This window comes from Numenius arquata, chromosome 2 (assembly GCF_964106895.1).
Source record: "Numenius arquata chromosome 2, bNumArq3.hap1.1, whole genome shotgun sequence".
NCBI lineage: Eukaryota > Metazoa > Chordata > Aves > Charadriiformes > Scolopacidae > Numenius > Numenius arquata.
In genome coordinates this window covers 97394281-97538459 of record NC_133577.1, presented here as the reverse complement: position 1 = coordinate 97538459, position 144179 = coordinate 97394281, and the positions used below count along the sequence as shown (strand labels likewise).

At 36.6% G+C, this 144179-nt stretch overlaps 1 protein-coding gene across 1 annotated transcript; it reads left to right on the top strand.

Annotated features, from left to right (window-relative positions):
• Positions 1-47223: 47223 nt before the first annotated feature.
• Positions 47224-127584, top strand: SLC16A7 (solute carrier family 16 member 7). The gene is made up of 5 exons (XM_074166740.1): positions 47224-47461; positions 97084-97326; positions 121273-121416; positions 123186-123998; positions 126683-127584. The coding sequence occupies exons 2-5, from the start codon at positions 97113-97115 to the stop codon at positions 126952-126954; spliced, it is 1443 nt and encodes a 480-aa protein (XP_074022841.1). The 5' UTR covers positions 47224-47461; positions 97084-97112; the 3' UTR covers positions 126955-127584.
• Positions 127585-144179: the final 16595 nt, after the last annotated feature.

Genomic DNA, 144179 nt, shown 5'->3' with positions numbered 1-144179 from the left:
TGTTTAGATTGGAAAAGACCTTCAAGATCGAGTCCAACCATTAACCTAGGACTGTCAAGTCCACCTCTAAACCATGTCCCTAAGCACCACATCTACATGTCTTTCAAATACCTCCAAGGGATGGTGATTCAACCACTTCCCTGGGCAGCATGTTCCAATGCTTGACAGCCCTTTTGGTGAAGAAATTTTTCCTGATATCCAATCTAAACCTCCCCTGGCACAACTTGAGGCCATGTCCTCTTGTCCTATCACTTGTTACCTGGGAGAGGAGACGGATCCCCACCTCGCTACAACCTCCTTTCAGGTAGCTGTAGAGTGTGATAAGGTCCGCCCTCAGCCTCCTTTTCTTCAGACTGAAGAAACCCAGTTCCCTCAGCCACATAATATGCATTTTTAATATTAGTTTCTAGGCCAGTTTTAATCCTGTTTTGTATGCAGAGTTTGTTAGATACATTCTTTTGATTCCTTTTTGAAAATCCATGAATACATCATACAGTAATTGATCAATTCATCTTTTCTTCTTTTTACCCCCAGCCGTGCCTGTTCATGACAAAATTATTTCTTTACTTTCCCTCTGAAAACAAGGTTGTCCCCAATCATTAAATGAATCCATGCTGCTTCCTTTTGCTAATAGAAGACGGCTGTATATTGTTGAAGGCATGCATACAACATACACACATGGAAATCAGCTTCCAACAACATACCATTTGCATCAGATTGCTAAGGCTTTTGAAGTTTCCCAGTTTTGCATAACATAGTGGAAATAGGACATAAATCAGTACTTCGAGTTTGTGTTGCTGTTCCTGCGTGTTATGGGAACAACAACCTTGACTTCTGCATTCTGTACCAAAAACCAGCTCAATAAATGAAAAAGAATATATGGCTGTGTTTGCAAACTATTACAAATACACAGGGTAGATTCACCCTCCCACCTTGCTGAGTGTTACTCTTCTGTATGACTGTCTGATATTCAGACAAAAGCAAATATAAACTGCTATTGCCACAGTAGCCATTTAGCTTCTAAAACACTGTTTTTACATGGCAACTTTGGCAAAGATATGGGCCAGGCTTACAGAACTTTTACAGAGAAATGGAAATTGCCGGAACTGGCAGTGTAAACAGAAATAGAAGGGAGGTAACCCTATGGTAATAAATATTGGAAATGCAACTAGGAAACTGGATGGGGGCAGCTAATTTTGAGTCTTTTCTCCTCTGCAAATATAAAAGCTTGGAGTGACCCGTCTCTAATGTACATAGCTTACACCTTCCCAGTTACTCGATACAGCTGTCACTGAAAAGGCACTGTGAAAAAACCAGTTGATTCAGAGAGGAAATGTGTGAAATTAAAGTGAATAGTTTGGGATTTACATTTTTGGCAGGCCAGATGCCGATGTAAGAATGTTAGTAGCCAGAAAGTGCTGGCTTTCCCCCAGTAAAAGTCCCAATCCCTCTAAAAGCTACTGCCACTAGGATCCTCCGAGATCCCTCATTGAGGCACTATTATCACATCTTTTCCTAGGCTGTGTGATCTGCTGCACTGGGGTGATACATCCACATGGAATTAACGGGGAGGGAGGGTGAATAACATGCTGTATAACATGCCACCTGCCATATTAATGACTCTGCGATAGCCCAGTGTGATGAGAGCACATTTCAGTTTCATACACAACAGATTGCAAAGAATTGATGTAGCTATCATTACACTAAGACACATTCAACTTTCCTGCCCCAAAAATCAGGTACTCTTTTGCAATCGAATTTATGGACAGCATGAAAGTGGAGTAGGGCTTAAACTCGCAGTGAGAAGAAACCTTTGGGAATCATTAGGATTTCTGAGTGTAATGGCTTAAAGGTTCTGCTATTATTTTCATAAATAAAACTGTAAATAAAATAAAATGTAAAATAAGCAAAACAAATACATTCGACAATATCTATAGCTTTTTTTTTTTCCTCTCCCAAATTTATGAGGCTTCTGCTCCCCTGGAACCCAATGTAATCATTCATAAGCAGTCATTATCAAAGGTGCATACTATTCTCTGGAGATGTTTCACTGAGATCTGCTAATACCACTCCCTCCTAATATGTATAAGGTAGTTTTTATACTGGGTGAGATCTCTATTGATGTAGTCTTCCACCCAAGACCTTTCCATACGGAGTTGGAGTCCCTCACTAAAGAGTGAAATTCAGTTATAAATACTGCAGGCTCAAACCAACTTTAATTATAAAGAGAAAAAAATGTGGAAAGAGAAGCCATCCTTCAACAGCTGTTGTTATTTCAGTTTGAAAGGTTGGGGAAAAAAAAGCATCATTTTTAAAATGTTGAAAGAAGAATATATCAAGCCACAGGGGAAAAAAAATCTCTGTTTTTAAATAAAAGTCGTGTTCACTACATGATAACTCGCAATTGCACATTTCCCTTCTCACACTGCCCTTCTTGTGTTTAAGGAGAAACTGATCACAGATTCATAAGAAACTAATCCAGTCATATGATCAGACATGCAGTACAGTCAAATGGTTGGTAAGATTAGCTGATATAATTAACAAATGAGATAAACCAGATACCTAAAATAGAAGAAATGAAAAAAACAACACATTCTTTGTTTGAAAACTCATTAATTACAAACAGTACACTAATAGCCTCCTACCCAAAGAAAGCAGGCAAAACAATGACCACATAACAGTAAGATCATAAAAATCAGAGAGTAAGAAGTGTGAAGAAAAAATTTTGCAACCAGAAAAAAGAAAAGTGCCTTTAGGTATTAACTCATCCAGCCCCTCAGACAATCCATAGTTACCCAGTGTAATAGCTTTTGTACAAAACTATACTGCACGCATTCTTAAACAAAGAGAGGCTCCTATATCAGTATGCCGTAAGTGCTCAGTTACAGAAACAGCATGAATGGGAGCACTTCAGCAGTGACACTGGGGGACTGCGTTCATACACCAAGAAAAGCTACAGCTGAAGGCAAATTACAATTTGAAGGCATACCCGCCTGCTCCCTTGGCTCCAGCTCTATGATCCGAGCTGTGAGGGAGGAATAAAATTAAATAAAAGTCTCACAAGCCAAAGGTCCAAATGCTTCATTACTTTTTCAGGCAAATCCAAAAGTCATTTTCTGCAAGAGGAAGAATCTGGAACTGGCTAGGGAATTAAGAAGTACAATGATAGGGGTTTTTTTTTTGAAGCCTGCACTTATTATCGATAAAAAGGAGTGTACAACCAAGGTCAGGACCCAAGTAAAGGGCTGGAAGAGTCAGTGCACTGCAGGAAGCAGTACAACATTAGACAGAAATCTGCCAGAACACAAACACCTACCAGAGATATCTAGCACATGGACAAACTGTATAAGCAGCCAACTCTTCCAAGGGATGGAATTTTCTTTTCCCCACCTACAGTGCCTTCCATAAATAACTTCCTCGTGATGTTAAAGCTGCCGTGGAGCTGCAAACTGTGAAGCTCTGTGGGGAGAAAGGATAACTGAAGACAGTTCTTTACTCTTTTGGTGTCATTGCTCTGTTTTAATACCAGCATTTGAAATAGATATTTTTTTTTTAGCCTTCATACTGGCCAAACTGCATATATGAGAATGAAACTGGTGTCAGGGTATGGCAAGCGATGGCTGCTTCCGAGGGCCAGGAGTGACACTGGCCCCCCTGGTTGTTGTCCCACTGGGGCTGACCACGTTGGACAGAGTTGCTGACAGAGTCTGCAGACAGCACCAGAGTGAGTGAGTGATGAACCAGGGTTGGGGTCTATAGAGGGGATCCAGCCAGGAGTCAGGGCCAGAAGCAGGTCTTAACACAGGTACAACTACATTATAGCTTAAACAAGGACTGCTAACCCTAAGCTTAAATGAGGATCCTGCAACAATGGGCAGGGTGTGGGTGGGAGGTCCCAGGTGAGGCTAGCCAGAGCAGATGAGGCCTGTTCATGCCCTCAGGGGCTTGACAGTTAACACCAATACAAGCTTAATAAAAACTTTAAGTTTAAAATGTTTAAGTTTCTTACAGCTCTGGACCAGCCAGCACAGACACCAGATCTGTAGGGCAACTCACTGTGCTCAGTCCCCTCATATCTTCAGAGTGCTTCTAGACCATACGTTCTTTCATAGCGTCTGCAGGAAGTCACAAACTAGGCAAGAGGCTTATATAACCCATATGTAAACCAAAGCTATTGAGTCACTATATGAAAAGTCAGACTTTTCACTTTTTCACTTTCCAGTCTTCACAGTCATGAAAGTAGGAGTGGGACTGCACAGATGCTAGAACTGTAGAGATGAATAGAGAATCTGTCTCTTCTTGGCTGTCTGTGGTACACTGCTTCTCCAGGCTGCAAGATATATGGAGGAGGAAGACTAGACATTAACCTAAAGAGGAGACAAGATCCCAATCTAAGACTCAGTAAGGAAAAATAAGAATAAATTAAGGGACAGTGGAACAGATCATGGTATAGATATTGTAGAGAATAAAACAGGACTGAAGCATATCTCAGATAGGAAAGAAGAAAACAGGGAAAAAAGGACTGGCAGTTAGCAGGGCTTCAGGGAATGGAGCAGCTGAGCTGAGAAAAGTATATTTGACAACAGAACAGAAGAAAGAATACAGGTGCAGTCCGATTAGGTTCACTGGAACTAGACTAAGAATCAAGGATCAGTCTAAGCAGACAGACACTGGGCAGCCTCCAGGGCAAATTAATGTTGTTTTTAGGTGGCTGTTAATATCTGAGAACTGAACTCTGATGCTGAAGAGCTGGTGTGCCCCGTTGCTCACTCCAAGTTCCCATTTCCTGCAGTACAGATCCAAGACAAGACCTGGGCATGCACCAGACACACCGTTGCTTCCTTGGAAGGAAAGACAGCTATCTCGGCAGGGCAGGAGCCACAGTGGGCACAACAGCTCCCCGTGGCCTTCACAATCCAGGAACCAGCCCTGCACTTGCAGCTATCCTGCAGGTAATGAAATTTCTGTCCCTGGACTAATTTCTAAGGCAAACCTCTGTTATTTATCAAGCAAGGTGCAAATATTTTTCTAAGAACTGAAAAAGAGAAGGTAAGGTCTGCACCTGTCCTTGTATCCAAATTGGCTCTCCTTGTGTACAGACGTCAAACCAGTTTTACAAGAATGTTCCAGAGTGTTGCCTTGCAACACAAAGTTACACATTACTTGTCCTTCAACAACCCTTTCCAAAGAGACAATACATACTACCACATATTTGCTTTGTGTTTCTTTGCTCAGCACTTCCTCTGATCCTTTTGCACTCTACAGTTTGCTCTTTTTTTAGAAGACAGGCGCACAGAGTCCACCTCTTTTCAGTCTTCTCTTGATGAAGGCTCTGAAAAAATGTTTTATATTCTTTATACAGTTGCTTTTTCTTACCTATCACCTCCACAGAATAGGGCAAAATTCCTCAAAGACCACTATTTTCTATGCCCATATTTTTACATTTTATTTGAATAATATACACATAAACCCAGTTCTCTGGTGTTAACAGCTTTGATCCATTGTGCCTATCTGCCCCTGTCCATCTTTATCCCCCTCTCCATATATATGGCATATATATGTATATATATATACACACATGCACACACAACCCTGCAATCTATTTACCCTGCAAGTATTTACAACAGCACACAGTACCATTCTTTTGGTCTAAGTAGTTAAAGGTCTAATTTCTGATTTCAGTTGAATAACACTTGAGCAGGTGAAAGGATCAGATACAAGGATACTACTCAGTAACTTAACTACAAACTTAGCTGACATAATTTTATGTTTAATATTTTTATTTCTGGTACTACTGCATCTGGAAAATAGCAACCATCTGAAATCAACACAGAATAAAGCCTGTTGTTCTTAAATACAGTATCATCTGTGTCACAATGATCTGCTTCTAAGTTGTTATAAGGGCAAGATATTAATAGCTGTCATTATCTTTGGCAGTTTGATTTTATGTTGCAGCTTCTGCAGCAACAGACCATATCATCTGAGAGAGGACTATCAGGCCTCATGAAGCAGTTTTTCTCAGCAGGTTCATTTAGTTCCCGTTTCAGACTCCTATGTCTTCCTACTTCATTTCTATCCCAAGATGAAAACAAGTTTTCTGTTACCAAAAAGTCTTTTCTTCTTTCATCTCTGCTTGTAAATCATACAACTGAAACTGAAAAAAAGAAAAGTTTCTGAAATCCAGAAGACTTTTCTAACTTCTTTTTTTGTAGTCATCTTTCGCAACTCATGACTTTTTTCTATCAAACCTGGTCTTCCTCGAGAAAAAGAAATCAACGTTTCCTTCCCTGTGTACAGTACAGCTAGAGATCCTTTTTCTACTTCTGCACACCGACACTCAGGTTCAGTCCAGGCTTTGGAAGCATATGCTACGAGTCTCAAGCGATCACCCTGCCGTTGTACAAGTGTGCCCCCAAGTCCCTGCTTACAAGCATCAGGTGACAGCTTTGTCTGGCACTTATTGTACTTGAAAGTCAGGACAGTTGCCTTCTGTCTGAATTGTGTAAGAATTTCAAACTCCATGTTTTGATTGGTATCTCTCACCTGTTCTGCACTTTTACTTCTAAATTCAGAAAGGCCCTTAGAAAAGCAACTGGACTAGATAAAAACTTCCCCCAAAACATACAGTTCCCTCAAAATTTTGTACATAATTTTCTTTCTATAGTTCAAGGAATCACCTCTATCCTATTGAAACTTACGCATATCCCACAAGATGCTTCTCCTAATTTTATGGTTTCTTCAGACTTATATTTGTTGCTGTGTTTTAAATCTGCAACAAGAACCATTTTCAGGGCTTGTCTGTGTGTCTGGTTATGCTCTTGGACTGTTTCATCTTACATTAAACTATCTGTTATGTCATACCTTAATAATCTGAGTAGATTCAGCTATTTACATCTTTTGAGAGTAGTACAAAGGTACAAAGCATAACTCCAAATGTAAGCCAGCAGGACCGCAGTTCCCCAAACAAAGTATTAGCATCTTACAAACTTCTTTTTAAAGGAAAAAATAAATAATTATCACAATCAATGCAGAATATCTTTTTGTTATAGTTGTTCAAATTCGTTATGATCACCTCCTTCCCTTGAAATCTAGCTACTGAAGAAAGTATCCATTCAGCACGCTCTTGAACTCTCTAGAATACCAAACATAACCAATCTACCTAAATTATCATTAAGATTGAGAGGTTTCCTTTGAGCATGGTAGCACTATTTTTATTACATATATTCCAGGATATTTGGGTTCTCTTATCTGTTTCATATTCTGCTGATGTATTACCTCTTCTATTAAAGATGTCTTGGAAAGATATTTTATACCTCTAAGGATTTCTGCTCTACAGTATGTAGTCTTTTTTTTTAAAAAAATCATGTCTGATCTGTTGGCCTCGGTATTTCTTTTCCCAAACAACTATGAAACCTATCTTATCGAGATCTGATTTATCTCTGCACCCAGCTAAAATCACCTAAATTAGGAATGATTCCCTGGCTTCTCAGTCTGAATCTTTGTGTGTTGCACAAGACCAGGATTACTCACCGCATTTCTTCCTGTGTTTGCAGACAGAGCAATAGGCTGCTTTTCAGTGTCCATGTATGCTTAATGTAATGTTCAGTTTTGGAGATGTAGCTCTCTTGAACAGTCTCAATCAAAAAATTTGCTATGTTTTATCCTGCTGCTGCTTTTTCTGTGCAGGAAAGGTGTGTTTCATTACCTTGTAGACACACAATGTGTTCCACTAAAACTATTTTCTACTATTATTACCTATTTTTAATTCCCTCTTTAAAAAAGGAGAAAAGTGTCTAGTTTAAGACTGGACCCTCCTCTGGGAAGGTTAAATTTTCTGTATTTGATAGAGAAAAAAGAAATGAAAATTCAAAAATGTGGCTAAAGATAAACTGACATCATAGATTACAGTGTAGAACCCCCAATTCTGCTGCATGCCTTCTGACAACTCTAGTTTTTGGGGCCTTATAATATGCCTATTCAATGAGAAAAATAGCAGAGAAAAAAGTATTCTAACCTAAAAAAAGGTAAAAATCTTTCTCCCACTTTAATTCCATGAACTGTTGGGTTAAGAAAACAACCAAGCAAACAAACAGAAAAGCCAATAAGACAGCAACAGGATGGAGATGGGACATATGGTCTAAGAACAGGAAGCAGGAATTAGATTAGCTTACCTACAATATTAGACCCCACCCTCAGTAAACTATAACTTTTTTACAGATGTGGTTCTCCCTCCCTTTACTTAATATGGAATTTAAATTATTACTTTATCACTATATTAGTATACACAACCTTTTACACAGACTGCTGTCTTTACTGGTAAGGCAGAAAGTTGGATAACAATTTTATCATTAAAGATTATCTCAAAATCCATATAGTATCTAAATAAGGTTATATAGACAAACAGCTCTGACATTCATCAATTTTTGAGTGACCAGCTTTAAAATCTTCAAAAGGTTCTCTGCAGTAATTGTCAATCAGTAATAAATGAGTAGACAATACATGGCTGAAATCTGGAATTTGGAAATTGGAATTTGGAAAAGATTATTCAAACAATAAAAGATAAAATTAATAAAATGCTTGTGGGTTGTCTTAAATGAGTACTGAATGTTTAAAGTATCTATTACTTGTTTGATTTAGTTAAAACAGAAGTAAAGTTATCTTGAAGAGCACTGTAGAGAGAAGAAGCCTCTTTTAGTACACTGCCCTGAGCGGACAAAGCTATTGAATCTAAAAACTTTACATGTTAATGGATCATTCTCTCATTTTGCTAAAATGAATTTGTCTATTTCTTTTCATTTTCACAATGAAGTTTTGGTTTTTGCTCCACCACTACTTCTGTTTCTGACATCTTCTCTTGCATCTCCACTTCTGGGGTGCTACATCTGCTTCAGCAGACCCTGAAGACTAATCTATATTGTAGTCATGATCAAGGAGGATTAGATACTGCTAATGAGTTACCAATACCACCCCTCACCAGACTAGAATAGCTGGAATTAGGAATAGGAATAGGAATAGGAATTAGGAATAGGAAAATAGGCTAAAATAGCATACATGCACAAATAGCTATCTAGATAAGCAATTAGAATCAGGAACATAGTTTTTTTTTCGTTGGGGGCATGAGAAATAGTGTGGGAGTAGAGTCACTAAGGCCCGTGTTCCTCTTTTCCCCTCACTGCTGTTTGCCCAAAGGAGAAATAGGTACAGTCACACGTGATAATTCAAAGTGTAATGCAAAATTCACCGGTCAGAAAAGAGTGGGTGAGAGTAGGGGGGCCTGAGAGATATTAAACTTAAATATTTGAGTATTCCTTTGAAGTGGATTGTGGCCAATTCGTATTCAAAGTTAATCACTTGAAAATGAGTGATTATTGGCAACATGATATTTCCAAAACATTTTCCTTTTTTATAGATCTGTCTCTTGAACAGGCTAAGTTTGTCAATATGCAGAGATTGGCTGAGCTACAGTCTGTGTGTGCAAGCTCAGCTTCATAATGGTGCAGCATATCTTCATTCAGAGTTTGAACTAATGTAGATAAGCACTAAAACATACATCCCTAACACTGTTAAATCCTTCACTTCCTGAAAGGGCTTTTCTATATAAAGCCTTCATTGTTCAAAACAGATAAATGAGATTTACCAGGTAGGCTGGGCCTGGATCAGTTTCTATCCACCTCTTTAATGCACTGCTGGTTGCTTTTTATTTTGATTATTTGATTCAGATCACACATGATGCTCAACTAGACCAAACAGATCGCCTGAGGTTTGATTACCTCTAGAAATAACTCCTGCACTACACATGTGAAAGCTAATTCAAAGGAGCAACTTGCACATTCTCTCAGCGTTCACTCTTTCCCTGGAGGTGCCAGCAATGAGTCTCAGTTCGGTGAACCTAACTCCCTTTAAAGTACACTTGATTATTTACAAATCCCTATACAACCATGATCCATTTTATTTTAGCAGCTGTTATCACCCTATTGTCTGTGATGATACACTCGATTCTGAAGCCTGCTAGTCTGTGGGTCATTGTGAAAAGTAATCTGAGATCAGTGGATGTCTGGATTTTACTTTCTGTTTCTTCTTCCATGATTTAGGATCTTTAGGATTTCTTTGACATGAATCATAAGTAATACTTGTCATCATTAGAAGATTTTTTTTTTAATACCATCAACAATTAAATGTTCCATTCTGCTAAGTTTTCTTTACAAAATGTAATAAAATATCTTATTTCAGAGTTTAAGAATAGTCACTAATTTTATCATTAATTTCTTATTCCTTAGATGCTGTCATAATACATATGAAATGTAAACAAAGGTCTGAATGGAAGTAACTGCATAATTTTAAGCTACTGGTTACATAGTTCAGAATCTAAGACAGAAATACTTCATGAAATGTAGGAAGTCAAAATCACTTCATTCTGTTCATACTTGTTAATGGTTAAGAAAATTAAAAATTCTCTTATTTATTAATGACTTTACAGTAAGTCGTATCTGCTATTTACTTTAATGAAGCTGAAGCACTGGCTGAAATGTCTAAATGGAACAATAACCAAAGATAATACAAGCAATATAAACCCAAAACCTGTTTATTCCTATATGAAACTTTTAACTTTTCCATGTTATCTAAAAATAAACAGAACACATTTTTCTTTAACAGCACTGAAAAATGCCTTTAAGGATCTATCTCAGATTAAAAGAAGGTAGATAACAAATAAAACTGCAATTTCAACATGCAACACAATGTTTCAGCACAAAGTATCCACACTAGGAAATGGTTATTGTGAACTCAGGGCTTCACAATTTTAGGTTTTGCATATTCTGCCTTTGCTTCATTCAGAATTCAAAGGAGAGAAGATGTTACATATAAAAAATTAATAAGATACTTTGAAATTTTGGGTGAGATACATTTGATGAGCAGCCACTCTTGAAGACAAAAAAAAAATCTCAATATTAGGGTCAGCCTGGCCTCCTATTATTGCAGGTGAAGGAAGGTGTTGTTTAGTATTGATGTTGATAATGTCCTACGAAGTAATGAATTATATCATGCGGAGGATATTTTACACAAGAAAGAATAAACACGTAGACCATGTTATGAAAACTGCATTCCAAAGATATAAGTTGTTGAGGATCCAGACTTCATGAGCTCATCTGGGACAGCGGACTACACAATATGGTACACATGCAGTATTATCTAGATCTGAAATAATGGCATTATCCAGAAATCCTGAATATCCCCAGACACTGAGAGTTGGTAGTACTTTCTCTGTATAGCACTGCTATTCCAATTACACAGTTAAATGTTGATAACACCAATCTAGCTCTACAGTCAGTGCCAGCTGTAGAAGTACTGTATTTACATACAGTCTCTGTGTTACAGTAAAAAAGGCAACATTAAAAAAATCCTATACTGAGGTATTTTTATTAACTATTCAGATTCATGCTATTATCCACCATGCACTTCTAAAACTGTATTGAGACAAAATGTTATTTAGAGGGCTGTTGGGTAAATTTAGGTTTTGTGCACAGTCAAATTAGCGTTTAAAAGCCATCTATATTTTTTGTTTTCTCTTTTACTTTTTTCTCCTTTTTTCTTTTCCTTACAGCCAAAAGTTTTATCAGAAAGAGTTATTCTGTTAATTACAGATGTGCAATTTCAGTAGCTGTTCCTGCAGGTAGAAACTGGAGATGGATTTGTAATTATCATGCAGCACGAAAGCACCTACCTTCTATGTTATGATCCAAACTATGTGGCAATCTGGTATTTCATTTTCATAATGTTATAAACTTTGACAACTTTGGAAAAGTCATTGATGGATTTTTTGAAAAGACATTTTTTTCACTGTGTAGTCTCTTTCCAAGGTGAAAATTGGAGTATTTATTGTTAACAGAAGGGAAGCAAGAACTGCTTTGATTCCATACTCAAAAAGTCATTTTCCTAAAGGAAGCCTTGCACAACAGTTTGAAAACTGAAATGTTTCTAAACATTCTCATTTTTTTGATGAATCATGTGTTTATGACCTTCTTTAGATATCTTTATTCATGGCTCCCTACTGCCTTTCATCACCTCATCAGTAATCATCCCTTGTACAATGTCATTGCATCAGCACAGCCACACCACAGATGAATGATGTGTCTCCTCTAACATTTATTCTATTTTTGCTTCCACAGGCCCTACCAAATCCTTGATCAGTTACAGTCTCTTTTCATGTTTCGCTGGGTGACTGGTGGTTTGGCAATACGTTTCTCTCTCGAGTCTGAAACTTCTCTCTCAGGACAGAGAACAAAACTATTCACTTTCCCCACACAAAACAATGCTACAGACATCCCAAAGTTCAAAAGAAATCCATAAAACTATATTTTAGTTTTGGGCTAAACTGTCTGCTGAAATTCTTGCGGATTCTGTTCTTGATCTCATTCCCTCTGGTATTCACAATGTTTCTGTTTTCTACTGCTTAGTCCCAGGACAGCTATAATCTCTCTGCCAGCAGCATTACAGAGAAACCCTTTGTGTCTGTCATCTACTTCAGATCCCAACCCTAGAGCTTTAAATCATGAAAGCATCTTCTGACCTTACCTTATTTGTCTTACTGAAACCCATGCATTCTTCTCACTCTGCTCTATTCTTTCTATTCACAAACTTTCTTCATGTACCCAAGTATGTACAGAGGCTCCAATCAGCCACATAAACCCCCTCCTCATTTCTCCACACTCAGTGTAAAATGTTTCTTGGCAGTTTACCTTGGCATGTAGAAAAATCTTGTTTGTTTGTATCTGAAGCATGTGGCACATAATAAATGCCTGACAAAAATGTCTTTTACCAGGATTTAAATTATTAGTACAGTCATGTTCCTTTCCAGAATGTTTAATCCAGTGACTTTCAGATATCTGAAAATCAGTAAGCAAGGAGCTGATGTGTATGTAACTTGTGAATATTAGGAAAAATAATGTTAAAATACATGTCATTGAGCATTGGCTCTACTCTTCCTCCCCAGCTGGCAAAAATCCACATGTGTTTCAGCTGGATTCACTGTGCTAAATGCAGTGATATTGAATGGTGAAGGGATTAGATGGAGCAGCTTGGCAGTATGAGCAGATCTGGGTCTGAGCCAGTACTGGATGTATTCAAGGAGAGAGAGAGGCGTATGTGTGTCTTAATCCAGTATCACTGCAAAAAAATTCAAACCTTTTCTTCTTGTGGAGTTTTTAGTGTTGTGAGAGTGAAAATCCTGCAGAAAACTCAACTTAATTTATGGAAATGTATCAAGGGATTGTAAAATATAGCATATTTGAGGTTGTTTCCTAGCTGTTACCCACACAGGGGTAAATTCAACTCATTGTAGTTCACTTAGCCACACCTTTAAAAAGTTAAAAAGAGGTGTTAGGTGTTGTCCTGAAGTTATCAAGGACTTTATTTCCCCTGAAATATGACCTTGTTAGCAAAGACTAAGTGTAAACCGGTATATTGTGAAATTTTAAGGCCATTGCTCAAAAACAGCAGATTAACAATTTCACATCCTATAATTCAGAATTTTCTGGCTTTAATAGATTAAATATCACTGTCCTAGTCCTTAGGTAGGGCACAAACTCACAGGCAATGTTAAGTCAGCATTACTTTAACACTTTCTTTTGTCAGAGAATGTCTGTATTGAATTGAAAAAGCAATGTCTTTGAAAAGACAAGTGTGGCAGCTATTACATAATGACTGCAATACCTGTAAAGCTGTACCTGCATATAAATGCATCTGCAGCAGAAATGTGATTAGGTAACTCTTGTCATTTTTTCCATCGTTCAGACAAAACTTTCCATCGGGAAACCTCACTGCAACTTTACAATGGAAGCAGATTGTTATTCTAACTTTATGAATAAAGAAAGATGGGACAGAGAGTTGTGAAAAGCTATCAGCAGTAGTGTGAGATTCCAGATCTCTAGTCATTGACCAATATTAATATTGATAAATTTCATAATAATTTATGCTCATCTTTCTATTACAACTGGATGCTTACAAGATATTGGTGTATAGCAATGGAATATTTGGAGGCTACCTAAAGGGGTGTGTGACAGAAATCACCTATAGTCCTGTTGCATAGATCATGTAGACATTACTTAATGGCTTCAGGAAAAATATGTAACAGGATAAACTTACAATGTATAACCGCTATCCAATTTCCCAGATAGTCCTAGCCTATCTTTAAAATGAAGAAGACCAGATGGAAAAAACATGGTGTTTTACATTTTGTCTAAAAGAGAAGACGCCACTTGTAGAAAATTATTTTTGTTTGAAGTCACGGAGTCTCCAATACAAACATTAGGACAGAACACTTGGAATTATTTCACAGTGTCATCATCTAGATCATCTGTCCCAGAATCAGCTCTTATATATGTTTGTTTCAGGGGTCAACTTTTAATTTTAAAGGTATTCCAAAACTATCATTTGCATAAGTCAAAACCTACAAAAATAGTTAAGAAATATCACCCAAGACTCTTGTAAATAGTATTTCCCTTAGTTGTGGGCCTTAGTGCTACAATGTCTCCACCTGAGTTTTTCAGTACAAATACAGCTTAATGCAACATGAGAAACCTTGTACTTTGATAGCAAATGCACTGCTGAACAAAGGAGCAGAAGTACAATGGTCTGAGAAACAAGTTATATTAGTATGGGCTGAACAATGCTCAGATAACCATGTAACCAAGCTAGCTCTTTCACAATACACTTGGATATCTCTGCACAATATTGCATCATGCATATAAATCTATCAAAGTGTCTTCAGGGGAGAGAAAACATCTTTATGGAGGCTCTATGGCATACTTCCAGAGGTGCTAGAAAATGAGTTATCAGTCATGTCTGACCACATCTAGATGTAAAAACAGAAAAAAAACCTTCAAAATATTAAAGTCAGTTCCCCCTAAAATATCAGGCGAATTATGCCTCATTAAATTGGTTTTCCTGGAGTACTGATATTTAACTCTACAATTTAAGCAGCATTTTCTGTGTATTTCTTGTTGGAGAGACTGTATAAACACTCCTGGGAAAATTTTTTTTCAATGAAGATCAGTCTTCTGCAAGTGTCATGACCCATCTTTTCCACATTATCTCCCTCACCTGAGAGTAGATGGGTAAGTCACTGCTTTCAGTTCAACTTCAGTACAAAGTATTGTGAAAGATGAACCCTAAAGTATTGTTTTCACCATCTAGGACTGTCATAATACGTAAATCCTCTAGAAAAATAAGAATGCAACCTAAAATTTCCTACCTATTCTTGCCATGTTAGTCACCTCTCAAACCAAATAATTATTTAAGGGGTCTAAAATGCCTCACCTTCTGTACTGACCACTGGTATTGATATATTTGCCCTGTAAGTGAAAAGCATACTAGCAGTGATATTAGTTTATTTTATCTCGTCTACCTGTTCAAAACAAAAACTGTCAATGCTGAATATTGTCCAGTGCAAAGGACCCTGGGAAAAATATAACAATGGGCTTCGTAAATATTCTTACTTTTTAAAGAATGCTCCTATTTATCCCTCATCTGTTGTTTTGGGTTTTTTTTAAAGAAGTATGGACAGGAACCATAAGCGAACAAACTGTAGGTAATGCAGGACTGAAGTGATAAGTTTCATGCTGTCAAAAGTTCTGACCTGACAAAACCCCAAACTTCTATTACTCTTGCCACCCAAATTCACATGCAATCTATAGCCAGTATCTTTTTCATTCCTATCTTGTCAGCCCAGTCTTCTGTCCTATATTGGCCTAGTATGGTCACTACTGAAGTAAATGGTTACAGACTACACTTGCCAAAATTATTGCAGTATGTCTACTATTTTGCAATGGGTACATGCTCTAGGAGGCAACATTTTGTTGCCCATCAAAGGAGCAATACCATTACATTTACATTTTCCTTTTTCAAAACCCTATCTCTGCACTAAATATCAAAGATCTTCTTATAGAGAGGGCATTTGGTGGAAGCATCACTGAAAACTAATGAAAGATCCACAGAAACTTCTGATTACAGTCAACTTATCAGCCTAAGAAAGTTACTTTTTTCTCTGTGAAGACAGCTTCTAAATTTCCAGCCTGAATAGATTCATGGTAACTTTTGATCATACACCAACAGTATCCTTTAAGGTTAATACTTTTTCTATAGATTTTATTCTTTTGATATATTTATAAATAACAAAATGTAATAATATTCTTTTACAGGTATTCTTTTGCTCTTGCAGTATCTGCTGGTAATACTGACCCTTATTCTCTACTTATTCTCATCTTTTACATATTTATGCAGCTCACCCGTCTTGATTATCAAAGTCAACAACTTAGTGCATAAGACAATACTTCCCAGTATCTTTAATACTCTCTACCTCTACAGGAAACAATCTCTGATTTCTCCTATTATTTATTTTTTTGCCCAAATGTTTTATTGATTTGATGGCTGTTTAATGTACTCAGAGTCCTTCCTTCTACTGATGTGCCTCATCATATAGCAGAAGTTGCATTACATGTCTCCAGCTGCATCATCTGGTATTTGCAGAGCTAAATTCCACATGACCATCAGTCAGATACAAATGTCCTGGGAAGGGATGTAGAGAGGACACCTCTGGTTGGTCAATCCTACCTTTCTATCTGGGATGTATAACATTCCTGAATTATTCATCACTCCATGGGCATGCTTTCAGGCCTTCTAATCACAACTTTAGTATCCAGTAAACAAGGATTTTATTTCCAAAAGCCATCCAAAATTCATAATTCCAAAATTCAACCTGGACCAAGCCATAGTCAGAGTGTTGCAAACTGTGCTCACACAACCTGGCCATTGCAACAACTTTCACAACTAACTGGACAACTAACCACACTTTTCCTTGTTTAACATAGAAATCTCTCTCTATAGGAGTAGCCCCAAGCATCCTGTCACATGATGTAATGCTTTTAAATGGATTTCAAAAGCTTACAAATTTAACTTGGTTTGTTTTTTTTTCCCCAAGTTTTTTTTTTTTTTTTTTTTTTTTTAAAGCTAAATAATTAACTGTGAATTAGAAACTGTCAAGTCATAAACTTTAACTAGATTTCCCCCCAGTTTACAATGCTGGATGATGCAGCAGAGATGCCATCAAAATTTCATTATTATTAAGCCAAGTTCTACCACCCAACACCAAGGACATAAGAAGTTCATGTATTCCAGTTGGAAGTTCTGCGTTCAAAAGATAAAAAAAGTTGGTCACCTCCTATAATTCTTATGATTCCCCAAATTTTAGGTCTATAGTCTTGTTTTCTGATTTGCTCCCTTTCAGCAGGTAAGACTTTTGATCATAAATGTTGGTTCCTGAAAGCCATACATCCATACCTTGAGTTTTTTTAGGGAATTTGTCAATTAAAAAAAAATAATAATTAGGAAAAATGTTGCATAAAACCATTCCTCTGTGTACCATGTTATCCTGATAATGCTGATGTCTTACTAAAGGATCATTGTATAACTGAAATTTTTCCCTATTGTGCCATTTCTCTAGATACCATCTATAAACATGCCTGTTTTTCTACACATACTGTATCTAATGAAGTCCCTATAGTCTTCAGTACTGTCAACAGGAGACCCACACTTCACCTCGCAGACAGTCTTGAAATTCTCAGCTGAAACATAGAGATGTGTGTGTCTGAATCTGGTTAACTGGTCTGGAATCTGGAGAAGATGGTATATCAAAATAGGTTACACTATGATGCTTACGTGGAAAGGTTTTGCAGAGCCCTTCTGAGCCCCAAGATCTTTCTTATGCTTTGAAAGAGTACTGCAATAATCCAAGAGGGAAACTCAGTGTTGAATCATATAATATACTTTTGGTTGGCTGAGGACAGAAATTAAAAAAAAAAAAAAAAAAAAGAAAAAAAAAAGAAAGGATTCATTCTATGTCAAACCCTTGATTTAATTAATAATTTTAAATTATTAACACAAAAAATGTATAGAATGTAGGATAGCATAGAATAGTTTGCTACTTAAAACATGTCCTAGTTTTCAGTTATGAGAGAATAATAATAACAATAATAATAAATAACAGAAATTATTTCAAGAACAAAATTCCAAAAGTGTTTGTCTTCAGTATCTCCTATGCAGCCCACTGATATTGCCAACAGCTGAGGTTGCCTTTATTGCAGAGAATTTGAGGGGAGCCTGATATGTACTGGCTCTGACTGCCATTAATTTCCTACTGGTCCCTTAGGAAGCTCACGATGCAAACACATACTGTGACACCTCTTTATCATCTGTTGCCTGTGTAAAACTCCTCATTAGCATTAAAGTTTCCCTTTCTATTTCTCTGAGAAAAAGAAAAGAAAAACAAACCCACAAAACAAAGGCTCTTACTTCATATTCTAAAACAAGCCTCTCTGGAGCCACTTTTTTCTCTGTACTTATACTATTAGTACAGTATATGGAGTTCTGTCAAAGAATACAACTTTACCAGCAATAAACTGATACTATTACAACCCCTTCCACTCACCACAGAAAGAAGATGCTACAAATGTATGAAAAAATCCAGCCTTTGTATTTATATTTCTCAAAACTTCCCAGCTCTGACGATGCTCTGCTGTGTTCCCACTTTTTGTCAGGAAATTCTATTTCAGTAAAGAGTTGGGCATTAATGGCATCTTGCAGTATTATTTGCTTGAGGGGAGAAATACAATCCTACCATGTCCTTACCTGTGGTTCCAAAAAGCAAACCAGAGTCCCCAACTCCTGGTTTTGTATTCTGTTACTTATCATTTTACTTTGAAATAACTTCTGCTCCTCAGAAGACTTACCAGCTTTACTCACTCAAATTCAAATTCCAGTGCAGGAATAAAGTTCCCAACCTTCACTGCTGAACAGTTCTCCCCAACCTACCAACACTGCAAAGAAGGTTCTAAAACCATGTTCCTGTCTACCAGTTAAAGATCTTCCACCTTTAGTGCCAGTGAAATTAATGAAGAACAAAACCCTTTTTGCCCATGTTACCATAGTAGTTATCTTGACTAGAAGAGGAAATGAAAACTTTATCACCTGGGAAAATGTTCTTAAAAGAGATTATTGTCCCTCACATATTTTTAGTGCTGAAATAATGAGGAATTTTGGTGATATAGTCATAGTGCAATTGTTCTACAAGAAATAATATACAGTTGTAAAGATTTTCAAGACAGTTAAAATGCTAAAACATGTAGTAAGCTTTGTGTTTTTCTTCTACATCGTGCACACGCCATTAATCTAAATCACTAGTGATTCCAAAAGAACAGCAGGACAGTCTCAGCCATCTGCAGTCAGGCACAACAATGTTGTATAGGTAACTGACACAAACATTTCTATCCTTTTTAACAGAAAAGCATTTTGGAACACCTCTCATCAAGGGTTCTTCAGGATATATTTGACTTGGATGACTGTCTGTCTTACTTAAGACTGGCAATAATTCCTTACATGAATGCTGGGAACTAGGTCTGGTCCAAAACATTTGTTAAGCTAAGATTCATGGGGAAGTAGGATGGTAAATGTTGATTTTTTGTAGATTTGCAGGTTTATCCAGGCAACAGTTCCTTAAAGGCAGCGAGAAAAATAGGGCGGAAAACAAGACTGGTGAAATAATAGGAAGAATTACAGATGTTGTCCATCTGAACATCTCTAAGGACTTTAGCACAGTCCCCCATAACATCCTTCTCTCTAAATTGGAGAGATATATATTTGATGGGTGGACTTTTCAGTGGATGAGGAATTGGTTGGATGGTGGAATCCAGAGGGTAGTGATCACAGGTCAATGTCCAGATGGAGGCTGGTGACAAGTGGTGTCCCTCAGAGGTCCATATTGGGACCAGTACTGTTCAACATCTTCATCAATGGCATAAACAGTGGGATTGAGTGCACCCTCAGCAAGTTTGCAGACAACATCAAACTGAGTGGTGTGGTTGACACACCTGAGGGATGAGACGCCATCCTTCTGGACCTGGACAGGCTTGAGAAGTGGGCCCATGTCATGAGATTCAAGAAAGCCAAGTGCAGGATCCTGCACCTGGAGTTGGGCAACCCCAGATATCAATACAGGATGGGGAATGAAGGGATTGAGAATAGCCCTGTGGAGAAGGACTTGGGAGTACTGGTGGATGAACACCTGGACATGAGCCAGCAATGTGAGCTCACAGCCCAGAAGGCCAACTGCATGCTGGGCTGCATCAGAAGACTGACCAGCAGGTCTGCTGCCCCTCTACTCTGCTTTGATGAGACCCCACTTGGAGTACTGTGTCCAGCTCTGGAGTCCTCAGCACAGGAAAGATATGGACCTGTTGGAGTGGGTCCAGAGGAGGGCCACAAAAATTATCATAGGGCTGGAGCACCTATCCTATGAGGACAGGCCGAGAGTTGGGGTTATTCAGCCTGAAGAAGAGAAGGCTCCAGGGAGACATTATTGCAGTCTTTCAGTACTTAAAGGGGGCTTCTCGTAAGAAAGATGGGGACAAACTTTTTAGCAGAGCCTGTTGTGATAGGACAAGGATTTAAACTAAAAGGATTTTGACTAGATAGAAGGAAGAATTTTTTTATGATGAGGGTGGTGAAACACTGAAAACAGGTTGAAACAGGTTGATGAGGGTGGTGAAACACTGAAAACAGGTGAAACAGGTTGCCCAGAGAGGTGGTAGATGCACCATCCCTGGAATGGAGGTTCAGGTTGAATGGGGCTCTGAGCAACTTGATCTAGTTGAAGATGTCCCCTCTCATTGCAGGGGGGTTGGACCAGATGACCTTTAAAGGTCCTTTCCAACCCAAACTATTCTATGATTCTAAAATAGTTCAACAAGTAAAATAACTGCATTATGTTAAAGTTTCTGTGTTATAGACCTAGTTACAGAAATGAAGACTGAGACAAATTTGAACTGAATCATATAAATTCCAGAAATCCTGGAAGTTCAGAGTTTTTGAGATTTTTACAAAACTTGTGATTGTTTTTACTGTTCATTCACCAGGCACATTTGTTCAATGTCTACAGTGCATATTACATTAATGTAAGACAAATTCAAAACTAGTTAGAGAAACTTGAAACAAGACAGTACAAGTTTGTATTCCATTCTAAAAGTCCACTGAATAATGACAAAATACAGAATAATGCTCACATAATTTGCTGCAAGTTTCTCTTTGAAACTCCAGTTTCACTTGGTGAACAGTAATGATAAATACTCTTCATATTACACTTGTATCAGTTCTAGTAGTCACACAGACTATTTCTTCCACAGAAGCAATGGTCCCAAATATATTTTTAATCTGTTACTTGGGGTACTCTTGCACTCAAAGATTCAAGAAATTTTGAGTGATTCTTGCTTAGTTGGATATTTCTTTTACTTGGTAAGATGAACTTTTCTCCAAATTGTCATATTTTCATACAAACTATTTCTAATCAGACATGGAGTTTGAAAGATTTGCCTGGGAACAGAGAAGATAATATCAAGGAGTTATTGTACACTAAGTTAGAAGCTTGAATAGTATAATACAAGCTAGTAATCCAAAATATTATGAAGTTATCTGTCCTTTAAAAGAAGATGGGAAACGTCCATAATTAGCTTTCATATTTCTGTAGTAAGCACTTCAAAGAGAGACATGAGGTAATTAGCAGTCACGACAAAAAGGGACTGATTTCTAATCCAGCTGTAATTTACTATGTACTTTTGTTTTGCAGGTATTCAAACTTAAGAGATGTTCTGTATTGCCAAAACAGCATCTTTTTTATTAATGACTTTTCCTGAAATCTCTACATGGGAATGTGTTTAGTCAAAATATGTTTTTTCTACTTGAACTTAGTATAGTCTGGCTTCTTTTAGGCAACCATCATGCTCTGCAGACTTGTTTCTCTGATTCAAGGAGGTGGGAAACATGCCATGGCTCCTGGCTTGGCCACACTTCCAGATTTCCTTTTATGTTAACTAGGTCACAAGTGGGAAGGAGATAATGCACTCCTGGTTTTTTGGACACAAGCACACGTTTGTGTCCAAAGACCCAGACTGAGTGTTCCCAGATTATATATTTTAGGCATAGTTGCAGGCAGCCATTAATTGCTTTCTCAAACTAAAACTTGTTTTCATTTTATGTACTAGAACAAATTAAAAAAACTACGAATATAAGATTAATTTCAGTAAGTATGTCTTCCAACTACCCCAGAGCATCTCAACGGAAAACTGATTGATATTTTCCCTGTAAAGTATTTATTCAACTGTGTAAACATGTAAAGTTTACCGTGTCAAATATGTTTTCTTTTTCCTGTGGAAAAAAAGAAAAAACAACCAAAACCAACAACCTTTTTAGCTTTGGTACTTAAGGTACATGTTTCTCCATAGCAGCATACGGACACAAAACCCAGTTGCATTGAAATTTTGCAATCAGACATAATCTCTATGAGAGTATGGCATTCAGCATCTAGAAATAGAAAACAGAAGAACATACTTTCATGATGGCAGAAAGCTAAATATTCTACGAGGCACAGTTTATGCTCTGAGATTATACCTGCAAGTTTAAACGGGTTGACTGTCTTCTCGTTTCACAGAAATTCTGTTCATCTGCAGTAGCTGTTCTAAAATAACATGAAATTGTCTAATCATTGCAGCTCTATTTTCTTATTCATTCAAACATATGCTCCGTAGAGTCTCATATGTGGAAAGACCATAAGGATTTCCTCTCTTTTTAACTCCTATAGCTCTCCTTCGGTCTGTGTTCGAGCTCTAAATATAGTGATTCCAGGGTTACCTAAAAACATACTGCATTCATTTCTTTGACAGAATTTTCACAGAAAAGTGAGATTATGGAAGACTGAAGAAGTATGTGAAGACACACTGCAAAGGGAATTTTGTCACTCTAACATCATATTTGAAATGTTAATGTTTTCACTGTCATGTTTTTTTTAATAATCATAACAGTTCATATATTGAATCTTTTTTTGATGCAAAAAAGAATTGCTTGCTCTGTTTGCAGTAGTTATATGATTTCATGATTCAAATTGGCAAAATTGTGTTAAAAGATATATGAATATATGTATGCTTATATATGTACAATTGTGTATATGAGTATCTAACAGGAAAAAAAACCACTGTAAAATAAAAACTAGGTAATACTTGTAAATCACATTCTGCTTGAATATTTCTAGTGAAAAATGAAAATGCATTAGGTGGAATGGAAATAGATGTCTTTATAATATGAACTATTTATTCATAGAAATGTCATAATAGCCATAACAGTAATACCAGAATGCTAAGAGCAAATTATATTTAGGAGCAAGGCTGACCTTACTTGTCACAAATTTATTTTTCATTTTCAATTTTTCTAATAAGAGTTTTTCAGAAAAACAGAAGAAAAAATGTTGAATTGAGATTGTAGTTTATCAAAAACTAGGGAACCGAGTATCTGCAAGGCAGCTATTATTTCTTATTGAGACTACCTGTGTATCCAATTCAGTAAACATGTAACAGAAGCAAACGTTTTTGAAGCAGGCACTCTTCTTTTGGAATACACACACACACACACACACACGCAAAGATGACAGGCAGAGCTCTGGACTACATGTCCCTTAGCATAAATGGCTGGTTTTCTTGTGACTGGAGCTGTAAAATCCCTTCTGGAGGGGCATTACAAATCATCCTTCTCCCTTTTCCTTTCCCTTGGAAGGGGAAGAGAACATCTATGAACTGGCTTCTGTTCACAGCCATGCTTGTGAAGCACAAGTAATTCATTATGTTGTAGAGATGGAGCAATCTGTCAAGGCAAGGAAAGAAATTATTAGAATTCAGTGTGTAAGGATAATTGCTTCAGATGGGACTTGGGAAAAACCTGTCTTTTTAATGGGGATGTCAGGCTTATTTGCATGATAGGAAGTTGAAGAATGGAGACTATGCATAGGTCACATGAGTATGAAAGGAAATGCTTGGAAAATAAATTGGAATGTCAGGAGTGCAGAGAAAACATGTGTTCTATATATATTTATATAAAATATCTAGAAAATAAATCTGTAAAGATTCCAGAAAGGTTTAAGCACCCCGAACATTTGAGGTAACACAGCATAAGCTATGCCACCCTATATTTTATGTTCATTACAACAGGGTTTCTTATTTGATCTTGGTTGACCAAATCTCATGAAATATCATAAAAAAATTCTTAATAAGTTAGTGTCAATTCTCAGTTAATTTGCACTGCTAAACAGAACTAAATCTCCTTCTGAAACATTTCCCACATTTCTCAGTACCCATATATAACTTACTTTTACGTGCTTTCAGCATGACTTTGGCTACATACAGTCATATTATGACATCTTGACAAAGTATTGGACTTTGGGAGGTCATAGATAATCAGTCTGAAAGGAAACAGATAGATTTAAGAATAAGCCAAATATTTATTTCAAATTTGGAGAGTTTCCTGAACTCACCTGACCTTTGAACGTGCCAGGTCAGTGTCTTAAACATTAATACCTCTGTGCAGTTGCTTCTTTTCATATAAATGATTAAATATTCTTGGTTGAGAGAGGGAAAGTGAGAAACTATTCTGAAACTAGACTTCACTCCTGTGAAGGACTACAGTAATGTTGAAATCTGTTCTTCAGTTAATATTTATATATATTATTTATAGAAAATGAAACACAATGGGAGACATGGAGACAGACCTTTACTGATTGTACAGCTGTCTCGTGTTTTGGGTATTAATTTGAGACAAGAGGCAGTGAGGTTCAAAAAATATTAGTTAATGGAGGATGGACAGGTCTCACTTTGGAAAGGAAAAATATTTTCATGAGGAAAAATCTAGAATGTATGTTGTTTTGATTGATTTGAACTTTGCAATAAACTGTTCCTCAGAAGGATCCTCTCCTGTTCCACTTACTGCCCAGAAGTTTACTTCTGTATTCATGAGAATTTACTAATTCCTTGGAAGGGAAAAACATTTTTGCTTTCTTTTTGACTTTCCAACTCCAGTGTGACTGTCCCATACAAATATTGACACCATACTAATAATGTCACAAAAAATTACAAAAATACCAATAGCATTCTGTAATAACCTGAACACAGAGAAGTCCAGAAAATAACTATGTTAAATAGGGCAAACTTCTACTGACAAAATTTACAACTAAATTTGCTGTGAAATACGTTTTTTCTCATTAACAAGTAAAAGAGCATGGCATTTGTTAAGATGAAAGACAAACTTTCTTTCTTAATAAAAAACAAATGTAATAATTACCATAAAAAAGGGACACTCTGAGAATGAAATTACCACATATTTCATATTTCTGATTCTAGCACAAACATAACTTCTTTTTGTACAAATCACTGTACATTTTTCCCCAGTTCTTACTGGATATAAAGAATAATAATGGCTTGGAATAAAATAACTTTTATATTCACTCATTAGGAATAAAAAGATAAAGTTAATTAATTATACTGAATATTTTTCCGTATCTAAATCTGAACTCGCTCCTGATACTTTGATTTTCCTCCTTTAACATAATGCTGTGCTTTCACTGGACCTGATCAAACTCCTGCATTTTTAAACTGGACTTTTCTCACTGAACATAAAAGGTTCAGGTCTTACCATGTTGTACATAAGTATACAATAAAAGGTGTATTTATGCACCTCATTTCACATCAGCTTCATAAATTCAGTTTAAGATATATGGTAATGCTAAGCGAACAAAAGCTAGAAGCAAAAACATGTGGTAAGGGAATATGAGAAAAAATGCCTGTCTGTCCAAATGTTATAAGGTGATACTTATGACTGACAAATAGCTGACAGAGATATACCTCACAGTTTTTCTTCATCCATTAGGAATATGCAAATGGTTAATACAAAAAGGTTCCAGACCATTAAGCATGTTAAAGTCAACAATAATTTTATTAAATCATTTCAAAATCTGACAGGAAGGCAAGGCAGTGTCTGAAGGACAAATTTTTTGTACTTACAATGGGTTAGTAGCATCATGAACAAACTATGCTAGAAATGGATTTCTCAGGTAACAATAAAAATGGAAATACTAGAGCTTTAAGATGATAAAACCATGCAGCAATATCCTACCCGCATATGCAATGCAATATTTTGGCTATAACTGGCTCTTACTACAACTGGCTTTGAACTTTAATTACAATCTTTGCAACCAACTCTTTACACTCAGATTTAACACTGTGGTTTTTTTCAAAAGTAGGAAAAACCACCACGGTTTGCAAGGAAACTGAAAAACTATTTCATTAACCCATGACCTGTTAGCCATTATTATTACTTCATGTCTTCACATTCTATTCAAATCATCACATTCCACTGAGGATATGTTTTCCCCTGTAATTATTAACATCTCTTGAAACAGTAGAAGCTTCTTTGAAATAAGCAGGCATCGTAAAGAGCTGAACATTAGAGACAATATGAGACACTCCTTTCTCCATTCCTATTGCAAATGAGTTTTGTATCCCCAGCTGATAATGGTTTTTTTGAGGCTTTTCTTGTCTAAACCGCTACGTAGTCTATTTCTCCTTGGCTACAGGTTTATATAATAAAATAATGGCCAACAGTTGGCAGAACATTAGCTATCACAGAAGTAAAGTGAAAAATGATCAACCTTTCATCTTTATAGAGGATTTTTTCTGGATAACGTTGAAGACCAACAAGGTGAGGAAGCTTGCAAGGCTGCTGTCTGTGCTTACACTGAAATGTATGCATACACTGCATACATACAAAGCAAAGAAGTCCTTGAGCTGTTACATGTATATTTTATATAGATTTTATGCATATGTTATATGTATATGTATGTTGTATATATAGTAAATAAGCAGGGGTGCGTATATATGGCAGAAACAGCAGCCATCTTTAAAATTAATGGACAGAAATAGACATCTCAAGGGCAATTAATTGGAGCAATTTTGGATTATTATGTTTAGGTGAGATGGAACTCTTCTGCAGTGTCTGTTTTCCCCTGTTGATTAGATAGTGTAGCTAAGGTGAACAGCGAAGACTTAGGTGTCTTATTTTCAAACATGTAATACAAACAATCCTAAAGGGCGTAATGGAATATACTAAATTATTTGTCCTTTTGATAAAGAAACATGTCAAGCATATACTCTGGAAATTATATATCTGAAGGGAAAGCAATCAGAATTTGGAAACTCCAATCTCTTTATTTCATTTTTCATTTGTCCTAATTTCATACATCTTATCATGCCACACACCCTTCTATATGCTTTTTACAGATTTGGAGGTTTTTATGTGTTTGCATTTCCAGAAATTAATGAGATATTTACAGTTTGAAAATACCATTTTAATACATTGGTGTAATTATGTAACTTGATTTGCTCTACATTCTTTTGCTAATAATTCATATCACTGTGGTTGGTTTCTGACCATTACTGACGGTCAAGTCAGATTGCCAGAGAACTAACCAAAAAGCTCACGAGATCTTTTTCCAAGCAGGAACAGTTACAATGATGCATGTCATTGTATCTATAGCTAAGATTGCTTTTCTTTCCATGTGCATTTCTGTGCAGTTATTGGTGATGAATTTAATATGTAGTTCTTAACAACCAGTTACTTATATCATTCTGCAGCTGCTCAGAATCAGCTTCAGAAACATTTTGGTACAATGCTTGTAAGTCCATTCACACAGCTCCTTTTCTTTCTATGATGTTCTTCTGAGTTTTTGATGTGTGGAAATAATTCACAAACAGAAAGAAAGAAATGGTTCTGGAATTGTTTGTTCAAATTAATTGCTATGTAAGCAATTATTTCATCGATTTTTCTATACAAGTACCTACCCCTTGGCTTTTTTATTGCTTTTATTACCCATCTGGCATAATGCTATTTTTACTATTACTAGGCTTCCTTACCAAATTAGAAAAGTTATGGATAAAAAACTATGTCATAAAATATGCTGATGTTTAATATGAAACTTTGTATTCAAAATTTTTACAATATACTAATACCGTGTTAATATAGCTTATAGTGACAGAAATTCAATCCTTAGCAATAGGAATTATCAAGCTGTTAACCAGAAAATTCAACCTTTTCTTCAGTATAAATTATAAATTTCCTTAAAGATGAAATTCAAATTAAAATTACAAAATAAGGAGGTTCTAGAAAATAATGGTAGACTTACTGTCTATGAGAAGAAAGGTCAAATCTATTTGTAGAAAGAAGTTATCTTAAGCAGGAAGCAAACAAAAGCTTCGCTTTATATTTCTGAAGTCAAGAGTGCCACTCCTTTGTTTACTGAGAGACATCCATTGAAATGCATTCCTTGGGTATGGCCATAACATGTAAAAAAACCTGTGTTGTGCGATACTTAAGCTGATTTATTAGCTAACAGAAGAATGTTGTGGGTATACAGTCACATAAGCAGGAAAAATGCCAGAATGTTTTCCATAGCTACTGGCAAGAAAGGTATGAGACATTTATGTCACCAAGGAAAATATCTGCAGTCAAATATTAATTCCCAGTTACTTGGAAATATGACATTTATTCAAATAAAATTCTGAGCCAAATTAAACTACAGTATAGCTAAACTTATTTACACAATTACACATACAATAATTTCTCCTCATTGGAGTTTCTGAAAATGGGATTTCTGCTCTTAAAGGCAAAATGAGACCAATGTTTTAATTTCTGCTGTGAATATCATGGAGCAGGAGGTTGAATGTGGCTCTCCGATAAACATCTCTCTGATGTTGAGCTGTTCCTTTCCTTTTTATTAATCTACTTTTTCTCTCTCCTCCCAAAAATGATTCACACTTGTCCTGACAAGGGATTCACATAGTCTCCCAAACACCCTGAGTCAAGACATCTGTTGTGTGAAGTGTATTCTTTCCTTGATGAAGAGGATTAATAAAAAGGACGTTTCATCACCAAGTCTCACAGCAATCCCTTCCAGTCCTGGTCAGGGCATTTTGGCCATCTTGCTTCACCCGCAGTGATATTTGTACACTTTATCTGAGCATGTTCCCTGCCTTTTAAGATGCAAGGACAGAAAAAGGTTTTCCCAGTTTCACTGTCAAATAATACCACCTGTGGAGAGTGCCCAATTACAGTACAAACCAGTCTCCCTTGCACTCTGAAAACATCACATCAGCCCAGCAAAAAAAGAACTTTGGCCACAAGTTGTTTAGTTCCAAGGTGGGTTTATTTTTATATAAGAATGAAAAAGATGTTTTTACAGTCATGTAGAGCCAATAATTGTCTCTGTTGACTGAGGTGAAGAACTGCACATAGATGAAGAAATTCATTTAAATTCTGTTTCCTCACAATTTAGGGGCTCCAAGGCAGCAACTCATGAAACAGTAACAAGCAGAATCTGAACAAATTCATTATCTTAATAAATTACTGGACTGGGTGGCTAAGGTTGATCACCATCATCTTATCTATGCAGATCAGACAGTGTAAAAGACTTTTAATGCAGCATACACACACTTAAATTTATTGAGTTTTGTGCTAGTAACCTGCCATCGGAAGAAGCAGTACAGCACTATTTCTCTTACTCGCAGCAGAGACCGGGATTTCTCAGGTTCATCAGTACATGATTGCAGGCCTCTAGGCTACAAACTGAAAGAGAGGTCCTTATGGTACAAAGCCCTTACGACAGATCTGTTCTCAGATCTTCACCTTTAGATGTTAATGCAGGATGTAAAGCTGCCATTCAAGCTTTTCCCACTGTCATCTTTGCTAGTAAATAATGTACTTGATTCAGTACCTTTGCAGCCTTATATGGCTGTCAATGCACTAAAAAATAACAGGTTACTGCCCTTGCCAGAAGTAGAAAGAGTTATAGTGAGGAGATAGTGAAAGGAATTAAATGCGTTAAAGTTATATCTTAACCCTCCTTCCCAACTGGGGTTCTTGATTTCTCAGCAAACATTTCTCACAGATTTGCTCGTCCCCTTGAAAAATTAGAAAGAATATTTCTCAGAGTCACACTATAAAGCCATGTCCATGGGATTCTAAAAACAGCAGGCTGATGATTTACTTTGCAATGACAAAAGGCTTGATCAGCACTTCTTTACTTCAGGCCATTATTTTGTGAAGTACCTCTCAGACTAACTCTCAGAAATCATAACAGAACTGAAAGGTAAAAGCACTGCATGGAGAATCATCTGCCAGTTCAGTCCTTTACAGATGTGCATTTCTACTGTAGAAAATGCACCTGGTTGAGGGTGTAGTCTCAGCACTAAATTTGTCATATTGATATAAATAGTATAAGCATGTAATTGATAATCACCTATCATGTTTAAATAAGGGATTTAACAGCCATTTAAATAAATAGAACACAAAACCAACAGCATTGAGTGTTGTGAGGAAAATGACATGAAAATAAATTATTTCAAGGAGCAACACTGGTGTTCTGCATTTTTAAAACACTATTACAACTGAATGTTAATATAATTGCAATTATTTTATTTTTCTTCAGGTTTCATGTTATACAATTTGTATTGTTACTTTGTTTTGTAAACCTGCCAAATGCAAAGTCTCTTGTCATTTCTGTTGCCATTAGTGAGTGATCTATAATAATTTTCAACCAAAGATACACAAATAATAGTCGTAGTAAGAATAAGAGTATATTTTGGTAATCTATAAATTCATCACTTAGAATAAAGTGCCAATGGGAAAATACATAAACTTAATAAGAAGTAATTAAACTGCTGTATTTCCTTGTTTATATTTTGAATGGATCTGGATAGCTATTATTTTATTGTATTTTATGGACCCATTGTCTCAAGACCTTTCAAAGAAACAGGATGACATTTATTTACATAATTTTTAAGACATATAAATTTGGACACCAGGGTTGATCAAGTCATCATTTCATTTTTTAAAAATTAAGCAATTTTTCTGTTTTACTGACGTATCTCTAGACTCATTTATTATTTGGATCTTCTATTTATAACAAACATCTGTATAAAATTCAGTATCACAGTACTAATGTCAATAGTTCTTCTTAAATGTCTATTGTGGGACTAGAATGAAGGTGTCATTGCAATCTTTACTGTACTTATGAAAGTCCTATTTAAGACTCCTCTTTACCTTTTTCTGTAGTTCTGGATTTATAACATGTTCATAGTTCTTTCTTTGCACCTCTGTTTTTCTTTTTTACTTCCTATTTCTGCTCTGGTGTCCTCTGCAGCGTTGTCATTCTAATAAAATCTGCTAAACTTGTATGTGGAGCAGAGGGTAAAATCTTAGTTTACTTCAGCTGTGAATGGGAAAAACAAGTATTTTCTGCCACCTTTGTTGGATCCTTGTTAATGAAACCAGCCTGATGTTATCTGCCTCTGTCTCCTTATCTAGTCATGTTTGAACATTTTTTTGGATTAGGAGAAAAAGAGCCCAGCAGTAAAACCTTATCTCAATTGGCTATGTCTACAGTGCTAAATAAAATAGGACCAGAGAACAAGCTCAAACCCTGAACCCAACCACTCAAACTACTTAATTATTAACATACTCTCCAGTATGGTTTTCACCTGTACCATCTAGCAATCTCCAAGAAAATGCTTAGGATTGCACGAGCCGAGCCACTCCTGCACCCAGAGCTTTCTCCACTCTGATATCCTCTCCTAACCTTCTACCCATCCCTCTAATCTCCAGCAAGTCTTGTACCTCAAATACACCCACATGCCGTGTCTATGGCACCCCAGAACCTATAACAGATGTCCTCGGCAACATGCTCTGAAAACGAGCTGCCAGTGGGTTGCAATGTTCTTTCATTATTTCTGATATTTTAACTGAAACGGAAAGGAAAATGGAAAGTCATTACTGTATCTACAGATCGAAGGATACCATCACAGGCACTAGTCCAAGGTTAAGAATATTGCATGGCTGTGGCCAGTTTATATCAGTCAGCCTTTGAGCTGAAGAGTGCTCCCTGGCTGCTTACAGGTTTGCCTATTGTACAGGTGTCAGTGGTTGTTGCCAGGGTGAGGATGCAGGTCAGTGCTACCAGTGATGCAGAAAGTCACTGAACTTGGAAGATTTCACTATTCATGAGTAACACATTCTCAGTATGGACAGATTCTAGAGGGAAGTTTAATAGGTATTTTCAACCAATCGCTTTTTTCTTTTTTTTTTTTTCTCGAATCTAAGGAGGCTTCTCTAACCATTTTGGGTTCAGATGCTAAGTCCTTCCCTTAGGCTAAACATATGGGGGGTTGGACTAGATGACCTTGAAAGGTCCCTTCCAACCCAACACATTCTACAATTCTATGATTCTATATAAACAATCAAGCAGGGAACACCTTTTTTCAAACGCACCCGATGCTACCTACCCTTTAAATGTAGCCCGTTTCATAAATATGTTGCAGGGAATTATTTATTTCCTTTCAACTCCAACAAACTTAAATCCACAGCTTTCGTATCTCAAGCAAATGCCCTCACTAGAAGGCTATAGCTTAGCTTGGGGCTGTCAGTGATGCCCAAAACACCCTGCTAGAAATGTTAGTTTTGGATCTACTCCATACTGGGTAAATAATTTATGTTGTTGTTGTTTTTATTACTATTATTTTGTTTTAATCCCAAACCTAATTTAATGCGCTTACATTATCTAGGGAGCAATGTTTAAACCCCATGTTTATTGTCTGTCATCAGAATGCTCCAACCTCTAAACAATGTGCAAAGTGCACACACTACAGTAATCACCTCTCTCTTCCCAACCATGGTTTCTGAAGGAAGACGTTGTGTCTTGTCACAAGTTGAGCTCTCTGTTGCCAGTTCATGAGACACTGATGTATAGTTACTAGATTGCATCCTTTGGGAAACAGTCTTTAGGTTTCTAAATCTTAACAGAATTCAGATGTAGAGAAGGCAATGCTGCTCAAGACGAAGTAATTCTGCAGTCATACACATACTTCCAAAACTTTAGACTAAAAGAGAGGTGCTAATTGAATACAGATATCTCCAAAGTTAAAATTCACTGAATAGTATGTGCTATAGTAGGGAACCCACAATTCAATGTGAAAGCATCAAGGAAAATCACTTCTAAAAGCCATAGCAAAAGATATTGCTCCATAAAAATACTATAAAGGCTACTATCTGAATTAGAATAACTGCAGGGCATAGGGAACCCAGACCTCAAGGAGGTCAGAATTACATTCTTGGTTTGTGTAGGAAATTGAAGCAGAAAAAAAAGTGCTGGGAGGGAATCTGCCTGGCCTCTGCAAATGCAGCAAAGGATTTTCAGCTTTGGAGGGAATAGTTATTTGGGTTTTAGTATAATTTTTATGGTGTGCTTCAAACATGGCTTTATGCATGAGTCACTACAAGACTATTATTGAATCAATGCTTGACTGTCAGCGTGAATGGTCTCAATGAAAAACCAATATAAACTTCATAAATTAATGAAGATGCTTGTTCTAGTACTTAATGGACAGGATGATATAACTACATAATGCAGTGAAGGGAAATATTTCACTCTCAGATTTACATCCTGAGTTCTTTGAATGAATAAGTTATCCTTCATTGTGTCGATAAGTAGCTAGTATGTTATTAATTACTGGGAACAACTTGCAACTTGAAAAAGAAACCCACTTGAAAACTCACGCAAAACAGACATTTGTATGTTCAAAAAGGTAAATCAGAACTTAATTTAAAAAGAGCATTGTCAAAATAAGGTAAAGGTATATATGTGAATCAGGAGAGAGTGAACTGGCTGTAAACAGAAATTTTGGGTGTTAGTTGATACTGTGCCCCATTTGAGTATAAGAGATCATGAAACTTATCAGAGAGGAGAAGTTCTGAAATGAATCCATCTGAAGTGAGGAATTATGGGAAGGAAATATTGAGGAACTCTGCGAAAGGAAAGTTTACTTTAATATAGATGTCTAAATATTAAAAATTATTATAACAGCATAGTCAGCAATAGCAGGAGGTCGAACTTGATTGCCAAAGATATGCTTTGAAACCCTGTTTCTGAGATCTATAAAAACCAAACCTCTGGTGGTGCTGTACATGCACACCTCCCCTCAACAAAATTTTAAGTTCTCAGTAAGACGTTTTTATGACTTTCCTAGAAACCTTGAAACTGCATAATCAAGAGTTCCTTTAGTTTAAACAAATATAATTTATATCATTTGTGTTCCTTCTTTTTTTTTTTTTAAAAAAAAAGGTTGGCATAACACTATATAGTTTAAAATGACTTCTTGTTTCCTCTTACTCATTTTGGTTTTAGCCAGGCTCTAATTCCATCTACAAACTTTAAAACCATAGAGTTATGCAAAAACACCTATTCTTAATTTTCTGTGTGTATGTGTAGGTGGGACAGAGAGAAGGGAGAGTTCTGCATTAAGCAGGTACTAATTTGGCAGCAAATAGTATCTGTTGCAATTCTGACTAATGTCCCTTAGCTCAGTCTATGAAATACACTGAGAGACACAACAAAGAAAACAAAGTGTGGCAAAAATGGAGTCAGGAAGGTCACTAAACCCTGTGAGCAGAGGACTAGAGGGAATGACTGCCATGTTGCCTTATTATCTTTGTTCATACAGTCATGTTCCAAATTTGCAGTGCATCAGAGTCTTAACACTTTTTTTTCTGAATCTGCGTTTATGCATTTCAATTCTTTTAGTCAAACAGTTAAATTTTGTAACTCAAACATTTGGTGCATTTGAGCAACTAGAAATAGTCTTTCTCCCCTTTCCTGTAACTGCAGTAATTTAGTAACATGATGCAAAATGAAACCTACCCCATATCAAACACACCCACTGTGCCAAGCGTTCCCAATGGTATCCTTTAAATCTGCTCTATCAAATCTGTTGAAGGACTGTGGCTAAGGCTGTTGTCAGATGAGCAGAGATGAGTAGAGATAATGATGATGTTGATAATGATTTGACAAATTATGAATTCCTCCAAAAATGTATTTTCAGTCACTTCAAAATGATGTGAGTGCAAGCCAAATGTGCTCATTACCAGAATTTTGAAAATTTCATTACACACAAATATAGAACTATCATTATGCCTGCTTAATCTAGTGCTTCTGACATTCATAATGAAATTTTCCAGTCTCTGCTTAAATTCCCAACTTTCTCCCAGATCCTATGTTAGCATCCCAACTTCAGAATGCAAAGCAGATACTGGAGATCGTATTTTGCCTTTTACTGAGCTGTTTTGTATTAGTGCTTTTAAATCCAGTGGCCCCTGAAAGGTTTCCTGAACCCAAAACTATCAAGCTATTGCTCTCTCTGACTCAGTGATGATGTCTTACACAAAATGGAGTACTTCCCACATACAGATATCCTATCCATAGATTTCCCAGCCTATGCATGCTCCAAATCCCATCTGCTATGGTGTTTGTCTGAACTCAGATCTGTTCTTTCTGATTGCATGTAGGAATCTGAAACAGTTTGTTTCATAAGTCAAATTAATACCTTCTCCCAAAGCTAGAGATATTCTGAGGGTAATGCAGAGAAAAGAGAAGAAAAGGCTTCTGTTACTTCTGCCAGAATTGTTCTTCTCTTTACAAAACCATTCACAGTTCGGCAGTTAGGATTAGAGGATTTTAATTCCCCTAAAGTAAACTGAAAACTAAACCCAAGCTGCACAACAGAGGCAGACATTCTAACACTCCAGCAGAAAGAAATATTTGTCTTTCTCCAGCAGCTTTATCCACATCTGGTCCAACTTCTCCTTTGCTTTTTCTTACCTGTGTTCTAAGAAAATAATTTGTACACAGCCACACAATACTTTGATCTCAAACTAATTGATTTTCTCCCCATCAGTCTGGGTCCTAAAGTTAAAAAAAAAAAAAAAAAAAAAAGCTCAAACCACTAGCTTCTCAGAATAAAAATTATTTCTATTCTTTAATTCAGAAGCTAAATTGAAAAATCAATCCTTTGCACAGCCTTAAAACATAATCTGTCTCATTGACATAAATGTGCTGAAGTACACAAGTGAAATGAAAACTATGTTCCTCTATTATTGCTGAGATCTGTCACAAGTAATTTTAGAATTGCTTATTGATCTTTCATTATCAGGATTTAGAAAAGCACTCATTTGCTAATCTGGGCACTTCTGATTTAATTCACAATAAAAACATTACCATAACACCACCAAAGTGAAACATTCAGACAAATACCAACAAATTATCCCAAATATTACCCCAATATAGAGACAACTTTTCCCCATGGGAACTTTTGGTGGGCTTTTCTTTTTGGGGGGGTTGGGGAGGTGGGGGGGAGCATGGGGTGTGGGGTTTTTTGTGTGTTTTTTGTTTTGTTTTGTTTTGTTTTTTAACTTTTTTAAACCACTCTATCTTCATTCCTTTCTTTCAGAATATTGACAGGAATGTATGACAAAGAACTAAACAAACACAGTTCTCTAAGATGCAAAATTAATTGTATAGTCATATATGCGTAACAAAACATGAATGTCAGTTTATAAACAACAAATCAGTCTCATTGTGTTTGCTCAAAACAAATGTCCGTAATTTTTCCATCTTTCTCTCCTTTAAAAATTCTCACTGAGAAATCAATGGAAATTGAATTCATTATACATACGTCCAATTTGGTCCCCTTTGAAAATCAAGCCTTATTTTATTTGATAATTCTAAATGATCAGTATCACTGCAAGAAGACTGGTAGCTAGGGTTTTTTAATGAATATTACTTCTTTTACTGTATCTTTGTAACTATGGTTAGCTAAGTATTTGATGAAGGCTGTAAGAAACAGAGAACAAGATTTTCATATGTGGGAGAAAAAACCCACCGAACACCAATATTTCCTATCAAAGCAGAAAATAGCTGAGCATCAAATATTTCTACCTGTGCCAAGTCTGAATACACTTGGCAAAGAGGAGTTACATGCAGGAGAAAAATATCTTCTCCATGAATATCACAGACCAACTGCCAGCTATGGGCAGGTCTATGGTAGCCGCATTGCTGGCCTGGGTTCATTAGCCACAGCTTTGGACTTGTCAATGCATAAAACATCCCTGCTCCTGCAGAGCTTTATGGAGGTTCAAGCCATCTGTAAGTAGATTATTTATACCTTACACAAAATATGAGTAAAGCAAAATTGTGCCATTTTTTTGCTTGTATTTGATATTACATCCACACTACAGGATCTATTAAAAGCACACTTTTCCAGTAGTAGTCCATATGGAGTACATAAAAGTAGTAACCTGCAGTTAAAGTATAGTGAACTGACCAACAAAGTTTTAAGTCTTTACGTTTAGGGGCATAAGTTGTTGGGCAGGGAGAATCAGAATGATATTTCTCTTACTACATCTAAAGTAAAATCAGGAAAGACAACACAGTCCATGCCTACTCTGTCCTTGTCATCACTCAGTGTTGGAGACTATAGGAGGAAGCCCATTAGTCTGGAAATTCATAAATTCTCATCCGTAACTTAATGGTTTTTTGTTTTTGTTTTCTTCAGCTTAACTAATAATGTGCTTATCCTGTGCAGAACTATCGGCCAAAATTGGAAGCCTGCGATAAGTCATTGTACTGCAGGACACAAACAGAGTGAATATAATGAACTATTGAGCAGTCAAAAATCAGCTAAAGGCAGTATGATAAATCTGTTTTGAATCCACTAATCAATTTTTCCCTCAAAAAGGATAGTAATATACAAACAAGGGAAAAGTTAGGATGGAAGTCAGTTTGCTTAACTGTAGATTTTTAAACTGCAGATGTTTACATCTGTACTAACACCTTGGTTTGCCTTTGTAGTCAATAGAGACAAATGGGCAGTTCCAGAGCACAATTCCTCTGACCCATTTTAGATCTTTTTGATGATATTAACTCAGTCCTTCACACGCCTACTTCTAACCACTGAGAATAAGAGTAGCCTAGATGCTTTGGCTCCGATGTAGCTGCTACATTGCAAAAATTCCACTTGGTCATATGAATCTCATATAAAGTAACTGAAATCCAAAATGTGCCTGGCAGAGGCTCCCCTCTGCAACTGAACTCTTTAATGTGCAGTGTCTGGGACCCTGCTGACCTTTCCTATGACCTTCCTGCACACACAGAACACTACAAGCCCTTTGGAAGAGACTGTTGAATCTCACTGTATCTGTCAGCACAACTGATCCCTGTTTGAAAGATAAAGGATAAGAACAGAGGCTTGCAATCATAGATGACAGTTCATCTTACCCATTCTTTGCCCTGAGCCAAGATCAGTTATATTTTCTATCACATATATCAAAATATATTTTTACATCAAAGTTGTTAAATGGTTTTATGAATTATTACTGAGCACAAAATAACCATAGTAAGAAACCTAAGTCTGTGATGTTCAGCTACCTCAGATTTGTGATGGGCTCTTGAGAATAAAAATCCTGACAAAGCTGTATTCAAAAGCTTTGGCCATTCTAGCTGCAGTAATTGTGAAATGTTCCTACATTCGATTTTATGGCCATGAGGATTTTATATAAAACCTATATCTATTGTTCAGTGATTTGTATAGAACAGAAATATCGGTAGATCTATCTGGTTAATGTGCAGGCTAATGGGAACTACAGGGTAATAGTCTGCCCTTAATTCACTGACTTCTTTCAAAGATCCAGCTGTCTGTGCAGCCTATTAATCTACTAATGAGTCAAACCATTTCTGAAGTATACAGGCACCACTTCCAGACTTGCTAGAATTTGTTTGTATTTCCCTAGTTTTCTTCAATGTCAAAGTGCTATCCACAGCATCAAGCTATTATATTTTAAGAAGTACTTTGAGAAAGGATGCCCTTATCAGGAAAGATTTTTGGATTTAATGGGAGAAAAATTATATATAGTATACAGCACACATGACTTAAAGCTTAATGAAAAATAATTCTATTGACATTAAAAAAATATGTAAGGGGTTGTTTCATATCTGACACCACAGTTCTACACCATATTTTCCTAATGGAAAATTGAAAGGATTTAGCAGACTGGTTCTGACATCGTCTCTACCCATGGCTAATCCAAGCTACCTGAGCATGTCCTACCCAGAATAATGGGGAGGGTCACAGACAGCTACAAGTTCTCTGCAGAGATCTTTTCGTACTGCATATCTTCTCCTTCTCCTTTTTGAGCTGTTTACTGGTTTTCAATTGCCAGGCCTTTGTGTTAGTGTCTGCAATTATTTGACAAAGCATTCATATGCTTTACAAACAGGAAAAGTAACCTTTTCAGCCAGTGGAGATGCACGTAGTTTAAGATTATATCTGAAAAATTTCCTTTCAGAGAGAAACAGGACTTTCATAGTTTTTGCTTGTTCAAAGAACAATTTAAGTACATGAGACACAGTGTACTATCATGAAGAGTTGGCTAGCTGAGATGATAGTAAAACCAATATACCTGGCCTCACATTTCTAATTCCCAGCCAAAGGATAGCTAGGATTATCTTTGCATAAACTGAAATGTACTTGTGAAGCCATGGCCTTTCTTTGATGACTCAGTATATGACATATTTGATGGCAAAAATTGTTTATGATGTACCTAGTACGTACAGTTTTTAGAACTTTAGTTTCAAAAGTTAATCTTTTTATAACACTTTGGTTATGAGAACTTCTATTTGAAAAGTTGCACGAGAAGCTCTAAGGCCTTTGTTATCAACTAGCTGTTGTAATTCTTGTCACAGTATGTAAGGTTCTTATATAGCTTGTTTGTTCTATATTGGAGCAACTAATAGCTGAGACTTAAGTCCTCCTTCTTTTGGCCTCAACTTCATCTGTTGAGGAGCACTGGCTGGCTGCCACCGCTCTGCAGCTGTCTAGGCTCTGTCTCCATAGCTGTCCTGTGTCAGTAGCCACCCTATGTAACCTTAGTCCAACTATAACATGAATTCTGTCCTTTGTTATTGCTCTCCATCATTATTTGATGGTTGGATTCAAACCTGCTCTCTGGTATATTAGCTGGTGGTCTTCAGATTAACCCAGTACTCTAAAACAAAACAGATATTGTGAAAAATAAAAATCTTCAGGCTAAGGGACAATGACTTCCCTTCCCCTGATATATACAATCACTCAAAGGAAATGAAAAACTATGTTTACAAAAAGTACTTTATTCACATGGGACAGGTAAGTAAGACACAGACACTGAATTCAGAGTAACCTTCTGCATCAACAAATGCAGTCTCCCATTATTACAGGATACCAACTCAAATAATCCTGTTAATATCTTAAATGTATGGAATAAGCCTGACAGATTAAAGAAGTGACATCATTATATTTATAAACATTTTCAGAACAAAGGCACAAAAAGGTTACCCAAGATTGTTTTTACTTGGCCAAATACATGTTACCAGTTTCAAGTATACAGGTGTATGATGTGCACAAGTCACAGCAAATGACAAGAGAAGACAGGACAATTTCATGGAATCCAAAATTATCTTTGGGAGAAACTCAAGAAAGTTCTTTTTACTATTTTTGTTAGAAGCTTAAGGATTACAGTAGGATATTTTTCCAGTTTGTGGGAGTTGTGTCCTTTAGAGAACTGTAAGACACAGAAACTGATGGTACAATTTACAAGATGCCATATTTTTCTCTGTGTTGAGATGGAACCTAGAGAACAACCCAGCTCACTGAAACATATGCAAAGCAGTTTGTCAGCTGAGGATGCACTGAGTAAGCTCCACGGATTGCGTTGGCTCTGTTGTCTGCAACAATAGTTTACACATATAGCTTGCTTACACTTGAGCACTTCCATATAGATGCCCAAGGCATCTTAATCTCCACTGAAGTCTCACCCTAGACTGTAATAAACTGCTGCAGAACTCAAGCCGTTTGATAACTAGTGGATATTTCAATACAAGACATCATACTTGTGTGTCCAAAGACATTACTGGCAACAAGGCAATGACTGACAATAAAATGGAAATATGAAGAAAGAAACTTTTATGACTAATTATGTGGAATAACCAAAACAGAGTAGTGTGATCCCAGGACACCATCAGAAGCTCCAGCAGGCCTAATTGCTGCAGAATAAGAGTCACCAAAAAGAAGTAAGAACACATATGCGAACACCTGCAAACATATAGCTGGCATGCCATGAATCTGTTAGGGAAAACAGGGTTTGGATTAGCAGTCTGAGGCCTTCCCCAAAAGGAAAGTTGTATTCTGCTTCCTTGTATTTCATTGTAGAACCACACACATAAGTAAAAAAGTTATGCAATCTAATGAAGTTAGGCATATCTTATAGCACAATGGTAGTAATTTGCAGTTGTATAACATCTGAACTGAGGAAATGATGAAAAAAAAGAGGGGATCTTAACTGGCCCAGAGTCTATTAGTGGGATTATACTGGCACAATGGAAAGATGAATAGGGCCTCAAAATAGCAGGTCATTTTAAACTTCTAATGTACGTAAGATTTGAAATTTTGGCCTTTACTTATTTTAGCAGTTGTAGAAGGATATATGAAAGGAAAACCACCCTCAGTAATCACTACTTAGAGGCAGAATTTACAGAGACATACAATTAATTTGTGTCCAGTGGCATTGTAAAACGAGTATTAAAACAATACATAAAAAATAAAAAAGTGTACATCAGTTGCTGTTTAAGAATTACAGAGAGGACTGTTCAAAGGGCACAATTAGTTATGCAACCAGCAACATGGACACATATAAAGTTTGTTAATGGGTTTTGTGAATATAATATGTTGCTTTCCTGGTTAGGACTTTCTTTAATAAAAGTAGCTAATACTCTAAAAATATTTGATGCGTGTGTCTTGGTTTATGCTCTTTCAGAGCACAGAATCATTTATATTTCCTGTGGCACAGACAGATTTCTTTTAAAGTAACTTTCAAAACAAATTGAGCGGTAGAAGTACTTGTTTTGGTCTTTTGTTGTTCAGCTCCACAAGAATTCACATTTCACTGACATCAGCTACTTTGCATGGTCCACCTGAGTGGGTTAGCAAAATAAAGACAGATGACAGTGAAGCAACTCTAGCACTCGGTGGAAAGATGCCACTGACAGACTTCTTTACTGTGCCCACTCTCACAAAAATATCTTGTGATGCTATCTCCCTACCACCAATACAGTCATACAACATCTCAGAACCCAGCAAGAAGAGTTATCAGATGTTTCCTTGCATGTTCATGAAAGATTTCACACTTTCCATAGACAGGAATTTGAGAATTATAAGACTGATTTGAAGAGAAAGATGTTTTGTAGGACTTTTTAATAGCCAGCTACAAAGAACAACACATTCTTTTACTCATAGACCGCTCCTCTTTGTGCTCATGGTAGGGAAAACTGAATGGATCATTTAAGACTAGTAGAAATTACACCAAAAAGAAATCACTTGCCCCACAGATGATCATGGGCAGTAGGGCAGGAATATTACATAACGGTTGCACCAGTAGTATAGACAGAGCGGGATAAGAAGGGGGTGTAACTTGTTTTCTATTCTGGCAACTGTAATGGTCATGATGTCCCTGGGATTTTGATCAGCTGTCTTTCAGCAGTATGATCCTTCTTCACTTTACTGCAGTAGTGATTTCCAAGTGAATTTGTCAAACTGCATTTCCAACAACATCTTGAATACTACTTCAGAGATGCCAGGCATGAACTGCTACTGTATTTTCAGCAGTATTAGATGCAGCACTGATCTAGGAGTTGAGTTCATCAGTGACCTACCTGAGTTGCTACCTCCCCTCTAAAAGAGAGGTTTATTATCTCTCCCAGGTTTCCAGATTGCTTTTCTATTATCTATGTCTTCTACACTTCTACTGACTACCTGCTTCAGCTGATAATTGCCAGCTGCCTCAAATTCTCTGTGATGCCTGATAGAGATCTTTTGCAGTTGAGTGTATTGCTGTAGTTACAATGATGTGTTGTATTCTGTGTCCCCAGGATCTGTAAAAGAAAAGAATTTTATTGGGCCTGGAATAGACATGGTTGATGCTTATAGAGAAAACTGACCTCAATAGAAAGATGTGCTTTGGCTATGTTTTATCATTATAATTCTACAGCCTAACCATATTTATATGAATTTTACAAAAAAAAAAATTGAAGTATACATATCTCTTAATAGAACTAGGATTAAAGTTTTATGCTAGCAACAGTGCTATCTGTGTATATGAATGAGGGTAGAGTGAGACAGGCTGACAATGATTAGATGTTGATACACAGCTTACAGAAGGTGGTCTAGGTGATTTACCAATATAATACTAATGATAATGCCTTGTGAGTTTGCTGGATATGAGGAGCATGCACACCACACCAGCCTGGACATGAGAGAAGTTTGAGTGGCATATTTATGGAACAGAAATCAGTCCAGAAAAAAAAAACAAAAACCAAACAACATAACTAGAATGTATACTTAGGTAGGCCAGAGTGGCAGACAATCATAAACATGCACCCTCTGTGACTAGAAGCTATAACCTGTGATGTAGCAGAGGAATCTAAGCTTAGGAGAGGACCTGTAAAATTTTGGGTTCAAATGGAACTGCATGACAAGTGGCATGTGGGAAAAAGGGACTATTCCATTAGGAAACTTACCCAAATGATTAGTAGATAAACTCACAGAAAATACCATTAGGTACTCAACATTTGCAGTATTTTGTTTTTCTTTTGTGAAAAATAATACTTGAAACTTTTTTCTGTTAATATCACTAAAAAGACCTCAAGCTGTTATCAACTGAAACAGGAAATTGTATAACATGCAACCTCCCAGAAGTCTATCTTACCATAGAATGGACACAGAGTGAATAACCAGATGTGTGACTTCTTTTCACACACACGCTAGATAGGTAAGTTTGTTTAATTTCTTCTCTACAATTAGATCACTGAAAAATACAGAATGCCACCCTCCCATACACAGACACATACACAAGTGCACATGCAGCTCTGAATCTTTGCTAGCTTCTTGAAATTTACATGCAAATTATTAATTACTATCACTAATACATTTTTAATTCTTACCCTTAGAGGGTGGATATGAACATTTTTACTTTGAATAATGGGCTTCCTACATTGAAGGTGCTCCAAGACTGGAAGGATGTAGAAAGATGACAGTTTGGTTTTGTTTTTCCAGTCCGCAACAGCAAACTGAATCATTTCACAACCTTAGAGCCTTAATTCTGCATCAGTCACAGATGAGCACATTCACTTTAAAAACCTGATGCCACTGCAGTCGAGTTCCACATAAAAAATAAAATTATACATCAACTTTTAGTCTGAGGGCTCATGGTAGTTTCTGTGAATTTAAAGAGGATGCAGACAGTAAGCTGTATCTAAACCTGTGCAGACTGGAGGCCAGAATCACACACTGTTTTAACTGCAGTTAGGTTCTGCTCAGTCTCTGCTTTGGACTAGAAAATGCAAAGTGTGGTGAAGCACATAGCAACAGTAAGTCAATTAAGATGCATACACTTTTCCTCAAAAGTGTGTTCTGAGAAGAGGTATAGAAAGAAACTGCATGAAGCATATTTGTATTTACAGAAAATGTATATGTCTATGTAAGGTTAACGTATGCTAATATCATCTACTATTTTTATACAGATACCTTAATATATGTAATAGCACTATAAACACAAATTTATTATATATAAACATAGAATACATCCATTTGTACTGTACGTAGCACTGTACTATACATACTGTGCAGCATGTACTACATAGTACAGAAAATACTGTGTATATGATATACCTTATCACATATATCACTGTAAAATTCATTGGCTGTAATATATATTGTATACATCTATAGAAAAATGTATATATTTATATCTATATACCTATATATTTATTCTAGTTAAGGCACATCAGTGGAGGAAATAAAACCACACAATTAAGACCAGATACCATTTAAATCTTCAGGTATTTATTTTTCAGCTCCCTTTGAAAATAATTTTGCTAACATTCTATAAAACAGGATGTGAACTTTAATATTTCACTGTAAAAGACAATGTAGCCATGCTCTGCATTTTACAGGAACTGTCTGAGGTCCTATATGGCCTATTATTTTCTTCAGGGTGTACGAAATGTTTGAACATGGAAGAGAGCCTAATACTGCTCTACTGCCAAGTATACTACCGATTGCAGCACTAGCAGCTTCTCTATGAAAGATCTTACATCAGATTTCATCCCAATTTACACATTTTTAATCCTGTAATTGTGAGCCTGCCTGGAAGTGACAGAGAGTTTGGCTATGGGCATCTGTACCCAGGCCTCCCTTGCTTGTGTGCCCTTGCTTTGCTCTTCCCTCTACTTGGCTCAGTGGGACACTTTTAAATGCTTGTTGGTCTTCCAAAGCCTGCAATGCAACCTGCTGCCAGGACAGACACTGTGACTGGGGGGGTACTGGCCAAAGGCTCCCTTCACACACTTGCACAAGAGATGACTGATACTGCTACATAAACTAATGCAACTGTGACTTCCACAAGCTGCCCTGGCAGTCACCGTGGATGTTTGCTTCTGAAACTGTCCCTGGACTCAGGTACGTAATTCAAGTATTACTGAGTTTATGTGATGTCACAAAAATGACTCCAAACTGTTCAGTCTGTTTCAGGAATAAAAGTGTTTGCTTTTATTTACCAGTGAGTTATTTACTGCTCCTTACGACTACAGTGCCAGGATCTGCCCAGAGACTGTAGCGACCAGGCTGCTTTACAAACATGTGACAAAATATTCTCTCCTCAATCTGAAGAACTTCATGGAATCACGAAATTGTCGGAGTTGGAAGGGACCTCTAGAGATCATCTAGTCCAACTGCCCTGCTAAAGCAGGATTGCCCAGAGCACATTACTCACGACTGCATCCAGGTTTGAAGTAGAAAACAACTTATAACAATAGTATCTTAGAGAAAGACTGAATGATAAAATGTTACATTACTGAAAATGGTACATTACTGAGATTTCTGGGTCTGTGTCTTCTGGTTTAATGATTACACTTTAAAACACTGAATAATTCCTAACCCTTCTCGTACAAAAGCAAACAGATTCATAAGCAATGGAATTTGTGCTTCAAGATGGCAGTCCACTGTGGACGGATTCTTTGATGTGTAACAAGTATTGCCACTCATGCTGCAGCCTTTTTGGGGCTGCCATGCTCCTTTCCAGATCATTTTACAAACTTTCGTTCACTGTGGCTGATGCTAGTTAAGGGATTCAAATGGTATTAATGGAAAGTAAACAGGCAACCCCATAAAGTCCTTCCCTCCTTCACTAGCAGCTGAGCAAACTGGAATATCCCCAACTACAACCCAAGTTCTCTCTCTTCCTCTCCCTATACAGGCAGTCTCAGTTCCTAACTTGTCTGTATTCATAAAGCTCTTACTAAACAAAGAACATGCAATAAAGTTAAAAAAAAAAAATCACCACATGATAACCACATTTACTTTTGTACACACTTTGCAACATAATGTCAACAACTGCAATTACTGCAGCCTCCTCACACCACTGTAAACGTTGCATGTAATGTGCAATCCTTAGCCATAAGAATAGGTGTTATGGTAAAGGCTTTAATTATGCAGTTATATGATTATGTTTTATCTATTCCCTACATGATTTTAGCCTTCAGGACAGAATTGTTGGAGAATTTGGTGGCCACTTCCATAATTATGTTCATGATATATACAAAACCGCTCTTGTAACTTTTTTTTTCTTTTTTTTTCTTTTCTTTTTTTTTTTTTTTTTAAGGGAGAGAAAAGGGGGGCAAAGGAAGAAGTGACCAAGATTTTAATCAAGAAGTCATTGCTGAACTCATTGCTGACTGGCCAAATTTCAGTTCCTGCTTCAGAAGACAAAGTTCCCACGTTTAGCACAAAAAGATCAGGTTTGTTTGTTTGTTTTTTTCCCTTACACGAGCGAACTGATGCGCCTTTTGGTAACCTATTTTCGTGGAATAGCGAGTGCAAACAGCCTTATAATGTGAAATATTTGGCATCCTCAGCTCTGAAGAGGAGGAGAACGGGGTGGGGCCGGGGAGTTGGGGGGGTGGACACGTCTTGCGCTGCCGGCGGCGAGGTGAAGACCGCGACAGGCGGCTGGTGGTGCTCTCCGCGCCCTTCTCCGCCCCGGCGAGCCGCACACTCCCCCGGCCGCGCCTCCGAGCGAGGTGGGGGGGACACTCCGCGCTCGGCAGCTCCGGGACCCGCGGCGGCGGCCCCGGGCGGGCAGGTAGGCGGGGGAGGGCTCACGCCTCACCCCGGGGGCCCGGTCCTGCCCGCCCGTCCTTGCCCCCGGCGCAGCGCGGCCCGGCGCGTCCCACCTCCCGCGCTGTCTCCGTCTCCCCGGGCCGGGCGCCGCGCCCCCGCCGGCCCCTCCGAGCCGGGTTGGGCAGCCCGGGAGGCGTCTCCTCCGCAGCCCCCGCCCCCCCGCGCCGGTGCTGAAGCGCCTCGGCCGCTCCCCGGCAGCACCCCCGGGACAGCGGCGCCCCGTCGGCCCCACAGCAGCACCCGGGCCTCCCTCCCTGCCGCCCGGCCCGGGCTCTCCCGCCGCTGCTCTGCTGCCGAGGACACCTCATGGGAAATAAATAAATTAATTAGCCCACTCACCCCCGCGGCAGGGAGAGGAGCCGGCGGCGGCCGCGGGATTAGATCCAGCCCGAGCTAGAGACCAGGTAACGTAACCTACCCGCCAGGAGGGAGGAGGAGGAGGAGCAGCGAGGCCGCTGAGGTCGCCCCCGCCGGGGAGGGCTCCGGGGGACGGAGAAGGGGCTGCCGCCGCCGGGGCGCGCCGGCGTGGCCCCCGGCTGGCTGCGTGAGGGCGGCTGCCCCCGCGCTGTGCGCGCCGCATTGTCAGTCACACACATACACACACGCATACACGACCCGCCGCCCATGCAGGGATGGATGGATGGATGGACTGACGGACGGACGGACGGATGGCTGCCCCGCGGGCGCTGTCCCCCCCCGGTACCAAAGCAGCCGCTGCAGGGAGACGCCGCACGCCTCGCCGGCCCTGCAGCGAACGGCTCCCCGCTGCCATGTGGGCGCCCGGCTCTGACAGACAGCGGGGCAGGGAGGCGGGCGGCGGGGCCGGGCCGAGGCCGCAGCTTCGGGGGGGTTGAGGCCGGGGGCGCGGCGCGATCCCGCCCCTTGACACATCCCGGCAGGGCGGCGAGCCGGGGCCGCCTCCCGTCGCATCCCCTGGGGGATGCGGTACCGCCCGCTCCGAGCGGAGCCGCGGTCCAGGGCGCCCCCGCCCCGGGGGCAGCTCCGCTGGGAAATGTGGGCGGGGAGCGTGCTGCCGCCCTTGCCGTCATCAGAAACGGGCCTGCAAGAAGCGCTGATGTCATGGCTCCGGGGTCGGGTTGACCTTGGGGAAGGTGGGTCTGGATGGACCCGCTGCTGCACCATGCCAGTTATAGTACTAGTTCCCCTGCTCTGGGCTGCTCTGGGCCTGACAATGCTGTCATTATTGTCTCCAAACAGTGCTGGCTTCAGTTAGTGGTTGTGTACAGAGCTCCTGGTGTAACTGGTACCAGAGCAGGAAAAAGACTCCTTCTCCATCATTCTCTTTACTTGATCTCTGCTAGCGCACAGTGGGCTCAAGGTCCTTGAAGGGAATAGTCTGGAGTCTCACTGGTGAGGGGCAATCATCCCAAGAGAAAAAGAGTTTTCTGTGCCCACAGAGATGTCTGTGTCCTGGGTTCATGGTTGTTGAAGTGGCCCCTACAAGACACTGCAGCAATCTTAGAAGAGACTGAGAAGTTGCCCTGTTCACATTTCAGAGACCAGAGTGTCCCCTGGTACTCCTGGGAGGGCACATTGTCTCTCAGTCCTGCAGGCATGCAGAACTGACTTGGGTTCTTCATTGCTTTTCCAGTCAGGTGGATAGGAAAACAAAACAAAGGAATAACATTTAGAGATAGCTGGTTTTCCTGATGCCAGTCTGAGCTACCAGTAAAGAAGTCTTACCAAAGTCATTATTGAAAGCTGTTTTGCGAAAAAGAAAGAAACTGAAGGAAGCTGCTGCCTCATGGAGGCGTCCGTTCTTGTTTCATTGGTCTCTGTAATAATCACTCGTGTTTCCATAGTGACATCCATCTGTGGCTCTCAAGTTACTTATCAAATAGTAATGAAATAGGTGCTTGCAGCTTCCTCCCATTGCAGGAATGGGGCCATAAACTTAACAGCACACCAATCGAGCCAACAAAATATTGCCTCAGCTCTGTCTAGATGAATCATGATACGAAAGTTAGTCTTCTAGACAGAGGAATGTAGACTGATATTTAAAGGAAGCAGAAAACTGACAAATAGTTCAATAAAAGTGGTAAATGCTTTTATGTACAAGTATTAAATCTGGGAATAATGTATAAGTGATTCCCTTCTTAAAGACAGCTCTCTCCTCTCTCCTTCCATTATTGACTGCTAACTCTGAATATCATACTTGAGAATGAGTGCTGACTATCTACTCCTTCCACATGGTAGAATAAATTCAGAGAAGAAATTATACTCCAGGTGTTTCTATTATTTGTGCAATTTATTATAGAACTGGAACTCCATGTAAGAGCCCAGCTAGCTTAGTTTGCAACATCGCATTTACAATGTAAGTGGCTCCAGAGCAAAGCAGCTAATCATTTTGAATAGGCAAACACTGGCTGGAGGGTATGGATTTTCTTTTATGGCAGCAGTAAGTGATTTTGGTTAATAAAGTCAGCCTTATTTTATTTATATTATGGAGATGTGGAATAGCCTAAATATCAACTGCAGTCTTCATGGAAGGTCTTCATGGATGGCAGAAAACTAAATTCACACGTTTCACAGATAGGAAAACTCTTTGGATTACTTAGTCATACAACTGATCTGAACAGGTGTATTACATGTAAAGGGGGAGACTTTGAAATATTACAAAGGGAAACAAAAAAAAATCAAAGAACCAGGGTGTAGTTAAACACTGTGGCTCTGCAGTTGCAGTGAAGAGAGGTAGAATTCTGCAATTTCAGCAATTTTCAGTGTAAATGAATGCATTGTTAATAGTACATAAAAAAGTCTTCTTCCTGCTCTTTTACCTAATTCCATCTGTAACTTCTCTGGAGTATATACTGGAATTAAGCTCACTCAGCTCTTGCTATGGCAAAATCCTCATTGTAGAATTTGAGTTTTATGAAGGCAGGATATCCTTTGGGCAGCCTTAAAGGAGATGCTGCTATTTAGAGACAGGCAAGTTAAGGGAGAGAAAAGAGCACTTCTTGAATCACAAGCTGATGTTTTTTAAAATATTTTTCTTTCATTATTCTTCTTTCTTGGATTTGGTTCACTATGTCATACTTCTTGTCTATTTCTTTATATATATAGATATACATGTATATATATTTTTCTGGCACCCATTTGTTTTTCTTTCTCTTCATTTTAGAAAAAAAAGTCCTCTTTGGTATCCTTTGTTTCTCAAGTAAATTATCTTGTCCAGTTTTTATAATGAGCAGGTGGTTTTGCTTCCAGTAACTCTGGTTATCATTAGATCTCTTCCAGTTCAGAACAGAGATTACAGCTCACCTGATTTTTTTTCCCTATTACTACTTCATAGGATGCTTTTGAAGAGTTGTATTTTTCTTGAGGTTTGCTTTATCAAAGATGGTGTCTGAATAGAATTATTAATTAATTGTATCCCTTACACCAGAGTTAAAGCTGTCCGTTGTCTTATGTGAGGATCAAGAAAAGAAGAATGTTTTTGGTTTGTACTAATAATCTATGCTGTGAAATGAATTTTATGTTTCAAGGTCAATACGATTATGAAAATGTAATTGTCTTTTGATTTTTATTAAAAAAGGGTTAGGTCATAGCCGTTAATCATTGATAGAGAACGTTACCAGTTTCTGTGCCTGTTCATGTAATATATAAGGCCTAACATTTGCACAGCACCAAGGAGCAGGTTAGATAGGAAAACAGGAAAACAGGACCTCATTGACCAAGTGTTCTACGCGTCAAATGAAAGTGAGAAATAGGCTGTGCCCCACATACGCATCTCAGTCCAAACCTGCATACCTTGTCTTGCATGTATTTGTGAGTTGTTGTGCCAACTGTCATAATTTTTGGTTAATCTTGGAATATTTTAAGAAAAGTTTGCAGTATTCAAACAATTTGGATATAGGAGTAAGGAGATAATATTCCATGACTTGACAAATAGAGGATGTTGGACCAACTGACCGGGGAACTCTATTTGGCTTTACAATCTGTCACATATTTCCCATATTTCTTACAGCTCTTGGTCTTACAGTCAAGCAATCAAAGTAATATTAAGCTTTTATTGAAGGGCAAATGTCTAGCTAACCAGGTTATGGTGGCTGACAGACTAGAAAGAATCTCAGTTTATTCTTTTTTCCTTGCAGTCTCAAGATTTTTAATTCATAATATTTGTGTCTGGGGGTGTGTGTGTGATTAATCATCATCAGCTCATTATTTTGTTGATTATATTTTTAATTTTAGTTTATGCAGTGTCTTTAAGTAGTTCCGTTATTTTTTATCTTCAAGGTCAAGCCCCCAGTTACATGCTAATATTTTATTTAATTTTGGGACATGGTGCTTTTCTGTGTCATGACACTTGCAGTAGTATGTAATCAGAGGTATGCATTAAGAGCATTTGCTGATAAAAATCGAATAAGCATTTCCAAAAGAATATAAACATAACCAGGGCAATTAAAATGTTCCCAGAAATGAAGGAGGAAAATGAATGGGAAAAAATGGGGCCTTAGCATAATATATTCTTTTTCTTTGGGGCTGCAAGACTTAAGATTTTAAGAAATGGAATTAATGTTAATTCACAAAATCAGGAAACACTAGAGAACGAACTTAAGCCTGTTTGTTTGTTCGTTTTTAAATTTAGCTGTTGATGCATTTCCTTTTAAGTTAATGTCGTAATTATTGAATGTGAAGTATTGAATGTATTTCAGTTCCACCAAACAAGAAAGCAGTGCTCTGAATAATAGTGCAAATTGCATAGAATTGGCTAGTAAGTTTCAACTGTAGGAAATTTGTACATTGTCAGCTATTGACAAACTGCAGAAAGCCTAATCATTGTAGAAGTTGGAATATTTTAGAACAGTTGGATTTGACATCGTCTTCGTATGATTACTATGGAAGATGATGACAGCATCTGATTTTAATGCATAAAACTCCATGGACTGGAGCTGCCCAGACATGCAGGATTGCTTAAACAGTTTTTGCTTTCTTCCAGCATGAACACTTGTATTCCCCAAAAGAACACTTTCCAGTTGTTTTGACAGCAAGCTTGGTAGTTATTTCACTTTTATCTCTCTTTAAGATTTTCCAATGGAGGACTCAGCTGTATTACAGAATGACAGAACTGTAGGAGTTGGAAGGGACCTTTGGAGATCTAGTCCAACCCCCCTGACAAAGCAGGTTCACCTGGAGCAGGCTGGACAGGAATGCATTCAGGAGGGTTTTGAATACCTCCAGAGAAGGAAATTCCACAATGTCCCTGGGCAGCCTGTTCCAGTCCTCTGTCACCCTCAAAGTAAACAAGTTTTTCCTCATGTTGAGATGGATCTTCCTGTGTTCCAGCTTCTGTCCATTGCCCCTTGTCTTGTCACTGGGCACCACTGAGAAAAGCCTTACCCCACCCTCTTGACACCTGCCCTTTACATATTTATAAACATTGATAAGATCCCCTCTCAGTCTTTTCTGTCACTTGTAGGTGATGGCCAAGATGCTGTGAGAACATTCAGAAAGTACATTGTACAGAAGACAGCTCAGAACACGTCCTGTATTTCATGGCTTTTCTTACCTTTATATATTTGTAATGCTCTGGTCCTTTGGAATAGTTTATCTTCCCACACATGCTAGCAGACTCCTGCTGCAGCTTCAGGTGTGACCATTCTGCAGTGCCCTTCCATGGTATGGATTCAGTGATAGCAAACTGTTGGCAGCGCTCCCAATTTTGGCACTTTGGGATAGCACATATGACAAAGTATTGTAATGGTGTTCAAAATGTATTTGGCATCAAAACACTTAGCCACTTGCTGTCACTAAAGTGGTAGTAACAATAGTGCAATGATGTATGTTGCCTTTTGCATGTGTTCTGTGCAAAAGAAATTAATAAAATCAGTCACAAAACAGCACTACATCATCCCAAAAGACAGAAATGATTTTTTTTCATAGAAATAGATTAATTAAGATTTTAGCATTCCTGCTTGCCACTCATGACTTAGACACTTTTTTCAGTCTATGATACAAGCAGAAAGGAGACTGAAATCTCATTTTGTCTCTTGTATTAGTATCAAATTCATAGTGTCAACTTCAGACTTGTACTTCTCAGAGCTTGTTTTCCGAATTCAAGAAATACTGAGAACAAATGTGTATTTTACAGTACTAAAAACACGTGAAGAAGCAAACCAAAAAGAATTTATCATTTCTGTGCTGACAAAAATGACAAAAGCATACATGCAAAATGCATATTTGATTTTTAAAACAAAATCAGTTACTACTGTAATGTGTTTTATAGTATTGCAGAGAGAGAAATGTGCTCACTTCCAGCATATACTTTTGAAATCAATTGTATTAGAGTGGTTTTTTAACATTAGAAATGAAGTGCTTTGTGGTGTTTTTTTCAATTCTTTGGGGTAATGATATAAATATTTGTTGGTGAAGGTTAGAATTTTTGAAGTGACACAGGTCTATGTTTAAACTACTAACTATAACAACTTGGCTTCAGAGAGACATAGCTGCTTTTTTCTGCTGACCTTATTGAGAGATGGAAATTGGAAAACTTAAAATGTAGGATGTCTCAACAGTTTGCCATGCTATTGAATTAAAATACTATAGGAGTTAAGACTACTAAATTGAGCTCCTATAGTTTGCATTCTTAATATGGCCCTCAGGGCAGGTTCAAAAAAGAAAGAAAAAAAGAATAACTTAATGATGCAAATAAGCTCCCCATGGGAATGTAGGTGTCTGATTTCTTAACAACTGGAATTTTACGTGTTGAATTCCTTGGCGATTCTGCCTTTGCTGAGTACACTCTCCACTGAGCAAATCTTTTCTAGAAATTAACTGCTTTTGCATGCTATGCCAGGGATAGGTTTGGGTCTGAAACCGGGTACTGGACCCAGTGTTCTCAACAATGCCTCCTGCTGATATTAGAAATGGAAATTGGTGAACTATAAACTTCAAACTGGAACTTTCAGAGGCAGAAAAAATGTTCCTAGGACAGAGACTCAAGCTGGCTGAGCAAGGGGGTTACATCTGGGAGTAGGTGGAGAGAACAGAATAGACTGTGGAGGGAAATTGGTGCTGGAAGGTGAAGGTGGCAATGGGCCTATTATCGCATTATCAGACCCTTTTTTAAGACATACATCTTTATAATAATTTGTACATATTTCTGCCCTGAGGAATTTATAAGATCTCTGCTCATTGTATCACACAGGGATCCTAACTCCCTGTCTTCCATCAGGCAGCCTCTTTCCCTTCTCACCAGCACTACAAAAGGAGAATCAGGGCACTCAATAGCCCGTGATTAGAAGCCACAACAGAGATTTTAGCAAGGAGTGAAAAGGCTTGTGTATTTTGAGACCTCTGGGTTGTATAGTTAAGGAAAATAGGTAGAAAAGAATATGCCGTAATAGCCTGTATTTACAAAGCATGAAGTATGCATTGTATTTGTGAAGAATAAGAAAAAAGGAGATCCTGTTTTCTTGTTCTTGTGCAGATATAATTATGTTGGCTAGAGGCATAAGGTAGTTTTTGTTCTCCTGTTTTTCTGATGTAGTTATCCAAAAAAGAGATGTTTTGATGTAGTTATGCTGGATATGAACATGCTTTATTTCAATTTACCTTATTTCCTCGTTCATACACAACAACACTAGAGTATAATGAGAGCCATGCATGGCCTGTTTCGGTTTTAGCTGTAAAAGAACGCTGAAATAGGTTTATAAGCAAAGCTAATGAATGTAAGGACCAAACTCACATGAGGTAGAGAAATCCAGGAACGGCATTTAAAACTGATACCTAAAAGCACTGTAGGGTTTTCTCTCAATCAAAGAATATGGCAGTGTTTCTGGATTGGTATTTGCTCTGTTTCTGTGATTCCACGTCCAAACTTGAGCTCCCTCTTGTGCAGTCCCACTGGGTTAAAAGGGGTTACTTGTAGTTTACACCCAGTAATGGCTGAAGAGACTCTTTCTGCTGCTTTTCAAGACTTAGTTAGTCTTTTGGATCACTTGCTTTGACTTGCCTGATTAGTTTAAAAGGAAATTATTTCTCATAATGATTATCAAAATGATTTCTCTGTTTTCAAACAAATACTTTCATGTGTCCATCTTCTCTGTCCTTCTCCTCCTTCTTTCTGTGAGAGCATTTTCCTTCTTACCATTTATTAGGATAAAAAAACTCAAGGTAAAAGACTAAGTTACTGTTCTGATCTGCTCATCCTACCAGCATACTGGGTTTTCCACACTGAAACTGGAAACTGTCAGAGACATGCTCATTCGTAGGACAGCTTTTACATAGCATAGATGATGCTCCTCCCTAGTAACCAGTATTTATGTTTTTTTAATGCTATTTTTATCTTTAGAGTTATGAACATTTACATTCTTTAGTCTTTTGTTTTTTAATTCTGCCTTTCAGGTGTTAAAATAAGGGTAAAGAAAAGGGTAGCCTCAGAAAAATGACAAATGTAGAAGATGAAAACAGAGTAGAAGGGAAAAAGGTATTATAAAAAATACTATCATTTTGAGGAATTTCACAGAGGCAAATACCTTTAAGCTAGCAGAAGTGGAATGATATATATTATGTTTTCAGTCAGAGTGGTTTTTAGTTGTCTTCAGATTTTTAATTTTAATTTTTTATTTTTAAGAAAGGACTGGAGAGAATGTTGGCCTTTGCTTTCATTGTTTCTGTGTGCTAATTCTAGGCCATAGCAAGGTTTTTGCTGTTGACAAAGAGTCATGTTGTCTGATCACCAAATGGGGGTGCACCCTTTGCAGTGCTGTTGGGTATACCAGTATACCCATCAAACAAGATGTTAATAAAGAAACGAATATGAAATATGAGAAAAAATTAACAAACAATTGAGCAATACAGTTCACAAACATTAATATTGCAACCTTGAAAATAAAAGATGAATGTTGAGTTTTACAGGCATTGTTTAGCCTGGTGGTTGAGAATATCTTGACAACACTGTAAAATTAAATAAAGGCTAGAACCATCATTCAGATTTACTTGTAATGGTGGCCTGTGACCTCAGGGGGAGCCAACACAAACTCTGCAATATGGATTTGTTCAGGTGCTTTTGCAGTGGGTGGGCAAAAAATGGGATTTTTTTTCCTGATTTACGGCTTGTACAGCACCAGGAAGCCCCATGCGAAGCCCCATGCCAGCCTGCAGCCAACTAATGCATCCCACTGGGCATGTTTGTTAAGTTGACCTGCATCTGTGTTGGTGACTCCCTCTCGTGTGTGCCATGATAAAGGAGCTCTAACATATGAAATGCGAATACATCATGTGTACATGGCTGTGTCCTCTAGCACCCACATGCATGCGGGAGTGTTGATCCAGTTGATGGTTTCCAGCTCAGGATTATTTCCGTGATTAAAAAAATAATAATGGCTTCTACTGTTATGCTTAATACTAAAGCTGATTGTTTTATGCAACTTGGAAAATATAGTCATATTGTGTTCATAATGTAATAGGATACAAAAACCTGTCCTTTCCACAATTAAAATTAGTTCTTCTTCTGAATGTGATAGCATAGAAAGATGTTAATGAAACAAGATGTTCTTGCTTAACTAGGTAATCAGCTTGCACTTCTGGATATACTTTAGCAATGCTGAAATATTATGTACCTAAAAGGATGACTTAAATCGTATTGTTCTCAATGCAAGAGTATTTTAGCTACGATGCCATGGTTTTTTTTTTTTTTTTTTTGTAGCTATTTCCTGAAAAATTAGCAAAGCTATTGTAGTTGCCATATCCAAGCTTACTTCTAAATTATTATACTTAAATTGCTAGTGTAATAGAACAGTATTCTCACAGAATACTGGATGATATGTTTTATTGGGGATCCAGAATATGTTTTTAAGATCAATATGGTACTTACAATTTTTTCTTTCTGCCCTCCCCCTCCCCCCCCGCATTTATCAGTTTTATCCCAGGTGTATAAATGCAACAATTTTTGTATGCAGCACAATAGTCTTGTGAAACCTAAATTAGCCACCTAAATTAGGATCTTTAATTTCAGTGTTACTGGATCCTGGGTAAGTAGGTTGTTATCTCTTAATAACTGAAGCTTAAATCCTACTTTTAAATCAACCCTTTCTTCTAACTAACACTTGTGCAGGATGAAATCAGAAGTTATGACTGTATGCTGAACAGACTATTTTATAACTACTTTGAACAGCAGTTGTTTTATAAGCAGAGAATCTTGCATTCTGGTGTAGTCTCAAAGAAGCATCTACTTGTTTCTCATTATGGCAACCGAATATACTTAAGTGAGGAGGTAGTTTTTGTAATAGAAATAATTGTATGTACACATACAAACACAGAAGGTGATAGAAAAAATAAGAATAAATATGCAACGTGCTGAATGCTAGGAGATGAAGCGGGGAAAAGAAGGAAGCACAGGAAAAAAAAGTGTGGGTAGATTGGTTTGATGTTTCAGGAAGTTCTAGTGTTGCAGTATGGTATTTATAGGCTGTATTGGTCTGCCATGAGAACCATAGATACATGTGGATGTATTTTCTATATGATCCTGTTGACTCCTTTGGAACAGTTTTATGACCAGGTGCTTAGAGAGATTAGTGGATACTCATGGAGAAAAAAAGGAAGAGTGTTTCATGTCAGGAGAACAGTGTGAAAGAAAGCATGGGTCTGAATGAAGGGAACTTGCATGTTGGCAGCACAAGAGTGTGAGGAGATGTAGATTCTGGACCCAGTAAGAAAACAAAGGGATCGAATGCTTGGAGAAGACATTTCACTGCCATTGCTTTGACTTAGCACATTAACTGTGAGAACTGAATGGATGACTCTAGTCAGCATTTAATAGTAAATCTAGCCCCCTAAAGAATGAAGGACTCCTGTAATCAAAAAAAGTTTTACTCATCCAACGGAAGCAGAGCAGGTTCTGTTTTCCAGTGCCAAGAGGCTAAGGTTGTTTGCTTCGTAGCTATTCTCGCTGCTCCAAAGGGGAGTTTGAACTGTTTGGTCAATCCCTGCTGGGTTCATTAACTTTGTGTGTTTGTTTCTCTTACCCCATTGAGAAGGGAATGGTTTGTATTTGTGTTCCTAAATGATTGGACCTGAATTATTTAACCAAACCTCACTGAGCACAGAACCTTTTGTATTTGGTTGAACTCGTGCTCCAGGATCATTTGCATCTGCTCCTCTGACCTTGCCAGAGGGAATCCCTGTTTATTTCTTCATTTGGTAGAACTGTATATCTGGGCCCTGCTGAGGATAGAAATGGGCTGCCTACTTTCTTCTGCAGACGGGAACCACAAGAGACTATCGCTTGTCATAAAGAGAGAAGAGCTTATGTAAGATGGTGTTTGATTTATCTTTTTCTTTTCCTTTTTTTTTTTTTTTTTAACCTTCAGAGAATTGGTAATTTCTTGTCATGGAGGGTGTTGCAGTGATTCTTCAAGCAGGAGTAGGAAGGCTGGTGACAGCAGTGAGAAGACGCAAGGTCTTGAAGGTAGTGAAGAAGGAAATGTACATGATATAAACTGTCAGGCTGCTGGGCTTTAATTCTCAGGAAGCCCAGCAACGCACCAACTCATTTTCTTCCCTGCTTTTGAGGAAAGCCAGAGTAGCATGAGCTACCTAAAAAAACCTCTGTGCATCAAAGTGGAGGGAATGCACAATGCTGTCAGAGCACTGGCTATAATTTCAATCCTAAAATGCAACAGCATAAGTATTAGAGTAGATTGAGCAGTTCTGTTGTGGACCATGGGCTGACTTTTGAGAGGCGATTTGTGTTACTGGTAGGGTTACCACTTTAAAAAATCCCAGACATGCACAAAGTAGCTGCTGTAGAGCTACAGTGAACCTGTACATTGATCTGAGTCTTTTACCTGTGGTAGCTAAAAGTGTTATATTTATCTCAAATAGATGTACTCAGGGTGGCTTGAAAGAAGCTGATTAGTCCAGAGAGTAAAAAAGAAAAGTGATCTGTAAGGGAAAGGTACTGCTGTTGCAGTATTCAGGCCAGCTGGGAGTTGCATAAAATTTATCTGTCTCTTGAGGAGCCTCAGTTGGCAGGATTTGTGTGCATTTCTGCCCATAAAAATAAACCTGCTTTGCCCTGGTAGAAACTACAGCCAAGAGATGATCCCTCCAGGGTGAAAGCTTCTGCCAGCACAGCTGCCCCGCTAGGCAAAGTAGAAAGACATTGTACTACACCCTTTAATCACTATGGTTATATCTCCTTCTTGTCGTTGCTTCATCAATTGCTGAATATTTTTATCACTATGCTTATCTGTTAAAGTAATGTACACCCAAGTACAACTGTCATGTTCCCACTATAAGGTACACTAACATTTATTGCTTACTTGTTTTAAATACCTCCCTTAATCATAGCCCAAATTTGGCTGAAAAGCTGAGTGTACCTCCAACAAATATAGTACATACTTAGCAATTTATATATCTGTACGTAAATCATACACTTTCAAGCTGGAGACCATCTCGCATTTTCTTACAAGCTGGAAACAAGTATTTTTTGCTTAATGTAACAATTACGCAACTACAAAGATTTACTAAGTTAGAGTTACAGGCTTTCACAAGAAGGATACCATTAAAAATTAAGATTCCAGTAAGGGCAGTAGTACCACTTCATTCAAGCTTACTTTCCTTTTTGCTTATATTTTTCAATGTCCTTACAGCTGAAGAGCACCAATTCTTTTCTAATACTCAGTAAGTCTCACGTGCACAGTCAGTTCCACTGAATTAGGCCCACATACATTATCTGATCTTACTAGAAAAACATATTTTTCTACTCTTAAAAATACACTTGCCCACAAATAATTTGTGAAAGACAAAGGAAGTGATTTGGTGAAAGAATCTAAAGTGATCTGAGTGAAAAAGAAACATTGCAAACATATATTTGTGGTTTGAACATATTTTATTTTCATGGGCTACTGCAGTGTTTTTAATACGTAAGGCATTATTTAAGGCATTAAGTGATATTCATATAATTGTGGCTTAAGTCTGTCCTGATAGAGTAGCCTTAAAAATTATTTTGAAGGTATTGCATTGTTTTGTTTTGTGTAGGATTATCTATATATTGATATAGATACATTTAAATACAAGATAGTGAGGACAACTGAAGGGAAATCAAGGCACCAGGGGAAACATGAAGTATCATTCTTGTGGTGAACAAGTGTTAAGTCAGTTATGGAGTAGCTTTTCCTTACCTTGGACTTTGTATGCTGGTAAGTTTTTGAGTTACTAGAGCTGTTAGAGCAAGGTGGGGTGAGACCGCCAGCCTTTGAGATTTGATTAGGGAGGAAGAGTGGAGGGAGGACAGCAAGTGTTCCCATGGAGCAGGCTGAAGCAGCAGCCGCTGTTGGGGAGGGCTAACAGACTAAGGGGCTGACGGTGGAGCATGTGTTTTTGCCACAGTGGCATTGCAATGAGCACTAAAGTACAGGTGGTGAGAAGGAAACTACTGACATTTCTCTTCAGCCTGTGTGTGTGCGGCTTATGCACAGGCACATGCAGCCCTCTGTGTGCTGCAGGTTTTAAACCACCAATGTGTCTGGCTCATTTTGAAGGGTTCCGTACAAGAGGGGAGAGTTATTGCCATTTTGGAGACAGGTGAGAAAATCTGTGTTTCTCATTGCCCAGGTACTCTGGTCCTGCTGTTGTCCATTCATGGCTTCTTATGTTCTTCTCCATTCGCTCCATACTATCCCTTGATGCCCACCACTGCAAAAGAGTGCTTAGCAGAGAATTGGGCAAGAACCAGCCCAAAAGGCTGCATGTTCACGCAATGTTGGGCAACGCGGCATGCAACATACCTTTCAGATTTGCATTTTCTTCATACCAAACACACTCAAACTTGTGCACTGTCACACCCTATGGCGTATCTTATTACTCAAGCTCTTGTGTATCTGCAGTTATCTAAGCCGACGAATTTTCAGGCCTGAATGAGAGTGCTATTTAAATAATTCACAGAGAACAGCATTAAATTAATATTGCCTTTTTTCCTGCTAACAGATCTACTATGGAGTTCTTGAGCTTAGTCAAAAAAGTCTTGCCAGTTTCTCTGTCAAACAGTTACTGTTTTTCTGGTCAGTTGTGATACGTATTTGGTATCTGTATCATCAGAGACAGCCCTAGCTATTTCATTGTCTTGAGTAAAATATATCCTGCTGCCTCTACTCCAACATTTGCAAGAAATCACTTTAATACCAGGTATTTTTATAGAATTTTAGAATGCCACATATTCAGCTATTATGAAATACAGACTTAAAAAATTGCAGAAAAAATATGAGACAAGGTATTTATACATTATAACAATTAATGTCTTATTAGCAATTTAATCCGTGCAGTCACAAATTGGGTCTAAAAATGTTGCCTCTCCAATTCTGCAGCTCTGGGAAACTGTCCAGTCTGTACATAAGGTAAGTTGCCCTCTATGTTGTACTGTAAGGCATTGAACATTGTTTTAAGTTTTAACTAGGTGGTTTATGCAATGACTTAGTTGAGTAAATTGTGAATTAAAATGGCACATATGAAATTTGTCACTGCTTTTCTTCTGTGTAATGAGACAGTTGGAGATTTTATTTTGCTATATAAGACTTGAAGATTTATTTTCAAAAAGGATAGCATTTATTGCCAGTGGTATGTACATAAAGCATGAGAGAGTTTACCTGCACCTCCCATAAATTTTCTTCTATGCAGGCATGATAGCCCCAAAAATGTTCGTTATGCAACATTGCTGAGTTGCACCTTTTACAAACACAGCAAAATAAAATCCTGCACAAAATATGGGTATTGCAGCACATGCTTTTCAGAGACTCATTACTCAGCCAAGCTGAACTTATTTTTCTCTGCAATACATAAAAGATTGCAAAATTTCAGATTTCAACACTATACTGTTAAGCTGTGTATCTATTTCAAAGATGATGGAAAGAACATTTTTAGAATCCAGAAAATATATTTTTCACTTTCTTATTTCATAAGAGTTAAATAAGTGAACAAGGAAACTCTCCTCCTACCTACCCCAAAAAAAGTAAAATTTAAAAATATTGGAGTGGAAGAAGGAACTGGGTCGTTATTTCCAGTTTGCTGCAACACTAAGAAACTATTATGACCATGTAGGGCTGGTTTCATCCAAATGCAGAGCTCAGTAGCATAGGTATCCGTAATTCTGCTAGTTATCTAGACTCACCTTATATAATAGAGAGAGATAGGCATTTGTAGGCCGTGTATCATTTCATTATAGCTTAGATGTCTAAAACAGCTGAACCAACAAAATAACAAAGAAACACACCAACAGAAAACAGTTTGTGATCAAACCTCCATTATTAGAACAAACCACTATATAATTTGAAGTACTATTGCCACTGCTGATATAAAGCATTGTTTCAAGAAAATCAACATCCTTGGGTTGTGACTGAAAGAAAGATTGTGTTGTAATATTAACCATATCACTTGTGTGTGCAAAAGAGATTATTTTTTTAAGTCTGTTAATAAACAGACATTGTACTGGAACATATGTTAGTGAATAGCAAACCTGAGCTGAAGTTCAGATCAGCATCCAGGCTAAATGGTTATTGTGAACTTACTTCAATTTTAACAGTTTAAGCTAATGAGTGGTCAGAAAGGTGCAGTAGAGCAATTGTATCTAGGCACCTATCTCAGAGGAGCTCTCTAATAGCTGGATTTGTACTATATTTTAAAACCCACTGCCATTATTATTCACAAAATACACTGCTAGATTAGTCTCGTATGGTCAGTTGAGTAATAGCCCTCCTGGTGTCTCTACATTTTTACAGACAACAGTCCAAGTCAGAATTAACTTTTATTTTTGTCAAGTTCAAGCTGACAGTGAACTGCAGGCCAACTGCCTGCCACTAGCGTGCCCTGTGCCAATTAGCTCTGTCACTCAGAAGAACACTTTAACATTAGCTCTGACCTTCTACCTCATGCTCAGTTGCCTGAATTGAGCAGATTGGCCTTGGTGTAGGCACAGATTTAAGCCCTTCTGTTTGCTCTCTGAAGTGGATGGACAAAAGGCAGCTACGCTCTGCCACCGTGATGCCAACCTGGTGCTGTGCTGTGCTCACTCATGTTGACCATGCTGTCAGTGTCCCTAGAGGACAGCTGTGGCCTCACCTTCTAGGCACACCGCAGTGGTACCTGCCGCTAATCCCTCTTTCTGTGACTGCTTTTCACAGATGCAGAAATCTTGAGGCCAGAGGAGATTTTCTCTTCCCCTGCCTGGGCTGGGCTGGGGATCCTGTGGAAGGAAGGGCCTGCTACGGCCCTGGCACAGCAGCGGGGGGAACGGCTCTGCTGACACAAGTGAGAAGCTGTACCTGGGACTAAACACAAGTTGTCAAAATCTAACAGAGGGTGTCCAGCCTGAACAATGCCTCACTTCCTATTTCTCTCCAATAATAGGAAATGTGGCATTGTCGTCACCGCAGGGTCTCCATCAGAGTTCAGCAACCCATGTTTACTCCCTTTTTGTCCTCTTCTTATGTGCTTGTGTCAGCAAACACATTCCTTTCCTGCTGTTGTCCTCAGTGCTGAGACGAACAACCCATGCAGAGTCCTCCCCGCAGTTTGGCGTTAGACACTTACCTATCACTGCCACGTATTATCTTCAACATATTTCATCCTTCCCAAAGGAACCATTTCAGATTCAAATTAAAGTTTTAGACAGTAAAGAGATCAATTAAATGATAATATTTTCTTATGATTAGACTGGTCTTTTCCTTTAAGCAATTCTTGTATTGTGTGCTTCCAGTAGTGCTAGAACTGCTCTCACTTTTCATGTGAGATTGCCACAGGTCTTAGAAATGCAGATCATCATTAGCATCATTATTTTCAGATAAATTAAGAAATTCTTTGAGAGAATTACTTCTTTCCCTGTGAATATTCAAAGTGGTGGGCAGTGGAAGTAACAGCAGTTTTCTCATAAAATTTGTCACAGAGACTGCCTAAAAATCCCCAACGAAGCACTTCTAAGAGCTTTGAGGCTTTAATATCAGTTGCACAGTGAATATATAGGACAAGAAAAAGTTTCAGTTTTTTTAGTCTGAGTCATCAGAATGTTTTCCTGTTTCATTTGGCCATGCAGTTTCATCCTTCCAGCATTTACTGGGTCAAGGCAAGACTGGTGAAAAAAAAGTAATTGTAATAAAACATACAGCTTTTTGCTTGCTTCTCCAACAAAATAGTTAACGTCATTTTTGCAATTAAAAACCAAGGGCTTTTGATGTGAACTTGTAAAAGCATTTTGCTCAGAATTCTTGAGTGAATTTATGATCTGGTCTAAGATACAACTTGCCTTTTATGTATGCATATATTTTATCATCAGTATTGCAGATGATTTGATTTTTTTTTCCTATACAAAAATTGTGAGTTTCTTATAATTTAAGAAATAACGGAAAATAATCTTTGGAGCTCTGAAGCAAATTCTGCATTATCTCCGGCAAAATACAGCTTTTTAAATATTGTAGTGGCTAGCATTGCTTATTTATACAAAGAAGTTTCTAATTGCTCTATAAAGTCTAATGTGGTATTTTACTATGCCTGTAAATGGAGCAGTCTAAAAAAAAGTTTAAGTTAATTGCATATTTACTGTTAATTGCTGGACAATTTTGTTCAAATGAGAAAAAAATTAGATTTTTGCAACATTGGTTGCATTGAGTGCCTGCTATTTTGCCTTTAAGCTTCTGTTGATGATCTTTAGAGATTTTTTTATTACAATTTTAATTTGTTGAACAAAACCATATTAATGCTGATCTTAACTTACTATAGATTTTAAAAGTCAGGTTCACACCCAGCATCTCAGTACATGCTGAACTCCTGTAGCATTAGGCACAACCTATGTTCAGGTGTCTCCAGATATTAGCAGTCATTTTAAAGGCTATAACATCTAAATATACTTTTGAATGTGCACAGAGGATGATAAGGAAGAATCTTGCATGTCACACAAAGAAACTGTGGAAGAAACTGTAAAGAGACCGTCTAAAGTTCATAGACCTAGGGTGCCCTTCTCTGGGATTGTGTTCTGAATGTTGAGTTTCACCATAACCTCAGTAATTTGAAATGCTTGTTGGTTTGGCAATTGGTCACACAAAATAAACCATCCAAACATCATGTGTGATAATCAGCCAATCAGGTCTCCAAAGAGTCTTTAAATGTTCAAACTGAACAAAGGCTCTGTATCTATCAAGTTGAGAATATTGTCTTCGACAGCAGCTCTCTACCAGGTAATGTGCTGTTTTTCTATTCCATTTAGCTTTACTTAGAGACAATAGGTAGTTTCAGATTACTGTGGTAATCCATGCAAAACTAATTGACTAATTAAGTGCAAGACAAGTCAATTCACCAGTGCACATTGCACAATATTTGCTATTGGCTTTTTAATGATTATCTAGCATATATTGACAAAAGAGTGTGAGGCACTTTAAAGAAGAAATATTCTTACACTCTGTCTAATCCTAAAAAGTTATAACAAGGATTAACGACTGAATGGTGACACTCCGCAGACTTGTCGGGCTTTATAGATTTGATAGACGTTTTTGTTTATATATTTTGCCAGGATTTCTGAGAAAATAAAGAGTTCAAAGACGAGTCTTCTAAAGAGAAACTTTGAAGAAAGGGAAGCATCAGCGTAGCTCAGGTCAGACTTCAGAACTGATGGACATGAAATGTAAATCAGAGTTAGAGTGAAGGGCGTGCTGGGAGTGGTTCTGTGGCTATGTGACTTGGATTGCATTAGAGGAATGATAGGACAGTGATAAAGAGTGCAAGCAAAGTGTTTGGCAGAAACAGAGATTTGAAGAAGCTCAAGAAGCTCACAGCTAATGTGGAAAAAGATGAATGAGGGCAGGAGAAGATTGAAGACAAGCTGGACATAGCTGAGGCAACAGGCAAGGTATATGATTGCTCTGGCAGCTTGTGTGGGAATGAAGACTGCAATGGGCTGACAGGGAGAACGAATCCCATGTGTTCTGAAGTAACACATAATTTATAGATGCAATACCAATTTTACTTACAAGACAAGTCTTCATGATAAACATCTTATTTTCATAAGGATTTGGGAGGGCAGCAATAACATAATCCTCCTGCATGAAACTGAGTGATGGAGTGAAGGCTGTTCAGCCTCACTGAGCACTTAGACCATCAGTTCTTCTGCAATGCCAGAGGTTTTATAATAAAGAATGAGGCATTGCTTTAGAGCGAGCAATGTGGGTGTACATTTCACTGACACAAGTAACTCTGTTTCAGTCTTTTGCAACCTCAGAACTTGGTGAGCTATGCCTAGTTTTAGCTGCAGGCACTTAAAAATTATTAGATTCCTTTGACTAGAAGCAAGTGCAAAAGTAATTTCCAATTCTGTTTTTCATATGCAACAACCCCACTAAAACCTCCAACCAGCCCAAACAGTTTTGCCAAAAGTTAATGCACTAGCAGCTTTATAATGGCTGATTATACATAATTTTGGAGAAAAGTTTACTGAGTTTATTTCATGGAGATAACCTGGTGAATTTTGGTGCTGTTTTTGTCATCCCTGTTATCAAAGTTTAAAGCCTCAAGGTCTAGTTCTTTGCTTACTGAGCTCAAAACTGAGTGCAGAGCTGCCTTTGATTTCACTAGAGCAGGCTGATGGCTTAGAGGCCAGAATTCTGGCTGTCATCTTCGCAGCTCTTCTGATGTCAGAAGCACTGTGAAGAGTTACCACATAGTAAGGCTATGGACGTAAATGGGTCAAACTGCAAAACAAAAAATGACAAAACTGGTCAATGGTGACAGTTTTCATGCTTGTTTCCAATGGGCATTTTTACACCTTTTGTTATATTTCTTTCATTTGTATTCGCTTGTGATATGATTCTCAATACATCTACATGAAATATTATTCATAAAATATTTATGAAAAAAAAGAAAATATTGGGGACATCAAAAAATAAGTAATATCTTGTTTTTCACGAGTGACTGGGATCTCAGTGTGTATTCACATAGACCCATCCTTGTGTAGAACTAATGTATTGTAACTCTCCAACGATAAAAACAGTCACTTGCCTGTTAGGAAAAATAGAAGGAGATAACAGAAAAGTATTCCTACAGGGTAATGGTAGAGAGGTCCCCAAATCCTTACATAATGGAGCCATATTTGAACAAGTTTTTTTTTCTGATGCTGCATGCAACCTTAGTGAAGTTTCAATACGAGGAAAATTCCTTTTGCTTTAACTTACCTCCTAAAAAACCTGTTTTTCAGATTGTCACAAATTTAATTTACCAATACAATTCTGTATCCCCTTAAACAGTTAGAAAATGGAAAGAAATGGAGGGGAAAAAAGCTTAAATGGGCCTGTCTCTTCTCCCCAAAGTCACAGAGAAAGGAAGCGCTGTGCTTGACCCATATAACAGAAGAAAGCAGGAGAGTGAAAGATGTGTGTTCAGTGTAGCTACAGAGATTATAAAGCAATCACTGCATGATGTTTAAACATTGCTTTATGGTGTTTCCACTGAGATATTCCATTAGTATGTGATGATAATGAATCATGATTATACTTCACTGAGAGCTCTTGCCATGACTGCATACTTTTCTGATTTTTTTTTTCTTCCTGTGGTTTCCACATGGAAACAAGGGAGAGAAATTACTTGAAGAACATAGCCAGAATAGAAGCAACAAAATAATTGTACTTAGAAGTGGACAAACTTTTCAACGCAGTTTTATTTAATTTTGTCAATATAATTTTATTCAAGTTAGAAGTGCAGCTTTAAATATAGTCTTGTGGGGAATGTGAAAGAATGCCTTTAAAAAATGTCCCTGGGCAGTGCATATGTGTTGACAAAAGTGGTTTTTTAAAAATTTTTTTTTTTTCCATTTCTGTAGACGTAGCTTGTCTGCAGCAACTAATTTGAGAAAGAATTTTCTCAGCTAAAGAGGAAGATTGAAAGAAGATAAGTGTTTTGTTACTGGTAATGTACTCAACATCTATACAGAATCTCAGTTCAGCTGGCAATGCTTCTCCCAGATCTAACTCCTACATGCTCAGATGGTGAGTCTTTAGAGCAGGGAAAAGTGCCATCTGCTTATTCAAAACAATACAAAACTGATAGAATCAGGTTCTTGTAGATGACAAGTGGAACTGGTCATCAACCTCAAATAAAATTGCCATATGTGATTCTTGGTCCTGAAGATCCTGAAAACTGACAAAATAATCAACTATCTCCATCATCAGATTTCCATTCTTTCATTATACTGCAGCAAATTTGTGTTGTGTGTTTAACAGCAGTATATCATAATTCATACATTTCTTTAATCACAAAAAAGTCAGTGTACATGATGTATGCTGATACAAAAGCTATATATCATACATATGCCAGTTATATAAATTGCAAAAATTATAAACATTTACATATATATATCCTTTTACATTAGATCTTGAACTCTGATATAGGATTGTGGTTTACATGGATACTGTAGAGCACATGTATGTAAAACAGTAGCAATCGTGTCTGATATATGAAGAAACTAGAGAAACAATAATAGGTCAGAATAATACTTCTAACTATTTTAATAAGTTAAAAAAATAACTGATAACTGATAAGCTGATGGTGTGCCTTGAACTGTAGGCCTCAAGTTTAAGCATAGAAAGACCATGAAAAGGGAAAAGGGTAGGCTGTGACTTTGCAGAGAAAGAGAAGACATAAAGATGACACTATTTTATTCAGCAAGTTCAACTCCTTTTCCTGGGTAGAACTGTATCTGATTTACGTTCTAGTTTGTGGTGAGGGTGAATTATTGTCTAAAAGAGTAAGGTAAACTCAATTCTAGCTCACTGCATTTGTTCAAAGGCTCACATCTGTAAACATTTAGTGTGAATATTAATTTTATTTGCATGAGTACTCTGAGTATCCTGTTGGTTTTTATTGAGCACATTATGCGAAGTTTTCATTTTCATTTTTTCATTAAGACTCCCTTTAAGAGGCTCATCACAGTGAAACTTAATGCTATAGGGTCTAGTAAGAATATGCACAAGTACTAAAATGCTGTGTGTAAGCATTCACAAGAATTGCTCTTTTAGTTCAAATACTGAAATATTTGTTGGTAATGAGGTAGAAGCTGTAAAACTTTGTTCCAGTTCTTGACAGATTTTCTTTGAAGTCAGTAGGCATTTCAAAAGGGTCAGAATGTATATTCTGTAAACGGATCCCTCAGTTTAAAAAAAAAAAGAGGAAATAGGTAATGTAAAAATAGTATTTAATTAATATTAGACCATATCTATTTTTCTAATTTGTAATTTGTATATTTAAAATGATTTACTGGAGAGTTGTGTTTATATATCACTGTTAATATATTTCTCTTTTAATTGAAAACCATTTTAAAGAGGAAAAAAAGCATAAGGAAAAAATTTCCCCTACTAAACAGTTATGGCTCTGTATGGTATTGTACAGGAACTTTTTGTATAAAATGTCTAATAATCTTCCAAGTATGAGCTCAAGGTGTCTTGTCACACACTGTGAAGTTATAACACTTTTTGTACACAGCGCCACAGACGATAATGCAAAGAAGCGCTATTTCTCAGCCAAATCCTATTTTGTAATACCCTTTAACTTGCTTGTCACATTTTGTATATTCAGATATTGGTTCAGCTTTTCCATTAGTTTGCATTAATGTCCTGTAATTTAAATCCTGGTGTGAATTTAGAACTACAAATGAATACTGTACTTTGATATTGTGTGTATGACATGGTATAGATAACTTTATCCATAATAGACAGTATCTCTATTTTAAGGAGATAAGACAAGATGGTAATTCTTTATATTGACACACAATCACTAGTTGGGTCAGGGTGAGTTTGCATAGTAGAATGAGCTCCCTCCAATTGCGTCCAGTCACCTTGATAATGAGAAATGGTATGAATGTTTAATTTATTCATTTCTTTCCACTCAGAAGGTCAAAATGAACTGGTATCTTCATTTCTGTTTCTATAAGTTTTCAAATGAGTTTTACTTTTTGGTTTTCAAGTAATATTTAATTTGAAATATCAAAAGAACAAAATTAAACTCCAGGTGTCTATGCAAAGTTAAGAGAATGAATAAAAGATAAATTCAGTTCATTGTAAATTTCAATAACAACAGTCTAATTTTAATGCAGCTTAACTATTTCAGAAGTCAATTGATGGTCAAAGCCAATGTTACTGTAAAGCAGAATGAATGAAAGCAATCATCCTTGTGGTGACTGGGACTGACGATGACCTTTTTTTCCTTTATCAGTGATTAGAAAAGCAAAGAATTTTCTCCTTCAAGGACAAGAAATCTTAAGCTGTCAACAGGTATATCAAGTTCTGTTCACAAAACCAGAGAAGGTTATGGCATACTTTCACCTTATCTTCAACAAAAAAGCATTTAAAGAACTGACTAATTAATTTTCAACATAAAAAACTCATCTGAACTATAAATGACTGGACTGTTTAAGGAGTAGATAGACAATTTAAGAAGTACTTTGAATTCAAGGACTTGATTGTGGCTTAAAGCCAGATCTCCTTTGGAAGACCTTAGGATGAGTTAAGATGAGTTAAGATCTTAAGATGAGTTAGGATTCCTCCTGGACAGCATGTGCTGCAACAGGAGCTTTACCAGCCTGTGAGATGGAACAGCATATCCCCATCTGTTGCTGGCCAGCTGTCCTGTATATCCCCATCCTTTTCATGAGATCAGCCTGACAGCCGTAGTTATGCTCTCGAGCCATCATGCAGCTGAGCTACAAACATGAATCAAAAGGGGAAGATGCACTTCGCAGTCATTTGCCTTTCTAGAATTTAGTCCCTGGGTGTGTTGGGCTTTCTAGCTCCCATCCAGAAAAAATACTTAGCATGTGTTTGTGCCACTGAATTGCTGGAGTGTCTTTTCCTAGAGAGAAGTATACAATCCTTCTTAGGAAAGATAATGAGATTGTTTACTGAGGTTTTTTATAGGGAATATTGTTGGAAGAAGTAAGTGCTTTCCTGGTAACTACTGGTTCACAGGGCTTAGTAGTTAACAGCCTATTTTATATTTCATTAAATTTACCATTGCCTTGCGTTCAAGAGAGCTCTCATCACTGTGTATAAGGACTAACTCCCACAAGTGGGAATAATAATTACTCTCCCTTTTTCAGAACGGTTAATTTTGCAGTATCGTCAGGAAATACTCTTACAGTGACTGCAAAATGTGGCAGCCCACACAGTGTCTTTTGAAATCTAGACCTTTGGGAGAAGCATAAAATACAAAGAAAACACCTCTTCAATGTTTGTTACAAGAGAAAGGGATGGTGACACGGCTGTTAGGATTATTTGAGCAGCAGGATTTCTAAGGGAAAGGCGGTGGGGTTTTGTTTGGGTTTTTTCCCCCCTAGGTTTCAGGCAAGGTTCAAAGTTTATTTAGGGAAGTAGAATGGAATACAATTCACTCTTTGTGGACTTGCCTTAAAATCATGCATCATTAAAGAATCTACCTGATCATTTCTTTGAGTAGCTCCTCATCCTTTTAATGTGAGAAATAGCAAGTAGTTTTTACCTACTATCCTTCTCTGCATCATTCAGGTTTACGGTGCCACAGACATAGAGCAGCAAGAATATGTGATTGGTGTCATTACATCATTTTTAGATTGACTGAGAAGAGCCTTCTCATGCATTCCACTTTATTCTGGGTGGCTATCTGTGGTGGCTGTATGAAGTGTTAATTCACTTTTCCATTCTACCTCATTGCTATCAGATTCATTAAAGCTGAAGCGCTTGCCCTGGTTGACAGTAAACTCCAGGCATTTGTGAAAGAAGAGTATAATAGAAACGGATATTGTAAAAAAAGGGGTACTCATTAGATAACATAGTGTGAATGTTTTTGGCTTGGTCTTTGTGTTTGTTTTGCAGCCTGCACTTCCTTGGGAATGCAGACATGGAGACATGCTGGTGCAGCCTGGGTACCCAGGTTGCTGGTGGAAGGGAAGCCCCTGGCAGGCTGCATGCAGCAGCCAGCGCTCCCAGAAGTTGGGAGGTAACTCGCACACATGCCTACGCTGCTGGCTGGCCCTTGCCTGAAGACATCTGAATTAGAGCATCAGGAGAAGAAAAACTTAATCTACATTGTAAATGGCAGGTTGATGCAACTTCAGCCTGAGGTCATTACAAGTTCAGTTGATGGCCTGACGGTGGTGTGCAACTCAAGCAATCTGCACTGGTAGTGCTCTTGTTGGAGAGAAGGAGGTGGAAAAGCAAAACTAGAACAGTTGATCTGTGGAAAAGAAAGTCTTTTAGAGCCTCTTAGGTTTTGTCCCTTTGCACAAAGGGAATGATGGCAGGCATGAAGCGAGGCAAGACCTTGAAACATGCAGTAGAAAGACAAAAAGACTGAGGAGGTACCCGGCATGAAGAGAATATGAAGTATATGACCATACAGTGTGAGGAAGGCTCCATGAGAGGCAGCCAAAAAACCTTCCTTCTGGTGTTTTCTGTATTAGGACAATTGAGATGGGGCTACAAGAAGGTGAATCAGCTCTTTTGGGGCATGGTTATCTAAGCTTAGCACCTCAAACACAGAAGTTTTTAAGATGTGAGAGGGAAAGCCATCCCCCTTCTCCCAGATAGTTTTATAACAACCACTCATCTTAAGAGTACAAGTCAATATTTGAAAAAATATGTTTGAATGAGGGCAAAATTACACCTTCTGCGAATCAGAAGTCTAAGTGTAGAGTGAGGAGGAAGTAATTTTTCATTTTATGCACATTTATACCCACAAAAAAGGCATATAAAATAAAGATATTGAGTAGTGAAATAAAGAGAAATGGAAAAGGGAGAAGAAATCCCACCCAATGACAATTCAGGCATCTTTAAAAAATATTTTAACCAAATCTGGCATTACAGACACTTTAAATCACTAGTCATAGGTAGACCATCACTGTACTAAAATATGGGTATAATGAAACAACCATTTAAGTGAGTTTGGGTGTCTATTTCTGTATCTTAACAGGCTTGAATTCACTCTTTCTTTATTTATTTTTTGCAAGATTTTTTAGAGAGTGTGAATTGATTTTTAGTATCACTGCGATACATAAAATCACTGATATGTCCTCAATTTTAAATTCCAAATGAGTCATTTTGATCTTGGAAATAAGAAAAGTGGTGAACAGAAATGCAACTCCATAGAGTAGGAATTTTTGCCTTAGTGAACTCTACTCACACAGTATTAGGAAACTAATTTGTATTAATCGGTATGAAATACACCATTGGAACAAACATTAACATTTTTTGCTTAGTAATTAATCTCTAACTTATGAGGAAGACTTTCTATAATGTATGAAAAAATTAAAGTGTTAATTACAGGCTATAAAAAGCCTTGTGGGATGCAATTCATCCTTCACATAAGACACATTGTTTTCTGTCCCTCAGTAAGTACTTTATTTGTTCAAAACGATCCCATGATATTAATTTCTGACTTGGCAAGAATGATATAGATCAACAGTATGTAGTAACATCTGGCTGCATAGTGCAGCTGAATTACTCGTGCTATAGCAGTAAAAGAAGAAAGTGGCAAGCAACTATACATAATTTTAGGCTCAAGGGCCCAGTATTCTTGTGCAATGCTGGTTAAACAGACTGACAAAGCAGACACAATTTGAGATGTGTTAATATAGGAAAATCTAATTAGTTCCAGAATAAAAGTTACTGTAATTCAAGCAGTAGATATAAACTGAGGAAAATAGTGCTAGCCCTGCGTGTAATCAAATCATACTGTAAGGCTGATGATTTGCTGGGTATTGTACAGTTGAAATAGAAGATTTGAGGAGAAATTATAGAAGCAAATCCTTCACAAATAGAAGTATTATACATATCACAATGAAACATCAATGACAAAAATGCAGCTTCATTACTTATTGCAACTGTCGTATCAGCTGAGTCACCAAATTACTTCTAAAGACTGAAGTAACAGTTGATATCTACTCTTGAGGAGCATTTAATTTCTAACAGATAGGTGTCTGAAGGGCAATTTAACCTTAAGTTCATAGAAAAGTAGGTATGCATTAATTTCCTTATGTCACTAGGGAAATGTCGTTCTTTAGCTAAATACAAATTCCTCATCTCTCTTTCCCTGCTAACCATAATACTGCAGAAGTTGAAACTGTTATTCCTTGTCTGCCAATACTCAATGAAGAACAATTAATTTTCTGGTCGCTCAGGTGTCACTTTATCCATCTGTCTTTCTCTCTCTCTTTCTTGCACACTTTGTTTCTCTCTCCCCTTTCTTTACCTTCCGTTGTCTAAATATACACATTCGTGTTGTCTTTATCGACCCAAGGTACTACTAAAGCTGTTTTTCCAGATGCTACACAGCCCAGTGTGTGGGTACCTGGTAATAGAAGCCACTGTCATGAAAAGATGGATGTCCTGGCTTTTTGTGAGAGACTTGAAATGTCCATGCAAAGTACAGACTGTCCTGATGTCTGTATCCTGATGGCCACATGAACAGGGCATCAGACAAAAGAGCATTGCTGATGAGTCTGGGGGTAATTTTAAACTGGTGAGCTAGATCTTGGTCTCTAAGGTATCTCAATGTGGTATCTCAAAATGGCAGGTAAGACAGAGGTGTACCTTCACACGAAGGCTTACTTCCACTATTTCCTCATTTCGAGGACAGCGTCTGAACTTGCTTTCAGAGCACTGCTTGTTTGTTTATTCATGGTGAGTACTACAGTTTCTGAAATATGTTTGTAATGAACTAGAAAGAGGACTTTTCTGAATCTGTAGCACCAAGCTACTGACATTTAGCCACCTCTTGATCTTTTTTCTTTTGTTGGACAGTATGAAAGGTACAAACGTGATTCTCCCCACTCTCAACTGAAAAGGTTTAGTCAGCAATAGCAGCGCTAGATTTCCAGAAGATCTTCACAGATAATATTTCTGGGAGGATATGTCAGGGAAATTCTGAAAGCAGTACAAATTATAAAAATTACTTTGCATTACTTCAATATTGCCCCAAAGTTACCTGTTGTTATATCGGCTCATTTCCTATAATTTTTTTATGCTGAATTTCATCTTGTAAACTTATGTTCTTTTTCAATTATTATTTATTTTCACTTGGATTTCTCTTTCTTCCATAAAATCCACACATCTATAAATTGATAATGAGAAGTATCTTACCTATTTAAACAGATATTGGGAATAAAATGTAATTTTGTTTCATGAAATCTCAAAGACACATCCACCTTTTCCTGGTCTTGATCATCCTAACATCTTTATGAACAGACAACTAATTTTATTTCTTTCCTATGCCCTGTAAGTGAAGAAGCTCATTAAAGATAAATGGATTGATGCTATTGTGATATAATAATCAAATATCAATATACTCTTCTTGCCTAAAGCTAGAAAATTCTCATTCTACAAAATTCTCATTTCAGCATCTAATATCATGTGCACACCTGTAATACAAATAAAAATTATTTTATTGCAGAATTAGTGTAATGTACAGACTAACAAACAGCCATGGAAATACTTGAAAAAATAGCAGTAGGCCCAGCTTCAGGGTAGCAATTATTTACTGTGACTTTCCTTTCAACTTTTGTCACGTGTGATTTTCACAAGGTTTCTTTTATTACCCTCTGCAGTTGCCATAATAACAGCATGTCTGTTGTTGGAAACCTCAGGCTGTATTTGTCACAGGCATACCATGCAAGTAGGAAAATTGTACTTAAGCCTTGACATAGTAAGGCATGACTTGGTTCATTTATCTGGATTCAGCCAGCTGAGGGTGGTTCAGCATGTTATTCTGTTAGTATAAAATTTACTTCCTTGTCATTTTTGATGGATCAGTAACTACCCCTGTCAGGTAGTAGCAAAGCATTTTGGAGTTTAAGTCCTGCAACAAGTTTTGTAAATGTAGATTCATTTCTGAGGTGCCAAGAGCGGAATAAAACTAAAATAAGGCTGGGGTTTTTTTGGTTTTGTTTTATTCCTTTTGACATAATTTCCAGTGTTTGTCACTGTGCTTTAGTTGCCTTGTTGCTCACATTTCATAAAATATTACATACCATATGTGACATGATTAAATTGCTTTTGGTACATATAAATCAATATCTTAGATATTAAATACTCTGATCCTATTTTTCATTTGCATTATCAAGGTGAAGTTTCATATATGTCCTTAGAAAGAAAATTTTAGTTTTAAAATTGGAAAGTGAAGTAGACAGCATTGCTGTTTGATGAATTCTGAATTAATAGGTAATTTCTAAATAAGATTCTTTTGCCTCTTCATAAAAAGAAACAATAAGGAATTTAAACAGATGTAAGTGCAAAAATAATTCTTTCTAAATGCTATTTATTTTTTATATGACAAAGTGATGAATAAAGGATGAATGATGGGAAATGGGATTGCCAAAAGCAAATTAAAACATCGATGATAATATGAAACATATAAATATTATCCAAAATATTAGACTAGGTAGAGGAAGGGTTTATCTGTGTATTTCATTGCAATTGGGTTATGGCTTAGTTCAGTACATCTAGAAGATATTTGTATCCTGATATGCAGATCTTTGTTTCTCATCTGGAAATCTTTTCAAGTCAGAATTTTAGGACTTCTGGCAATTATCCACAAATCTAAGCTATATCTGTTGTGGATCCACAGTGGTGTCCCACAGCTCAGTATACCTGAGACTCACTGCTTCATCATGTAAAACAGATGCTCATATTTCTGCCCAGAAAATCTCAGGCAGAAATATGCTGGGTTTAGGCAACATTAATCTGAAGTTTAGATATTCAATCCATAAACATTTAAAAGTCTTCTTTAAGCCTAAAGCTCCTATAACGTTTGTGATCAGATGATGGTGGGAGCTATACAGATGCAGACGTGTTTGCTTTCAAACCCATTAAATTTTGTTAGTTCCTGTATGAGAAACTTGGTCAGTGCCTTGCATACACAGAAGCAGGTTCCTATTGCCTTACACCCTACCTGTACCATGTTACTTTGCACTGTGTAAGTTTTCTACAGCTTCTGAAAATGAGTCTTTTTTTTTTGTCATGACATGCGCTGATTACTCAGAAACTGAGATTAATGAAATAACCGGTCAATTTTAAAAATCATCCTTTCTGATTCCTTGTTTAAAGCGTAACTGCTGAGAGCAATTCTTTTCTCTAGAGCAGCTTTTGTTCTTTTATTTGCATGCACAGGTGAGACAAACATGCTTCAAAGAGAGTGTGAGTCTGGAGAATTAATGGCTAGAGTTTTGGAATCACATTGATTTTGTTTGTTTACCTATTTCAGTCAATATCTTTTTCTTCAACTACTTTGACATCAACATTAGCATTTCATGTGACTTTTGTCTCAGGGATATGTTGGGGGAAAAAGAAACTCAAAGCCCCAGTCTCATATAGATTTAATTGTTGGAAACTGCTATTAAAGGAACCTGTGCAAAGTTATACATAATTTTGTGCCAGTAATAAAGACTGGTTGGTTTTTTCCTCTCTTTTTTCTCCCCTCCTGTGTGTAAGACCTTTGAAATTGAGGGAAGGAAAAAAGTTTATGATAGATATTCCTATTCTCTGAGCCTAGTTATAAACTCCTCTGTCCTTCCTCTCTAATTTGATTCAGGACCTGATTGTTCTAAGATAAAAACCAATTTTGTCACTGAGTTTTCTTCATTGTAGCTGATTTTGGCTGTGCTCACACAACTCTGTCGGCCAGCAGTATTTTGGAAAAGGGGATCAAGCCCATGCATCTGTATTTCTTGCGCAAAATAATGAATCTAATCATTGCAAAGAAACAACTGGATGTATGCTGGATGCCAGGGAACAAGCTAAAGAGTAAGAAAATGGTTACAGAGAATAGAAATTATTTTATATTTGCTCCTAAAACTAGCGTTTAATCAGACCACTTGATGAAGAAGTATAAACTGTTAAATTTCCATGGAATTCTGTGTTGATAAATTCTATCAAATAAAGCCCAGCAGTTTGGCCCAGATCTACATTTTTTCCTAAATCTGTTGAATGATTTCACAGTTGAAAGCTGTTTGGCATGGCAGTTCTTCTCCAGAAATGCTGTGGCATTCTGCTCTGGTCAGCTGAGGTGAGAATGGCTATCGGAAAAAGTGCTGCAGGGTGATAGCAAGCCACAAAAAGGTTTTTTTGTTGTTTGTTTGTTTGTTTGTTTGTTTTTTTAAATACCTATGACTGTGCTATGCTGTACAAAAGAAAGATATCTTACTTGTTTGTGTGAAAGCACAGATGTTTTTTTCTCTGGCTTGATTAGAAAAGAGAAGAAAGGAAGAGGCAACTGAAGGACCACTGAAAGAAGCAAACCCTACTGAGAGGGGAAAGCCAACTGCTTCTTTTCTAAGAAGTGCATATGGTTATACACATTACTGAGCCTGCCCACATTTTCTTGCGTAATCCTTCCCACCTCCCTGCATGACTTAACTCAGAATATAGTACAGGCAGGGTCAATGAGGGTGAACCACAGCCACTAGACATGAGGCTAAAAGGTGACCTTGTTCTGCTGTGATGGCAAATATTTCATCTGAAATCTCAGCTGAGTCCTTCTGCGATACCCTTGAGTGTGAGCACAGATATTAAAGTATTGGAGAAATAAAAGATAGTTTAAATAAGATAAATGTGATGATATAGAAGGCAGAATGGATGAAAAATACAATCAAGGCTTCCAAAAAATATACATGCCATGCTATTCCCCCAAAATTCTTTCCTGTTTTGTTTATGGTAACTTTTTCTTTTTTATGAGTAAATTCTACTTTAGCACAGAAAATACGCTAATCTGCTCCTCTTCCTGTGTCTTTTAGCAAGCCCTTGCTCATGCTGCAAAATACAAAGAGACAATAGCTTGCCTAGTGCTGAATGTGTGGACTTTGCATATAGGATTTCAGCTAAGTGACGTATAACACCAAAGCCAGCATTGATTTTAATTTTTCCAGTAAATCCTTACATTTTGGGATGAATGCTGGGTCCTTTAGGGATTGCTTCTTTCATTTACAACAAGTAAAAGAAAGAGGTTACTGCTACATCGTGATTTCAAATTTTCAAAATCAAGACATCATATTTTTCTAGCAGAAGAATTTGCAGATTAGATTTCCACTTAACCCACTGAAGATGGAATCTGTTGAATTCAGAATAATCAAAAAGATACATTTCTTTGCCTAGAAGAGAGAAATAATGGAAGTTGAACTGTAGAGAGATTGTTGTTATCGTATAATCACCAAATTAACACTGCTATTAGGCTTCATTCACTCTCAACTAAAAATGTGATTGACATTGAAATTGCCAAGTTTATATTGAAGACAAAGGGGAAAATTTTTGCAAAGTCTGAAACATTGGCACTAATCTTTTATGGTTTCTCATATCACTAAAATTTCTCCTCATCTGAAATGTTGACTTTAATGCTTTTTGTCTCTTTTCAGCTAAAAAACCAGACTTGTCATTGTTTGCCCTGCAAAATATATACATCTATAAATCTTGAATGAGTGTGCTAGATTAAATATGAAAGTTGCATTTAAAAAACCTGGATTGTGTTTTTCTTTTCTTTTTGAAGAGAGAGTGAGAAAAAATATTTCCAAAATAACATTTTTCCCATTGAGTTCAGCTTATTTGAATAAATAAACCTTTGATGCTTTTCCACAAATATAGGAAAATAAATAATTTTTTTAAAAAATATTTTGAAATTTGTCATTTCCCACTACCTCTCTCATTTTGCAAAGTTTTGTGTGGAGCGTTTTTTTTTGTGGGTTTTTTTTGTTTTGTTTTGTTTTGCTTTGTTTTTCTGTATCCCATGATTGTTCCAGAGAAACTTCATGGTATCATAGCGCTCAAAACCCATAGATTCCACTGCCTACCTGCAGGTAGCCTGCCTGTTGTTTTTTAATCTTTGTACACCACTCTGAGGACAGTGTGACAGCGATAAATGCTTTAAAAATGCAGATAGATGAAATAGGTTTTGACATTGGCTTGTGCAAAAGACAGTTTTAAAGGGCAAAAATAATACAGTGTTAAAGACCTTGCCATTGAGAAGCATAAATATTCTCTCACAATGAAGACTGAAAAAGGAAAGAAGAGGCTGATAGACAATATATTCTACAACAGTCCCATTCATCACCGAATTCCCTTAATGGAAAAAATAAAGATAACAGAACTGATCACATATAGGCACTTAAATGGAGAGCTTTTCATGGCTGGAGAAAATGGTCTTGATTGCTATTTGCATCAGAGACTTGTATTTGACCAGTTCTCATCATCCCTCAATTCACTATAATAAAGTTTGATACAGAAAGATGTATTAGCTTCATATGCAAGCTTGATATATAAGCTTCATACATACATGATAATAAATATAAGCTTATATATAAAGTTCAGTAATCAAAACCTCAAAGAGCTGCTGCAAGATAGTGAAGGCCCTTAAATTTTTTTCCTAGTTGATTCAGAGTGCTAACGTTCTGTTTCTTAGTATGGTCAGGAATGCCCCAACCATGATTGTGCTGGATGTCTTACTCCCATTGGGGTCTTTCAAGTAAACAAGATGACGCATCTGGACTGTTCTACATTTTTAGAGGTTACCTGGTCAATAAGATGTCACACTGTTGATTGTATTAGGTGATGCTGGCATTTCCTTTTTAGGTACTTTCTCAATTATCAGAATGTTATTTAATGTTCAGGGTTTTTTTCTATCCAAGAAAATTCTAGCTGACACCTTTTCTGTTTCAGGAGAGTACTTCAGTTGCGAGACTATTCAGGAGGACATTGTCGGTCCATCTTGATAAAATTGTCCTATTTTGGAGGCGATAATCTCATATTTCTTGGCTGCTGAAAATGCAAGTTCTAACAAAATCTAGCCTGAGCAGGAGAAATTGCTGCTTTGGAGGTTGACATGTAGACTTCAGATTTTCCTGAAGTGACTTTCCGCTACAGACACCTGTAACCAACAACCAGTTTGAAAAGCTATTGACCCTAAATGTTTTGTTTGAAATAAAAGTGGACGTATGTGCGTTCTTAAGATATTTGTTGAACTGACACGTGAAAGGCTTGCCTAAAATTACAAGAGAGATTTGATGCAGAATGAGACAATGGGTCCAGATCACCTGAAACTAAGTCATTGCCTTGACTGGAAGACTATGCTTCCATGTCAGGCATGGAGTTAAAATGCTCAGGTGTATACTTAATATTATTGATAGACTCATACAATAAATATAACCATGAGAAAATCATCATTAAGATGAGAGCATAAATACAGAGGAAACTACTAAAAACAAGGAATTGAAAAAAAAAGGAGGAATTAAATGTGTCAATCAACTTGACACATACAAATCAACTCACTCTGGAGTTGAAATATGCTCCGGCATGAAAGAGCTAATGTACACCTTGAAAGACTTAATACACCTCTCTGCTTCATATTTCCTGTCCTGGGTACATCAACCTATTAGTAAAATAAATATCATACTTCAGAAAGGCTGCATATTTTTCACATTCAAGCACTCAGCATGGATATCCAGAAGAAACAAAAATTTACAACCATTTATTATATTTTAATTTATCTGTATGTCACATTCTTCTGTGAAGTGTAATATCCTGGAATGCACATAATAATACTATTTTGGATAGTGTTTCGTTGATAAAATATATCTTTCTTTGTAATTGAGAAGGATAAAGACTCCATCTCAGGTTGTATAGTAGCTGTTTTATGTCAGTCCTGTGGTGCAAATATGCCCTACAGCCATCTTTGCTTTGCTTAAATAAGCACTTTATTTCAAGTGCTTTACTGGCAATTAACAGTGATTTTGTAGTTACTACTAGAAAGTAGTTTTGGCAGCAGACGGTAGAGTAATATTACATTATTTCACATCAGAACAGGTATGTATAATATATTAGAGCAAATAAACCAGCATTTTGCCCTGTTAACAGACAAAAGAAAGCATTTTCTTAAGGTAATGTGTAGCTGTGCATATCTTCATCATAAAGACTTGTAGATAAATAGTGTATGTGAAATACGTCAACATCATTACTATTTCTAAGTAATTTTCACAATTTTGAATGACTTTTTGGCATTATATAATCATTATTCACAAAGGATATTGTCGTATTTCACTTTGTTAGGTTTTTAGCGAAAGATACTGTTTGTAAATTTTTTCTTTCAAACTGTGTTAACTTGAAAATAATTATGCTTTTATTATAATGATTTAAAAATCGTAAATAATTCTAGAATAGTTGTATTAAAGTATTTGCCTAATGAACCTTGGAGGTATTCCTCATGCAGAAGCCAAAATACACTGAATTTCAGGGAGTGATATAAAAGCTTTGAAAGGCATGAGTGTGGGTGATTCAAGGCTCAGGTAATGGTTAGTGTACCCTTTTGCAACACTTTCTTAGGAGCAAACCATGGCAATGAAATATGCAGATAGATATATTATTCAAGAGGGTATTTTCATGATTTAAAAAAATAAATTAAAAAAAGCCCAATTTATGTCAGGTGATCCAGCCACTGGTCTAAAATACATGTGCTATGCATTATGTAATGAGTAATCTTATCCTTGAGTCTACCAAAGTATTGCTTTAGTGTCTGTTTTACATGTAATGTTATCCTACATGCCTGAAAGGAGTTGATTGCTTTATGTTTTTTTCTGGATCATAGAAGGCATGCAGCTTTATATGACAGAGTTCTGGTTTGTTTGTTTATTTACTCATGTTTTCTTTTCTTACAGTGCTTCTGGTCACAATTTTGGTCAAATTCTCTTATTAATAACTATATTATATCTCTATGTTTGTCTGCTCTACTAGTACAAATTCAGTATAAGCAAACAAGTATTCTCAGTGCAGAGCTTCAATCTGTTTATTTTACACCTAAGAAAAATTCAAGAATTACCGTACCTCTTCAGTACCTCTTCAATTTAAAGGAGGTTTAATCTTTTATTTTTGTGGGACCTTTTTTTTTTTTACTTACTTCAGTGAGCACTCATGCTTAAATTTGCAGGAGATAGATACATAAAAATGCACTTGTTAGAAACCACCACCTGCATGTTCAAGTGCTGGGTGCAAGAAATGTCAGAAGTACATAAACATTTGTTATTATTCAAAATCAGACTTTTGCATTCTATTTTATTGCTTTTCTGCTCTTTTACTGGATTAGCAGATTGTAATGTAAGGAATCCCCACTCTGTCTCTTCCAGAAACTTGACTGAAGGACTGTATCTTAGAAAAATATTATAAAAATACATTAGAAAATATTTATTCATTTATGTACATAGTTTGTACATTGTCTTTGCATTACTGTGTTGTTTTCAATTCAAAATTGTAAAAAATCTATGAACTAGCATATAAAAAATCCTACAATAGTCTTATTTATGGATGATGCTAGAAAAGATTAAGATTTTTCTTAGATTGATGGAAAATTGAACAGTACTTTTTGTTAATTTACCAGTTAAAATATGCACAGTTATGATAGGTAATAATAACAGCTATTTTGTAATGTACATGTACTGCAAATGTATGCATGACTTTATAGAATGCAGCTGACCCTACAGGGCAGGTTTTAGATCTGATGCATAACATATAGAAACTAGAGCCAAATGAAAAACTCATAAATAGCCAGAGCTAGATGACATTTCATGCGCTCCTCCTCAAAGTCCTATTTTGTTTTGCAAAGAAGATGAGTCATAGCTTTACTCACATTTTGGAGATGAAAACATCACTATTTGCTTCTCATTTTGCACTCTGATATTTGCTCAGGTTTCCTGAACAGGTACATTCTGTTACTGTCCTTTTTCACTTCCTAAACTTTTAAGGTTTTTCAGTGGTGCATCTTCTAACAGTCAGCTTTATTCTGCAGGGGCCAATCACACCTTTGCCCACAAAGAGCAAATGAGGATTTCATTTGCGCATTCAAATTTCATTTCATAGGTACTACCACCTACATACATTGTACCATTTTCTGAGGTGCACAGCCACAAGAATGCACCGTAGGTATGTTTTTCCATCATATACTTATTTATCAAGTAAATGGTGCAATAAATATATGTGGCATTTCACAGACATTTTTTGAATCAGTAAATTATGCTAGGGAGAAGAGAAAGAAACTCTTCTGCTCTTTCTACAAATGAAAGACGTACAGATTAGTTTAGAGTCAGTTAGAGCAGAGTTCATTTTACCCAACCTTTGTCTCTTAGTATAAACATTTTATTGACTGAAGAGATGAATCTCAACCTATATAACTTACAGGGGAAAAAAAAAGAATAAAAACAAAATTCCATGTCACTATATGAAACGCAAAATACCATGAAAAGGGAATAATGATAATACTAAGGTTGAGCAGAACACAGATTTTGTGCTTGAATCAGATTAAAACAAGTACAACTTCCCCTCAGGAGCACCTGGCAGTGCTAAGAGATTTTGCGAGATAAGTGAAATAATGAAAAGTGTGTTTGGAGAAGGATATGTAAAGACAAAAATATTCTTATTTAAATCCTGTCATCCCAGAAGATCGTTGTTGTTTCATCTGCAGCTATTGGCTGAGAAAGGATCTACCTAAAAGCTGATTAGAAATATGGATTTCTAGTTCAAATCCATCTAAGCCCCTTGGAAGTCAGTTGGGCTGTATGTGAAATTAAAAGTCTATGTATAGGAAATCTATGCATAGTCTATGCATACCTATACATATGTGAGATAATAGTTTAAGACTTCAGTAGAAACAAGTAAAAGAGATGTCTTTAAAGCTTTTAGAAAAACATATAAACTCCAGAGTTGGGTCCTTTGTACACAAAGAAAATTATTACTGTCTTGAATACTGAAAGAGTAATCTTCAGTGGACTATAACGCTTTTAGGCTGTGAATCCCAGCATTGTATTGCTTTCTCAAGGAAAAACCTTGAGATTTACAAAACTCCGCTGCGGCTTCCTTGTCTTGTTACCAAGACAAAATGAACAGACATGTGGAATGTGCTGTACATGTTTTTACACATTATGAACAATTTTACATGTAGAAAGTTTGGCTAAACTCTTGGTTTTATGTGTAAGTTGACTTTCAGTAGAAACCATGTTAACAACCAAATGTGTGTATGCTTTTCACGAGGACAAACACAACTCAGTATTTTGCCTCTGAACTGATTAAACTTCTGTCCTGAAAGGGACAACAGAGTCATTGCTTAGATTGATGCGCTCATTGCCCTGCATTCGTTAGGGCTTGCTCTTGATTTATTAAGCTTCCAGGTAAATATGATTAAACTAGTCTCTTCTGTGAATATTTTTACTGTGCCCTTTTGCTAATTAGAAGCATTCAAATACCACAGAGATCTTTATAGTTCTTGTGTCATTTGCTATATCTTTATGTAAACTACTGCTGTTTCTATTGCAGCTATTATAGTGAAATTCTAAGGATTTGGATTATTTTGATCTAGATTTTCAATAATGAGAATTATGCATGTTATGTTATCTCACTTCACAGGATGACAATCAGAACTGTACAGCTTTTCTTGTGATGATACAGAAATGTAAAATCTTGTGAGTCTGTGTACTTTGGTGTGGTTTTGGCAAAGGAGAGTTATGTCAAGCAGAGCACTTTGGTACATGGGAGAAATTTTACAGTAAAAAGTCCAGCATATATCAACAAAAATGTATCAGGTTGCTTTTGAGTAATGAAGCAATGCTACCCCATGTTCTCTGTCAAAAATGAGTAATTTACCAGCTAACACAGTACTATTGCAATAGCAAGTTCATATAGTGTAATTAGCAGAAGTTGCACTTCAGGACTTCAGTTTTCAGGCTGGCTTTTTGGGTCTGGAATGTGGACAATGGCCTGTTTCGATCATCCATTGGTAGTTAGAAGAGGAGTTCCTCTTGTCTTAATGTTTGAAAGTAGCACTTTTGTAACAGGCTAAGATAGTTGGTAAGTTGTGGTCAAAATGCTTATGTTCCAGAAGCCTTATGTTCCCCACTATAAACTGGGGGATTATATAAGATAAATAAAATGTATAGGAAGTTATATAAGATAAATGTATAGCGCTGGGATTAAATGGAAAATCTATAATGGAAGATTCAAACATGGAAAATATGAAAAAACTAAGGAAAAAAAAAAAGATTTTGTAGATTCTTCGGGAACTCCTGATGTCAGCATGAGACGGTAGGGGTTTCATAATTATGTAGCACTTCTCTTGCATCCTTCAGTGGTTGGTCATCTCTTCATCTCTTCTAGTGTACTGACAAACACTAAACTTTTCAGTCGTGCTGTGCCAGAGCAGAACCACAGGCTTCACACATATATTCTGGATGTTCTATGGGGATTTAGTAAATAGTAGAATAAAAAAGTTGCAAATGATACATGTATATACTATATGATTTATATTAAAATCTTGATGAATTCTAAAGCTTGTTGCAAACTAGTTGAAGATTGTTTTAGCCGTAGCATTTTAGAACTACTCTCCGAGAGAGACAGCAGTATGTTGTACTCTTTGGGTGGTGTGTACTGTGGTAGGAAAAAGTGTCCTCCATAATAGACAAGAGAAGTTTTTTGATCTCCCCATGTCAAATTTCTCACAATGGGTGGAGGAGTACACATCAGAATTTGATTAAACCTCTTGGTCTTTAAAGTTGTTTTGTATATATATCAGCAGGTCACCTCATTAACACTTGGACAAAGTACATAGTAAGTTTGTAATAAACATCCTCTTCCTTCCCATGGAAATCAAATACAATCATAACTTCTTCCTTCCCTATATTTGTTTATGCTAAAACATTGCCATTGCCTAAATTATATTAGTTTTGGTACATACTTCAAATGAATTTTTTATCATCATGTTCCAGACAGGACAAATAATCATCATACATGTACTTATTTTATGTAGCACAATGCCATGATACCTGAGTAGAGCTGAGTTGCCTCGATGGGATTCGGAACTACCATAGCGAGTCTGCTTCTGCTGGCCATGTTTAGCCACCAAGAGAGAGCATGTGTATCTATGTAGTACTACACTCTTCCATGTAAATATATATATCATTTATAAATTAGTATATAATATGTTTAGCTGTCTGCTCAAAGTTACGGGCTATCAAATAAGAACAGATCTTCTTTTACAATCTCTTACCAGCATAAATATTGGCATAAGAAAAGCTGAAAGTTGAGTGCACTGGACGTCGCTGGCTACTTTAACGCTAAGTGGTTAGAGATGTTACCTTCCCCTGCACAGTCCTCAAGGTGCTATTAAAATCTGATTTCTGTACTTAAGAAATAGCAAGTGCATCTTCAAGGATGGCCCCTGTATGGCCCCCAAACATGAGCACATTGTTAGCATAACTGCATGATTATGTATCTGCCTGGAACTGGAGACAGCTGGAGTGAGGAGTGTACCTTGCAGTCATCTTTTCCTTTTTCAGAGCCAGGGTTATCGTTGATAATGTATTAATAAAATGGAAATTAATGTCTCCGGCTTAAGAAAACTCTCAGCTGGACTATGCCTGTGAGAAAAATATTGACATTTTTAGAATTCTTTCACTTATTTTATGAAGCCACACTGATTTAGTTCTAAAAAAGTTTTTTATAAATGTATAAAAGTTTTCATCTCTGCTAAATTTTATTAAGGAAGATGAAGTTTGATTGTTCGTCTTTCCTTCCTTCCTTCCTTCCTTCCTTTCTTCTTTTCCTCCTTCCTTCCTTCCTTCCTTCCTTCCTTCCTTCCTTCCTTCTTATCTTTCTTCCTTTCTTCCTTTCGTTCTACTGACCTAATATGTTTTAGTCATTCTGGAAGGACCTCTGGATTAATTTATCTTTCGGCTGTATAGTGCTTGGAATCAGTGGCTCACATTTTAACTTTCACTGGCAGAAAGAGCTCACACATCAAGCCTTTATGGCCACAGCTGCATTGATTGAATTTTTCAGTTTGAATTATCTGTATGGTTTTAACTTTATTTCATACAAATAGATGACTTGTTTTCTCTACTCTCTCACAAGGCTTTTCAAATCTAAATTAACCGAATAGCTTCTTACTTATGACCTAAGTCCTGGGGAGTTTTTTAGATGGGATACCTACAGTTGCATAAACTATTTTGGCTTTCCCAAGATACAATGATCCCCAAGTAATTTCTTTTAAAAGTTATTTTCCTTATTGTAAGTTTTGATGGTTCTGCCCATTTCCTGTTTGCCTTAAGTATGTAATTTTCTATATAGTACCTAAGTTAACTGTAGCTTTGCTAACAGAAGGTTCACACTTTTAAAAGGCTCTATGTCATCAGAAGTGTTCCTAAATTTTTCCATTTTATTAATAATAAAGAAACTATTTCTTAAACTACTAGCAGTTTCCAAACTGGCAGGAATAAATGAAATGTGAACCCTGTATAAGCTTTTGCAGTCTGGAGTTATTTTCCAGCCTTGGCCTGTTATGTGTTTCCAGTCATATGCTCTTAGGAACAGAATCCAGATCAGTTTACTTCCTATTACATAATCTAAGTAGTCATCACTGAGACTTAAGCATTAGTAACTATTTCCACCCGTGGGAGTCATGTGCTGCACGAGAATAGAAGAAAAATATTTTCCCAGTATGTGTGAGATGATGCTTCCAGGCCAGGATTTAGGCGAGTGCTAGGACATATACAGAAAGTACACTGGGCCATAATATTGAAGTAGAGAAGACAGCCAGGGGTTAGATTCTTATCTCAAGAACACAGAGAAATTTGTTAAAGCTTACGGAAATTACGGTCAGCGGAATTTGAAATGGAATCTATTGCATCTTCGTAATGTCAAATACTAAGGTGATAGATGGATGTGAATATTATCTTCAGCAATAAATTAATTAAATATTGCCACTTCCAAATTATATGTTTATGTAAAATGAGACATATTTTGATTTTGAAAACCTTAACAAATAGCATAGCTTAAGAATAGACTAGCTTTTCCCATCATTGATACTTTTTTTCTGCAGCTTAGTATTGAGAGAATGACATTAAAATGAATATCTGTTAATATTGATCATGGAAAATCTGCTGCTTTGGAAAGGCTATCCTATTTATTTTTCAAGCAATGTGCAGCAGCTGTGCAGACAGCTCTATTAACGCTGACTTGAAACCTTAGTTCTTCCATTTATAAAATATTACAAATAAGTGAAAATATAACTCCCCATCTTCTAAACATCAGAACTCTTAAAAATATGTATCAAACGTATAGCTCCAGGTTTACATAAGTTCCATTATTCTGAGTATTCTTCTTTTTTATAACATTCATGCACTGTGAATTTTAAAGAAGATGAGTGTGCTGATGTACTGAAAAGGCTTATATTACCAAAAAACTTTCAAAATTGGTCTATGCAGAGTTAAAATAATCTTATCAACAGGTTGTAAAGCTCGTAACTACCATATTCAAATATGAGGGAGTAGTACTGGAATTTAAAGGGTATGGCGCAAGCAGTCAGAAATGAATTAATAAGTGAATCAATATTCTTGCAGTGTGGGGAACCAACAGTTTGAGTTATAAAGGATGTGTTTAGCTGAGCTTATTAAAACTAGTTCTATAATGGCACAACAGAGTTTTGGTTTACAGGTTTTTGAAAGGTCGATTAGTTTGACGGTTTATTTTTTTCCAGGTATGCAGAATTTTTCATCAACCTCAATCAACTTATTGTTAAAACTGATTAATTCTTCAGACTGGATCAGTGGCATTTTCAATTTAGCCATCAACATTTCATTTCAGTGCACTTCAATTTGGGTAGAATGCCAACCTCTTTAGGCTAGATATTCTATTGACTGCTTTTTTGAAGTAATTAAAACAGAATTGCAATCACTTTCGTTAGAATTCATTTCACTTAACTTTAGTCATCTAGGCATTTAGTCATCCAGAGTAAGCTGGTCATTTAGGTTTCCCTTAAAGTCAATGAAAAAAGGTAATAACATAAGACAGGATGAATGGAAGTCCAGCCCATGACTGTAATTGTGAATACAGATTATGGGTTCCCAGGACAATGTGGCAGCAGAACATAGGAGGTTAAAAAACAAAACAAAACAAAAAAAAAAAAAAACAACCCAACAATCTTCCGCAACAGACTCCAATTAATTATAAATGCTGCATTAATATTAGTTTTGACAAATTATTTTAGTCATCTCACCACTGACTCAACAGTGCTCAAAATCTGATTTCAATAATGTAATAATTCCAATATAGTTTCAATGTATTTTTTTTCAGATGGGGGTTCCAGTTTTGTAAAACCCTAACATTAGTGACTGACTTAGTAGTAGCTTTTGGCCTCAGCCTCTGTTTAAACGGTGATGAAGTAGGGCCTTAGTGAAAATGGGATTTTAATTACACTCTCACAGCATTATTTATACATTTTTGCTTTTTATAGGACAATATCTTACAGGGCTCACTTCTGTCTCAATAATCCTATTTTGAATCCTCAAACAGGAAGAAGGAATTACATGGCATGTGCCTTTATTCCAGTCTTCTTGGTAAAAGTGAATTAGACCTTTCATTATTCCCACAGCCATCAGGAACCCATATCTGTAATCATTCCTCTTTAACTCAGCAAACAGTTTTTGCTTTTACATCCAATCATCTCCTCAGCTGATGCTGTTACTAAGAATCAGACCATTACACCGCCAGACCCTAAGAAGAAAGAAAGTTATTGGGATTGTTTGTTTATTTTTATCTTACAACATGTGCCTTTCCCTCCCTTCTGCTTCCCTCCACAGAGCCTGCCTCTGCCAACCTCCTAGGCATTTGGAAGAATGATATTAATATGCCCGCTTTGGATGTGTGAGGGGCTATTACTTTCCCACACTCTCTTCAAGCACATACTTGTCTTGTTACTGCTTCAGTGTGATGACAAGTATACTACAATATTGATTCTTAACTGTAAATTATGGATGGGTTGAATAACTCCATGTTTGCTTCATAGATCTGATTATTAAGAACTAGTTTGTTCATCTCCTATTCAAGAAAAAGAAAAGTTGTTTTTTTCTCAGTAAGAAAGAGCTTTATACTTGAAATACCTATAGTAATATATTTTGGTATATTTTTGATATTGTTGGATATTGTGCTATTAAAGACTGAAGTGAAATAGGCTTTAAAATTAAGTAAGGCTTGTGATTTTTTTTTTAAAAAGATTTGCTTAGAGTTTTAGCAAAAATAGTAAACTTAATACAAGGCCCTTAAATACAATTTAATGTAATATGCTATATATATAATTTATTTTATTGTCACATAAAAGTCTGGAAAGCATTCACGACATGGCCCTTTGATTCAAGGCTGATGGAGAAACTTTACTAAAACCAGCAGCTTTCTAAAATGCTAGATAGCCTGAGTACATTTTAGCAGTTTTGGTCTCAAACAGAGCGTATTTGTCCTGCAGGTTGGACCCTAGTGGAAAAAAAGGCATTAGTCAGATTCTGAGTGTATCTTTTATCGACCTGGGTTTCATTTATCACATACCTCTCAGTCTCTGAATACAGACATTCAGACAAAATGGAGACTATTTTCTTCTTTCAGGACGACTAGTCAGTTCTTTAGGGCTGGGTACCAGACCTCTTCAGGAGCTACTTGGTTCCAGAACTGGGTAGTTAGAGCTAAAAGCAGAGAACAAGCTCTCTTGATCCCTTCAGTCAGAGTCCTTCTGCATCCTCCCTTTCTCCATGAAAAAATTCCGAGTCATAGAATCATAGAATAGTTTGGGTTGGAAAGGACCTTAAAGATCATCTAGTTCCAACCCCCCTGCCATGGCCAGGGACACCTCCCACTAGACCAGGTTGCTTAAAGCCCCATCCAACCTGGCCTTGAACACTTCCAGTGGTGGGGCATCCACAACTTCTCTGGGCAACCTGTTCCAGTGCCTAACCACCCTCACAGTAAAGAATTTCTTTCTAGTATCTAATCTGTCTCCCCTCTTTCAATTTATAACTGTTACTCCTCGTTCTATCGCTACACTCCCTGATAAAGAGTCCCTCTCCATCTTTCCTGTAGGCACCCTTTAAGTACTGGAAGACCACTATAAGGTCTCCCTGGAGCATTCTCTTCTTCAGGCTGAACAACCCCAAATCTCTCAGCCTGTCTTCATAGGAGAGGTGATCCAGCCCTCTGATCATTTTCGTGGTCCTTCGTCAGAGCAAAACCTTCTCACAAAACTAATAGGATTTTTTGTTTTCTTCCAATACTGAACACTGCTCACAAGATGATGACAATAGTTTGTAAAAGTTGGTGAGGCAATACCATTTGATGGGATGATACCTGCTATCCTAACATCCACTTTGAACTCATTAAATGGCTGTTAATAAAAATAAGAAAATTGAAATTTTTGCAGCTTTTAAGCAAGGATCTTTTATAAGAGTATAACTTCTTTATAGCTCATTATTTTACTAATGGTACCACAAAGTCATTTATTTCAAATACAGCAATGTAATTAGCATTCATTAGGGGTAAGTTAGAGCAGCAGACTATTCAAACCTATAAAGCAAATATTGTACCCCACCTGTGTGCCTAACTCAAGTATTAAGCAGTACAATTAATCTGCATTTGCTACTTAATGAGCTTCCAAAGCACACATGTACTTAAAAAACTCAGTCATAACTCACAGCTTGGACATTAGTCCACATTCCAGCTATGGCACTGCTCTGTGACAAGACAGGTTATTTAGCCTGTTATTATATTTGTTTCCCATGTCAAAAAGTGGATGATACTTCTCAATCACCCCACAGGGATGTTTAAGACTGAACTTGGTCCAGTTTGCAAAGGTCTTTGCAGTCCTTGGCTTACTGTGTGGAACTGGAGTGCAGTACACACATGCCAAATATTCCTACTATCCTGCAGCAACTGGGGACAGATTTTTCACATACCAGCTCTTTTACTCTGGGACAAATGGCTGCTGAGTCAAGTGGTGACGGGGCACACTGAGGACAAGGCAGAAAAAATGCAAGCAGAACAGTTACTGTAATGTTGCAAAAAAACCAATCCTAAAACTCCCAGTAAAATCAGAGTCTCTGTAAACAAGAGAACTGCATAACCCATTCTCAGAAGAATCTTTGACAGGCTGTTGTATTGATAGCTGATTCTGGCAGCTGGCAACTGCAGAATACTAATGAAGCACTGGTACAAGAGCAGTCTGAAGAGTTTGATCATGACTGACTGAAGTCTGCGGTGCATGATATCAAGATATATTATTTGTCTGTAGCATTTGCTCTTGGTTTGACCTTGTTACTTGCTTGCTGCTTTCCCTCTTTCTTTTTTCCCCTCTTTTTCTTCCTTTCCTTTCCTTCCTCCTTCCCTTCCTCCTTCTCTCCCTATCTCTCTTTCTCTTTCATTCACTTCTCATTTGCCTAATTAAGTTCAAATGTGCCAAGACCTATATAATAAAAAATGATGCATAGCAGATGTTTTAAAAGTGTCCTCTTGCCCTGTTTCTCTCCTATTATTTGTTAGCAGACACATATAGCTCTTACTACAGTAAGCTATGTTCTTGTTCACTGCTTAAATAAATGGGATTTATACAGGGGAACTAGAAGGAGCTTAGGAGAAATTCCTTGCGCACAGTCTGACTCAGGGTATGGAAAGGCTGAGCCACCTCTCACTGTGTCTGACAGAGAGAAGGGAGATTGATGGCTTTGCTCAGGATGCGCTTCAGTCACTATTCCCTGGCTGCTTCCCTGGGCAGAGGGCAGGCAACGTTACTCACCCACTGCTTGCCTATAAAAGCATAGGTATGAGCAGTGCTCGCTCACTAGCTTTAAGCACATGATAGAATTCATATGACTGACTAAAAACACTGGTGGTGACCTTTATGTACTCAAGTGCTGCCTTTTTTTATTTTTTTTTCTTTTTGTCTGGTACTGTGTCCTTCACATAAACATCATCACACATGCCTGTTTTCATGCTTTTACTGTATTTCTTTTTATTCTTCACAGTCTGTAATAAACTCTGAGAGCTCTGAAAAGTCATATTGTTTATCACTGCTTCATTCCTCCCTCTTCTGCCTCTTCCGTTGTCAATATTTATATCCACTCATCTAAAATGCTGTTTTGTTTTGATTGCTAATGAACTTTTCACTTTTCTGTGTACTATATATACTACCCAAACCTTACTAGTTGGGCTTAGATTAGAACTAGATATATTAATGTGCTAGACTGCTTTAGGAGGACTTCAGTTTCAGGGATATGAAGCGCAGATTTTACAGGAGAATGTTGTTTTAACTCCTGAGCAGGTATGGGATGTTTGAGATGTTGGAGTTAATGTTTCTGATAAAACAAATACTTTTTTCTCTTGGTGCGAACATGTATTTATTATTTTTTTCCTTTTCACCTTTTATTAACTGGAGCTAAAATTGGCTATCACGATCATAAAGGAACATCAGGGAAGCTATTATTAACTCTACTGTGTGGGATAAACAGGAGGTGTGAGATACAATGATCCAGGCTCTTCTTTGTGACAGTGGAATGTCTAGCGTAGGTTAGCAGACAGCCTTTCCCTGCAGCAGCACTAAGAGCTGGCCAGGCAGTGGGCTTTGCAGCAGTTTCCCTCTAGGCCGAGGCATTGGAGCAGTCAGTGCTCCTTTGGTCCTCTCCTTAATGCCCCCTTTAGTTTACTGTGAAGGCTTTGAAGGGAGTAAAGCACTGAACCGCCAGAGCCTGTTCTGCTGCCCTAAAGGGGTGGATATAATGGGATCTTTCCTAAGCACGAAACGCCTTAGTGACTTTCAGGAACCTCCAGCGTTCTGATCAGTGTGGTGGCAGTGATTTTTCAAAGTAGTTGTGTATTATTTTTAGGAAAAGGAGTGCTTCCTCAAAAAATTGATAATGCCTTTCCATTTTTATGGAAAGCTATGCCTTGATGTTGTGTGGCATTACTAAAATTTATAATAGAGATAGAAGTGTTGTCATATGCATATGAAATATGAAAACAAATATGCACAAACCTTTGAAGTGTAAGAAAACAATAGTTAACCTTTTTTAGGAAATGACCAAAAGTTTTCTCAGATGAGCGGAACAACAGATTTCTGGGACAGATAGCAAACTCAGTTGTTTACTGTCACTCATTTCACAGAAACAGTTCTGCTTTTCATGCCAATTTGAGGTTTTGTGCTTTTGAGGCAATTGATCATCACTATATGTGTTATAAGTTACTATGGGCTGAGATACTCTTCCTTCTAACGGGTCCTGATTCAGCAAAAGCAAACTGGTATTTAACTGTTTTGCCAAAGTTAAGTCTTGGCAACCAGAATTGTCTCTGATTGTCCAACTTCTTCTAGTGGCAGGCCCAGGTTCTCCTCACTGATCTGTGTCAGTGGACTAATGTTAAGCTGAGAGTAGGTTAAGCAGAAACAAAGTGCATGCCAGAGGTTCTTTCTGAACATACATATAAAAAGATTTGTATGCTCTTCGTACAGAGCAATAGATATCTATTGCTGCCAGCAGCAAATCTGTATATGATGCAGAAGCCAAACTACCTGGGCTTTTGCAACCTTGCATAGAAGCCAGATGTTTCAGTGGTTGATTTAGCTTCCCCCCAGAGGTCTGCCAATATCAGGGCGATGTCTAAAATCACCTTCAGTAAAGTGGAGAATCAGAAGTACAGTGGGTTTCTATCCCAGGGCTAGCCTAGTGAAAGATAATCTTAAAAGCAACACTTTGCTAGTTTTGTGGCATGTATTGCATGCAATGCTACATGGTGTTTACCCTGAAAGTTCTCCAGGCACTATCCCAAGAGATTAATATAAGCTGACACAGTCCGTTTTTCAGTTTTTGTAAGGTAATCTTATCACTCCCGCTGCTAATGCAGTTTGCTGCGCGAAATTGGAATATGCTGTAAGTGGCACGGAAGAAATCACATAGAGACTTGCCGGTAATCATAAGCATAACAGCAACCTACACACTGTTATCATCCACGGCTTTCGATACTGGTATGGCAGGAGACCAATCGAGAGTAATAAGTTGCCTAAATGCCCAAGAAAGAAACAGGGAGGAAGGAGGAATTTTTAGTTCATGCTGTCTGTGTGGGCTGAATTGCACAGAAGAAAACACAGTGGACTCCAGCTCTGTGTTTAATAATAAAGGGATTTGATAGTGGAAAAATCTCAGAATTACAAAATGGATTCCTGGTACTACATGTTTTCTAAAAAGGTTATGCAGAATGTGGAAAGCTTAAGTTTTTAGATATCAGGATGATAATAACAGTATGAAATTTATTTCGGGCCTTAGGAGTTTTATGTGGATTGTTTATGATGTCTTGAGCTGCCTGAATGTGTTGGCTGCATCTCTCAGAACCTCTATAACTCTGGTGGTGTCTATTATGGTAAATTCTAAATTAGAGAATAGCTGTGGAAAGTTTGTGATGTTAGTAAAACTCTTCCTGATGTCTTCTAACATTTGGAAACAGAGCAAAATTAGTACCATCAAGCTCCACCTTGTTCCTGCAAGTAATATCAACATCAAATAATATGAAAATTTAAAAAATAAGAGTACAATATGGAATTGTAATATTTTTGTATTTATTTTATGGATACACCGAAAATTTTAAATCTCTGCTTTGAACCCACTTCTTAGGTGTTCTCATGAGATAAGCAAGAGATATCAACAATGGTCAAAAATTGGATATGACAGCATATGATAAAAAAATTTGTAATGAATTTGTCCCTTGCTGTCATTGGTGATGATTTTGCTGAGGTACTGGTAAATCTTGCTAACACAATGGCATTTGGTGATAATTTACTGTAACTTTTTTCCATTGTTTCCTGTAAGTAAAATTTCCAGGTTTTTTGCTTATGTTTCATTCCTGTGCTAAGTCTACACTGTAGATAGTAGAGCTACGTAAATTAACCCACACAAACACGTCACTTTCCAATAAGTGACTAATTGCAAATACAACTTCAGTGACTGAGGCAAGTGATTTGTAACAGTTGCCACATACTGAATAAGGTATTGCAAATATTCTTGTCACAAGTGTTTTGGCAGAACAGATTTTGCTTCTAAAAACAGGTACTTGCATTCTGTGGTCCCATGAAAGCTGGAAATTATTCTCTCCTCTAAGGATTCTTTACAATCCCTGCAGGTGATGATTGAATTCTGCAGTTTGATAAAGAAAAGAGGAAAACTGTTTGAAACCTTCTTTCTTCTCTTCTTTTTCAGCCTAGTTGGAGAAGAGACAGAGACCAAAAATGCCACCAGCAACGGGAGCGCCACAGTACCCACCTCCAGATGGAGGTTGGGGATGGGTAGTGGTCTTTGGGGCTTTTATCTCCATTGGATTTTCCTATGCATTCCCCAAAGCCATCACAGTATTCTTCAAAGAAATACAAGAAATCTTCCACACATCATATAGTGAGATAGCTTGGATATCATCAATAATGTTGGCTGTCATGTATGCAGGAGGTAAGACATTTGTGACATTTGCGACATTTGCAAATATCATCGTTTGGGTTTCTTTTTTTTTTTTTTTCCTCTATGGTCTTAAAGCATTTAAAGTTAATTGCTACCTAATTTTATCATTATTACCTAAAGAATTTACCAAAATACATGCTTCTTTTTGTATCATACTTTATCAGAGAGTACTGCTAGCCACATCATCATTAAAGCAATGTTTACTTTCTCTTTTAAAACATTTTATATTCTCTTCCTTTTTGTTTTCCCTTTAGGGCCTTTTGATTGTTCCTCTACCTAATTCTATTTTGCAATTTTTCCCGAAGTTCACAGTTTCTAAGAGTCACATTTTCCAACAAAGCAATGCCCAAGTAACTACTCCTGGGACTGGCGATACATTTTCTCGGTTTCCATTTCCTCAGTGAGATCTCTCAATAGATCAGATGATGGAGCTTAAATGGAAAATTATTATGGCAGTGAGGGTTCATTAGTCAGGCACAGGTATTCCTCTGTAGACAGGGTTTTTACATCTTGTCCCTATTAGTCCTAAAATAAAATCCTGCATTCCATTTAGGCCAAGACCCATGTTTCATACATGCCATCTGTATGACAGCTAAGATACAGACAATCTTATTCTTGGGACTGAAATGAACAGTGAACATAAATTTTCTGATGAATTTTTTCTTGTGAGCAAGCGAGTGAAGAACAAGACAGATGAAAAAGGATTTTAAAGTATAAAGCCATGTTGAAGTACTAAGTGTCAAACTGCTTTGGCAGGTTTTGTGTCTATCAACTGCAAAGCCTAGCTGTTAAATTCTGCTTGATTTCTTCATTCTTTCAGAATACTTTTTGTTAAGTATTGGTGGGGGCTGGGTGCTACTTAGGCAAAATACTTTTTCAGGCAGACCAGAGGTCTGAATAAGAGGTTATTTCAGTCAATAGATCTGGCATTGCCCTTTCTTTGGATGTTATGAGGTAACCACTTGGAACATCTGAGGCTATTTGCAATGATGGAGCAACTGAATGCATACGTTTATATATATTTATACTTATATGTATATGTATATGTATATGTACATATATATAAATGTATTTGCAATGATGGAGCAATTGAATGCATACATTTATATATATCTGTATGTATATGTACATATGTATAAATGTATATACATAGAAAACAACATGCCAATATCATGTTAAGATTCAACATCTATGATCACTGAAGAGCATCACTCAAATATTTTTCAGAAATGGTATCTGTGTAATAGCGAAGCATGGTATTATCAGGTCCAGTAAAGAACCCATGGAAGGAAGGATGAAGTCTTGTTTTTAGCATGGTAATTTTTTCTCTCTGATTTCAACCTGTGTAAGTTTTGACACCTGAATGATCCTAGATCCTTTAGCAGTCAGGGAAGAGAGGTAAGCGCCTACTGAGGGGAATTCAGGCTATCTCAGTTACTGTCTCTAAGTACCCATTTTTCCTCCCTGACTATAAAAAATGAACCTTCAGCCAGCATAGGATTACCTAAAGCACCTCAGGTAAATATTTTTCAGTTAATGGGATGGAAAAATGGATCCTTTTTTCAAATGCTGGCAGAGAAGGAGACCTTATAAAGACGCCTTGACAAGTGGTGTCAATATCAACAAAAGCTTGCTGTTCAGATATTTTGATCCCATTTATATTAATATACTAGTAGAGGTTTATAAATTATTCATATACTAGTAGAGAATCATAAAGGATTTTATAGGACCAGCAACAATAACCAATTGATTCACCAGAATTCACCAAGTGAAGAAGTAACTTGAACTAATGCAATCAAGAGTGGAGTAAAAGAGGAGGCATCTCCCATCACATTCAGGTCCCCTTTAATGTAGTTGCTTCTTAAGGACACATGAGCACTTGCGCTGTGGAGTGTACATGTGGAGGATCTTGAATAAGTGCTGGACCCATCCGGAACAAGGGAAGTGCACAGTTTTTGAAAAGCTGGAGTTTGTCTTGACTTTCCCTATGCTGTGACTTTTGACCTGGATTCTTTTTTCACCAGGTTTTCTAATTTAGGTTCTTTTTTCTAAGAGCAGATTTACTTTATAGTGCAAGTGCTGTTCTTTTGTTTTAATCTTTGATTAACATTTAATTTATGCTGTTTCTGTCATCTCAAAGTTCACCCAAGTTTTATTAACAATACAGATGCAAATCACAAGATGTTTAGCTGTGGTCATTTTTATCTGTGAGGTTCAATGTGCACAACTTTTAATGCAAAATACAAAGCATTCAGTACTTCTACCTTTTCTCTAATACTTCTTTTACTGTTCTGAGTACCAGCATACTAACTTTGCCTGTACGCTGACATGAAAAATTACAAAATGGTTTACTATTAATTCTGCTAACACATACCTCAGTCACTATGAAGTTTATGAGCACAGGAAGAATAGTCAAAGTTGTTTGGCTATCTTGTTACAGACTCATGGTTTTAAAATGCTGAGAATGACGACCCTGCCTGATGTAAACACTCTTTGAAGCCATAGCTTCTCTAGAATCACTTCCTAAAAAATAGGCCATTTAGACAATCACTGGCAGAATATGAAATAGCAATCAGGAAAAACATTTCTGAAGGAAATCACTTCATTGTTTTTACTGTCTGAAGGTGGTTTGATTCCTTAGCATTTGATGTGCAGTAATGCGAAATACACATTCAGAACACGAGTACAAGGTGTATTGTTTACTATGAAGTGTGATACATACATCTGCAATGAACACTCTGTTCATCATACTACTAATTAAGGTAACCTGAAAACATCTAAGATCTGTCATCTTCATTAGAGCTTAGCATTCAACCTATTAATCAACACAGTGGGGTCAGTGAATAAGTTAGAGTCTGTGCAGACACTCTGCTTTGGAGGCTGCAGCCTCTTGCAGTAATTAGCTGGCATCTGTGTTTCAGTAACAAGGTATTAACTTACCTTTCAATGCCTGAGGAAAAAAAAAAAGAAACTAATAAAAGGCATCCAGTAAGGAGCTAAAAGAATGTTAATTATGTTTATCACTTACTTCATACTTAGAATAAATGGTATTAAATTATAGCAGACCATCTGGCAATCCATATGGTCTCCTGCAGTCCTGGTTAATTCCAGCAAATAGGTCAAGCACAGCATTCACCCCGTTAGGAAAGCACTAAGCAGAGGTGACAAATCTGATAAATCAAATCAATATGAAACTCTTTTCCTCTCTCAGCCTGGCATAATATGCACTTTCACATTAATTTTTGGTGGGTTTTTTTTTGTTGTTTATTTTTGTTTGTTTGTTTTCTTAAGCTCTCTTGTTTTTTCCCCCCTTATCTCCTGGATGTTTGTTAAAGTTTACTAAAAAGCCATCCCAAAAAGTGAGATCCTGTGATGTGATCAAGGTTACAGGTATTGCACAGCCTCTGTGCCTTGAAAAAAGCATCCTCTGGAGAAGAGCAATAGTTCAGTCTCCATGGCAACTCCTTCTTCTGCCTCTCTTGAGCAGAGACTGTCAATTGTATTAAATTAAGGGTGATGGCTTTGTGATGGACTCCTACACCCAAGGGACTGTGACTGAGACCACCAAACTTTTCGTTACTGGAGGACAGGAGCTGGGATAAAATGGAATTAGTTGAGTTATCCTGACAGGGCAACCTGTGTTTCTGTATGTGTATGAACACGTACGTCTATAAAATGTATGTGCATGTATGTATTTTATATACATAAACTATATATGTATTCATATACTCATAGAGCCATGTTTATGCTTTAACACACACAAGCATTAAGGAATTCAAGAAAAAGCTCAAATTCATTTGACCTCAAGTTCTCTTAGTTCATTCTTCTATTTTTCAAAACTTCACCTCTCACTTTGCACAGTGTTAACAGCCAAAGGTGATTAGGGAGCTTCTTATCGGAGCTTGATCTGTTTCCATTAAAAATGCTTTCATTGCTTTCACTGTAGGTTTGATAGGAGCCTTAGTGGCAGCTATGAAAGCCATGTGACAGGTCCGGTGATTTCAGGCACAGCTGACCTTGAGTTTTAAATTTCCTAAGGGAAAAAGCAGTCGGTTTACTCGCTTGTCTTTAACTCTTTTTCTGTCATTTTTCCAAGGACAATTTCAATTTGGGGGTTTTGTTTCTTTGTTTCATTTGGTTTTTTTTTTCCAAAATAAATAACTTTTTGGGGGTGACACTGGGTTACAGAGATTAGCTTGAGAGATAATAAATCCTTCAAGCCATATCCAGCTGTGAAATGTAGGATAGTCTTGCTGTTCTGAGGCTTGAAAAAGAAAGGTCCATTTAAATTTTAAATAATATTTCTAAGTAAATAATTTAAAAAAGACCTTTGGACCCCTTTTGCAGAAAGGTGTAATATAATTGTAAGTAGTGGCCATTACCATTTTTCAAAACATGCTTATAATCAAAAAATGCAGCATTTAATAGCATTTCTGTGTTTCTTAAGTTATTCAAGCTTGAGGTTAAGTATTTCCAAACAGTAGCAAAACCTTTAAGGATTTTTCAGGTGACAACAGAGAAGTAACCTATAGAAAAGTTCTCATTTGGACTTTGTCAAATATTAATTTGGAAAATAACATATCATATGGTATGTTCAAAATATTTGTGATTTTATCTCAGTGGGTGTTTTGGTGATATTGCTGTGAAGATGAAATGGTGTGCACAGTGGAGATGACAGTTGCGAAATCCATGTAACACAAACAACAGATGGTTAAGGATTTTTACTTTTGGATGGGACCTGGGCTCCTACACTTTTCGTCCTCCCTGGTAACATTTTCTTATCTTGGTTTTACAAATACTGGCACAAAGATTTCAGTGGCCATGGAGAAGGAGATTGAGAAGCTTTCTTAAATTGACCTCTGTCCTTTGTTGTCAGGGACAAGCATTTTTTGCCATCAGAATATGCAAAGTATTGAATTTTAATAACCTCATTTAGAGTGTCCTTGAAAGCAGAACTTATCAACTTTCTGAATGCCTCATGGGCATGAGGGAATACTTCACATTTAGCCTAAAATACATGTAAAACATCTATGTCAAGTTAATTTGAGACTCACAGATAAAGGAAAAGAAGTCATAATGAGGTGACACAAGAACAGAGCATTTTGAATCTTACTAGCAAGTAGAGATAAGTACAAAAAAGAGGTATCAAGAGCAACAAAAATATTACAAATTTACAGTAGTTCAGTTTTTAAAAAGAAGGCCTGAGTGCCTGATAAAGCCTCTGAAGGGTAATAAAGCCACTTCTAACATTTCTTGGGAGGCTTTGAGTTTTACTAGACCTGTACCTTGTAGGGAGGAGTGTTCTGCGGTAGCAATGCTTGTTTTAAACAGAGGCCTTCCCTAATGTTTAGAAAACACTCTTTAAAATGGTCATGGGAAGAAAGATGGAAAAAGCAGATCTGTTGTAGATGGGTTTATACATTTTTTTCAAACAGGTTTGTCACCTTATAGGAGCAAGCTGGTTTTTTTGCTCTGCAACTTGTCATGTTTGGCTGAACAGATAAGATCTAATTGTTAAATATTCAGTACCTTTTGGGGATCCAGTTTTGTCAAGTTTTCTAAAAACATAGGTTTTTTTGAGATACACTGAGCGACACTCAAGCCAGTCTCAAAGTCAAGGACATGCTGCCACTGAGAGAAATAAGGGTTTTTTTTCTTTTATTGGTACACTTATGTTAATTTTCAATAATTGTCAGAAAGACATTACATGACAAAGAATTCCCACTGTGCTTTCTACCAAGCTCTTTTGGTATCCAATCCATAGGTTATTAGCAATGATTGGATGCATATCATAGAAATATTTGTGGTAACTTAAATTTAATTAGCTAAAGCCCTTTACTAAAACAGTTCTCATTTGCATACAAGTAGGCAACGTGGATTACATAATGAACATTAGTTAAGCGCTCTTCTCCTATTTAAGGCTTTGTTTTTGTCTTGATCTTCATTTCGTTTTATAGCCAGGGATTACTATAAGTAAAAGCAATCAATATTGACAGCTTTGCAAAGAATATTCTTTTTCCTCTCCCGCTTAGTTTCAAGTAATGGGTCAAAGTCAAACAATAATAAATAACATGCATCATAAAATACATTTTCTAAGGGGCTAAAACTTTGGGTTTGTTTAAGAAAGATATCAAGGGACAAATTTAAGCCTTTGATATGTTCATTGAGTTCATAGAACTTTGACGAAAGAATGCTTATTTTGTGTGTACTAATAATGTTGGATTGGTTCCCATATAGTTTTTCATATCACTGGATCATACAATGGTTGTATTTGTGATGTGTGTCTCGTAATTCAAAGGTAGTGAAACAATGGTCTAACACAACTGGGAATCATGAGATATTTAAGCAGATACCAGAGAAGTACTGTGGGGAAGGAAAAGTCTGTGTATACCATTGTAGTCACACCAGCACTTCAAATGAAATAATAAACCCAGCACTTTACAAAGAACTTATTATAGAATTTTACTGGTCCATTGTTTTGGAATGTCTAAGAACTATTTCCTTGTTTATTTTGAAGGGTATATTCTGGGGAAACGGAGTTGTACTGATATGTTTAGAAGATATTCTAAGCCAATATCAAACGACAACAGCTGAGATTTTTACTGTGATTCATAAAGATTTGTAGATCTATAGTAATTAACAAAAGTAAGTGGACCAGGGACATAGTGACAATTTTATGCTGATGCTAGGGGAACTACAGAAATCAAAGTATGAGATGGTTTTAAAGTATCTTTTATGATTACTTAGACACTCTTTTAATTGATTCACTGGTTTTGAAGATTTTTGCAGAGATCACATATGACACATGTAGATAAACATATATACCATAAAAAGAAGTTCTGATCAGTCAGAACCTTTTCATCTAACAGTGGTATTCTATTTAGATTACGTATGTCAAAGAGCACAAACAACTGCAGCTTTAGTAGGTAATATATGTTTCATTGGTGCATACAAACAAAAGAAAACCTTACCTTTCTTTTCCACAAGTTTTGGTAGGTTTTTTTTTTTGATTGCCAAGAAACAGCTAAGCATTTTCATTGCAGTTTTACCTGACTTTTGTTTGGGTGCATATGTACTATGACTAGACAACCAAATGAAAGAATGTGATTAACATAGGAGACTGTATTGTGAAAAAAGATGTTGATTTCCTCATGTAGTTCAAACACTTCTTGCAACACTTTCCCACTAATGATGGGAACATGTACCCTGTTTGGTTTTCTATGTGTACTGCTTTGAAACACTTATCTCTCCTTTGACTTTTAGAAGACTTTGACAGAAGTAGTGCTACTCTTACAGCTTTTTAACAATAGTAACTAGAGATTATACGGACAGGACTCATGTGCTTAGTCTTCCTCCGCATAGACACCTACATCTGATCCAGTTGTCTAGACATCGTCTGTTCTCAGTCAATAAAAACAGGAATTTCTGATTCATCCCTTCCTAAGTTAAATGTCTGAAACACATCAAATGAATCATGTTTTAGAAACTCTTCTCTGTCTTTTGAGTGCCAAAGGAATCTAGAGGAAGAGTTCAGATGTCCATTTTCCGCAAATCTAAGGTGATGCCACCTTACCTTATTGTTGCCCTATACTTATATGTTATATTTTACTCCCCAGAGACCCTGAAATCTAAGAATGTTCCTGTTAGAGATATGCACCCATGGTTAGTCATTTTGAGCTTGTTCTGGTTAAGGTTTGATTTTCTTCTTTAATCTTCCTCTTGTGTGTTGCATGGGCTGTAATTCTCCTGCGTTTCAATGACACCAACTCAGTTGTACTAGTTCTGGTACTATTAAAAATACCTGGTAATTTTAAGATTACCTATTAGCTTGTAAATCTCCTCTAATCTTGCAGTGACTTTCCTCACACCCATAATTCCCTTTCTTCCATCACCAGCTGAGAAAACACAACTGTGAGAATAGCTGTTTTGTCTAATAATTGACCAACTTTACATTCTTCTGTAGCTGATTATAAGCTGATAGAAATCTATGGATTTATCTAGAAATCTATATTTTCTTCTGTTCTGTGAATGATTTGAAAGTTGAATACACTTCAGCCCCCTTCTAACAAGATCCCCAAACACTTCCCCGCCAGTATCAGCTGGAAGTACCAATTTTGTCATGGTACCAGCCTTACTTATACTGCTCTCCTATGAAGGACTGGAGGACTCCTTTGCTTTTCCAGTAACAGAAATTATTTGCCTGAATTTTTTTCTTCTTTTACCAGAATAAGCTCCTCTGTCCCGCACATGCTGCTTCCAGATTTGCAGATGTGTCCTAGCTTTTATCTTCTTGATGTATTCTGCATAGTAGAATAAAACTTAATGTCAGGACTTCCCAAGAACTCTGCAATGGCTTTCAGGGTAGGACTGGCACAAGAGAAGAAGACAGGTGTCCTGTTTGGCCTTCCCTACAAGGGGTAGTAATCTTGTGTCCGTGGAAGTCAACTTTCTCTCAGGAAAACTTCAAGAGCAGTTCTGTTGTAAATTGATTTAAATATTGGCATATACCCAAATGGCAGAATTAGTCCCCCTTTATTGTGACATTGCTAAACTTTGAGTGCGTGTAATTAAGTAGCTGAATCTGTTGTTATTTGCCTAATCAAAATTGTTGTAATTTCCAGAGCAGCAAGTAAATAAACAAACTGAAGGCGGTTTTACTTCTGGATATTTTAAAGACTTTCTTTGAAGGAACTCTTCAATGCATAAGAAACCAAGACTCTATAACTGTTACCATGAAACATTTAATTAAGGAACATAAGGTTTGAAAACTAGTGAGAAGCAGCATGACATTACTTATGGTGAAATAAGACTTTGCAGTTAGTTAGTTAGTTAGTTAGTTTACCTGGACATCTGCCCAGCAAAATGCAGTAAAATAAAAGAATTGAAGTAAATTAACTACATTATTGATAAAGAACTTTAGGGCATGTGCTACATATGGGGAATCTGCAGGTCTTCTTTGAATTTATAGCCAAATGTTCTAAAGCCATAGTTTGGCTAGTGACACTGGAAAAAATAAAAGATGACAGTAGTAAAACTTACAACAGATCCATTGATATACATAGTGATGAATGACAGTTTTCAATCCTGATGTTATGCTCTTATCAGAGACATGTAAAATAACTACCTGGGACTCCATTCCAGGTATAGACACCATGGTGCTCATCCTGCAATAGGTACTTAATTTTAAATATTTTAGTAATCTCATAAAGTTCCAAGTTAAAATAAATTTTTCGCCTGCTTAAAGTCAGCATATAAACATGTTTATATATTTATGCAAATATGTTTATCCATAGGTGTTTGTAACATCAAGATCTCTTGACAGTGTACCCTCAATGACTTAAGTGCTCCTGGAGGCACTCACTAAAATCTCTTTTTTATTTATATCGACCTTAAAAAGATATTATCTATAAAAGATTCATGTCTTTTCCCCAAAATAAAATATAAATAAAATATGAAATATTATCTTTGAGGATTTACAGTATTTGAGTAAAACTGGCAATATTCACTTTAGTAAACTTATAATTTGAATAAACTCTTGGCTTATTTGTCAGTAAGCTTATCTCTGCTTCATAAACAAAAAATAAAAATCTAAGGAGACAGTACAATTTAACCATAAGTACAAGTGTCCTAACTTTAATTTTAATTTATTGGATTCTATATAATTCCAGTGCTGCAAAGTGCACTGAGGCGTGGGGAATCACAGAATGATATGATATGGGGTTGGAAGGAACCTCTGGAGATCATCTAGTCCAACCCCCAAATCAGGAACCATGACTGTAAGGTTTGTTCTGATTATTCATTGAAGCAACAAACTATGTAACAAAATATTTTCAGGTAGTGACCTGAAACTGTATGACTCTCACATGAGAAGAGTATGTAGTCAATATTAGAGATGGTTGTAAGGGGCTGATGGCCTGAATAATCATTTTGATTAACACATTTTTATTGTCATAGAAAGTTACAAAAAAAAAGAATATATATATATAAAAAAACAAATTTTGACAAAAAAACCCCCAGAAACCCATCTCTCCTATGGACTGGATTTGCAGAAGGACTACACCACCCAGCATGTGATGGGACAATTAATTTCAGAGCGAGGTCCAATGTGTGTTATGTGACTGCATATACAATAATGAGCAACAGTCCAGCAATTGGGCTTATACTAAATTAACAAACTGTAGAGCTGCATTTTTTTTTAAAGACAGTTTGGTAATGAAATGCAATATAGTATTGAATTATCTGAAACAAAATGTTTGTGATTATTTTGAAAAGATAAGAGGAAGAATTAAATCATGGGAATGCCATATAGTTATATTTCTAAATTGTTTATTTGTACAACAGAAGACATTTGAGATATTTCAGAGTGACTTATTTGAAGAGTTTTAATTCAGCTGAAAAATCTGAGACTTGAAATTTTTATTTCAGCTTGGGAGTAAAATAGATGTTAAAGCATAAGAGTGTTTTGTGCAATGCTAATTCTAATTTTATGTATCGTTCCTTAAAAATCAAATAGCATGTCACAAAGATAGTACACGCGGGAGTGACTGTCTTGTCTTTCACACAGCACCATAGTTTATACCTGTGCAAAGAGTGTGCAAGGTTATATAAACCATTGCCATTGTGATTTAGAAGCTTTTCATATTTACTTACTCAAATGTAAATAGTAACCTGAGTGCAAAGCACTTGACCCTATGTGCAGAGAAACAGAGCTGAAGTGGTGTATGGGATTAAGACAAGAACAAATTTGTATCATAGAATTTCTTCTGGATCATTTCTCCTGATATTATAAAAAATTTACCTGACAAGATATTCGGATATACATATTGCCTAGATCAGGCAACTTTCTAACCAATTGCTTTTCAGTAAGATGTATTAAAACTTACTAAAGAAACGTAGTTCCTCCTGTGGGAAGAAAATAATTCTTTTATTAGTAAACCTAAGTAATATTCTCCTCACAGGCACACATGTTAAATCCTTGCAGAAGGGGGAATATTTCATTGGATTATTTTAATATGTTCTGGCTGAAGAATATCAACATAACTCCTTAGATGAAAGAGGGCTCCAGAAATGCATAATGTTTAGGCAGCATCTGTAATACAAATCATGAGAAGGCTATATTTTAATGGGCACTAATTTATTTTGAATTTATGATGCACCACAGTCATTAGAAGTAAGCTACTTGATGTTACTCGGTGGAGAATAAGGTTTCTGCCAGCAGTAGATTGTTTTATTTCTTCACACTATGTAAGAAAATACTCCTGGTTTAAAAGCCACAAAAATATTATCTTCAAGTGAAATAAGATGGCCCTAGGTCACCAAACCACTTCATGTTGCTTTTTGCAGCAGAGCTCTGTTCATGTAAGCAGACCTGGTATAGACCTGCCCCACCCCTCCACCCTCCCATTTTCAGAGGACCTTCTCTATGGAGATGTATCCTCTGCTGCCACAAGGGAAAGGACTGTGTAGAGAAATTTATACATGTTGTTTCCTCTCTAGTCCTGGAAAAACAAAAATGCCATAAAGACCTTCGCTCAGCTGCCTCATAATATATTCCTTTTCCACTGCTTGAGTCCCAGGTTTCCTCTTCTAATTTTTCATGATTCTTTCACTTTAACTTCATCATCTTTTATGAACTATTGTTTTTATAGAGGAAGGCATACTTTCCTCTTCATTAAAGGAAGTCATCATGTTTTAGTTGATTACAGTCCATGGAAAGTATATTTGTTGATCTAGTCCACAAAAGAAATGACATGTGACTATTCGTAGGAAACATCTGAAATTTTGAAAGACTCATCAGGTAAAGTTCTTTCCATTGTAGGTGGAATTCTAAAAGTGTCAAGTTGATGACAAATTCAACTTCGATGACAAAAAGTATGTGAGATGGGTATGGAATTATGCAAAGATAAACTGACATCCACTCAGATAATGTATAGATTAAAAAAATGTATCTGATTTCTTTTTCAGTTTTATCAGATAGAGTACTATTCTCAGGCATGTGTATTTTGCTGTGAAAGGCTAAGGAGAAGCAAGGGAAAAAGAACAAGGGGAGACGAGATGAACTCATTTTTAAATTATCAATTAATCAGGAACTATTTTCACAAAGATTATTATTTTTAAAAAGCAGTCAAATCTGGGTTGTCTAAAGTTTAAGTAAATTGGAAAATTAAAAAATGTTCTGATCTGAACCTATGGGACACTTTCAGAATTCTGGACCTGTTCACTAGGTTGTCTCCAAAGGTTCTGCTTCTGCTAGGGTGTAATAAAGGTTACTGATCCAGGCACAGCTGAAATAGATGATTGAAAGATGGAAAATATCACATAAATTTTTTACTCTTTTTGATCAAGAGGACACTCTTTTGATAACTTTTGGCTTTTATTATTCTAGTTTTGATCTTTTCTTCATGTTTCTAGCCATTTAACAGTTTATCTTGCTTTTAGTCTTTTTGACCTGGAAGACAAAATATTGTGTTACCTTTACATACCATTTTATTATTAAACAGATTTTCTCAGTATACATACATGCTATTTTTTCACTTGTCTGAAAACAGGAGCAGTAAACCACAAATGCCGCCCATCCCCCCCTCCCCGTGACAACTGAATGTAGCTGTGTCTCCCCCCACTCCCCACCCCAGTTTCTCAGTCTTCCCTTTTGCAAAATACTGGGAAAAATGCAAATTCTGTGCCCGGTATGATCCCATTAATATACTACCATTGCACTTACACTCTAAATACCTTAGGTGCCAAAAGCTGAGAATGCTCAGTTCTCATTTTGTGTATCTTTGAAACACAAATGAATTCCCTTCCCCCTCCTCCTTCCTCTTCCCTTTCCCTTCCCCTCCATCTTCCCTCTTCCCCCTTCACTTCCTCTTCCCATTCCCCCAGTATGTTGTGAACTAAAGATTATTCACATATATTTACCTTACGCAGTTCTTCAGATATGATCTAATTTATGGACTATAATGGAATTTGGGAAATTCCTACTCTTAAGCTTCTAATTCTTACCATTGAAAGTCACCATATGCATCTTATTGGATATTATTAAAATACAATTATAATGAAAATAATAAAATAATGTTTTAGAAATATTTTTCTATAAAGTTCATTTTAAGCTTAATGATACATAATTGGTAAATAGGAAATGCATTTGGAAATAATCCTGCAATGTTATTGACGATGACCTAAGTATGATAACTTCTCAGGATGTTTCCAAGTTATAAATACATCCAGATTTATACTTCTCATTGCATATCTTCTGAATATGTAGGTGAGATTTTATGTTCCACTGGTGATCCACTCATGATCCATAATTCACAGTAAGTGATCCATGGAAACATCATAGGTAGTAGACTGAGTATTTTCAATTTGAAGTTTAATTATACAGTGCAAAATTAAGACCAGAAAGGAATATGATAAAGAAGCAACTAGCAAGAAGCATGTATCTTGTCCTTTCTCTGAAATTACATATTATTGCCTGTAACAATATATAAGGAATCATTTAGAAGTTGAGTTAGTTATCATTCTGGAAGAAAACAAACTAAGATGATGTACAGGATGAAAATGGGATATTGTATGAACATTAATATGATGGGCAGTTTGTAGAAGACAGAGAAATCCAAATGACAATATTAATCTTAACTGAAGTTGGCTGAATTTTTCAGTGAATACATTATCCAAAAAATGTAATTATTTGAGTTGCATAGAATATACCCTACGTTCATAAGAACTAATAAATAGCCTAGGTCTTCTGACAGAGTTTGCTATGACTTTTTGCTCTCTGTGATGTCTTCTAGGCTCCCAGATGACAAAGTATTGTTCTGCTTCCAGGAAAAGTAGCCAGAGATTTTTAAGAAGGTGTATAAAAATCTTGAATGATAATAGGGAATAATAATAGCGAGTGTTGAGTAATGAACATTTATGAATATTTTGTTCACATGTGCACACACAGATTTGTAGAAAAGACAGTCATTCCTCAGAAAGGAAGAAAGAAAAAAGGGAAATATTTGTAACTAGTTAATAACATGATTTAGGAAAATGTCTATGAAGAATTAAAATAAATATTTGCAAGCAGTGTTTGTCTTGCCTTTTTTTTTTTTCTTCCCAATAATTAGTTCTGAGATTAACAACATATCTCTTATTTTTAAGTTGCTATAATTGTAGTAGTGACAATGGTACACTGTAACCTCTGTCTGTCTTTTCAGTTTTATGATCTGCAACAACACAGAAAATTGTTCTCCCTTTGTAACAGCAGAATATGCAAAACTTGTTTGGCAATCTGGTTCACACAGTTAGCAAGCTGTAAAGATAAGTATTATAGCTAAAAATTATAATCTGCTTTGGCAAGGCACAAATTACTAAATACTGTCTTCTTTAGTGACAAATTTTCAAGTTCTTTGAAAGAGTGAGTTCGGAAGTTTCCAGGTGAATACTTGTTATAAATGGGATGAGTACATTTTATTATACCAGGAAAAATAACTCATTTATATCATTAGGAGTCAATCAATCAGATAAGGAAAAGTGGTGGAGTTTTTGTTTTGTGTTTGGTTGGTTGGTTGGTTTTTTGGGGTTTTTTTTGTGTGTGGGTGTCTGTGTGAATATGTACTCTCTATGTCTGGGCATAGCAGTTTTTCAGTAAGATTATTTTTGAGACAAAAACTAATAGAAATACTGGATTGCTATAAATGATACTCTGGTTTTGATTAGTCTTAATTTTCTTTGTTTCCTGAAAGCAGATATATTAGATAGGACCTTTTCAGAAATGTGGTGCTTCTTTGAGTATAAGTGCTCAAACACAGATATTACCAAACTGAATCAAGTCTTTCACTTGCAACAATCCATAGAGAAAGAGCAAGCAGCCACTGAGATGAATGGATAATACTTCAAGGATGAGACCTCTGGAAGAAAAACACTAAATATTTTCATTGAAGCAGAGTTATGCCTCCTGAAATTCCTGGTGAAACCCTGAAAAGGATATAAATTTAGTGGTTTCTTATTAATGCCTTCATAATAACTATTGCTATAGAGAATTGTATTTAGTAATAGTAATATATTAGTAATATTATCATTACTACATTTCCAGAGAGGAAAAATGAGTAAGTCCTTGTCTGATTTTTCATTTAAAGGAGGAGTAACCTTTAATGGCACAGGCTCATTGTGCATATCAACAGTCTATTATTTAAGTGAAATCTCCAAACATTTTTTGGTCTGAAAAGCTGCTCTAAATTTAGATTGATGCAAGTCTATGACGTACAGAGGAGCAAATTGTGGTTAAACACTAAGCTTTAAAAATTCTTTGTCTTTTCTTCTGCAGGAAACTTTCATTAATTCTTCCAAATACCTCATATTTGCCACTGAATTTTCTAATGTTCATGTTGGTACACTACATTACATGTAATGCTTAAGTTACAAGCTGGCTTTCTGAGATGAAAAGAATATTTTTCTGAGAAGACCATTTGGGATGCACATATCATGTGCTGGTGCTATTTCCAGCTATCCCCATTACAGAGCCACGGAGGCCACTTTGTGAGAAATATATGCCTGGTGTTACAATATCTCTGTTAATATTCACTTCACTTACAGGTGCTTTGGTTCCATCTCATGATTAACTTGTTCCCTCCTTTCTTTTTTCTTGTTTCTTGCCTTTTTCCAAGTTGAAAGACTAGTTTTTGCAAATATCTATGCACAGGCTTCACTTTTGTCAGTGACACTGAAAGCAACAGGAAAACAAATATAAGGACAGTTTAAAAAAATGCTGAGATGTTTTGCTGCATCTGACTTGATTTCACAACAAATGTGAAAAAAAAGTGTCAATGTGAAATTTGAGCAATTAATTTTGGGACAGAACTTTTTTTTGTAGTCGGTGACCACAAAAGTTTCTGAAAATTGCCAAGCATTCAGCAGCTTATAGGATTACACTAATTTCCTATTAAATATTACGAAGTTTCATGTTACTGACTTCAAAAGAAATGTCATAAATCATCTTAAAGTCTTCTGCTTTGTAATCAAGTGTTTTAGCCTTTCCTGAAAAAAATTCCATAGCAGAGCATGCAAAAGTTAATTAATATAAAGCATCGATACATATCCATGTAAATAATATTCAGCATGGTTACTCCTTGATTAAAAACTAGGCAATTTTCCAACTTTTTTTTAAAATTCATATAGCGTAATTTGCTAACTTGAAGATGTTTTCTAAATTACATGGTCCATAACTCCATATACATTCGCACCCTAGCAAACAAGAAAAAAACCTGTAAGCCAAACGACGGCTCTAATCAAAATACTTAATGCCCTTGGTTCATATCTCTGATGTATCACTGGGAAAAAGAAAACCAAAATACCCAAACAGATCAAGGATTTGTAATTTCTACATAAAGGCAATCCATTTAAAGCAAGCCCCAGCACCACTGATCATTAATTTTGTTTCTTTGGAACATTTCAGGAGAAAGACAGCTCATATTTGCAGCCAGATTTATGTGTTCCTGACTAGAGCACATCAGTTCAAAATTGTCAGATGTAACCTTTTGGGAGGAGGAACCATGAAGAAGCAACCAGTGTGTTGAGGCACTCTGCCATCAGCCAAGCTCCTGTGGGTTACCACAAACATGATTACTGTATTTCTTATAAAAGTCCTAAGGAACTTCTTAAGGTCAAATTAATCCTCATTAGTAATCAAAAGATAGAAAAGCTTAATAGAATTCAAGGATCCTTCAGGACACGAGCGAGAATGGGTGCATTCAGGGTAATGACGCTGAGGAATTGTAGTTAGAGGAGGGGAAGTGGTGAGCAAAGTGTAATGGATAATTGAACGACTGACTGTTTACTCCCAGGCATGCTCTGCTTTCAGCTGCTGACCTATCTTAACTCACAGTTTAGCAACCCTAACTCAACGTTAGCCATTTCTTTTTGGTGATATTTATTGCAAGAGCATTTTTTTTCTCTTTGCTTTATGTCAAGGTTACTATATTATATAGGTTTATGCAATCAGTGCAGCCAGTTGTAAATGTTATATGAAATGGAAAAAAAATACTGCCAGATGCACAGAAGAACTACAGAGAAAGCTTTCCAACAATTGTTGAACTATGCTACCGTGATTGCTGTTACACAAACATGAAGGATATGTCAGAAACACATGCTGCCATTTCAAGAAATGTGATAAAGAATCTAACACAAAGAAGATGCATGAAATTTTAATATTTTCAAATTCATTTATGCTTTTTGGGGATTTTTTTCTGTCTGCCTTCTCTAAATGCCTATCCAAGAGTACTAAAAGTATTTAGCCCAAGGTTTTTGAGCTACAGATAAGACTCTCACAGAATGCTCAGTGTTTTGATTTCGTCCTGCTTGAGAAAAGCAGCATATTTTTCAAGCATATTCCAACTTAATGAACGGGTTTTAGACATGATCAGAATCAATTTTGAGTTGGGTTTTCCTCTGGATGCCAGAGATGACATTCTAGTAGCAGTACTAAGTACTTGCTTAAAGTATTTGTGGTTGAAGGAGTTCTTCAAAAGGTAAGGCTCTACTTTAGCAAAATACTGGGGATTCTTTGCCAAAAAAAGCAAAACAGTTCTGGCAAGTGGATTTTATATTTTATAAAACAAACAAACAAACAAACAAACGGAAAAGGAAAGAAAAAAGAAGAAAAGGAAAAAGAAAGAAGAAAAATAAAAACCTGATATTAGCAAGTAGTTTATCCTAATGTTAATTCTTGGAGATCCTTGGGATTTTTCAGCCTTGTAGGAAACAGAAATAAAAAATAAACCTGGACTGGAAAGATAGTTGTATTGACTCTGCAGAGCAGATGGCTGAAAATGTACTAGTGTTTAAATCATCTGACTTGACAGGATGCAATCGACAATATTGCGTTAGTGCAACTTGAAATATTATTATTGCATTTATTTCCAACTTATTTCAGCAATTCACTTCGTTTAAATAAATGTCATATTGTTCAGACTGAGTCATTTCAGGTTGCTTTGGATCAATGACACTATGAACACTGTATGACGTTGTCAATATATGTTTAAAAAATTACCTTTATATGGAGAAGGTTCATCTCTAGTTCCATGCTAAAAATAATGCAGGTAGCAAAATAAGAAGCATAAATGCACTGGATGTATATGAAAAAAATTACAGATGTGAATGATCTCTGTATTATAGCAATGAGAAATCGAACCAAGACAAATAAATTAAATACTAAACCCTAGATTATACACTTTCTAAAGAAACTTTAATTCCTGCAGTGAATATACATATAGAATAGACCCAAAGATGACCTCATTATGGACATAAAAGACAATTACAGCAGCTTGATACTGCTACAAACCGATTCCTACTATTGTAGCCATTCTGACTAGATATTATCCATTTTAGTTGCAGAACATTTTTTCATTCCTTGCAGAAAGAGGTGTCTATTTACAGGAGAATTGCCTAAAGTAAATATATGTTTTTTCATTGTGGTAAGAAAAAAAACGATGGAAAAGAGAAAAGGCAGCAAGAATTCTAGTGTCCTAGATTCTCTTCCTCTTATAAAATAATGGAGTGTACCTAATACATTTGGACTTATAAATGTTACTTTACCTGAGAGCTGAGCAAGATACAGATTTTATGCCAAATAAATCTTCCTTTAGTCTATTTCGTGGCCTTAAAACTGATCTGCCTGTACTATTACCTCAAGGTGTTATGAAATGGAAATATTGTTATCTGGTTTGCATCCTTTAAGCTTTTAGATATAAAGTTGTTGCATTGTCTCCAGAGTCAGATAATTTTTTAAAGTGTATATTTTCTTAGGGCTGAAAAAAGCAAATAAATGGATAGATATTTGTATATGAGCATGTATCTCTAAGAATGTAACTGTATGAGAAAGAATATTAAATTTATAGTGCATAGTTTGAGCCCTCTATTCATTTCCTCAAAAATAGAAAGCTGTATATTTCTTTAGAAAGAAACTTTAATGTTCAAGTTATGTTTAAACCATATTAGCACAATAAGCATCTTTTTCTTCAAACATCTGCTTTTTACATCTACTTATTATCCAGTTATGTAATCTTTATTGCTTTTCAGTTACAACAGTATGGCTTAGCAGAAGAAGGAAGATTTAAGTGGTGGTTGAAAAGTTAAACTTGGAAGTGAGAGGAAAATATGGATTATTGCTGCCGTAATTATTATATGAAACAATTAAACTCATTTGTAAGCAATATATTTCTTCCAAGAGGTCTTGGCATGTGCTGAACACCAGCAAAAGCAGCTTTGTCCTCACATTTTGCACAATACAAATGTGCAAGTGAATGTTCTGCTGAGCCATCAAACCAGAACATAGGTGTCACATTATTATAGTAATGTATGAAACATCATAAACAGCTCCCAAATGCATGAGCCAGTCTCTGCTCACATAGCTGAAATAACTTTTGCCATCTTTCCCTTGACATATGATGAAGAATATGAAAAGCCGCTATTTTTTCTTGTCTGCTTCTAAAGCTTTTGCGTCCTGGTGCACAGCCCTGAAACTGTTCTTTGGTGACACCGGTTACAGTTGCTGTCCCATTCCTTCTCACGCTCTGGTCATTTGCCTCAAACAGAAAGATATAAAACAAAAACACAGCCAGGAGACTGTTAGCATACTATGATAATGGTCTTAAATTTGGTTTAGGGAGTGTATAGTCTTTTGTGGCTGAGGGTTTGTTGGTGCTAAGGGAGAGATCACAGTAAATATTCTTGTGGGCTTCCTGACAACATCTGTTATGTAGTTACTTCAGGCTTCGGGAAAGTAGACTCAGAGATCCAGCAGTCCTTTAGTGCGTTAATGTGCATTAATGTATAGCATGATTTTGGCAGTGTTACAACACTTAAACAGCTTAATCTGCCTTCTGCTATAAAGAAACGATATGCAAGGAATATGTGTACGTGCTGGCATGTCAGCGTTGCTTAAATAATTGTAGAAGCGTTAGATGTGAAATGAGGTTTGTGCCTGGCTGTAAAACATATGATGGCAGGCAAACAGCTGGAATTTATGTAGATTCATATACATTAAGGTATGAATATGCACCATTTTATGAGACTCCAAAACCAAGTATATATACAGATTTCACAAGAAAATATTTAACCTACTCATCAGATTGGAAGGGTTCCCAGATAGCTTAGGGAGTAAGGTTAAACTAACTTTATGGCTCATAGAACAATTAATATTTCCCAGATGCACAAATTTTAAATCAAAATACTGGAATATACTAAAATAAAACCCAAAATCAAATGGAGCTGTGGTGGTAAATACACATCATTAACTTAAGGAAAACATCTCAATGAGAATATTATGTTTAAAGGTATTCATAATATTCATAATAAATTCCAGATGTAGGTCATTTGAAAGTACAGGGCTCAGACCCATCAGACAGCTTTGTCTTTCCTACAGTGTCTTCATCCACTGCCTACATAAATTAATACATCCATATTTGACCTCTAGCTAACAGGACTTGTAGGTGAGGCTAACATCGCACACTTTGATCTGAAAAGCTGTAGCTTACAGTCCTGGACTAACTACCACAGTTAAGATCCACAGAGGTCAAGTTTTCTTGTTCCTAATAAGCAACGGTTTGCAAAATGATCTCCCTCAAAGGACTGTACTATGAAACTCGCCATTTCTGGACAGCCCCAAAAACCCCAACCAACCAAACACCAAAACCAAACCTTTCCCCCAAAACCCTAAACAAACAAGAATCTGGCTCATTTCCAGGTTCTACAGGAGAAGGAAAGAAGGATTGATTGAGCAGTAGTAAAGAATATGATTATTATAGTCATATTTTATTGACATATTTTAGATATATAGACATATATATATCAATATAGACAAATATTGACATATTTAGATATATAGACAAATATAGACATATTTTATTATAGTCACATTTGCCCCTCTTCTGGGGCAAATATTACAGAAGACGTCATCTTTTCCCTTGATTATGTTGGAAAACTGTTAGTGCTGCACAATGCTGTCTTTTTGATCCATGGTTTTATTTAAAATGCTAACAATATAGCAATATTGCACAACAATCTTTTTTAAATGCCATTCTTCTCTTTCCAACACTTCATAGGCTGTTATGTGTGGATTTACCTCTTTTTCATTTGGCCTCACACCTATCCTTCTGTCTTTGTTTAATGAGTAAAGAAACAGATTGCTAAGAGGTCTATCTACATCATAAGTGAAGTATTTATGTAAGGGTAGAATTCAAAGTGCTGCCTGTAGAGAATAAATCTGCAAATTATATGGTCAAATATTTACCTCCTATGATGCCTCTTTCCTACATTTTTTTCTAAATATCAGCAAAGGAACATTTGAAGTAAGACTACAGCAAGGCAATATTTATCACAGTAGTAATTTGGGGGGAGGTCAGAATGTTAAATACTACACAAATTTTTAATTTACAATATCGTGAATACTTCTGTCTCATCACAGGAAAAAGAACTTGAAAATAATGTAAAAACCCCATTATTCTGGTATCTTTAAAGTGAAATAGTTATTGTGTTTAGCAATAATAACAATTTTTTTTTCAGAAAATTGCTTTTATTTTCAAAAATATAAATATTAATTGATATAGGGATGGAACTTTTGCTTTGAGTTAAACAAAGAGTCCAAGTTAAAATGAGCTTTTTTGACCCAGAAGAAATATTTGTATTGTTCATGTATTTCAGAAGGGCTTTCTTTCTGATTCAAGCATGAGCAAAACTGCTGATTGTCCAAATATAGCTCTATAAATAAAAAAATTGTGATCGAAGTTATGCTTCAGCATAGTTATGAAAGCACAAGTTTATTAAGACAGGAGAAGTAAACATGATATATTTGGTAAGTGTTCGGAGCGTAATGTGTCTGTCCTTCATGTTTCACTGCTTTCTCCATATGACCTCAAAGGAGAAACCCCACTTCACTGTCACTGTTCTGCTCAGTCGTTCCCCCCAAATGGAAATAAAGAAGTGTTAAGTATCTTATAATATAAGCTGCCAGTGAAAAGTTTTACTGCTTCATATGTAATTTAAAGTCTCTTAATAAATCCTGGGCTATTGTATATTTGGTGAGCCATTCCATGCTGTGGATTTTCAAGTCTGTTGGTTTCAATACATGGTTATGCTTAAACTGCAATTCAGTGAGCAGCAGAGCCTGGTCTCTTATGTTTATGTGTCTGTAAGGTGAGCCCTAATGCCTTTAGTCTGAGCATCCTTTACCTTCCCAGTAAAACAGCCACCCTGTTTATCCTCTATGCCCACACCTTCCTTGAACAGTACAGCTGCCTGGGCAAGAAGATAGATTGCTTTTACTGGTGGGGAGCTGAATGTATTGGCCAGTGTCTGTGTTGCCTGGACAGGGACCTCCTTTTTTAAACAAGTGCTGCCTTAGAGTCACTGTGACCCAAGCTATTTAATGAGTGCACAAACCGTAAGATCGAAACGTCACTCAAGTCTTTGATTTTCAGTCAAGTTAATTTCAAACTGGCCTCTGGGGAGGTTTAGGATAGATGTTAGAAAAAATTTCTTCACAGAAAGGGTTATCAAAAATTGGAACAGGCTGCCCAGGGAAGTGGTTGAGTCACCACTGGAGGTATTTAAAAGACGGATAGACATGGTGCTTAGGGACATGGTTTAGTGGTGGTTTTGGCAGTGTTAGGTTAACGGTTGGGGTCAATCTGAAAGGTCCCTTCCAACCTAGACAATTCTATTCTGTTCTATTTTATGATTCTATATGGAAGTAGTAATTAATATTTACAGTACATCCATAATAGTACTTTAAAACATTTAAGGTAATTCAGACAGTGGAGTCTAAAATAACACTGAACTTATGAAAATATACTTTAAATTTGGTTGGATTTAGCTTTTTCACATCATGGAGTTTCTGGCATTTATTCTTTTAGATATTTATAAAGCCTTAAAACTGTTACCAGTACAGTGAATGATTTGCAGTAAAACCAAATGGAGAGCTTGGCATTCCACTTTATGCCAGGTGCCTGCGTTATCTTGAGTTTGAAATTTATTGCTTTTTATTATGTTTTTTTTTTTTTATTTTGTTTTTATTTTTGAATTGGATAAGCTCAGTTATTGCAAAAGCAAGACTATTCGTAATGGTTTGGGCCAAATATAGTGCAGTCAGATGGTACGGAGGTTTACCTAAAGAGCTTTGACAACCTCTTAATCTTGATATGTAGCACACCATCTATTCTAGTCATGGTCGTTTAAAAAACATATAATGCATGTCATGCTAAATTGCACACTAGCTGTTTGTTTAGTATGGACGTAATTACACCATAAACTGAATTGCAGTTGAAAGTGAAAAATGATCGTGTAGCAATGTTTTCAAAGTTTATAGGTCTTTATGCTAAACCACATCTTAGATTTTCCCAGAAAACCTATAGTTATCTTACTGCCCTTTAACACTCATTTCTGGATGAGGTAAGGGAAAACGAGCCTCAGGGGGCAGAGATTTACAATCTGATTTGACAATATTTTTAAGTCTATGTGTAGTTTTAAGTAGGGGTCCAGGAGATGCTACAGTGTTAAGACCAGTTATTAGTTCGCTTGCCTGGAGATTCCACCAGCTCTGTGGAGTTTTGATATCTGTCCCATACTTGAAATTCTCCAGTCCTTGCACTTTCAAAACTTCCATTGACTGATCTCAGTATTGATTGCTTGTGAACTGTAACAATCCCTCTTGCTTGTCTGATGTCTTTAATCTTTTGATCCATCTCCATGACTAATCAATATTTATATTGTCATGGAGGCAATATATCCACATGCAGGCTCATGCGTCTGCAAACTCACAAAGTGTGTTTGGTAGACAAATTGGTATAGAAACAGCTAAACCTTTTCTGGGATGGAAGAATAAGGCATTCTAACATATCTATCCTAAACACAAAGACACATATGATGGAGTTACCTGTTAATGTATTTTCTTTCTACCAACAGGTCCCATAAGCAGCATTTTGGTGAATAAATATGGTAGCCGGCCTGTGATGATAGCAGGAGGTATCCTGTGTTCATTTGGTATGATTGCTTCCTCTTTCTGCAATAGCGTCCTTGAACTTTATATATGTATTGGTGTCGTTGGAGGTAAGAGTCTTGTTTAAAAGGGATTATTCTATTCTATTCTATTCTATTCTATTCTATTCTATTCTATTCTATTCTATTCTATTCTATTCTATTCCGTTATGTTATGTTATGTTATGTTATGTTATGTTATGTTATGTTATGTTATGTTATGTTATGTTATGTTATAATATATTATATTTATTATATTATATCATGTTATGCTGCACTATGTTATGTTATATTATGTTATATTATTTATATTATTTCATGTCTAATACTGTTCTACCAATGAGCCATACTGATCAAGGACCCACTGTACAAGGCATTGTACAAGTGCAAGCCAAAAAGATAGCAAGATCAGTTCTTTTCAGCTACCTGAGCTATCTAATCCTTTAAATTATCTGGTATGATGTTAAATTATTTCTTAGGATATTTCAGGAACAACTGATGATTTTATTCAATAAATGCTGTATGTATGTACTGTTCCACACTGCACTGTAATTACGATATAAAAATTGATTGGCTCATGACAGCACTTATTACAGTCATTAGTGTAGAATCTCACATTCATTCTTTTAGCTTTCAATCATGTTGCACTTCAAACAAGGTGGCAAAGGCTAGTAGAATTCTAGTAAAAATGCAAAAGCTAGTACCAGCTTTCTGTAGGTTTGTATATACATATACTCTCACAGGTAAGTATAACAACTTTCAGTTCAATAGCCTTCTGTTTAAAATCCCCCAAGGTCAATCCCCAAATAAAATTATTCATATATTGGATATTGCCTAAGGCAATGAACTAAAGTGATCATAAAGCCAGTAAATTAAATAAACTCCTTATCAGAAGTTGTGGGTTTTTTTTTTAAACTACCTCCTCAGAATAAGGAAATCAAGTGAGGTGAAATATTGGTAGGTAATAAATGAATGAGTAATACTTGTTGCTATATTCAAGCTCATCTTTCTTTGTACTGGGACTAAAGGAGTCCTGCTTTGTTCAGTAATTATTTCTTAAAGTTTTATTTTTTACATCCTAAACTTAGTGCTCACTGAAAGAATAAAGCCAGGGTCCAGGAACAGGACTATAAGAGAAGAAAACTTCTCTCCTGTGCCGTTCAGCAGATGCATAGCTACTTAGACCTTATTGCCTAGATATCTTAATACAGAGAGGCAGCCTAGAGGTTCAGCTTATACATTCAGCTGATGTGGACGTGTGGTCTGCTCCCACGCATGTCCTCTACAACTTCACCTTTAGTAGTGACTTCCATACCTGGGGAAGTGAAGCTAAATGTGCTCCGAAATAATTAGCCATTTTAAGCTCCACTTTTTTACACAAGTTTGATCTTAAACAGGGCTGGAAATATGAAATGAGGAGGTTTATGCGTTTAAATATACCTTGTATTCCTTGTAGCTGAGGTGACATTTAATAACTTTTGTGAAATGAGCCAAGAGAGAATTGCATTACAGCTTAGTAAACATAAAAATAGTGAGTCAAGGCTCTGATACCATCATTCCTCTGCAGTTCCCCCATCTCTATCGTTGCTGAAACACAAGGAGTTTGGGCTCTTATTGCAGTGCTACAGGGGGAAATAGTAGAATGCCACTGTTGTCATAGTCTTAGCATTATCACATATGGACGGCAATGAAGCTGTATTTCATTCTCTAATGCCAGTTGGTTTCTGTCTTCATTGGGAATCACTGGATTAGATATTGGTCATTTAAAAAATAACTTGAACGAAGTGTGATATGTTTTTTAGTGTATGACCTTCGATAATATTCTTTTATGTGTTGTTTAGGTCTGGGTTTAGCGTTCAACTTACAGCCTGCCTTGACCATGATTGGCAAGTATTTCTATAAGAAGCGTCCCATTGCTAATGGATTGGCCATGGCTGGAAGTCCAGTGTTTCTGAGCACATTGGCACCTCTCAATCAATTCCTTTTTAATGCATTTGGCTGGAAAGGAAGCTTTCTTATTCTGGGAGGACTTCTTTTGAACTGCTGCGTGGCTGGGTCACTTATGAGACCTGTTGGACCGAAAACAGTCCCTCCTGCGAAAAAAGATGTTGAAAAAGGCACAGGAGATTCTACCTTGCACAAAAACAACAAGAAATCTTTTTGTCAAACTATGAATAAATATCTAGATCTGTCCCTCTTCAGACACAGAGGATTTCTGATCTATTTGTCAGGAAATGTCATTATGTTTATCGGTTTCTTCGCTCCAATAGTATTCTTGGCTCCTTATGCCAAGCACAAGGGAATTGATGAATATTCTGCTGCATTTTTACTATCTATCTTAGCCTTCGTAGACATGTTTGCTAGGCCTTCAATGGGACTCGTAGCAAACTCCAAGTTTATCCGGCCAAAGATTCAGTACTTTTTTAGTTTTGCTGTCTTGTACAATGGCGTCTGTCATATCTTGTGTCCTCTGGCAACAAATTATACTGGCTTGGTGATATATGCTGTATTTTTTGGGTTTGCATTTGGAATGGTTAGCAGCGTTCTTTTTGAGACATTGATGGACCTTGTTGGGGCTGCCAGATTTTCCAGTGCAGTTGGACTTGTCACCATCGTGGAATGTTGCCCTGTGCTCATAGGTCCTCCTCTAGGAGGTAAGAATCTCTTTTATTCCATTTTTTTCAGACATTACAGCATAATCTTGCGATTTAATATTTAAGAAATATAAAAATTATTCTTAATGTTATTTAATGTTTTCTGCATGACTAGGAATGTACTGTGGCAGCAGTGCACTGCATCAATTATCTATGCACTTTACAGCTGCAGATCTACATGAGAATCTGAAAGTTGTACAATGTGTTCATGTGCAGTAGGTAGATTAAGAGCATATCTCTACTGGCCCATAAATCCATATGATAAATGTATGTTTTTCTGATAGCATGTAGTGCTAGCTTTACTAGCTTGCACTAATCAAGTGCTAGCTTGATTTACGTATATTCACTCCAATTTACTCTTTGCCAACACAGTTCTTATTCTCTTGAACTGGTCGAATCCACTGGTCAGTTTTTGTGAAGATCTCACAGTGAGTTGTGGTTTCTCTAACCTAATGGCAGCTAGAGGAGCACCCACATAAATTTAAAATAGCAACTTTAGTTTACCTAAACAGAGGGATTAGCATTTCTAGAGATAAGAAACCAGTGGGGAGGTGCCAGAAAGGACAGGGGCATGCTCAGCAGCCTAGACAGGATGTGTGCCTGGTAGGATTGAAGCACAGAGCTGTGGAGCATTGTGCCCTGGCATGATTTCACACCGAAAACTCACTTTCAGCCAGTCCATTAGCGTGTAGCAATCTATAGCAAACAGATATTTCTATAGCCAACAGAGAAGGCAATTCAGAGTGTGAACCATCCTACATTGAATAAAAGATGGTAATGTTGCCAATTTCTCTTTTGAGTGTAGGGGGATCTTAAAGGGAGCCTAAGTGTATAGCCTGGACCATATTCGTAACTTTTGGGCTTCTAGCACCAAAAATGATGAAGAGTCTTACCTAAAGTATTTTCTGTTTTCTAGCATTTTAGTCAGTATTTAGTAATGCTGTTAGTAAGTTTTATAATCTTAAACTTTTTGATGATAGAAGAGACTAAAGAAATAGACGCTCAGATCTTATTGAAAAATATCTGTTAAAGGGGGGGGTGTGTGTGTTGCAGTGTAAGCCCAACAATATGAAAATATAAAGATACTGAGATTGCAAGCCTTGTGAACATACACTATACCCACATAAGCAGAGCCACAAAAGTCAGAAAGTTTATATGTGCCTAAAACCATTTATAATTATCAAAGTGTTTTAAGGATTACTCTCACAGTTTGTATGAAGATAGTGTTGTTGAGTTAAATTTAAATTATGTCAAAACAATTCCATTCACTCAGTACAATAATATTTGTACAAGCAAATGTTTAATAGTTCTCAAGATATTCCGTATTTCCCTTGCCTTTTAACATACAAATTGATTTTGGTGATGGTAGAACAAAATATATTCTTGTCATGCAGACTCTTCCTATGCCACCTAGTGGGGGGACTGAGCCTGTGACCAATGGAGTCCAGCCTTTTCAGTCAGATTCTGAAATCAATATTAGTATTAACTCTAAAGATATTAAATCTAATATATATGGAGCAATAGCATATGCAACTATTTATTTTTCAGTATATTAGCTTTGCAGAAGTTTTGAAAAGTGTTTGTGCTATAACTGTATGAATAATTGATTTATCTTGTTAAATAGAGACAACAAAGGGGGTGAGCATATTGAAAAGCTAAATTCCAGTTTTGACTAGTTCGTATCCTTTAAAATATTATGCTAAAGTAATGTTAATGCAGAATTTCATTTTTAATCATCATTTTTATGAGACTGCTCATCGATAAAAGCCAGTAAATGGTACTATTTACTCTGAGGTGAATTATACAGTTGCAGTGCTATTTGAGATTTTTCCTAATACTAAGCTTGTGAAATAAAGACTGAAATAATTTGATGGCTTGCAAATGTGTATCAGGCGAATAGGCTGGCACTGTGGCTTCAACCCAGTAAAAGCATCCAAAACCATACCAAATTGAAGCATATGGGTTATCCTGTGAATTTCAATGATAGTGTAGCAGAGTTCAGCGCTAAATAGTTGGATCCATATAAATCTTGATTTGGCAGTTGAGAAAATTTTGAAAGAATGGCTCAAAAAGTTGAAGAATAGTTATATTGTATTTTGATAATGTCATGTCATGACCAAATTAATCTCAGAGGTGTGGATGTAATTTTTAGGTACAGGCTTCAGAGTTCAAAACTCAGCAGTTGAGCATGATAGCTGAAGGGACAAGCCTTTCTATCTCTTTCACTAGTCATAGGAAAGTAAAAATGAAAAGCAAGCAGTTGAGGCACAGTGACAGCAGCCTAAAAAGGCACATACCTTTTCATCCTATTGTCTGTATGCAGCCTCCGTGAGTGTCAGACAGTCACTCCAAAACAATAGGAAACAAAATTAGGAGGTGAATAAAATAATAAGACAATGAAAGAAGGAAAATCAAAGAACTAAAAAACTGTCTGTCATTATTCGTTAAGCTTTACTTACTTTGTTCTTCAACATTTTATCATTGTCAGTGATTCCAGTGACAACTGCTAGATTGAATAATACAGGTTTCGTTAGAGTTCAGCTATATATGTTAGACCATTTGAACATGTTTTCTGCTCCAACTTCAAAAGCAGGCAATATATAGGTATTTCTCCTCGGAAAAGATGTGCATTGTATTTGGTATTCTACTCTAAAGATTTTTTCTCTCTTGTCTTTGTATTTCAGGTTGGTTAGTGGATGTTACCGGTGAATATCAGTACATGTATTTTGTCTGCGGAGTGATTGTGATTGTGGCCAGTATCTGGTTGTTCATTGGCAATACCATTAACTACAGGCTTTTGGCAAAAGAAAAGAAGTTAGAAGATGAGAAGCAGAAAGCACAGAAGAACACTGACTTGAAGGAAGCAGAACCATTAACAAACAATGAGAATGAAGATGCCACCAGCAGAGCTGATAAAGCTCTTGAAGATCCTTCAGAAAGAGAAACCAATATTTAATTGGCAATATAGCTCAGAAGGCAACATTTATGACTTCCATTAGAAATATGTCTTCAAGACACAGGCCAGGTTTTGTGTAATAATGATCAGTCACAATATTGGATGGGAACAGATTTTTGCCCCGTGGCAAGACTCTAAATTAAATTACTATCTACAGTTTATTTATTTCAGTGATACAAAGGTAGTGACACCACACAAATGAGTCCATCAAACTATGACTCTGGACAATCAAGAGTCAGGCAAACTAAGCTATATATAAAGCCCTCCAATGACAAACAGTTTTGTTTTAAAAATATATCGAATGCAAAAGTATCTCTAACTCTTATTTGGGAAGATATTTTGTGCTCATCTTTAGATTATCATTAAAGTCTGTTGAAATAATCTGCCCACACTTTACTTATCACTGATATTAAAAAGAATATAAGCTCGAAGATTTGTTTCAAAAGAGACAGAGTACTTGAAATGAAGCACACTGAAACTTTTTTCTCTTTTGTATGGCCACTAGATCAAAAAGATTCATTATATCTGTATAAAAAATATAATATGGATGTAAAAGTTAAGGTTAGAAGACCAATGATAGGTGGGCACCGTCTCTAAAATACAATAAACAGCTGAATTGCAATATATTCCAGAAGTTGTTTCCTCCTGTGATAGCTGTGATAGCTGGCTACGTTGTACTTCAACATACACATTTGAACACAAATGTGTTCAGACCTCACTAATTCAAACTAAGCTAAAATCTGCCTGTACATAAAAGGATTTAAAACCAAGATTTGCGTTTCTAACAAGAGTGGCAATTAGTTTGTTTGGTTACGTATTCCTGTATGGTTGAAGGAACTGGATTGGATTGTGAAACCTTCTTCCTAAAGGGACTAGATTCAGAACATGCTGATGGCAAAAGGATACTTACCCTTGGCTTTTGTGGCCTGAATCAATTTCATGGCAATGACTTCAAGTAGATGCTTGGGTTTATTGACAGGTCATTAGTTGTCTGATGGTCTACTGAGAGGAGATTTAAGGTCTAACTTCAGGTCTTTGCAGACAAGTAACTTTATACCAGTTCTCACTTCCCTTTCCCATGTATTTAGTGAAAAGCTACTTCTTTTTTGTAATGCCAATTCAGGCAGAAATGCTGCAATGCACATTACCAGTGCCAGTCTGGAAGCTTTTTGTATTAACATATCATTTTTGTGCAGGATATTTGGTCTTCTGTCTGCAATGTCACACAGACACTCAAATAAATTAAAATGTACACAATTGTTCCTCTTCCTTTAGGCAAAAGAAAGTATAGGTCAACAATTTTACTTTACAGAAATTAGCATTGCACTTGAAAGCTAAAAGTGAAAGCTTCTGAAAGTATTAAGTGAAAATATTTCTGTTCTGTATTTTTAGACGAGGAAAGGTGCTGTTTGTTTTGGAGAGATGCATATAAATGCCTCAGAAATTGTGAAAATTAAGGGTCTAATTCATAAAACATTTGTGCACTGTTTATGCAGAATACACATACATTCAAATCAGGGAAAAGAATATCATTCATTTTAGCCCTCTTTTAAATCTCAAAAAGTTGCAAATATATTGGACAGACAGCTACCTGTATTAAACATACTTTGAAGCACCAGTAACAAAAGAAAGAACTTACTAGTAAAATCTAGCAAATATGTGAATGCTTTTAAGAAAGAGTAGCATTCAATATTATTATTTTCATTCTTCTGAAAATTTTGTTAGTGCTTGCTTCTGTTTTGCTGGGTTATCATCTTATATACTATGAAATTCCACAGTAATGCTGAACTTTTTCATTATCTCAGCAGTGTTTTGGGGGAGAAGCATCATGAATCTGCTCACAGCATGGCACAGCAGTTAATACCTACTTGTTACTTAATTATATGCAGGAAAACCAAACACCTTCTACAAGTCTTCTAACTTTATAGCACATCAACAACAAAATACGTGCATTTTAGAGTTTTGGTGTAAAATATGGGTTATGTGCTCAGATTTGAGCAGTGAACTGTGTAAAGGAGAATTATTTAGTCCCAGGAAAATTGCAGTTCCTCTCCCAGCCCCCAGCTTCAGAGAAGAAATAAATACATTGCACCTCCTTTCGAACCATAGCCCTGCCATCACCCCATGAGGTAAAAGTATTGCTCTGTTTTTGACTATACAAACATACAGGCTGAATTCCAGGACCTGTGAAGACCCTATGTGCCCAGAGCCACCAGAAAGTGATGAGGAGTTTCATAGACACTAAGCTTTCATACAGGGAGGAATATCAGTTATAAATACTGAATTGTGAAAGATGAGCTGAAATTTTAGCTAAAGAGTAGTCATCGGGAACATCACTCTGCTCTTGACAGCAAGTGGTAGAACAGCAGATATTATTTGAAAAGAGATGAATATAGAGACCGAACCAAAATGACTGAGGCAAAATTCTAGGTGCTTATTACGTCTTTGCAAAAAATGGCATTATTAAGGATATAGAGTAGAAGACAAGTGCTAAGTTTTGCCTTAAGTCTGTTGAAAGTTGCTGTTGCATAAGTGATGGACTCAGATGATAAAAAAAAGGCTCTCAGGAAACATGCAGGCAACTTACTTGTTCAATGCAGGATCACAAAATACAATGCAACATGGCACAGGAAATAAGGGAAAAACAAGGTTCCTCAAGCCGTAGACACACCTGACCACGAGTGAAAAAAAAAAGTTACTATTCCAGAGGAAATAAAAATCTATATAAACACAAACCTCTACAGAGCTACTACTCTTTCATCTCTGGTCAATTATGTTAAAAAGTAATAGGAATGAAAGAGCTGCTCGCCAATGTGCAGTTTTTACTCCCATAAAGTAAAATGATGTAACAGGCAGCTGGAGCAATATAAAGTATGAACTGAGTCAAGTGAAACATTTCCTTATACCTCTTTCATTACTTTTCTAGTAATACTATCAACAAAATAAAAAACATCAAAATATTCATGATATTACTGAATATTAAGGAAGTTAAAATCCAGAGATGAATTAATAAAATTGGAACCATATCTATGCAAAAACTGCCTGGAATTAAAAAAAAGAATGGTGTCTTCCAAATAACAGGTCCTAAAGGGGCAATCGCCTTATATATGTAGCTCTTATTTCAAAAAGTAATAATAATAATAAATTGCCTTGAATCAATTCTATACTGAGCAGCAAAGTAGCAAAATGAGTATAACTTGCCTTCAAATCCCTGAATATCACTCTTACTTGCACTGAGCTGTAATTTGTACTGCAAATCATTTCATCATGGCATTTCTGCTTTCAGGATAAAATCTGGGTATATACCATCTCTCTAATTCCCTCTGATTTCTTTTAATTACCTCACCCCTAATCTGGACCACTGCAGGGTCCGGGCTACCAGATGCCCCCACCCTACAATCAAGAAACGTACTCCCAAACTTCAAGACATACCAGATGCATCTGTTATGCACTACAGAATCTGTAGACTCTGTCAGGCAGTGCAAGATTGTTCTTAATCTCATTTATACTCAAGTGTACTTCATCCTCTTCATTTCTCCGCCACTATATCACTGAGCCTAATTATCATCTTGCTTTTATTTGATCAATCAAGAAAAAAAAATGCCAAAATTTTAAAATTAGTAGGAAAGGGGATAACACCAATAATATTTTTCCTGTTTAACAACTTAAATTTCAAGTAGTTTCAGAGTAGACCTTCAGATACTTTTCTCTCTTTAGAGTTTTTTGACATTGTACTCTCTTGTATCAACTTCTTCAAACTCCAGAGGAAAACTTCTCACCACTAATTCTCAGTACTTTTTCAAGAACATATCAAAAGTTCACCCCTCCCACCTCTTGCCATTGAACTGTGGTTGCAAATGTTGTCAGTTCTGTATTTCCATTAAGTTCACAAAAGCATCTTGTTATACGAAATCCTGCAGCATACATAGTCGACTACAATCCTTTTATTTTAGGAGTGTGATTTGAGAACTGTTTTGACAGAATTAGGGAAAGTCTTATTTTATCTTCAAATAGGTTTTCTTAAATGATGCTGTCCTTATGAGAGGAAGTTCAGCTCTACTTCCAGCTGAAGTGAATGGCAGCAATTTCACTGACATCATGATTCAAAATTCACATTAATTTTAATCATCTTTTTGCATATCAGCATCCAGTCTGCTTAAAAACATTTGGCAGTGTGTACGTAACTGTTCCTCCCAGACAACTCTCATTCCTCTTGAAAGTTCCCCACCCCCACCCCTGTTCTCCATTCTGACGCAACACAGAGAATTTGGGCCTGGCATGTAGTGATTTTTCTTAAATGCTTTCTTGTTGTTCTCTTTCCTCAAATGCCTTAGCAACATTTTCACTTGCTACTTTCAGGTCTGGGTGGTTGAGTATTAGTGGGGAGGCATTATTCAGATACATAGTAAACTACCAATACCACATACAGCCAGATTTGGAGCAGCCATCAGGATTTCACTAACAAAGGTAGTGACCATTTTTATAGATAAACATGCTGTTACTGACAATTTTGCCTATAACAAAATTGAATCAAGGCAACTCTTGTTAGTTTATCTATAGATGACTATTTTTCTACTCACAGAGAGCAATATAAAGGGAATTTTTAAATAATTATTTTCCAAGACGGCATATCAATTTTGACAAGGCGCTCTAGGTTTTTTTGGGGGTGAGTGCTTTTCTGATATTTGTGTGCATATATATATATATATATAAAGTGTTTGCATGTATTATCACCTTTTTGATCACAATTTGCAGAAGCATTGCTGAGTAATTTCTACATAATTTGCATATTGTTGGTTTGCAGTTCAAATTTTTCTTGTCATCTACCTCTTAATTGAAGTTTGGAGACTTGCAAGACGCAGGAAGAATACAGCTATCAAAACACATAATGTTAAAACCTGTACAGACCATTAGAAAATCTCCCAAATATTTGAAGCTAACAGTTCTGTTTTTAAGGCAGTGCATATTTATGACCAAATTCTTTTATCAATTGCCATAGCATTATTAAATTTAAAAATTTAACCCATACTGGTGCAGTTTTTACGTCACTGAACTGGTATAAAAACTCAATGTGTCATTTAGCTATCCAAAGTCTGCCGCCCTTTCTATGAGATGCTGTCCCTCACTTTTTTTTTTTGGTTCTCTTTCCATTTCTGAGTTAGTGGAAGTAATTAAATGGAAACATTATAGAGTTAATACAGTGAAACAGTTTGAAAAAGCATTACAGAATACTTTGCATTTTACATCCCCCCCAAAAAGAAAGTTTCTTTGATTTAGCTATAATACAGAATTTCAGCTTGTCCCCCCTTTCATGATGTGATTGAGGAAGATGGTCACAAAATGTTGGACTGGGGCCAAGGAATGATGATTGTTCTTCATGTGCTCGTCACAAAAACAGCGATGATTGTTTCTTCAAAAATATTCTTCTTTTCCGTCTGCAAACCACTCTTGCCTTCTAGGACCTAGTACAAAGTCCACTGAAACCAACATAAAAACCCCTTTCATAGTCAAAAAGCTTTATCAGACATTGGAGGTGATGTGGCTTCAGTGGAGGCTTCAGCCTTATTTTCTCCATATCAAATCTCAGGAGTACCAGATACAACACAGAAAATGCAGGATTTGTGGTGACTGGCAATTTAGCTATGCCTGCATAGTATAACTAATGAATCAGTCCCTGAACTAATGCACAATATCTATTATTTTAATAGCCTATGTAAATTAAAAAAATCAAACATAAACTCTGAATGTAGATTATAAAATATAAAGGATATATTTAAATAAATATCCCAACAAAGCTGTTTAACCCCCAAGGAAACTATCTATTTCCTCTCAAGCTTTCCGTCAGCAGTTTATAATCTTCATTTTTGTTATTTCTGAGAAAATGTTTTATGTCTTTTGGAATGTATATATAGATTTATATATAAGGGAATATATATGCATATGTGTGTATGTGTATATATGTATTCCCCTATATATAAAACTCTAATTTATATATATTATATATATTTATGTATATATAAAATATATATAATGTCTTAGAGTAAGTTGCATACTGTGCCTGATAAATGCAGCATATTTGTAAGCAGATAAATTACTTCAGCAAATGACAGAAAAATTTAGAGGTTTTCTACAAGAGTATATTTTATTATTTTTCAGTTTCTGCTGGTTTTATTTATATTAGAAATTCATTCATAAAACTGCAATGTTACCTAACACTGGTGTTTCAATCATTACTCAGTTCAAAGTGGCATAAGATCACTGAGAATTTTCATTGTTGTTAGACTGTAAAACCTACATTGTTGGTGGAGGGGTGTTGATTGGTTGTTTTTGCTGTAGAATTATTACTGAGATGATCTCTGGACAGACAGCAACAGACTGAGTTTTCATCTATTGTAGTATGTAAGACGAGATCACATGAGGCATTGAGGGACATGATATTCTTGTAAAAAGTATGGAGAATGAGGATACTCAAGGCCCTGTAAATAATATTGCTGTTAAATTCTTGTGGGAAACTCTCCAGAACAGTGGGATCTAAAAACACTGACAATTTTTCATACCTTTCCCAGGTTTTGGATATTTTATTTTGTCTGCAAGTAGGCAAGCCGGTAAAAAGTCTACATTTGTCTCTGACAATTCAAAAGTTCTACCTTAAAATTATTGAGGGATTTTTTCAGAGTGGTACATAAATAACCTTCCTGAAGTGTTACATAGGTGCATTTTCCACCTGTATTAGCCTACACGGAAAGTTCACCATATCTGCAGTCTACCAACAGAACTTGGTATTGCTATGCAATAATTAAACATGCAGTAGCCATTGCTGTTGACTAACAAATTTTTTTCTTCCTTTTTGTATTTTGCAATACTGTACGGTTTTTACTTGAATATATTGGCTAGATTTATTATTTTTTTTTTCTTTGGACAATCATTTATTAGCTAGAGGTGCTATTTATGTTCCAAAGAGATCTCGGTGAATGATAAGATTCTCTTTCTAGATGCCAAATCCTTTTTTTGACCTGACAAATTTCATTGTTCATAATGTATATTAACCCTGTAAAATGCTTATGCACTGCATTATATTGTATTTAAATGCATACTTGCTCATTAACTTCTATTCCAGGCTTGTACTAGTGTCTAATATGTCAAGTTTGTCCATATATATTTATGGAAAATTGCAATGAAAAATGTGTATGATAAACAGTTGGGAAAAAAAAAGAAAAATGAAAATAAAATTTCCATGTAAAGTTTCTGAAAGGATGTATATGCTGGTTTTTCAGACTCTAATAGTAAGTGATTTACACTTTTAAAGTGTTAATATTCATAGATATATTAATTGATTCACTGTTCAAATATAGCTAGGATCTCAGAATCACTTGTCCTTGCATACAGAAACAGAACTGGAGGATTTCCTCTGTAGGAAAGATACTACTAGCAGCAGAACGTGCTGCCAGCCCCTTGTTATTCCTAATTCCACCATAACAATAACGTAACCTCATACATTACTCAATTACCATCTGGACATCCAGGTTTTTTTCCCATTACTCTGATTAGGATGTTTTTCTATATTCGATCTACATGTAATATAATTCATTTATTGCTAATACTCATATTCATGCAGAAGAGGAATTTATCCATATGGCTTGAAATAGTGGATGTAGATAATTCTATTTCTTCTCATCTTTCTAAAAGATGAACTATTGAAAAAGAAAGGAATAACTTTGTCTATGAAAGCAAATGGTCTTTATTTTTAGATTTCTAATAACTTTAAAATCTATTTTCAAAGAATGTTATCTGTAAACTTCTTGATGGGGAAGTGCTGATTCAGCTACCAGAGTGTATTTAGATTTTGTTTAAATTCTAGCCCCTTCTTACATTTGCATATTTGAGTATTTGTAATATTCAGAAATAATCCATATGCAGGGGTTGATCAACCAAAAAAAAAAAAAAAAAAAAAAAAGTTTAAAATGCATAGTGGTAAAATTTTCCCTTTAGCACAATGAACCAGGTATGATATTTAACCCTGCTTAAAGACATTGGTGATATCACTTGCATGCCTAAAGTATGTTACCTCACTGAATCTGATTGCATGACTTAAATACATTGCTGATTAATAGACACTGAATTCAGATGAATCATACCTTTTCCTGAGGTTTTGTATTTTGATAGTTCAGTGGCAAGATAGATGGTGACCTCAATCTGTAATTTGTCTCTAAGGACAGTTGTTACTATGTTTTCCCACAAATGGTATTTTATTCTATTAATGAGCCCCTTTAATTCTATTAGTTATCCCAAATTGAGTTGATAGGTTACATTTACCACTACAGCTCAGAAGTAATCACTTCCACAGTTTTATTACCGCTGATCAAGACTTAAAAGCATTGCCATTCAATAAAGTTTCTAATACATAATATGCATATATTATAATACATATATCTCTAGTAGTATATATGTGAACATTTATTTTTCCTCATACCTCCTCTTCATATGCCTTGGTATGCATGCATTTGCCATAGCACATTATGTTTCAGTTCATCTTCCTAAATTGAGATAAGGCAGTTCCCTAGTGATCAGAGATACCAAGTTTATTATTGGAATATAAAATCAGAATCATAAGCCAAAGAAAAATAAATGGTGTATATACTGCACTAAAAAGAGACACATAATTGGTGATTGACATTCACTGGTTGAATAAGTAGTTCAATTTTCATTAAGTGGTTTCTGATTTCCAGTGCGCAGTGACACTAAACTGTAAGTATATCCCATGTGGTAACAAATATTTGGTTAGAATATATCCACCCCTTCGAACAACTTTTTTTCTCATAGAAGGTTCCTAGTGGATACTATTGTTTAATGTAATCATGTTTTTGCCTCAAAGCTGAGATGTAAAGACATGAGTCTGCTGTTTCTTTGACTAGCATGAAACTTCAGCCTTGTAGTCTTTTCTGTACAAAGGAAGTCTTGAGCTAAGACACAGTTCCACTGTTTTTCTCACAACATAAAAGAAAAAAAAAAAGGTGATTTACCTTGAGAAAATCCAGAAACACTCAGGCAGAATGATATTTTAAGGACACTTAACCCACTTTATGTTCATTGACACAGGTGGATCTTAAAGCATCTAGAACTGTACTTTCTTCAATTCTGTTTAAAATTTTAGAATTGCAAATTCCAAGAATTATTTACAAATTACCTCAAATCAGTATTTCAAATTAGTATGTCTGAAAGAAAAGTAAGTTGTATAATATTTCTCTTAATTGATTTTATTTTTAGCATTTTGTCAAAATTCAGAGTAAATGGGCCTGGAAAGTAATTAAGTTATTTCCCTTCTTTCATGTGCTCTTCTCCTCCTAACTTTTTCACTTGTACTGATCATGCTGAAAAAATATCCATCAAGTAATATATTTTAGCTGCTAGACATGAATCTTCTTTAAAAAAAAAATACACCTAAAAAACAGTAAGTAAAAAGACTTTGGAAAAAAATAGTTATTTTCCACCCATTTGGAAAAACAAAAACTCTCAGGTCTTATGTGATAAAAAGCACCTCTGAGAAGTTTCTTGGAAATGACAAAGTCTCCATAAAGAAAAAACTGAATCAAAATGCATGACAGGAGGAGATACTGTTCAGCGTTTGCAGATGACATCCTAAAATCTTGCACATATTATTTCGATTAAAGATAGAATTAGATGCTAGCATCTGGAAATTGTCAATTTAAATTTGAGTGCTTTAAACAGTAGTATCTATGCAAGGTTTCTTTTGGGTTGTTACAGAAGCTTTTTCCCCCTAGAAAGTGTGTAACTGTAGTTAATCAAGCAATATATATTTTTTTGTATAAAACTGTTGCAGATTTACTGTGACAGCAGAAGAGTTTTGGTGCCTTCTATACCAATTATATGGAGTCCCAGTCAAGTCTTATGGCTGTTCTCCTTCCTATTTCCCTTTCATATCATTTTTCATAAGCTGGAAATGTGCACAATCTATTTGAACCCTTTAAAGTCTATGAATTTGGAATAGGAAATTTGCTAATGCCACTTTCCTTGTTTCTTAGTTTAAGACAGGCAGAAATATATTAGCACAATATATTTTGGTTTTATTGCGCTCATCAAGGATCACAGAGACCTAGAAAAATCACAAACATTTACTAAAACTCTCTGTATGATATTTCAAGTCTGAGCATAAAAGCCATGTGAAATATTTAGGAAATTGTGTTATTCAAACGTCTTAAAACTCTCAAAAGTTTCTCTTAAAATAAGTTTAAACTGAATACTAATAGAAAATATTTGTTTTACATAATCTAGTTCATATATCCATAATTTGTATGTGTTTGCATTTTCCACAAAATAAATATTTTCAGAAATGGTCCTGTAGAAACCTAAACCTGTAGCTAGGTACCAAAAGTTTGCTGAAATATCACAGATGTATCAGTTTTCACTGACAAAGAGTTTATTTTGGAGGAACAGTGATTCATTTTGCCAACCATCATAATATACTTTGATTAATAACTGCAATTCCAGTTTGGCCTGAATGATAGATGAGTAGCAGTTAGGCAGTGTAATTATTCAGTTCAATCACTGAACAGAATAATTGGGGGAAAATGGCTGAGGTTGAACTGAAGGGTTTTTTTCCCCTCACAGAAAAAGTGTTTCTTTGCCTTAATTACAAAACAAAGCTTTTCGATTCCATTTCAGACCTTCTGAATGGAAATAATGGGAGAGTTGGATACCATTTATGAAACAACAGGATTCAGTAATGATCACATTATTCATCAGACATAAAGAAAGACACATTTGGTTCTTTCTTCTGCCTGACATGAATGAACCCGTGATTCCTTCTTCTAAAGCTGCTGGGGATGCAGGAGCAAGTTGCTGTTCTGCTGATAATTTTTACTGCTGCAGAGACCAGAAATAGAAATCTTTGGTTCCATTTCAAATGGCAGCACTCTAGCACCTGGACTATGTGTCTTCCAACAGCAAATATTTTATGAAAAGTGAAGGAGCACCAATAAAAGAAATTGCTAATACCTGCACACCAGAAAAATCCTATGGAATTGTGTTTAGGGAATATAGGAAATGCATTGGTTTGAAAATATATAGGATCCATAGCTTCAGAAAGACTGAAATAAAGTAGATTGGCTTTGATAATCTCCTGTTTCATTTTAATCAGATGATGTCCACTGCAAATAAAAGGTTTTATTGCTGGATATTAATAAAATCCACAGTCAGTTGTTTTGTGTTTACACGGACACTGGATTTGTTGTATCAGAGATACAGCCTGAGTTGACTGAAAACAACTGCCTCACAGATCTAGATATTTGTTTTGCCATCCTTAAATCCAGAGGCTCAGAAGTTAGGTCTGGATAGGAAAGGTAACTCAAAATGGGAAATAATGCCCCAAAGTAGCAATTATTTTCCAAGAGTTAATCTTTCTAGCAGTATTTTTCTCACAAGTTAAATGGTCTGAATTATGGGTTCCACTCAGGTTTATTAAAGCAAGGTTTTGTCTTAAAATTAATCAAGTGAAAAGATATTTTCTTGATAGAGGATAAAAACTCATTCTTAAACTCCTCTTTAATAACAGCAGCAGCAGCCTGGAGATTCAGTGCAGCTGGCAGAGGATGGCAAGTGGGCTGTAACAGAAGAATATAGTCCCAGGGCCTCAAAAGTGTGACACACTAAATTGCCTTCAAGAATTTGCAATTAACGGGAGTTTGCAGCCAAAGGGCTGCATTAAGTTCTACAGTTGGCGCAGGGCATCAACAACAAGCATGAAACATCCTGGAACCATTTACAACTCCATTTTGTGTACCAGTTAATAACTTATTCCCACTCCTGTGTCATCAGACTCAGCAACGTGTTTTCTGTTTACTGAAGCGACAGTCAGTGAGAGGCCTCCATGATAGCTTTTCTCTCACCTTTCTCCGAGTGCAGACCAGACAGTTGACCGTAGAGCCTGGGGTGGAAATTGCTTGCCTCACAGTTTTTGCACATTCTCCACTTCACAGCTAAGAAACCCCAATACACAACTAAGTAATGGCTTGCTTCAACACGGCAAGATGCTCAGGTCAGGGGCTCATCTCACTGGGTTATGTCAAAAAGTGTCTGTTTTGAACATGGCCCAGATTCTTCCTCACTCTGACCCAAGCCACATCAAGGGATGACCACAAAACATCTAGGCACAATTTGTGCAGTTCTTTCTCTAGTATTTGTAAGCTTCAGTGTGCATGAATATAATCCATGGGAAAAATGTAAAGTTTTTAATTCAAGAACTTCTCTTTCTGATGGATTTTGCCAAAAACCTTAAAAATCTCACATGGAGCCAATCAAAAAGTTTTATGAATACATTTTTTTCAATTCAGGATGCCTGCCTCTAGGAAGGCATCTGTCAAGGGTGTCAAGGAAGGCATTTCTGTCAAGAAATTTTCAGTCATTGTATGGAAAAATACATTCTGGAATAATTTTTTTGACCAAACGCATGTGACTGTGAATATTATAGGCAATCCAAATCAGAAAGTATCTTTGGGTGGGTGGCAGGAACACAAAAAAACTTCCAATATAAGAAGATTCAGGAACACCATATTCAGGAGTCTTTCTTCCACTCCTGAAGAGATTTTCTCTTTTGATACAGACTTTATAGGAAAGTTTGCATATTTAGAAAGTTTCCCCTTTAAAACAGAGTCACAGAAATTAAAATGCGAGGTATCTGGAGTTTGTTTTACATATGTCCTATGGATTATGTTAGGAAAATTCTGAGCAACTTTCTGGACTTGTTTTGCCTCTATTTTCCTACATTTCTAAGCATACAAGAAATTATGGTTAGAGACCTTTGCAAAGAAAGGCGAAACCTATGAATTCAAGGTGTAATATCAGTGATTACTAATATTTTTATGTTCTCAGAACACATACTGTTTTCCTTGTCACCTTTGCAGCAGCTGAAGAACCACTTCCCCTGTTACAGAATTGCAGGCAATAAGTTCTCAGCATGAGGTTGCTAACATCTCTGAAGGAAGAGTACCACGCAGCTACTCGCTTTCTAACACCTCTGGCCTAGAAATAACTTCACAGTTCAGCAAAACTCAAAGCCACACATTAAATTAAAGGCAACTGTCTCTCTACTCAGCTGCTTATTTCTAAGTGAGGCTTATCACCATAGGAAATAATAGATATGGACGACATTTGTAACAGTGCTAATAATTAGATTATATGCTAAAGAATGTGTAAAGCTTTCTGAACCAAAAATACAAATCAAGCACCGGAGTCTCAGAAGCTGTATCTAATCTGTATGAAAAGTCATCCTGCTCACAGTAACCATATCTCCTTTTCTACTATGAAAATAAGCATCTGTAAACTCAGCTGGCTACCACTACATTGTATTAATTGGTTAACCTTATACAGCTTTGTGGACCTGCAGACGATGTAGAGCAAAAGGAAGGTTTGTACAGCTTCTTACTCCTTTGAGCAATCCTGGGTGCTGTGTTGAAACACAGAGAGCTCCTTCTTGTCATCAGTCGTTGAAGAGGTCACATGTTGCTAAGCTGGTATAACGTGTTTTTTCCTGACTACATCTTTTCCTCCGTTTCAAAAGGTAAGGCATGCTGTCACATAGTTCCCAGCCTGGAGAAAGAATGCAACAAAGGGGAAAGGTTCCATTTTCCCAGTAACATGTGAGTAGCATCTACCCTGAAAACAATTAAGCGGACTCTAGGAGCTGGTCCTTATCTGGCTATCTCTTCTCTTACTTTTTCCTTTCACAGGGGCTTTCCAAATGCACTATAGTGTCTCTCAAATTGCTCTCTAACTGTGAATACATGTGATTGCTGCTGAGTAGGAATAATCTTACTGCAATATGGTTATGCTGCTGCATGACAAGTTGTGACGTATTATGTTGTAGTGATTCAGTGAAACATCTGTGTCACAGCAGCCACTTGCTTCAAAACGGAAAAGTAGTTCACTTACATCTCTGCTATTATCCACATATCTCTGTTGTATCTGCTATCCTTAAGCCTGGCTGATCCACATCACCAAACAAATAGTTCTCTAAACTGCATCATATTTTGCTGTTTCCATCCACCTGAAAGCAACTTCTTGTACAAAGGTGAGCAACTTTGAAGAGGGTATGTGTGAGGAGTCCTCACAGGCAGCATATGGCCTAATGAGCAGTGCTTCAAACTAGCTTTGGACTCTTCATTAGTAAAGGTACAAGGTAAGAGAAGAAAATGGGGAGGTCTTCTAGAGCCATGTGCTGTGATTGCTTCAGCTTTACCAACCCACATATATCTGTACATGTGGCTGTGAGACAGTCATAAATGAGCTGCCTGTTGGGACTCCACAAAGAAGAAGAGAGTGTATTCTCAGGGATCAGGACAAAAGTTTTCCCCAAAGACTTAGGTTCAACAGTACAAAGACAAGGAGAAGGAAGGAAGGAAAGAATGAGTGCAATCCACAAAGGACACGGTCAGTTCTTCTTGTTTCTTAGTTATTGTCTTATTTATGAAGTTCAAAGTGTTGCAGTCTCTTCACTTCAGTTAACAATAGTGTTTCTGAAACTCTTCGTGAACAGACGAAAATCACAATCGGCCTCCTGCTTTCACTTGCATTACGCAGCAGTGACTCACAGGTGCACTGCAGAGTTTCTGCCTGCTGTGATGTAATTATGAATGGAGCTTTTTATTTAAAACATGATTTCGATTACATTATAGAACAGTTGAAACAAACGCCTAAAAAGCTATAGTTTATGGCCTTCTACATTTAACCTTTTAATACAGAGCAAGAATGAAAATGTGCATTCTGATGTGCATTCAAACCTACCATTTGATTTACAACTGAATTTCTGAATACGTATGGAGCTCTGCAAACTTGTCCAACGGTTTTGTTGCTTGATTGCAACCTATTTTAAATCAATTGATGATTCTCAGCTGGAGATGTCAGCAGCAGCTTTGAAAATACCAGCCATACGTTTTATTGGGTAAATCCTACCATCAAAATCTACCAGTTGGATAGGCAGGTAACAGTTCTGGAAACTGACTGTGACTGCAGTGAATTTCAATTTTAAATTAATCTCCAGGAACTTATCTAGATATACATATATATATTTATATTATAAATATATTTTTTAAATGCATACATTTGTAAAAGTTTTTATCACATTTGTATACACATTTTATTTAATGTTCAATATCTTGTAAGTGTCCCTAAAGACAAAAGAAAGAAAATAATTTTCTTCAGAAAGCAGATACTTCTCAGAGTTATTTACTTGGTCTCTTTTACATTTAATGAAAGTAGAGTTAGTTATAAAAAAGAGCAGACAAGATTTCACTCAGCACTAAAAAAATTTCTCATCCCAATCAAATAATTAAAATCCCAGTACTAAATACAGCTTTTATATCTCTTCACTTTCATTTTCCTTGACATGTGTGTTTGAAAGTCCATAGGAATCTGCTGTACTGAGTATACACTTCCTGTGGAGCTCTCCAGGTAGCTTTCAGCTGAATTTCCATTTGATTCATTTCAATTTTAAAATATTAATTATTAAAAAAATGTTTCATATTTCCACTTTTAAAGCTTTCCTGCTCATAGGGAACAATCCTCATTTAATTCAGGCAGTTTCTCTATAATCATAATTATCTGTCTATTTTATATTTCATCTCCTTAAGCTCTTCTGTTAGGAAGATTATTAAAAAAAAAGAGTATATATGAAAGTGTCAGAAACTTAGTCTGCTTGTACTGATCAGTAAATGAGATCTATCCTTATAATCTGAGTCATCAAGAGAATCTCCTCAGAAGATTAAAGGAATGGCCCTGAAACGTTGTGGTAAGAGAAGTTGTGTAAAGTCAAAAAGTGTACTTGCTGCTCTGTTCATGAAACCCACACTTTAACAAAAGAAATGAAAGGCATCCTTAGCCTTTTCAAACTTCAGAACTGCAGCTTAAAATTTAGCTGAAGAGAATAAAAATTTAGATTTAAGCTTTTAAAGAGTGATTCAGGTCTTCCTGTAAGAAATCCAGTTGGGGCTCTACATCTTTTAAAATAGTTTGAAAAGGCACACTAGATACAACAAATTATACCCACTAAAAAAAAATTATACACATATATATATGAAGCTCATCAAAGGCCAGGTTAATGTGCTGAAGCAACTCTTTATGCAATCATCTGAGAATTTTTAATTTTGTGTCTGTCTTCAGCTTTCTGACCCTCAGTCTCTGATGACCTGATCTTCCAGTGTGCTGTCCATTTCATTGCAGTGAATACCTGTGCAAAGTCAGTAATCCTCCCGTTCTGATTCTTTTATTTCCATGGCACTATGGAAAACGTCTCCATCATGACTCTCATTTAGCAATAGCTTCTTTGCTCCCCAGCGGCATATGCTTTTCCATGAAATTTCTTGGCTTATTTCTGCTAGATATTTGTATTCAACACTGTGAGGGAAAAAAAATTGTTGACAGAATGCAAGAAATAGTTTAAAAAAATAAGATTATCCTCCCAAAATTAAATGAGATTTGACTGGTATATAAGAGATATGTCACCTGATATTTGATCCTTTGAGGAACTCACCACATAAGTCATACATCATCTAGAGCTTTCCAATCCTGGTGCTAAGAGCTATGAATTTGTCAAAAATAATTTGGGGGAAAACGAGAGGATTTGATGTGTCACGTGTCTAAACTGGGAAACTGAATATATAAAGAAAAGTGAAAGCATGTGTTAAGCAAAAATAGATCCAAATAAAACTGTATCCATAACATTTGATAATATAAATAATGCTCTTTGAGGACTTAGATCCTCATCTGATGTAAATCAGCACTATTGCTATAATTTTATATAGCACAAGCATAGTGTATTTACTTTTTCAAACTAGTCTTTTCCTACCTAATAATTGCACTCAACTAATAAAAAAAAGAGCAAAGGTTACTCTGCAAGTTTTATCTAGAAGCAATGAAGTAGGATAAAGGAATATTTTTCAGTCATAGTAGAAAAGATTGTAAGAAAATAAATGGAGCTCTTTGTTTCCGTGAGCTTGATAACTAAATCCAGCATTTTCATTGGAAATGCATTAGCTACATGACAGATCTGATTTTGTACCCCTATTCACAATAAATTTAATGGCTATTTATGCATGTACTGTGCTTTTGAACTAGTTTTACACTATTTGAAAATAACTTCCCACTAGTATATTGCTAGTATTCAATACCTCAGTCATTTGACACATCAAGTTGCTTTTCTCCTTCTTTTCATTAAT

Bases quoted from the DNA above. Each gene is read 5' to 3' on its own strand.
- SLC16A7 (XM_074166740.1), top strand. From the start codon at position 97,113: ATGCCACCAGCAACGGGAGCGCCACAGTACCCACCTCCAGATGGAGGT. The intron at 97,327-121,272 runs GTAAGACATTTG...TTCTACCAACAG, and splicing joins GGCTGTCATGTATGCAGGAG to GTCCCATAAGCAGCATTTTG. The intron at 121,417-123,185 runs GTAAGAGTCTTG...TGTGTTGTTTAG, and splicing joins ATGTATTGGTGTCGTTGGAG to GTCTGGGTTTAGCGTTCAAC.